The following is a 144,179-nucleotide window of genomic DNA, read 5'->3' on the forward strand; positions in this document are numbered from 1 at the left end:
TAAGGCATCCTTCAGTAACACAGTGAAAACAGGTCTATAGAATGACTGCTCCCGTAACACAAGGTATCCATTGTCACACATGTGGAGATGAAAAAACAATGCAGTAAAGCGAAATGCCTGTTCAGGAGGAGTACATGTATGACTCAACAAGCAGGGAATCACTTTTACAAAGCACACCCATCCATCATTCTTTAAATTACTGTAAAGAATTAATAAACTCCTTTTTTTCAGTGCAGTTTCAGCTTTTTAGGAAAGAGTTACAGTCAGTGAGGCACTTTGCCACTACGCTGCAACTCTCTTGCTGTTCAGTGCCTGCAGACACATCTGTCTGGCTGATTTCATGCTTCTCCTTTCTCCCTCACTTCAGCAGACCACCAGACCACAACCACAGGCACAGTGGGGAAATGTTTCTGTGATGTGGTTTCTGAAATTTGGCTCACTTTTTCTTCACTTGGCAAACGCTTATTCATTTCCATGCTCTGAGCCAATCCTGTTCCCAGTCAATGATAGTTGTGTGAATACATTTAAGTACTGAATTTGGCTTTTTGTGTTCAGCTGGCTTCACAATGACTTTCTCTGACTCAGCACACATTCTGGCAAATAAATTCGATTTTTAGCAAGTAGAGTTGCCAGTTAGAAGGAATTTTATTTGTAAATTTGCTTCTTTTTTTTTCTTAAACTAAAAAAAAATCAAAACTTAATTTCTAAGAACTCATCAGAGTCCACACGAATTTAATTTTTTCAGGTATAATTTGTTTTGCATTAATAGATCTCAGTGATGTCTGGTGCCTCCTGTAAGTATTTTAAAAGTTACTTGCATGATAAGAACAGGCTCTCAAAAGCAAAAACCGCACATCATTTCTAAACATATCATTTCCAGAATGCAGACACTGGCAGTTGTACAAAGGATATACCATAAAAATGCTTGGGAGGTCCCTGGTCCAGCCCCACCACAGCAGGCTCGGTGCTGAGGTCAGATTGGGCTTGTCAGGTGATGTTAAACATGATGGATTCCAAGCCAGATGCCTGTGGTACTCCACTGGCACCATCCTTCATGTAACTACAACCCATTAACCATTGTCCTTTGAGCCCAACCTTCCAACTGTTTTTTAAACAACACGCTGTCCACCCTTCCACATTGCAATGTCCCAACTTAGCTACAAGAATATTGTAGGAGACACTGTTGGAAGCCTTGCTAAAATCAAGGTCAACGACATCCACTGCTCTTCTCTGGTCCGCAAAACTAGTGATTTTACCAGGTTAGTCAGACACGAATATTCCCCAGAAAATCCATGCTGGCTGTTGCAAATCCCTTCCTTCTCTTTCACATGCCCAGAAATGTCTTTCAAGAGTACTTGTTCCATGGTTCTCCCAAGGATAAAAGTGCTCTGGAGACTACTCTGTTCATAGAAATCACTCCAAATTCCATGTAAAATAAATTGTATTGCATTTCCTTAAGTGATATTAGATGGATTTGAAATCTTCAGAGTGGATACAACATTTGGTTAATCACTCAGCTTCATTTTAAGTTGGTGCCTTCAGAAATCACGTTCACTGAATTTCAGTTTTTTCATGAGATCTTTCGTCCGTTGCTTGATAGTGCACTTTAAGGCCTGGGCTATAAAATCCCACCAAAGCTGCAAAAATCTGTGAATATAGCTGAGGGAAGCTTTTTTCCCCAGAAGATCAGTGTTGACCATAATTGATTCATTTGAATTCATGATCAAAACAATGCCTTTAGTTTCCTTTATTATTAGAATTGTACATATGCATCTATTTGCATACTTTTAACTGTCTGTGTTAAAGAAACTTGAGTTAATGGTTTGAAACGTTAAACACAAAAAAGTTAGGAAATACTACCTTTAACATTGCTTTATGTATTAAACCTGTGTTTCGGGTATATACCCAGTCCTAATATACATGAGTGCCTACTGAAGTGCCTGAAAGCTGGTTTTGCTGGAAAAGTTCACTTGACATTTCCAAATTTCAACTCAGAAAACACATATTTATTTTAGCATATGGCTTCTTGCTTGCTCTTGTTATTTTTATGCTGTGATTGTAAACTGTGACAATGACTATCTTTCTGTTCTGTGTTTAGACAGCACCTAGGGCAATGCTGTCCTGGTGAGTGGCTGAGGCTCCTATCAATAGTGTAAGGGAAGGATATGTAACAGCTATGCATGGTTGCTAAATTTTGAGACACTTCTAGATAATGTGCCACTGCCCAGACTCATTTTGCCATTATTTCCTTTTCTTCATTCCTTTTCTCTATACCCGCATAGCTTCATAGTATGAAATGGGGATTGCAATTATTTGGTTTGCCCACATATGGGCCTAGGAGATAGTTAAGAAGAACTTGGATTTTCTTCTCTACCCTCAATTCCCAATATCATACTGTAGGGAAATACATGGATTTGTGGGGAGTCCTGCAACAAATAGATGGAGATAGATGTCACTCACTTGTTTTAACAGTGTATGTTGGCATCACACATGGACTGTATTAGAAAGATAAACTGGTTTGTGTTTTGACTTCTGAATCAACCCAGCCACAGAGCATCATGGTTTGTGAATATTTCAGCCTGATGTCATAGTTTATTTCTTGTGGTGCATGGGTGAAAGAAGGGAAATGGCAATATCAAGCCTTTACATCTCAGCAGAAGCTTGTCAGAATTTAGCAGGACAAAGAAGAAATATTTAATTAACTGTAAGTACTGCTACTCCGCAAAATCCTCTTGCAAATAATATGAAAAGAAAAATCACTTATAGAAAACTTTGCAAGAATGTTAATAATGGGAAGAATTTAAAAGCTAAGACATATCATCCCTGTTTCCCTGGGTCTCCTTCTAGTGTTACGGGTAGGCAGCATCCTAATACTTCGTAGCTGGGAAGCTTTAGTTGAGTTTCAATATAGGAAAAGGAGAGTATCTCAAATATATTTCTGAAGGTTGTCTACAACTGCACAATTAGCCAACATAAATGAGGATGTGCTTTAGCAAGACATGTTCACCATTGCATTCATTAAAGAACAGCCTTTATCTGGCTAAATTACAACAGGAATTTGATAAAAAATAACTTACTAGACAGCAGGTAAAATTCAATGCCTGGAAAAATCTTATTGAATCAAATTCAATGATGTGGTCTCCAAAGGTGCATTTGCTCAACAACTTTTGAAACAAAATGCAAAAAACTGCAGAAGATGCTGTTTTATAGCATTCTATCTAAAATCAATTGTGACTTCTATGAGCACCAATGATCTCTGGAGCACGAAGTTAGAAGTAAAATCAGAAAACGTCTCCACAGAAAAGATTTATTTTTAACACCAGATACTAACTTTTTGCTTTGCATTCAGTTTACATCTCTATCACTCCATTCTTTTTCCTTGTAAACTGTTCATCTTTTTCTAAGAAGATGGTTTTAAACAAGACATAGACAAAAAATCCTGCACATCCCTTTACCTTCTGCCTATGGGTAAACCACCTGGTCAGATCCTTCAGGTTGTTTATCTTGTGAATATCTCCTTGCTTTCATAGGCTTGGAACAATTTTTATCATCTCTCCCGAGTGTTTCAGTGGTGTCTCCTTTTTTCCCTTATAAAAACTGCTGCAGGCCACTACACACATATTATCGGAACATTTGGCCCCCAAGGAAGATGTTAATTTAGCTTCCCAGTTTTAAGGCCTCATCTTTAGTAGGGACATTTTCTCTAAATGTTGTTTCCCAGAGCCATATCCAAACCCAAGGCTACTACTGAAAAGATATCCAGCAGGGATCTTGATGAGCAGATTGAACAAACAAGCAAATAAAACCCCTCACTAATATAATGAGAGACTGCTGAGTAGGCTCCTTCCTCTGAAACCTACTTCAGAAGTGGACTTGCCCTAAATTAAGGGAGGCAAATTACTGATAAGAAAAAAAAAGAACGAACCTTTCTCCACCTTCACAAGGCGAGATCTAGCACTTCATGTTCTACACACTACACTTCTGGAGATATCACAGAAAGCTTGGGGACATCACAAAAATTATATCAAAGAAAAATCGAGATGTACATTGCTAAAAAAAATTAAACCAGTAATAAGGCAGGGTGTCAGAGATTTTTAGGGAATCTGTTCATATCCTGATAATCTGATGATCAATGGATAATCTCGTGATCAATCGTTTCTATTCAGGCTGACAGCCTGTCACAGGTAGGGTTCCCCAGGGATCAATACTGGACAGTGCGATTGAAAGCATTGCCAAGTCTGCTGATACTAAACTGGGTGGTGAGTTGGACATGTCACAGAGGTGAGACATGTTACAGAGAGACCTGGACTGACTGGAAGAGTGGCCAAGCAAGAACTGTAGGGAGATTAACAAAAACAAGTGCAAAGTCCTGCACCTGGAACAATATAGCCACAGAGCCCAGTACAGGCTGGGATCTGTGTGGCTGGGGACCAGCCTTGATGAAAGGGACCTGATGGACAAGAAGCTGGACACGAGTCAGAACTGTGTTGCTGCAACAAAGGCATGCATCCACAGGGACATTATTAGCATCCACTGGGCTGCATCCACAGAGACATTATTAGCAGAGATACAGACATTATCATCTTGCACTACTCTGCACTTGTCAGACTGCACCTGGAGTACTGTGTCCAGTCCTGGTCCCCACAATTCAAGAGAGACATGCACAGATCAGAGAATGTCCAAAGGAGGGGCATAAAGATGATCCAAGGGCTGGAGAATGTGCTCTGTGGGAAAAGACTGAAGGAGTTCGGTCTTCTGTCTCCGGAGAAGGCTCAGGGTGGGCCTCATCACAATTTTCCAGTACTTAAAGAGAAGCTACAAAGAGGATGAAGGCTCTCTTCACTAGGAGCCACATGGAGATGACAAGGGACAAAGGGTACAAGCTGCAACGGGAGACGTTTCACCTTGGTATAAGAAATAATTTTTTTTTTACAGTAAGAACAATCATTCACTGGAACAACCTTCCCAGGGAACTGAAGGTTTTCAATACACAAAGGGACAGAAGGCTAAAGAATCTCATCTAGGCACTCTTTCCCATGAAACAGCAGAGCAGATGATCTTTTGAGGTCTCTTCCAATTTGGGCTGCTCTATTATTCTATGGTCCAAGCTATAAGATTTTTGCCAACATTTGGACATTCATTTTTGATTAAGAAAATGACCACATGATCTTGTTACTAACACAAAGCATCCTCCAGAGAGCATCACATCAGCAACAGCTTCTCATGAGAGTAAGAAAAGAGGCCAAATTTATCCCCAGACAAATCTAGATGGAAATGGTAGGCCAAGTGTTCTCCTTTCTATTAGGCTCCAAAGTGTCACTTTCTTACTTAATGTAAGACAACAATGGCAGAGGTTGTTTGGTGTAATTTCTCAGCTTCAATGGCATAGGTCTGAGTATGTCTTAAAGAAAGACAGGGAGTTTATTGGTTTTGTCTTTTTAGAATATAAGACCTGCAGGAATCCCATCCAAGCCTGAAATTGAGAAGCAGATGGGACAATTCACCATTTGCTTGCCTGAGTAAGATAACATCAGAGATATTTCCAAAATGTTTGATTATCTCCTTTGTCTCATTCTCTTTACAAATCTCTTGGACTTTAAATCAGATTTGATGAATTATTTGAGGATTTGGTTTTGACATGAATGATTGTGTCTCCTGTCCTGGCTCCAATTCATAGTCAGTGCTGAACAAATGGGTCATCTGCAGCACATTACCATCCTTTGACTGTGTGACTTCTAGCTGTCTAAAATAGCAAAACCACCATTGTTGAAGCCACCCCTTTTCTCCTTGATGAAGGATGATGCTGATTTTTTTTCCTAAACTAAATTACTTTGAACATGTAGGTTAGCACATGTACTGAAGAAAAATTCCACAGTTAAAAAATCATAATAAAATGAGAGGAAAGGATTATAAATATCAACTACCAAAACATAACTCATGGGTCAACCTGCTTAGATTTTGTACTATCTTAATTTGACATAAATTTAAAGCACAGATCCAGCATATGGCACACAAGGATTTAAAACCATAGGAGATTATAGTTATTAGTAAGAAATAAAAGACCCAAGAGGATATTCTGATTTAGTCTCAAAGGCTGGAAAAATTGCAAAATTGTATCTCTAGGTCAGAAGTAACTGGCAAAAAATACTTACAGAGGAATGATCTTGTTGTGAAAGTTAAATCAAGAACTCATGAACACCCAAGTGTGCATAGTTAGGAGATACATGCCAAGAAGAAAATTAGGAGCTTCAAGCTTTGCAAATTAATTTCTTCAATAGTTCATTAAAAAATTAATTTAAGGTGCCCACTTCGTTGCACCAATTTGCCAGTCAAATGTTGAAATTTGAATAGGACAATTCAGCTAATTGGTTGAGAGTTCTAAAATTAATTTCAATATGTAGGAAAACATTATTAAATGAGGAAGAGGTTCAGTGAAGAGTAACGGAAATGGTCAGAAGGCTGAGACTAATTATAAGCTACAAATAAAAGCGTTAAATACATCAAACTCAGCAAAGGATTGACTGAGAGGTAATGTAGCCACAGTCACAGATATGATTTTAAAAGTAGTAACCTCAATATGGTACGGAGAAAGTAATGCTGCAAAAATTCAGCTAAATATTAATATCAGTAAAAAGTGAGAGGGTTTTCTGGTTTTCTTGATGAAAAATAAAGGAAGTTGCATAGACTGGGAATATTTGGCACATGAGGCATTATTGTAAAAGAGCAGATGGATTGTATGAATAAGTTGGCCACTGCCATTATGAAAAAAAAAAGTTTTTATTTTTTTTTTCTTTGTGTAAAAAGGGAGTAAAAATTCTTATTACTGTAATTGAAAAGGTAATTAAATTTCAAATAGCTCAAGACATGAGTCAAGAAAGAGCTCCTCACTGTTGCTGTAGTCCTGACTAACTATAACAACAAGGGTTCTGGGGAATCAGGGTGAGCCACAGTGTTCTTCTGGCTTGCTGGACAGGATTGCTCCTGAAAGAAATTCTGACCAACACAGCCCATCCCATGGCCATTGTCCAAACCTCTCCAAAATCAAGAGGAGTCTTTCCACTGACTTAAATAGACTTTTATGTTCTCCTGTAGTGAAATGAACTTATGGCTAGCACCCAAAGCTCAGGAAAGCAAAGACAACAATGTCCTGACATTTCTATGCCTAAGAAGGGGGGAAAAAAAAGTAGCAAGGGAGGAGGTCAGGAGGCCTTGTAAAAATAGTGACTCTAGGGTTTCCCCCTGAGGCATGCCTGAGGTAAGGATACATGCTGGGGCTCTGCTCCAAGCAGATAGGCAAAGGAAGAGGGATCATAGGAAGGAAGAGAGAGGAAGAAGAGCACAGCAGAGGGGAATGAAGAATTCAGCTGGCAGCCCTTCCATAGAGCTCTGATAAGAGCTGCAGGGATTTACATCCTCCAAGTACCTTACAAATCTCTCCCACTTTCCTGTTTCCATTACAAATTCAAGTAAAGCTGAAAGCAAAAAAAGAAGACAAAGAGGGAAGGCTTTGCTTTGGCAGCAAGAAGAAAGTAGGCCAATTATGAGGAAAAAAATAATGCAAATCACAGATGTATAAAATGCAATGTCTTGTATTCTGCTACTGCGGTAGCATATACTATAATACTATGAACTTCAAGGCTGTCAGGAACCCGAAACTTCTCTGAACTACACAGAGACAGGAAATACTGGGAAATGTATATAACATAATAAATGAGGGCAAGAAAGATACCTTCTGATATTTGATCTCTATCAGTAGATAATGACATTTGGTCCTTTTTCTCATCCAAGCGCTGAAAGCAGTAACCTCTAGGTGTTAAAAAAACAGTGTATTCCTGTATCTGATGTAATCAGATGTAATACTGAATTGGAATATGGAGAATGAGAAGTGGTGTGGCAGCAAGTGGTGTACACCCAGTGTGCAGTCAAAAAGAGGACAGTCGCCTCCCTCTGTCACTGTCTCAGGTCACACACACTTAGTGGTGCAGAACCAACCACCCAGGAGGGTCCCACCTCAGACCAGCCACTTTGTTTGCCCCCAACACATGCCACTGACTTCAAGTGGTGGAACTGAAAATTTGGAGCCCCTCACACATTCTGTCCTCCTATTCAGTTTTAAGACTTCTAATGTTGTTCCCTGTCATGGGGCTTGTGCCTCACAGAATTGGACATACAAGCCTGCAACTGATTCTGCCATTGAAAAATCACATATGACATGCCACAGGCCTTCAGACATACTGTACTTTGAAGGCACAGAGCAGCCACACACTCCAAGCACTTCCAGTTAATTCAGTAAAATTTATTCCTTCTCTTCAGTGGGATGCAGAGGTTTAAGTTAAATACTTTTTCCCAGATGGATCTACCTACCTATTATATTAGATGAGAGACAAAGCTAAACAGAGGGACAGTTTCCATTCGTAAACCAAGCAAATAAATCAAATGGAAAGTGATAAGCAAAAAGTGACCCGAGTTATTAACGAAGGCCAATTTTGTTAGTTTGATGACACCAGAAACTATTGTTATACTTTTGAATAGCTGTTCTACACAGCCTTATGTATACCTGTATGTACTGATAATACTGAAGGGAAGGATTTTGCTTAGAAAAAACTTTCTAGTTAAAGTGCAGGATCCGTAAGCAGAAAAGATGATTAAATATGGGCATGGAATAAATGGTCCTATTTTACTCAGGGGATTCTACCTGCATGGATGAAGCAGAATGGGTGGCCTTAGGAAGGGATTGTGAGAACAGATGGGAAGAAACAGAACATCCACATCAGAAAACTGGTGACATCGATCATAATAATAAGCTTTCACTAACAATGTTTTAACCTAAGACTGCACAGAGAGAGCCTTAAAATTTGTCTTTGTGGAAGGTGGCAAGGCTTGGCAGTCACAGACCAACTCTGTAACTACTGGTGAGGGGACAGTCCCTCACCCGGCCGTGTGCCATGTCCCAGGTGGCAGATCCTGCTCAGGGCTTTCACCAGCAGTGACTTTGGTGAAAGGGTTTTGCCTCCCTCCCCCTGCCAGCCTGTCCAAGCACAAATATTTATTCAAAAGGGATAAACAGCAGAAACATTATTTTGGAAGAAATATTTATTAGGAGTGTAGAAACACAGTACCAGACATTTAAAAGTATAATCAAGACACTTAAGTCCAGCCATAACATTTAGATTCTATTTAATCCTAATGTATTTTTGTGACTGATTTTTGATGAATCAGCCTTTTAAAAATCTTTACGTAAACTGTTCTTTGGATTTAGAGGCAAATACTACCCTTTATAAACCTAAATGTTGGCATATATTCCTACCACAGTTTACAAGCAAGCTAACTATTTACCTTTCAGATAATTCCTAGATCATTTGATGGTAAATAGCATCCAAAGAAAGGAAAGTGCTACCTTTTAGTACATCACTAAAATAAACAGCCTTAGGGACCACAAAAGTCCCTTTGCTAGCATGCTGGCAAGAAGGCTAATCTGAACAAGATGCGTTAGCTCAATTTTGTTCAGATTATTTGCTTAGCATATGCAATACAAACAGTTTGGGAAATTATCTGCATTATAAATGAACTACTTCAAAGACTGCTAGAGTGTGTCAAAAGTCTTTTCACCTTTTGATGTTCCTAGTTGACCAGAAATGCTACTCTTGACTGGAACAGAAGTGAGGTACCTGAGACTGAAAACAAGCGACAAAGACCTGCTGTACTTCCCTACCAGGTCAAGTACATTCAAGAAGAGGTAAGACTGGGAAGGGGCCTGTGGACATCCTTCTGCTTAAGAGAAAGGAGGATTTCCTTTTTTCTTCTGTTCTATGAAGAGAGAGAACATTGCACCTTATGTGCCATGTGTTGCTCCTACAGTAAAAGATGCTTTTTAAAGTTCATAAGAGACTTGTTTCTACCTACTCCCATGGAAGTTTCTACACTTACACAATTTCCCTTGTGCTATAGACATCTTCATCCCTGTTCAGCAGCCTGCAACAGTAAAAAAAATCAGTAAGACTGTGGAAAACACAGGCATAGCTATAGCCTTACACATAGTAAAGGGCCAAGAGATGTCCAGTTAGAGCAAAAAGTCCTTAATCTCACCTTTTAAGAGGAACAGAGATTCACACTTCATCTTGTGTCATCTCAGATTTGCAGGAGATCTCCCAACACCCTATATTTCAGGTGACAGTCAAAGCTATTATTTCACTGAAATGTCTGTGATATTCATGCTGCATTTTGGTGCAGTCTATAATTAAGTGCTCATATGGAGGCTGTCAGGTCCACTCAACTTCATTTATGTATTTCTCATTGTAAAGATTCACAAAACACTCCCTCTGAGTAAAACCTTCATCTTAACATACAGAAACAGATAAAATCTCTCCAACAACATGTTGGTACATTATACACAATACTGCAGCCCTAACATCAACTTACACCATTTTCAGTTAATATATCCTATATAAACACCCTCAGACAGTGCATTTGAAATGCAAACGTACAGGATAAGACATAGTGAAATAATATACTATGTATCTATATAGTATAATATAAAGACAAAACACAATTCTCTCTCATCAGCAAATTAAGTCTTGTTTAAAAAGGCACTAAAAATATTTAGGATTTAAGGAGTCAGACATTTTAAACAGTTAAAACAAAGCTCTATGCAATGCTAAAAAAGACAGCAAATGTAACAAGGTTTACCTGGGGAGACTTTTGGCTCATTCCCACATATGTTCTTTAAATTTACTTTGTCCCTTGGTGGTACAGGAACAAATTAGCAAAATGGGAAAAGTACTAGGGAAAACAGAAGGTGTACATTAATTTCACACCTAATTATTAATTAATTTTCTCAGGCTCTGCTGGAATAATCATGTCTTGAACAGCTTCACTTGTTCCTAATGAGCCGCTGCAGTGTGTCTTGTTTAAAATACCAGGAGGGTCACAGTTGCAGCAAATGGAATAGTAACGATTGCAGGGAGCCTGAGCCTGGCTCTGGTCCTCCTTCCATAGGCCTCGCACCAGGTACTTATATAGTATGAAGCACGATCAGATCACTTACTCTAGGGTAGACAGACGTGATTTCTTTCTGATAGTTGAGTTATACCAGCGTAAAACTGAAGAGAAGGAGAATTCAGCTGAAGTAGCTCCACTGATCTTGTGTGGCTGTGAAGTTGTAAGAGTGTTAAGACAAAGCCAGAGTTATTGACACTGGCAAAATTATCCAGGACAAATTAATCTGCATATGTATTATGAACCATGGCTTTGGTGCTCTGATCCAAGCAATATGTAGTTTTTGGAGATGGCAGGTTCTACTAACTTATAAAATGACACACAAATCATCTTTGACATTATGATATTAAAAGCTGGCTGAAATTTTCCTACATGCTGCCTCTCTTTCAGATAAAACTTCTAAAATACAGCATAGATAAGCAGTTTCTTGTATACTTGATCCAGATTGCCCTTCAATCCCTTCTTTACCCCATGTAGGACGTAATTTGCTATAACATCTATCTGATAAAAACCCTTTCATTTATACAAAATAAGTGACAATTTTAAAAAGAGAGTTACGCTTATATAAAGATATGACACATCTTCTACATCCTATTCTTATTATGTTATCCTGGGTATCAGAAATTGTCATAAGAACTATCAATGACCTAGAGAGAGTTGAGTAGAGAAAGAGACACATACAAAAAAATGCAAAGCATTTATCACCACATTCAGAAGGAACTCTGGTATAAACAGGATATGGTAAACTTTATACCCTGAAATGAAAATTAGAATGCAACCTCCTGTTTGGCTCTGAAGATCCCAAAATGCCTGCACATCTCCTTCCTCTTCAGTCCCGCAGGGCTCACTGCGGGACTAGCTCAGCCCTAGAAACTGGCGATTCAGCACAAACCCACTCCTGGGAGAGTTTTATATTAATAGTTGATGAGGAGTAGGCCAGGCTGAGCAGGACTTTCCTCTTCTTCTGAGGATTCGTGAAGGAGGTCAGGATTTGTCAAAGAGGGAGGGAAAGCCAACAAGGAGGAGCTTGGCTCTGCAGAGCCACTGGAACGCTTGGGTGGGAGTGAGGTGGTGGGACTGTCTCTACTGTCAGGGTGATCGTGCATTTTACACTAAACAGTTATTGGACGTAAGAGTCGTAAATGGAAAAGTAATGACTCTCTCACATCAGTATTCAACCATGAAGCCACAGTGAAGCTCAATCCCAGTATATGCTTTTCAGCTACAGGAATTCAGCATTGTTTTGGGAAACATCCTACAGACTGCTGATAGGGACTTTGCTGACAGGGGAAGGCTTGGGGTCCCACAGGCTGGAGGATGCCCAATATACACATCTACCACTGCTAAGCTCTCCTTAAACAGAGCTAGGTCACACTGAGAAGACACCAGGAGCTTTGCCTAGCCGATTCAAGCAGTCTTGATGGGCACTTACCCTCAGGAGACAATATGGTCTCTGGATACCAAAAGCAGAGAAAGGCACATGCCTGCAGCTCTGAATAAGGCACCTAAGCTACAGAGCAGGATTTGAGGGACAACCCCTCATTTTATTAATATATTAATTATTAATATATAAAAAAATCAAGACAAATTAAACAGTATTCCCTGAAAATAAAACAAACAGTTTCAGAACAAATATGAGGCTTTGGTACTTATTTTAAAAATGTTCTTTAAGCTCCAATGATTGTTTGCTGCTACCCTTATCTACAGTCATGCTGAATAAAGCTATAGCTAAATGGAAAGTTAAATGTATTCACGAGGTGTTAATGTCTACATCTTATTATTTGCAGTCTCTCAGAGAAATCTTCCTTGTTCAGTATGTTGGGGGAAGGAAAAAAAAAAAAAGAAGTAAGAATGAGCTGAGGGCCTTGGGCCACTTAACCTTCCCATGCACTGCCTAAAAAATGCTAATTCAATGGTCCCTTTTGGATATCAGGTCCCATTTTTGAATCAGGTCCACAAAAGAAGAGCCACGCACTATATTTCTGTAAGTAATTACAGTCATCTGCTCATCGAAGTCAGCTTAGCTAAGTATGTCAGTCTCAGATGGATAGGAACTGGAGGGTCCTGGTGAAAATGCAAAAAAATTCTACATATGATAAAAAAGAGAAAGAATAAATGTTTCAGTTCTGCAAAGTGACATTCTTGGCATTCATTGCCTTCAGAAAAAACTGAGAATAAGCAATGACCCTCAGGACTTATTTTCAAGTAACCTCTGAGGAAAAGCATTGCAAACGTAGGCCAATTTTAAAAATCAGGTGTAAAAAACATAAAATTCTAGCAGAGCTTATTTACCTCTATATACCGAGATCTACGTTTGTATAAAATTTCATGAAAACTGCACCTAATTTACCATAGGTTTTTTCTTGAATAAAAAGTAGGAAGAAAGGGAATAGTAATTTCCCTATATTTTTATATTACTTTCATCACAGTAGGTAACCTACCTGTAAAAAAAAAAAAGATGCAGCAACTCTGTTTTGTAATGCTATGTTTATTGTATTGAGTTATATGCAATATAATAAACATTAGTACCATATAGTGCATAAACAGTAAAGTAAAGAGTATGAAACACAATGCCATTACAATTATTTAGTGCTATGAACACTATAAAGCATCAGCGTAGCTAGCAAAATTATGCTGAAAACCAAGCAGGGATGTATTTTCAAAATTTTTTGCAAACTTTGTCAAGAACTACTCAGCTGTGAGTATATCCTCCTTGAAACCAGGGTTGAATCTTCTGCTAGTGTAATTTAACATAGATCTATCAACATAAATAAAATTAATCAACATACACCAGCTCAGAGTCTACATCAATACGGATTCTTCCCTTCAAACTATTGTATTATTCTCCAGTTCAAGCCCAGGAACCTGAGTTAAGTAGAAAGAGAGGGTCAAAGGGAAACAGACTTTAAAACAGTAATTAACACATTATTAGCATACTTTGCATTGCTATGAGGGTGCTCCAAGGATTCCAAGCAGAATAATCAGTCTTCAATCAAGTCATTACAAGTTCATAAAACCCATTTTACAGATTATATGTTCACTGTGTGAAAGGGCTGAAGATTACACGCAGCCTTATCAAATCAGGAGGTGCTCGCATTGCCTTTGCTTGCGAAGCTGGGTTATGAAGCCACGACCCCCGCCATGACCTGGCTGATCCCACCCCAGCATCATAGCAGCACTGACTCATACACTGCAGGTCTGGTGCAGTCAGCAAGACCATTCACAAGTCTAGAAAAAAGATACCTCCTGAATCAAAGGACCCAAGACCCACATTGTAGGTTTAAATAAACTTCTGACTCAAGAGAAGAGGGAGTCAGTGTTTGTTTTTTCTGGAAGTCACCCAAACAGGGGTGCACAAGTAAAATTGCCTAGATGGACAAGGTGGTCCCCTGAAAAAATAATTGAAGAGATGAGTTTTCTGAATGGAAGAAGAGAAAGATAGATATAGATATATAGATATATAGATATATAGATATATAGATATATAGATATATAGATATATAGATATATAGATATATAGATATATAGATATATAGATATATAGATATATAGATATATAGATATATAGATATATAGATATATAGATATATAGATATATAGATATGTGTGGGTTTTTTGTTTTGTTTTTTTGTTTTTTTCAGGCTGTCCAATTTTCTTCTGAATTTACAGACAGAGATTAAAAAATCAGGACATTTCACATCAAACAGGCTGTAACATTCAATGTTCTGATTAGTGGGAGGCAAGACCTGACCAACAGAATGTAGCTTTGCACTTTTGCATCCTAAAGCACTGCAGAGAGCCCTAATAATTTCTGTTATGCCTGGTCAGTGGATAGATTTCTTAATTTTGCTGCAAGCCATATGGCTTTCATGAAAATTACTTTTTTTTTTTTTTTCTCAGAATACTAAAATAAAGTAATATATGGCTAATATTTTATTTACTTGCCAGTCTTTTGGGGACAATGATTTAGTGTGGGATAAAATATGCTTTACAAAATTTATAACAGTTACTCAGAGGTGGATCAAGATATAGAAGCATTTGTCTCATTCCTTGCTGAAATGAGTTTGACTTCTATGCTATGAGAGCACTAAAATAAATGTCAATGAAATTATTAAGTATTCTGCTTGTTACTTAGAAATTATTATTCATGTCAGAGAAATGCATTTTCAGACTTACTGAATCAAATTAATCCTTAACACTTAAATTCACTGGAATTATACCAGAGAAGAATATAGTATATTGATTTCAATAATGCAAAACTCTAACACATATTTTTTTTACTTCTCCTAAGAAATGAGATTCATTATCTTAAGGGATGTCTGGGTGTTACCATTAGAGATTTCGTTGCACAACAGACTCTGTTACATAACAATCTGAATGTCAGTTTTAACTAAAAGACCATTTTTGTGTGTGAAGACATTCAGAACTGGCGTTCATCAGTCTTTCTTTACTCCAGACACAGTATTTGTTCAGAACAGGTCCAAAAACTTTTCTCAGATGTAAAATTATGTTAGGATCCCAGACATTGTCTAACCAAAATAAAAGAAAAAAGTTTAAAAACTGCTTTTTGCAATGAAAATAAACAGTGTTGTTACCAAGCAATGTTTTTACCGTTTCTTTAAAACATCAGTTTGATGTTTGAGGAGGTCACAGTTTGCCAGGACACAAAATATTTGAAAAACAAAGCACACACCTCATGTTGTTGAAAGTACAGAGGAATAAGGCACAGCAAAATATGGGCCAAAGTCTGCCCTCCTAGGCAAGTCTTACAAAAGAGTATAGCTTCAGATGAGCAGCAAAGAACACAAGTTGCTTACTTTTCAAGCATTTTACAGCATTCCAAAAATGAAGAAAACAAAGTTTTCTGTGCGTCGTATCTGGCCAGATTAATCTGTACTTCTAGAGGAAGCCTTAAAAACAAGGCTATAATTTATATTAACAAAAGAATATAAAACAACAGCTTATGTAGCAAATGTCTCAAATATATGACTCCATGCAAATATTAAGATTATAGAAAGCACTTGGTCTGACGTTGCAGGGAGGAAATTGTACTGCGTTTGACAGTGGTATTCAGAATTACAGCAGGGTAAGCCCTTGGGTAAGGAGAGCTGTAGTTCATGTGGATGGATATAATTTTCAGAAGACAGATGGAAAACAAAGGATAGAGAAGGCGTGGTGGCTCAACAGGATGCCACTTACACAGACTTTATAGTACAGACGGTATAATAAAGGAAGTAATAGCAATGACACATTTTAGGGAAAACTAAGACAAAAAGGAATATCAGTCAGTGTCTGCAACAGAATCCTGTATCAGCAACTCAGAAGAGCTGATGAATGAATTCTGAAATGTCAGCATGAGGAGTGCAGAAATTAATGCTAGTCTTGGAAGGAAATCTGAAGGAAGTTACTTCAGTGACACTGCACAAAAGATGAGCATAAAATCAAGTAATTATAAAAATATTCAACTTCAGGATATCAAAGTACCAGTTTGCAAGGCAGCACTGACAGTAATTGAGGAAGACAAGAAGATAGAGAAACAATTCTAAGACACAGTGATGCTCATGCTCAACTACAAAAAAGGCCACCAGGTTTGCTGAGCAGACTCCTTAGGAATCACAGTGTAAAAAACTCTGTCAGCATAATTTAAAATGGAGTTGTAGCTTTTCTGTTCCATGCACATTTAGGTGGGGAGATTACATCTAAACCAAATGCAGTTTCTTCCTTGCTTTTCTCTCAGGATGAGCCATTCATCTCTGAAAGTAGAAGAGGATTTGGGAAGACCATTTGAACAGTGAAGAATCACTCACAGGGGAGTGTTTGCCTCTGTTTTGCACCTCCTTTGGCAGCTTTGCAATTCTCTTCCTCAAAGGTGGCCTTTCTGGGACAGCAGAACCAGAATCTGGGCACATGTCCTGGATGTGCTGTGAGAGCAGACCTGGACCCAACAGAAGATGTGCAGGCATGTCACCTCACATTATGCAGTCCTGGGGTGAAAGATGAAGAAGAGGAGAGCCCTGCTGCAGAGATGTCTTCAGCAGAGATTTGCAAAATGAAAAGAGAAGAGAATCCTCTAAATTGTTCCCTGTTCCTAATGATGATGTATTTGCCTCATCTTGGTAGCAAAACCATTTCAAAATTAATGCAAAGTATCTTGAGCCTAAGACTAAAGGAGAAGTGGGGAAGCAGTGTTAAAGATTCTTTTTGAATTAAAAACCTGTGATGCTGGCATGAGATCCAGTTGGCCTGAGTGACTCTAGCAGTGATTATAAACGACTAAGATCAAATGGAGGAACGGAACTAAAAGGAACCCTGCAGACAGGCTATAATCTTGCCTCTCTGATCACAGATAATACTTGTAGTGTTTTGAAGTGCTAATGTAGTGCCTGCAAATTAGTTGAGTTCACTTCAAAAAATGTACATGATCCACTGAAGTCAATTAAATTGATAACTTTAACTGCAAGCAACTGTAAAATGTTAATAAAAAATATTTAATACTTCAGGAATATTCCTTTAGCCTCTGAGTTTTTTCCACACAAAAGAATAAGGCATCTCATCATCCCAGGTCAACATATTTTCTTTGTATTCTGTGGTGATATTGTACATCATATGCCCACAACTACAATATCTATGCCATCAAAGTTTGATTTTAGCATATTCTAAATAGCCATAAATACAAATACATTTACATTGAAAGAAATGCAGTATTCCAGGTCAACAGGTTCAAAAGTCAGACAACCACACAACTCTAGAATATTGCTGCCACCTTCAGGAAACACTTAATAAAAAAAGACAAAAACATCAATTAGGCAAGAAATGGCAAATAAAGCAGGGATTTATGATATCACTTGGCTATGATATTGTAATTCTGTGGCATTAATTTTCATAATGGCACATAGATAATTTTATTATCCTCGATTTCCAATAAAGAAGTAAGCCCAATGTTAAGAGATTTGCCTAAGGACAATCAGAGCCAGTGACACATATGTCCTTAGCTCCTTGAAGTTTCATCAAGAAAGACTGGTATTTGGATATTTATGTTGTCATTGAAGCTTATTTTGTCTTTAATTCATTCAGGCACTGCAGTGTAGATTTAATTGCTTGTACTGAACCTCAGTTCCAGTAGTTACTTTTACAACCACACACAGACTATCTATTGAAAACTGTGTCATAAAATACAGATGGAAAAATCAGAGTCTATGTATTCACTAAGTTAAATTTTTAATCAATAACATTTCTGACTGTTATTGGTCAGGATGGCTTGGAGTTTATGCTTTATGATTTTATGCCAAAGTCCTATTGATTTCCTGACAGTTTTCCCCTTTAGTTTCTCAAATGAAGGAAATCAGGAACAGCAGTGTAAGAGTTTCAGTCTTTATGAAATATCAGCATAACTGAAGTTTAATTACCAAACAAGCAAATAGACTCAATTCTATTTTTTGATTCTTGTAAGAGCTTACATGAGGTCTATATTGGCTTAGCTCTCACTAGTAAGGTACAAACTCATCTAATGTAACTTTAGACTAAAGTCATGATAGTTTACTTCTTTTTTGTAATGGAACCAATGTAAATTCTGTATAGATATGTTTTAATACAGGCTTTCCAACTGGAGCTGATAGTATGAAGTTATCCAGCCTGCAACCCTCATTCCCATTTACCCACCAATTCCTTATTGTTTGTTTTAATGGAAACATCTAGTAATGGGTTAGTATTTCCCCAGAGTGCATAGGGAGGGAAGGACAGATGGTCTCCAAAATAGAAAATTTCCTTTGGAGATTATTTAAAAAGACTTTCCCATCAGCAGTAATATTTTAAGCAGTTTCCTTTTTGATATTTATGATTAGATTATGACCTAATGAACTCTCAAAACATGCTTATTGTTCCTCCAAATCTGGGAAACTCTCATGATTACTGATGTGAGAAGGCAACAAATGCCACAGTGGTCATAAACAGGTTGATGAAGTGTCTTCATCTTTTATTTGGGGGCTCAAGAACTATTAAGGGAATATTCAGAAAGGTGGGCTAGGCTTCTTGTGTTGTCTCCAGAGCCAGTGGTTCTTCTTTAATATATACTCCTTTGAAAACCGTATCAGCCAAGGAAAAGCATGAAGTGAGATTTCAATACATACTGGTTATGGTAAGTTATTCTGTCAGATACTAAAAACCAATTCATTTAGTTTGCTGAAGGGAAGGTCCTACCTACTGAGTTAGGAAGTCACAGTTAAACATTCTTGTAGATACTAATGGCTGTCTATCTACTACATAAAATTGAAATCTCTCCAGACCTTTGTGTGCCATTTGCAAAAGGGTGTTCTTGTGGACAGTTACACTGAAGGAAAAGAGAAGAAGGAGCAGAGTAGAACAGAGCAGAAAGGGAGGAAAGAAGTTACGTCCCTTGTGTAATGACATTAGCACTAAGACCAGATGTTCCCACTACTACCATTAACTGTAAAGATTTCTTCATTGTCCAGTTTTCTCCTTTTGGAACTGCCACGTTAGAGACACTTCAGGAGTATTTTAAAGTTACAGAAATTTGGGATAAACCGGTAATTCAAATTTTGGGACATGTTCAATTTATGGGTTGAGAATCTTCCTACTAGTCACCAGATATGGAAATTAAACTTCTCTGTAATATTTAAATGACTGCATGAGCAATTTCACAGTGATTGCAACCTCTCTCATGTGACTGACATCCATTCATGTAAACATAATGCACTTCAGAATAGTGTTGCTCGCTCTGGAGTATCACCCTTGGAAGGTATCTGCCTGGATGCACCCTAATGATCTCAACAGATGGCACTTGAGATCTGCCAGCTTGGCTCAGGAGAAAGGGCTCCAGGTTCCAATTACAGCAAAACATGTGACAAAAGAATCTGGGTGAAATATAGAAGCTGGAAGTGAGTAGAAAGGAATAGGAGAATTTCAGAGGCACCATAGGTACCATGAGATCATCCTTCTGTGATGCCACTGCATCTGCAATCTGTCTTATAAGGTGTTTTATAAGGCAGAAAAGTCATGATAAAATGGAAGTTCTTTCAGTAAGGACTGGGAATGCTGAATGTTATGTATATTGCGTTTCTTTACTCCATACCAACCATGAAATTGAGGTGCTGTTACTTGAATCGGCGCCTGTGAAGTGATAAAGGAATAAGAAGTGTCATACCACAGCACAGCACTTCTCGGTTAGTACGGGGACAGAAAAGAAGCAAACCTCTTTGCTGCCTGTGAAAGAGCCTGGCATGGATGTAGAAAAAGCTGCTGTCACCTGTGGCCCATTTCAAACACTGCACTTAGAAGACTTGGAGAGTGCTCAGCTGAGGTAACAGGACTCCAGTGAGTTTACTCAAGACCCTTTGCAAGCAGCAGTCAGCAGACAATCGTTCCAGTTTTTGTTTTGTGGGTACCTGAGAGCACTGCCCACTTCAAAGCACTGAAGAGAACAGTAGAACAGTGTTAAAGGTACCACAGAGACTCCATTGCAACTGATCAAAATCTTGTTTCTCAGGAACAAGCAGTAAGACAGGTTTATGTTTCAATTCCTGAATCATCAGTTTTCAACAAAAATACTGCATTTGACATGCTTGGCCCCAACCTACTAGTAGTTGTAATGTGTGAGAGTGGATCTCCACATTTAGGTAGCGCCCTGTTAACTGAAGGGGCTACAGATCCACTTACAGGAACATTTCGTTACAGAAGATTAGCATTACTGCCATTATCAAAATCATTAGAAAAAGTAGGAGTGAAGGATAAAAATGTACAATGTGTCACTGTACATGCAAGCACTGTCAAACATCATTACAAGTGTTTATTATAACTAATTTCTGGCTTGTTATAGCGACGCTAATGGAAAATTATTTCAAATCAGAATGCTTTCACTGTTTTCTGTTATTTATTTGTCAAATAGAAAAAAAAAATCCTATTGGTTCATTTAGCAATTCTTCCTCCATCCCAGGAGGTGACATAAGGTTAAAAAGCACTAGAAAATACCTTGGCATTCGTATTTTATTGACAAGATCTGCTCTCTTGCTGATGTAAATTGGGAGTAACAGCATGAGTGTTCTCCTCCGATTTCAGCGGAAAACCCGTGCACCAGAGAACCCTGGGGCCACCATGGGCTGGACAGAGGGAGCCGCGACACCCCGGCTTCAAGACAGGCAGAGCCGAGCTGCCTGCGGCTGCGTCTTTCACGAGCTGTGCTGGGGGGACCCTTTCCGATAAACACGGCCCAGTTACCCCAGCCGTGGCTTTTCCCGTGACATCGCCTGGGTACTTCACCACAGCGCTGAAAAAGAGGGGAAAGCACAGCTCAATTTTTGCCAAGGCCAGTGCTGTTCCTCATGCACGTATTTGACCGACAACACAGAGACCACCAAGACGCACTGTAACGTAGGACTGCCGGAGCCCAAGAGCCCCCGTGCAGCAAAGGAGGCCATTTCGTGCTTGATACCGTTTCCCCGGCACTGCTGGGACTGCCGGCCTGCCGCCCTTCCCGCCCCAGCGCTGGCCGCCCCGGTGGCGGGGAAGCCTGCGGCGGCGGAGAGCGCTGGCGGCCGGGGCCCGGAGGCAGCGAGAACACAGCCCCCCGGTGCCGGCGGCGGGAGCGGCAGCAGCTTCCCCGCCCGAGCAGGGGGGAGCAGGCGGCGGGCTAGGGCAGCCCAGCCCTCCCGCGTCCCGCCGGCCTCTCGCGATGTCGCTACGGGCCCTGCGAGACTCGGCAGCAGGCGCTGCCAGTTGCTAAGGGCCGTCGCCCGCGGAGACGCGCGGCCGCCGGGACGAGGAGGGGAGGGCAGGGCGGCTGCTGCCTCAAGGTGATTCCCGCCGGGTCGGGGGGCTCGGGGAGGGGGCAGCGGGAGCCGCGCACGGCGACGCCCGTATCCACAGCCCGCGGGACACGGCCGGGCCCCTGGAGCCTGGGGCTGGGCGGAACTGGGAGTGCGGGGCCGGGCCGGCCGAGGGGGCGCTTCGGAGACCTTCGCGGGGGCAGAGCGGGGTGGGCGGCTGCGGCACCGCCGTGCGAAACCGGTGCCTGGGGCGAACGCATCCGAGGTGGCCCGGAAAATACCACGTGTGCTGTTAGCGATAGCGTGAGAGACGGACCCGGCCAGGTGTAGCTTCTTCTCCTGATGCTTTTAGCAAGAGAAGTTGTCACTAGAGATCTGGTTGCTGCCAAAAAATTGATACACGGTTGACACGACTGAGGGTAAAAACCGAGAGAGGGTAGGAATTCCTGTGTTACTCGTATTTCTGTTAACAGCTGTCGTTGATTTGTTGCTAAAATTATCACTTTGTTATTTTGTTTGTTTTTGTTTTTCCCTGTTCAAAACCTTACTGAAGCCAAGGCTGGTGTAAGGATGAGCTCTGGCTACAACAGGCTGCCTCTGGCTTATCCCGTGGGTTTTGTGTCAGGCCTTGCAGTTGTGGAACAGTGCTGGGAAAATGAATTTCAACTTGAAAGGACTTCACAAACTGGGCTTGGGGTAACGTTTCTTAGGGACAAAACAATCATTTAAGTTTTGGACGGAAATGGAATGAGGAATATGCCTGCTGGGAAAAAAAAAAAAGGCCAACAACAACAAAACACTGAAGAACCAAACACAACAAACCACAAACCTTTACAAATGAGTTTTAAGAGAAATATATCTCTATTAGTGATTATATAAGTCAAATAAAACTTTTCAAAGCAAACTGGAGGTGAAACTACAATATTCTCATGAGCAGGGATTTACACTGATTGCCAACCAGTATCCAGATAAAAATGCCTAGTTATACCAAAAAAATAAGTGAAGTTTTTTGCAGAGTGTTAGGTTCATATAGTGTTAAGGTCAGCAGACAAGAGTGATGAGAGTAGTTTATATAGATGTAAAAATGCATTGACCTTGATTAAATATCTTGAGACTATAATTTATAAGAAAGAGGGCTTCAAATCAGGGAGTTAAGATTAGTAGAAGATTTTTTAAATATTATTTTAATGCTATTTCTGGTAAGATGGTTGAGGTAATGTTGACTTATGTTTGATCAAAATAAAATGTTTAGCAACTGTGCCACTTACCACAGAGAACTGCTAACTCACAGGACTGTTACTTTTTTGTAAAGGGTAACCCCTCCAGCTGGTGCTATATGCCTTTGATTTTTTTGTTGGTTAATAGTATTTAAGTATGAAGAAGTGATTTATTATGTTGTGTCTTCCAAATGTGCATATTGTTTATTCACAGCTGCTTACAGTGTCTTTGATTGACCTTTTTTAAAACAAGTCAAAGGTCTGTAAATCATTATTTCTCAAAGAGACTTGAAGTACGTAAGCTAGAACTGCCACTAGAGGTTGGAAGTCTTCATTGGCATATAAAGAAGTATAACCCATGAATTTAGGTTAATTAATTAATCAAGATAGAAATGAAGCTTTTGGGTGTTTTTTTTTTTGTTGTTTTTTGTTTGTTTGCAACCATTGAAAATTAACCTTAGAATACACTGTCTTCCTGACTTCTTGTTCCGGTTTTGCCAAGTAGCTGTGGTGTTAACTTGGGACTCTGTTAGGTCACTGCAGTTAGATAACCCCAGGGAAATTAAACAGTTCTGACAACTGCACCTGGCCCTTGTTGCCTGCAAAAATTGCCAGCACCTTCCATCATAGACATGGTGACAGCTCTGAGTAGAAGGATCCAAAAATCAGAACTGGGTGGTAATAGTTTATGAGGAGAAGCAGAGAGACTTGTAGAGGTTTCTCATCAAGGTACAATCACTACATCTGTAAAAAAACCCTTTTTAAAATTAATGTAGTCTTGTGCCTATTTGATGGACAAGTCCTCAAGCAGCAGAGGAGTATTCAGGATTTTTTTAATGCAATATCTTGTTTAAGGATATTGTACTAAGATAACAGGACATTTTTTGAAACTGATTTGATTGTTTTGTTTTCATTTTGTCTGAAGATAAACCCTATCAAATATTTCCTTTCTGCGGTCATGTCTTTTGATAGCATAATCTCATGTTGTTGATAACAGGAAAAAAGTGGTAGTTCAAGGGGTTTATGTTTTTCTTAGCATCTTGAGAGGAGGAAAAACCCCAAAACTAAGAGAGAATGTTATTCTTATATTTGCTTTATACAGATGTCTCACTTTACAAGCGAAGATGAAGCTCTGTTACAGTCTATGCTTAGACAGTTGCTGCAGAGTGTGAAGGAAAAAATCACTGGAGCCCCATCAGTAGAATGTGCAGAAGAGATTCTCTTGCATTTGGAGGAAACAGATGAGAACTTTCACAAGTAAAAATATTTTTGCTATTTTTAAGATTTTGAAGGAGGTGAAGTGTGTTGATCTATATTAGTGTAGGGAAATGTTTACAATTTATATTGCTTTATGAATATGTAAGTATTTGTATATACAGATATTCCTGTCACTAATCAGCACTCAAATTTGCTTATCTGGAGAATAATATTTTTTTTTTCCTCCCAATGTTAGTAATATGTTTTTGCTGTAACAGTAATTGACAAGCTGTTCATGAGAGAGGAACTTATAAAACTACCTGACTTAGTGAACTCTGATGCATCTTTACACGTAATGTATTAAATGAATATGTGAACAGAAGCTGGAAGACATCCTCACTGAAAGCTGTCAGGCAGTATTTTTCACATCTGCCAGACAATATGGTTTTGTTTTTCAAAAAAAGGTAAATTTTCAGGAGGCTACTTGGCTTCCATATTTTGTTGTTCTGTCTGGCTTGTGTTACTGAACCCTTGTATTTGTTATGAGATAGTAGTTCTTTGAATTTATGTTTTAAATAAAGCAGAAATGTGTCCCCATCTCACTTTACTTAAATCAGACTTGACAGTGTGACTTCACTTGCATGCGATCTAGATTTCTGGAGGCCACACTCCTTTTTCCTTTCCATGGTATTCCAACTTGTTTATTTTTTTGTTACATGGGAGATTTTTAGTATGCATTTATGATAAATCAAGAAAATATCAAGATGAAAATTATCTTGAAGACATTTTAGTAAAGACCAGAGTTCTGTGTCCTGACTTCTTTTGAAAAAGCTGTTTTCCTGCCAGTTTTTTTCAGAAGTGACACTATCTATGTTCTCTTAAATTTGTCTAGCTTTTGGCATTGCTTTGTCAGAGGTAGAAGTTAGGTAAAAATAAGTAAGTGAAATAGTGACATTTTAGACAAACGCTAGTTCTGTAATCTTAAAACTATCATTCTTTTGTATCTTTTGAAGATACTAAATGCTTTAATTTTTAGCTCAATTTAAATTTGTACTACAGATTGTATCAGATAACACTTTTGTTGGCAGTCTTGAGAATTTTGAACAGCAGGTGACAAGCATGAGAGCAAAACAGTTGGTTATAAACATATCAAAATCATTTTTATTTAAAGGAAGATGTGGACAGTAAAAGAACCCAAACAACCAAAAACCTATGAAATTACTTTTGGCAATATTTCTTCTGGGTACTTATTAGGAGAATACCCAGGGTGAGGAGTAATGGCTACAACTGGTGGACACAATGCATACATGATTTTGCCTTTTAGAAGAGTGAAACGTGGCATCCATTAATCTTTTTGCTATGTTAAAAAAATAGTGATCCTAAAGATACTTTATTTTCATGAGAATAATTCAAACTTTACATTTAATGGAAAATTAAGTGATGCTTTAAATGCAGAATGTGAGCTTTGCTCTCTGGCGCTGGAATTTTTCTAGTGGTATTCTAGTCTTGTTCATGACCCATGGCAGTATGGGTTGGTTTTCGTGGCGGGTCAGAGAGGTCGTTTGCTGGTTTATTAGTGAGACCATTAAGAAACTTTCTCTTTGACCCTTACCCCGTCCATCCAGACTGCAAGCTCCTTTATTGGTAGTGTGTCCTTTTGGATTGCACAATATGCTAGTTCTGATCAGCATTTTTCCTGCCTCATGGTTATTTTGCCTCAGTAATTTTATCAGACTTTGAGGCCTTACATTATCTTTTGTTTCAACTTTGATGTAGAAAAGACAGAAACACAGCATCCTTGGAAAGCTAACATAAAGGAAAATTGAATCAAGTTCAAAATTTATTTGCAGTTGTAGAAATCAGATTTTTTAACTGTATAAGTAGCATGTTTTCTGCTGTATTTTTTCCTTAAAATCCTAGAGTTTTTTAACACTTTATCTGTTTGTTTGTTTGTTTATTTTTTCCTGTCACTTCCTTTGTAAGCTCAACCAGATCAGTCTGACTTGATTCTGCATGGTAAGAAGTAGTTCTGTCATTGCTGAAACACTTATTTGTTACAAAACATTTCTAAGATGGAAGAATGATGCAGAAGATCAAGGCTAGGACATCAAGCAGACATTACCTTAGTGACATGGATAGTGATGTGATTGCTGTGTCTGTCAGAGAGAAGCAGTCACTGCAAAAATGTATACACTGGAATGCTACTGTTACAGGACAAATGGGAGAAGGTTTTATGAAAGCTTTCATTCAGTGGAGAGTCGTGTGAAATTTCCTTATGATAGAAGTAAAAAGCCAGCCTTGAAGACAATTGAAAATGCAAATACACGTTTCCATCTTTCTTGAGATGTATTTCTGTTATTTTCATTGAGAACAAATGTGATATAGGAATGGAAATAAGTGGGAAATAAAAAAAATAAAAAGGGACTGTTATACCCGATGGAACTTGAGGTAGGCAATCCAGTGAGGAAGTATGTAGCATGATACAAGACACAATTTTCTATTCTGATTTATTTTTATATATCTTGAACGTAGTCTGATATTTATTTATTTATTTATTTAATATCCAAGAAAGGCAAAAGCTGCTGTCTTAACAGTTGCTTTTATTATATTTGCATTTTATAGCTTTAGACTCTGTACCTATGGTGACTGACTTTTTAATTTTAATTTTTCTCACTCTGTGTTTATCTGAATTAACACAAAGTAGTTGCACATCTGCATTTGATATAATGAAAGTATAACGATGCATCTTTTGTTTATATATGATTACTTTTTTTGTGTTACTGTTTGCCTCACCTTTTGTACAAATTGGAAGACTAACAAAAAAAAAAAGTTTATGTATTCTGAGCACTATTTTTTTCAGTAATTTCTGTAGCAATACAGAATCTGGGGATGCAGTGAGAGTCTTTCCTTTGAAATGCCACTCTGATTATTTTCGTGTTTAAACAAGTTTCTGTATCTAATAACAAGAGCATGAAGTGCCCATTTCCTTACGTTATGTCCCTGTAATTATAGACAGTCACTTTGAGTGAGATCTTCAGCATACTTTCATGACAAACAGACTTTCATAAACCGTAGACATGCTTCTATGCTAGAATTTATAAATTGTTTTTCCTGTGTTTCTTCTCATTTTGTGTCTATACTGCATAAATAATAACAACAGATGGATATACTGTAACACAAAGCTATGTTCAGGATGCTCCAAGTAATTTTTTTTTTTTTTAATTTTTAATTTAAGATTAATATTGAAGAAACCAGAACTTTACTTTGTTTATTTACACCAGTAAAGTATTTCTCTAGAAGTCATAAAACCTTACCTTAAAGTAACAGGTCTTCTGGGAGAGAAGGTAGCTGATGTTGATACAATGTTGAAGACATTTGATCATGAGCTCAAGGAAATCTGTTACATTTTAATTTTGTATATTTGTTGCAGCTATGAGTTCGTGAAATACCTTAGACAATATATAAATAATACTGTGGGATCTGTGATTGAAGAAGAAACAGAAAAATGTACTTCTGCTCAAAATCAGGGGGAAGTATCTGGCTATGACACACTTGTCCAACAAGTTACTAAGAAGACCCGTGAGTCAAGAGAGTGAGTATATACATGTTTTCTTCTTGGTCTTTGTCTCCCTTTCTCCTTTCCAGAACTTATTTTGAAAAAATACATTCTGAACCAATGGGTAACAAAAATGATTATTTGCTTTCAAAAATGGATGCTAAGCAATTGAGATATTCCCACCCTACATTGCAGTTCGTCATGCTTTGTCTCACTCTGGAATTAAGCCTATGAACTATTGCATAAAAAGATCAATAGCAAATGTATGAAGTTTTTGATTCATCTAGGACTGGAGTTGGGCAGGGGCAGAATTTGAGAGAAGAATCACTACCTCATACTATTTTGCTAGCTGCAAATTAAATTTGTTTGTGATACAGAAGTTGGCCTAAAGGAAAAATTGGTTTCATTACGTATTAAAGTTTTATAATTTCCTTAGATATAAATGGAGAATCTACATGACAGTGTTTTTTTCTAATAATAAATATATATATATATGTGTGTGTGTGTGTGTGTATATATATATATATAAATAAATAAATTAGAATACGTGTATGTTTTTTAAGCTTTCTTCTTTGGGATCTAGCCAGGTGTCCTGTGAGAGTAGTAGGAGTAGTATGTTCAATCAGATCTACTTTTACTAAGGAGTTTAAAAACTAAAGCTTGAGCTATATTACTTTGTATCTTAGTGTACATGCAAAGATACTTCTACAGTGTTGCCCATATAGTGTAGAATAAGTATGTGGACCAACTGTATAATTATCCAAGATTTTTTGACTCAGACTGTCAGCTAGAAATCAGTAGGTGTGTAAAACCACGTGTGAGCATATTGTTGGATCTGTGGTCCAGATTAATTGGCTTTTGAAGACCGTATTTAGTTAAGAAGCCTTAAGTAAAAAAACCTCTGTGTTTACCAGTTAAATAGTTTGTTTTTGGTCTTCTCTTCGTTTCTGACTTTATTCACCTTGCTATGAACATTAAAATAACTTTTACTTGGAATACAGGGGGTATAGCTCTCAGTAAATTTTCATGCTTTGGATTTCAAATTTACACAGACACATAATTGCTGTGATTCTTTATAGCAGTGTTCAGTAGTACTTATAAAATGGATTTAAATATATACAGCTATTTCCATAAAATACATAAAACTTCAAAAGTTTAGTTTATACATCACATTGTTGGAATTCCTGTTCAAATTCTAACTATATCATAGTGCTTAAAGCAGTTCTAGAAATATTGTTTTTTTAATTGAAACAGACAGTATACTTCTGTCATCATAGTGAATCAGATCCTTGCCTCTCTATTTTTAATTGTCATAGAGAGTCATAATGAGGGCTTTACTGAGGTTGAACCACTACAATGTAAAAACAATGTAATTAAATTGAGCACCTGATATGAACATTTTACAATAGGATGTATTTCTGAAGCAGCCTTTGTTTTGAATTGCTTCCTTGTAGATATTATTATTCAATTTATGTAAATTCAGCAAAACCAGAGTTTTTCTAAAGAGAATGATTTAGTGTGCATGACCTGTACTGAATATCTTGAATCAGGATGTTGTGTTCTCTTCTATTGGTTCTGCTCAAGGCTTAGGGCAGAAGAAAAATTGTATGTTGAACTTAAAGAAATATAAACAGTAACAAGGATGAGAACTGGCCTGTTTTCTCAGGCATAGGTTCTCCCTGTTTGTGGATTCACATTGTTCTTTGTTAGGAACCTCTCAGAACAGGATTATGTTAGTGGTATTTAATTCATTGATTTTTAGAAGGGCAAAAAGGAATTTTATTATGATTTTAAAATATAATTCTCTGAAACATTTAAGGCATATACATGTTTTAATGTTCATTTTGGATTTGTGTTTGTTTTTCACTCCATTCTGTAAATTTAGTGAGTTCAAGTCTAAGTACCATTATCCACGTTTTAGTGAATATTTTTCTTTTTGCGCTCTTAAATATTAAAATTATCTTTACTTTGAAGATACAGAGAAATGATGCATGCCTTGAAGAATGTCATGATGGTTGTAGTAGAATCTTTGATTAACAAGTTTGAAGAAGATCGGATGCGTAATAAGGAGCTGGATAGTAAAACAAGGAATGGACGTCAGAGTGGCTGTTACACAGACAACTGTTCTGACAGTGACTCCTCACTTAACCAAGTATGACGTGTTTTCTTTCTGTTGCAAAATAAGCATGGTACTGCAAAATTGTTAAGTTTCTGTCAGTGGAGATTGAGAACAGCCCTAGAAAAAGATCGATACTTCCTTTCTTCTGTAGATCCCAAAATGACTTAATCACCTTCCTTTCACTCTGAAGTAGTAAGTGTATTAGATATCTAACCTTTGGACAGCGTATGCTAGATGAGATTGATATGCCCATCTGCTCTAAAGTACCTGTGCAAGTACTGCATTGGTAAAGATAAAATAATGGTAAAAGCAATACATCGTCTAACTTTTTGTGATTTTACTTTAGGAGCCAAGTAATGTGCAGTTCATTACCAGACTACTGCACTATGCTGTATTACTGAATGAATGATTATAAGGGATTTTATGAAGATACGGGAAACTTTTAAGTAAAGCAAAGCAAAATATGTAACAGTAATTTTGTTGCTGTAAATTTAACTTTGGACAAATAGCAGAAAACATTTAGAATATTGACTTTAATGTTAAATTAGTATAAATGTTGATTTCCTAATTATTAAAAGTAAATTAGATATCAGAAAGACTGATGATTTTAATCTTTTGCTGTTCAGTTTAATAAAATGTACTAATGATCATTTTGTAATGTGTATTACAGAGTTATACATTCATGAGTCAAGAACAGTTGCAGCTGCTTGTGGAAAGGCTTGACCCTATTCAGCCTAAGGAAGTAAGTTTCAAAGAAGTAAAATGTTAATACAAATTAGCATATTGGAAAACAGACTGTATGTGCATAAGAGTTCTTATGTACCTAAGTGAAATCTTTGTTGGTTCATGTATCTTGTTTTTTGGGTTTTTTTGTTTTGTTTTTTGGTTGGTTGGTTTTTTGGTTTGTGGTTTTTTTTTTTGTTTTTGTTAGGTGTTCATGTCTATAGATGGGTACTTTTAGCTTGGCAAAAGTTGTTCTGTGAGAAATAAAGTTATTGAAGCTTATTTTCCTGTATATGTGCCCCTTGCCCTTACTGGTAACTTCTGTGTTGTCCTTTGTGTTACCCCTAAGAGAAGAGAGAGATGCTTTCTGATTTGCCAACAGGCTGCTGCCAGATGGAATCTATAAAGTCCCAGTTAGGTTTGCCTTCCTGCCAGTGGCAGTACTAATCTGGGTCTCTAACCATCAGTCAGCACCAGCTGCTGATGTTTTTGAAGCTTGGAGAAACATAATTTTGATAGTGCTGTCCTAGTAAGATTTGTTTTGAACTGTCTGGCAGTTGAAAAAAGCATCGTAGGTGGGAACTGGTATAAATATTGATTGAGTTTTATTAGAAAACAAGTTGAAAAGTCTGATGTTGTTAAATATTGATAAAATTTCCTACGGTTGGTTTCAGTAATAGGAAATAAATTACTAGAGATTACAGTTGTTTATGAGTAGAACAAAAAAAAAAGCTTATTTGACATTATGAAACTTCAGCACTAAAGCATAATGTCTAATAAATCTGTTTTCAGTTTACTGACATTTTAGAGAGCTGCCAGGCACATTTATGTTGTTTGGTGATACTTTCCTGTATTCCTTGATAACAAAATGTTTTATTACAATCAGAAACTAGAACATAATCCTTGCATCCAGTGTTGAAAACCTATATAAGATGGTTTTGTTGCTCCTTCAAATACATATTTTTTTTTCCTCAGTGATGTAGTGGTTTGTCTAAATTACCATAAAAACATCACAAGAGATAAGTATTTTGGAATGATCTGTTCTACAGCCAGATCCTCTTTCTTTCTTCCTCCAAATTATATTGTAAATTACGTATTTGAGAGGTTACTGTGAAAGGACTTGTGGTGTTTATCCTTTTGACCACTTCAGGTTCGCCAGGAAGCATTGCAGACACTGTGCTTTGTTCCTCCCTCTGATATACTGAACTCTGAGGGTTGGCCAACTCTGCGTAAGCATCTAACAACGTCTCTGGCAGATCCTGATGCAACACTCGGTGTAAGTTCATGTTCTGTATTTAGTTATCAGCTGTGTAGCCATAGTAAAGAGTACTGAAGAGGAGTAAAAAGTTACATGTATTATGAGTAGTCCAGCAGCATCCCAAGATATTTTCTTATTGGTGTATATATCACATAAACTCTTTCTGAGGTAAAAGAACTACATGATTCCATCAGGTCTTGATTGAAAGGATTACAACAGGATTGCAATAGGGTTTTTAGAGACTGGAGTACTCATTGACATATCTTTTAATGGGAGCACGGAGGTTTGAACGTCTTTTAGCAAACATGTAAAAAAAATTGATAAAACTTTTCTGTAAAACATGTCCTATTAATATTTCCTATTTAAGTCAGGTATGTGCTCCACGATGATGAGAAAATGATACATAGTAATATTACACAAGCACTGAGGAATCTTTTTTCTTTGAGTTTTAAAATGATTACCAAATATATATGAAAGTTGGCTCAGCTGTTGTCACATATTTGTCTTTCAGCTTAGAAGGTCCACAGTTTCTTTTAAAACAATGGTAGTCACAAGTCACTGGTATGTTTAATAACATAAAAACATTAATGTTAGTGGAAAAGTACAGTAATATTTCCTGATCTACTTCATTGTATCTCAGTGAGGGTTTGCATTGGTGCTGTCAGTTAAAGTGTTAAAATAAAATTTCCTTTGGACTGTAGGTTCCGTGCTCCCAAACTGTATATTTTTATAAAATATGCATAGCATTTGTAGAGATATCCGAGCAGTATATAATGTTAAGAATAATGCCACTACATATTAATTATTGTGCAATAATAATACACAGTTACATAACTATTTAATACATTGCTTGCTTTTTCTCCTGTAGGAGAAAGTTCTTAGGTTCTATGCAAAAACCTTTTCTTCCTCTCCATTTAATATGACAAGAGATGTCTATACAAGTTTAGGTATGTGCATTTAATTACATTTAAGACTTCATAAGTCATATATTTCCTGAAAATCAGTTAACTTGTATAATGAATCTGTATAATACAGTCTGTTTAGTCACTATTGTAATGGAGATGAGGTGTTGTTTTTTTTTTTTTCTTCTTTTTTAGCAAGACACTTGGAGTTGTACTTTCTTTCTGGAGAATATTCTCTTCGTGTTTCAGCTGGTCTGGATGTATCTAACACAGATGTAAATCGTTTACTTAAAAAGGTATAGGTGAACTTACTGTACCTTTTTTATCATTACCAAAACATCAAGGTTTATTTTTTTTTTTTAATTTTAATAATTATTTTTTCAGGTCCGCCTTCTGAATGAGTACCAAAAAGAAGCTCCATCTTCCTGGATTCGTCATCCAGAAAAGTATGCCACCTTTGAAAAGCTGTCACTGTTTATTAATGTAATAATTTTTGACATATAATTAGATGCGTATAATTTTAGCAAAGAGTTGCTTACAGGATACACAGATGACTGGTCAGTGATAACGGGGGAATAAAAATAGAGGGTGGGAAAAGTGGAATAGGAGTAGTCATGGGTCATATTAAGCTTCTTGCTTAGCTTTTGAAGTGTTCTAAGTGCTTTTTAACAAAAAAAAAAAAAGAAAGATTTACGAAGTAACAAGTGTAATATTTAGCACTTAGAAAATATGTAATAATTTAGGAGAATATGCATGAATGTTAGCATTATTTTGCTTCATGATAATACTAAGGATTAATATCCTTACGAGGTCTAGTTCAACATAATGTTGTTATTTATGATCTATCTGAACAAGGTTTTACAAGAAATTTGTTCCTAAATATTACTATTGGAAAGATTTAAGTGATTTTTTTTTTCTGTTCATTTTTTCCTATTTGTGTCATAAGGTACATGGAAGAAGTAGTGGAGAGTACCTTGTCACTTTTGTCGGTAAAACACGAGGCTAATCCAGATTTTTTGAGTCCTGTCTACTTCTTGGCTTTGCTAGATATCAAAGCAGTATGGTTTAAAAAGTGGACGGTAAGCAAAAAAACTCCAACCCAACAAACCATAACTTGTTCATGTCTGACATGTATTTTGAAAAGTCTGATTTATGACTGTTATTATCACAGACCTATTGTGTTCTCATAACAACCTATAATGAGCACTGTAATTAGGGAAGTCCGTTTTGTTTGTTTGGTTGGTTGCTTTTGTTTTTTGGCATTTATGTCCTTTGCCCTTTAACACTACTTTCTCCTTCTATGTCTATTCAGTTACAAGTTTTCATAAAATTACTGAGAAGTTACTGTGCTTCGTTACTTCAGTTCCTTTGCCGTAATCAGCTGATAGCCATAAAAAGATGCAAATATTTTTCTGGAAGAAGTGATGAGCATGAAAGCACAGTTATATATATGATACACTGCATACAACTTGCTAACCTCTAGTGGACATAGTGCTTTTTGCAGCCTACAATGTGTAAACTTATAATTTAGGATTTACATAGCGATGTCAAAACACACAGTCTAACAATTCAGTGTAGTTATTGTTTTTCTGTTTTACTGCATGTTGTGCTACATGTTTTTGTAATTACCATTTTTTTTGTCATCTTAAATGTACTGAAAACAAAAGGCTCAGTTGAGTATAATACTGGCTTACACAAGCTGGAGTTCAGTACATGGAATATGTACTGTGCGAAGGATCCCTAACAGAACAGAATTGTAGATAATTTCTTTCTTCAACATATGTTTAAAGTTGACATTAGGTCTTCTTTGTCATTTTAGCATGCGTATTACAGCAGAGCAGTGGTACTTAGGCTTTTGGAAAAGAAGTATAAGTCTTTGGTAAGTATTTCCCAAGGCAGATTTACTGCTTTGCACACAGTGGTTTGAACTTTTTTTTTCCCTTTTATTTCCCATTTTGTCAGAGGTGTTCCATGTTGTTTAGCTAGATTAACCTTTTGGATTTTTTTTTTTTACTTTGCTGAAATTTGAATTTCTCTTTTCATTGTTAAATGAAAAGCAGGATATGTGACCGGCTCTGTGTTAAGGGAAATTTGTATGTTTTATCGCAGGTGTTCAATAAAGATTATTATTTATTAAACCCTTGTGTTACATTCGTATTTAGAATTATTTCTGACAATGTATAAAAATAACAAATGGTGCTTGAAAAAATATCATAAAGACTCCATGCTGAGTTTGGATTTTTGATGTGTTCTTTAAGTTGTGATGTCAGGCATTAAGGATTCAAAGTGTCAGCAAGATAAATTGGGAAAACATCTCTATGTAGGTGTTAATATCACATATTCTGTATGGGCAGATCTCTTCACTAGGATGGAAGTTTCATTGCTTTCACTAAGACCAATATAAGTGTGGAATCCATTCATATAGACAGGATTTCGGCTATGTTTTGTAAAATCTTGTAATACAAATGAAATACGATGTAAACTATATGTGACTGATAAAACCTTAAGATGGGAGGCAAGGGTACAGCTATGATAATGGTACATAGCACTGTAATAGCATTGACAGCACCCAACAGTCAGACTTACAGTTTAGTAAGTGGTGTATTCAAAGCAAAGTTTTCCCTGTGTGGAAAATGAAGATCTTCCATAGTAATGACAATATGGTAATCACAGATTGCTATTAACTTCTCAAAATACTTGCATGTTTTCTGTACTCTTCTTTGTAGATTGTCTTAATGCTTATGGAGCTGATAGTGTGGTAATTTAATAATAGTAATGTATTTTAATAGCCCTATAAAATTTTGCTTCCTGTTGGTTAACACATCCAAAGCACTGAAACATGAGGTAAGTGTCGTGAAGTGGATCTTTAAGTTCTTTGTTAAAGGACAGTACTTGTACACAAGAGAGAATGAATTTATTGCAAAATACCAGGTATTTTATTATTTTGTGCTTTTTTCCACAGATTAATGCAGCTGTCCAGCAATGTCTTGATTATTTTGAATTATGCAAGGCAGTAGTAAATAAAAAATCCAGAGTCAATGACTTCTTCCAGCAGGACTCTAGTGAGTATCTTTGCAGTGTCTTGCATTACATGCATGTACATCCACATTCTCTAGGTCAGCAGTGTCAAACTCATTTTCACCAGGGCCACATCAGCCTCTCGCTTTCCTTCAAAGGGCCGAATGTAATTTTAGAACTGTATGTAGTTACATTCATACACTCCTAATATTACATTTGGACTTTTGAAGGCAACTGCAAGGCTAATGTGGCACCAGTGAAAATGAGTTTGACACCTCTGCTCAAGGTCTTTGAGCATGCTGCCTCAAGAGGAAGACATTCTATCTGTTCTTTTTTTTCCCCAAATATTGTATGTGTGCTGTTTGAGAGAACAATAATAGCAATGTCTAGTTACATAAGCTGTCTGTCTTTATATACAAAATGAGCCATAACGTTCCAGCTAGTAGCTACGTACTGTGAAGTAAACTGAGTCAAATTCAAAACTTTTTTTTTTTTTTTTTGGTTAAAGGTGATAAACAGAACTTTTCTTACACTGGATCAGGGTTGCAGTATATCTATTTTGTTCATTCACTGTGCCTCTTGGGAAGATTGTTGATCTATAAGCAAGGCCGAAATCTCTTCCCAGTACAGCTGAAAAATAAAAAAGGTAAGGGCTGAGGAAAATGGAAACTGTTGGGCAAAACTTTATCCATACTTGATACATGTTTCCACTTCAATAGCCTTAACTGCTTAGCAATTCTGTGCCTGGAAACCTTTCTTAAAGGATGGTATAGGTAATTTTGAGCGTCAACTCAGTTTTTTGGTCTTTGATGGATATGGTTGAATAGATTAGTTTTGTCCTCACATTTAATATGTTAATTTAATGTTGAAGGAGAGTTGAATCAGTGCATAAGTGGTTCAGTCTTTCTAGGTATGAGTAATACCTCATGTCAAACCAATTGGTAGAATTGATTGGAAGAGAAACAGTTTTTCAGGTGTGAAACAAAATCTGTATTTCAAGCTAATTGCAAGTTGAGAACAATACTTTGAGCTTAACCTTTTAATATAATAAAGGTAAAACAATGGTAGAGGAAAAGGTCAGTACCTGTGGAACAGAGGTGCTAATAAAGACAGAAGATAAGATATGGAAAAGCCTTTGAACATCCAGAGAAATCTGCATATGGTTGTACATAGTGCAGGGCTGGCAAATGCCAGTGTGTGACAACAACTGTAGTGTTCCATTACATCAGTATCTCTATGAATTCAATATGGAATTCAAAACATCACTGGATACTAATTCTGAGACTTGTGTTTTATACTTCTGGTTTGAGAATCGGGATTTAATGGAGCCAATGTAGAACAATTGTGAAGAAGAAACATCTACTAATCAAGTACTTTGTCATTTATGGATTATCAGTATAACATGATTCAAACAGTGATCCATTGGTGATGATTGCTTTTTTTCTCTCCCCTGCAAAAGCAACAATCTCACCATCTATCTCCTTAATGCTACCCTTTTCAGCTTCATAGATAGCAACCCTTTCCTCAGAAATTGTCTGATTTATCAACATAATAATATTATTAAGCTTGGAGCAATAGTTCCTGACCTGCGTTTAGCTACATTTGTTGCTTTTGTTTGCAACCTGAGGAGGAGTTGTCTGGCAGCTGGTGTCTTTTCTAGTTGTTTCATTAAATCTAATGACAAGGTAATGCTTTTTCCTACAGTTGTGTATATTGAGCATTTTTAAACTTTGGCTGCCATCTATTTGAGTGGCAGACAGGGTAAAATTGAAATTGGCTAAATTGGGAGCAAGATCAAGCCTTATAAGTTGATCACAAAAGACCTTGATAGCGTCCGAGGGATGTGCATGTAATTTGCTTTATTAGTTGTACATATGTTGATTTCCTCAATAAAGCAAAACATTGTTTACATATATTTGCAGAATTCATTTTATTGTTAAAATTAAAGTTACACTTTCATTTGCAGAGTACTTTTTTTTTTCTTTTTTTAATAGATAGTATATCCATAACCGATCTGTTGGTATTATTTACTCAGCTTATTTATTGTTCTCCAAGTTACCCAAAGGCACCTGTGGCAGCACATGCAGGTAAATGTTTGGTTTTAATATATACTAATATATATAATTATAATGAGGCATGTGGTAACTTCTTTTGCGATTTTTAATTTGGGGCTGTTATTTGTGCAGATTTTTCTTTCATTGCTCCCTGTGTTAAATCAATACTTAACAGCATTATAATTCAGAAGTATCTACATAAATCATATAGATATGTTTATGTAAGTTAAAATGTAAATAAATACTTCTTGTGTTCACCAGACAATTATTCTCCAGCAAGTCTTGTAATGGAGATTCTGCAAGTTTTTTGTGATCAAACAGGATGTACTGCTGAATGTTTATATACGGATGCAGTGATAGATGCCCTACTTCATCCTGTTCAAAGTTTACTGAGTGGCACAGAGGTTTGTAATAATCTTCCAAATAGTTTTAAAATCTATAGAATATTATCATTTTTCTGCATTTTCCATAGAGAAGATTTATTTAGTCACATGGTAACTTCTGTAGTATTTTCTACATTAGCTGTTATGTCTTAAATAGTGTAGGCTGTCATTATGATCGGTCTGACAAACTTGGTTTTCCCGAAATCTTTTGAATAGTAGTAAAAATTGTGCTGTAGTGAGACTGCTTCCTTGGGAAAATCATGTAGCTTAATTTTTTTTTTTCTTCTGATGTTTTTGTATGTCTTTTGGATACTTCTTGGATGCTTATTTGCTCTACCTGCTTTTTAAAAGGCAACTTTTTTTTTTTTTTTTTTTTTTTTTGTTAAATTGAGCTGGCAATTTCAAGTATTCCCAGTAATTAGCATAAGTAAAATATGTAATTCTTCCTGGAAAATTATTATTTTCTGAACTGGTAAAAGGAAGAGGTGTTTTTGTTTGTTTGTTTGAACATTTCTATAACAATTGTCAAAATCTTGGGAAACATTATGTATCTTGAAAGTCTAGTTATGGTTTAAGCCTGTCCTATTCTCTTTGTTTTGACTGAGATGATTTAATTGACCGAGGTGACTGTAAGTCTCAAGACAGAGAGGCTGTGAGTCTGAAATGCCCATGGAGGAGACTGAGCTTTCTTCCATAAAGAAAACTTGACAGAAATTAATGGCTGAGAAATTTTAAATTTACTTCCCGAGACTCACACTTACAAAGGCAGTCTGGGTCCCTAACTTAAATACGTCATTTAGGTTCTTAAAGTTGAATTTTGTCAGTATCCTTCTGATTATTTTTTCAGTGCAGTTTGTTTATTTTTCAGAAAAGACTCTTTGTATTAATTCTTGAAAATATTCCAATGCAATTTCAAAAGTGTAAACAATCATTTCCCAAGTAAATATTTTAAAGTGTGTATTTCTATAAAGCTTAACATCATAGTCCTGCAAAAACTTGATCATGTCAATAATTTAGCTCTTCTGTGGGTATCTGTACTGAGTACAGTAATGTTACTGATTTAAGGCTATCTATGGATGCTTTTGTAAGATTAACACTTTAGGTTGTCTTGTTTTTACTGTACATTGCAAAAATTTAGTGCAATTTTTTTTCAAGTACAAAAAAATGACTTGACCCTGAATATGCTTTGAACACTAATAGTCAAATTGAAAAACAGTACTAAGGGAATGCTTCATTGATTTGCTCTGATGGAGGCCCGTGTAATCCCCCAGGCGATCTCTCTGGTCACAGGGTGCTCTAAAGCATATACAACTGTCTCTCTTCCTTCTTATACATTAATAGTTAAAAAATAAATTATCTCAATGTTTGATAGTTGTTCCCTTTTTTTTTGTTTTGTTTTGTTTTGTTTTTGTTCCTGTCTTGCTCAGCTGTCTCTCCTAGGTAGCCAAACTCTTCACAAATTGTAAGCCCTCCTGTGATTTGGTAACTGGTCTGTTTAATAAAACAGTCACGTTAAGGAATATTTAATCCAAGGTAGCTGTAGTAGGTTGGTTATGTGTTGTGAATCTGGAATATATCATATTTGTTCTAACAAAAGTGCAAATCTTTTGCATTGCATCTGGCAAAACAGTAGCTAGAAAAGGTAAACCATGTCAGAGTGACCCTTTTCCTCTTTTACAAGAATATGAACTACTTTTTCTTCCCAATCAAACCATTGGCACTTCTTAGTCACCCAGGAACCCTAATACTGGACTCTAATACTGGACAATGCCTGTCTCAAAAGGAAGGTTCTGGCCATGTACGCAGCTTTTTTCAGCTCAGGTTATGGGAGTGGGTATCACTGGAAACTGCATATGGTTGTACGGTGGGCTTAATGAGCAGACACAATGCTGTTATTTTACATTTGAGCTCTGAATTCCCTCAGATAAGTGCAAGCCTTACTTGCCTTTTAGGCAGAGTAGTATTGTGTATCTGTAGTAGAGAGGCAAGGGGAAACTCAGTGGCCATGAGCACTAGTTGTCAGGCAGATCAGTTTGTGGACAGCAGTATTGACCTTTTGGGCTCTGTTGCCTCTGAGTTGCTGCTTAAGCATAGCTGGAGAAGAACAATGTATTCACTTTTTAAATAAAAAACATACCATGTTTTTGAGTTTTGTTTTGGTCTTGCACAGGAAAAACATAATAATAACACTCTTGAAAACACAGTGACAGCACAGTATGTTCCTTTCTTAAAATTCTGAACAATAATACCCAGTAACCTAAAAATAAAAGATCAAAGAGATTTTTTTTTAACTCTCTGTCACTGAACATTGTAACTAAAAAAAAAAAAACAAGCCAAAATTGTACTTTTCTCTTGGGTTACTTTGACCACCAGCATTAATAGTAAATTCCTTAAGTTTTAAAGTAGGTGGTTTAGTTTTCCTCTGTGCATTATTTAAAATGTAGGGTTACATGTAAGAGAAGAAGCAGAAGCTGGATTGCGTAGCATTTTTAAAATAATTTCTCTTGTGAGTCCAGCTGTCCTTGATGAATAACAGAAGAGTGGAAAAGATTTAGGCAGTGGACTTAAACTTAAGGACAGTGGTGCTTTATTCCCCATTCTGACACACTAGATATTTAGCAAGTGTTATGGGGAAAGTACCCCCCCCAGCTCATTGTTGCCTAAACTAATTCTCACTGTTGGCTCCACTCAGTTGTCCTGGGTGTGGATAGAGGAAGCTATCAAAGGGGACTTCTCACTTTGAAAACTGTCCTCCTTCTTTGTAAGTATATTTATGCATAAATCTTAGAAATTTGGAGTGTTTCTCAGTCCCTGGATGAGAAGGTATGCTCTGGCTATCTCATGACTGTATATTATTGTGGCATATGAACAGTAACAGACTTTTGGTGAGCACCTTTAGGACACTACATAAATCCTACAGAATTACAGCTACTGTTGACTGTCACGCCCTTGGCACATCTCCTTATCCCCTCCCCTGGGCTTGGCAGCCTGGGCTTGGGACAGCACAAGTAGCGGTGTGGATGTCCAGCCTTGAAGAGAGCTCTTTGAGAAAGCTCTGCTAGGAAGCCTCAGCAGAGATCACCCAGTGATGGCTCTGCTAATATGCCTCAGTGTGGACTCACTCCATCTTCCACTCAGGAGTGATTTTTAAAAGGAGATTCTTGTCCTCATTCCTTGCCTGTACTGTATTGTAGAAGCATTGAAGCCTACTGTCCCATTGATCTGAGTTGTGACCCACAGACATGTTTTCTTGGTTTGCTTCACCTTAGATCTGTTTTGTCACTATAAATCCAGCTGCATGGTGATCATTGGGCTGTATCTGACCCTGGTTACTGTGACTGGAGCTGACCTCAACTCACTCACTTGAGTTTCTGGCTTAACTTTGGACCTCCCTCATCACTGTGGAGGGGAGCTGGACTGTTGGGTGGACCTGGTTACTACCACTGTACCTTGTCTGCTCACCTTGCTTGGGTGTGGTGGGACTGCCTGTCCATCTGATGGCGAGCCATTTCATCTGTCTGCTTTGTTATCATGATTAGCTCCTGGCTTCTTGTCTCTTGCCGAGCATTATGCTACTGCTCCACCCTGACAGGCTCTTCATGGAGCACCCATATTCTCCTTGTCTGCTGTTGGAACATTGACTTCACATATTAATAAGTAATAGCCAATTTAACATTAATTTGATTAGTACATTCATTAGTCATGGTACCATACCAAACAGCCTGAATCCCAGTGTTAAATGTTCAAGTTCCACTTGATTACAGCCTATTTTTGGCTGTACAGTGCTCTGAAGTGAGTAAGAAATTGGTAGAGGATTTCTGTTTTGCTCCGGTGGGGAAGACTTGCCTCACAATTCCAAAGCAGATGCCTGTTTGGTCCTAAAGGCAGCTTGGACATGAGGTAGATGCAGAAGATCTTGGGAACCAGAATTTCATTTCTAGTCAGAGTGTTGCCAGCACATGTGCAGCAATGAGAGAATTAGCACGTTTCTCACCTCGATTCAGGTATTCTTCTTATACCCCTAGAAAGTGTATCAAGAACCTTTCCACATTCATGGTGGTGAAAGAGAAAAATGTGTGTTTTCTATATCTGTGCAGTCATTGGACTTCTGCCATAATCATTAGAAGTGAATTATTGCCATTTGTGAATGAAAAATTCTATGTAATGGTGTTTGAACATAGGCTGTTTACTTATTTTGTTTAAGCCATTAAGCAACCATCAGGAAGGTGACCTTCACGTTCTGCATACGTAAGCCAGGCTTGAATAAACAGCTTTCACAAAAGCATTGAATTTATTTTTTTTTCCTTCCAAATAGGTGTATATAAATTGCCTTGAAACCACTTTAATTGATGTAGCTGATATTTTGGCAAGGATTGCTGCTGTAGACGATGGTCTTTCTCTTCTTCTTTATGGAGAAAATGAAAAAACTGCTAAAGAAAATCGGTAAGAGTGCATTAATGAATGTCATTAGTGAGTACTTTAGTGAACTGCATTACTGTTACAAGACTCATTTTTTTTTTTTTCATTAATCTGTAATGTGGTATGTTTTGTTTGTGTTTGGTGTGAAATATCTGGTTACCAAGTAAAGTAGTAAGTGTTTCAGAGAATGTGTTAGAAAGACATTTATGTGTATAACTAGGTGAAACGGCAATTTAAAGAAATACTTTTATTAAGAGACATTTCCATAGTTTACTTCTTTTTCTTACTCATGTGAGAGCTTTCCTGTCTCTGAATGTAGCTTCATTGTATTCATAGTACTTCTGTTCAGGCCAAAGGCCTCTCTTCTCTGTTTTTTGTTTGTTTTTAGAATATTCAAAATCAACATAATTTATTTAAATAATAAATTTAATATGGCATTCACTTTTCAATACATCTAGTAGAGACAGATCTTGTATCAGAATCTGTCATTTGTAACTCTGTACCTAACTTAGGATCTCTGTGATCCTGTGGGTAGTATATTGTTGGCTGATGCTAAAACCTGAAACATGACAGTAAAATTGAGAGTGGCCTTTAAAAATATCTAAGCTGTAGGTCATGAAAATGTTTGGAAAGCGTGTCTTCTAAGTGGAGTAATCTCAGAAATTGCATGTGTTTTAAGGGGGGTGGGAGAAAGAGTTGTTCTTTTTTTGTCACAAACCTACAAGTCTTCAGAAGGAGGTCTCAGATAGGAAAAAGGAAGAACAAAGACAAATTTTGCCTTGTAGTGATATCCTTAATGCTGATTAAACAGAAGCTAAAATGTTTGTCTTGTTACTCTTCCTAAGTGGACTCCCCTAAAACACACAGTCTCTGCAGTTCATGGCCATGTGGACTGGATGGAAGACACTGATGCATTTTTGCTTAATGTAGACTGTAGCCAAAGTAACATCACTTGCTCTATATTTTTTTTTCTTCTGACTGGTGTTACAAGTTATAATTTAGTTGGGCCCTCCATAGTGGGTCATAGTTTCTGTCTATAGTTTTCTTTTCCCCTAGAAAAAATTAAGTAAGTTTAGTCAGAGGATTTGTTTCAAGGCTTATTGATGACTACAAATCAGAATTTTAAAAGTGTTATTTTATTTCTAGCCCTACAGCTGTTCATATAATCATTCAGTTTACAAAGAAACTTCTTCATGACGACATTTCTCATTTATCTGGATCCGAGCTTTTGCCAGTTGTTAAAGGAGCTTTCATTTTTGTATGTCGTCAGATGTACAGCACTTGTGAAGGCCTGCAGATGTTAATTCCTTATGGCTTGCATGAATCTATCGCAGAGGCCTGGAAAAAGGTGAGTCTTGTTTTGGATTAGGAAGACTGGGAAAAAAATCTTACTGGAAGAAGTTCATCTTATGTAATAGCTGTTATTTGCTTCAGGTTACTTATATTTAAGTAGTGAGATAATGCTTGGAACTGTTCTAAAAATGAAATTCTATTTTGCAAATTTTCCTTCTGTATGCAAACCTAGCAGCAGCTTAGTTTGAGTCTTTCATGCCTTAAGATTAAACCAGGAGCTCTCAAGTTGCATCAGTAGACCTATTGTTCGTTGTCCTTGATGCTAGAGGTCACATGACGTCATGACAGCCAGTGTCCACCACAGATCTTGTCTTCACACTTGGTTTGGGATATTTTGAAAATAAAAACTCCTGAGATATGGTCTTAGTAATTTTCAGGTTAAATTAGTTTGTTTCAGTGGGAAATATGGAGGGAAAAAAGAAGGTTCCAAATATTTGATCTAAATAGTTAGATGCCATTGTAATAGTCTCAAGAGACCATAACGAAAAGTGCCAGGAAGGAGTTGCTGTCTTAGCTGTGTACTTGGATATCTTATGAAGTGTAGAGTCTGTACTTCAACTTCAGTTTGATCTCTAGTCTAATGCTTTTTCTGCATGGAAGAGCTTGGGTGTAACAGTTGTGTGTATTCTGCTTTCTGTTACAAATTTACTGAACAAGGTGTATTTGCTAAACTTTTCATTGTTCTAGTAGCCATATGCAGTGTGAAAATTCTTATCCATTACAAAAATTTAGTTAAGATGGAAAAATGACAGCAGGTCCTGCAAGAGCAGTTTTCAGAAAGTTCACAGTAAAGTAAAATGCAAACGAACGTTTGAATCATTAAAATAACATGGGTAGCATTTATGTAAGGGTAGCATATAAAGCTTCAGCTTTGGCTTCCAACTAAATTGAAAGCATATATAAACTATAGGTATTAGAACTCTTAGTGGAACACTAAAATTTAACTGTGTTATTTCACTTTATACTGAAAAATGGAACCATCTCTTTTTCTTTCTCCAGTGGTTGTAAAATATTTTCTTAGAGGAGGATCAACCAAGCTGGAAGAAAAAAAAATGGCTAAAAAAAAATAGAGAGTTATTTTGGAAATGAGGAATGGAGAGAGAGACTGAATGCAAGAGAAAGAGAATGGAACAACTATTCTTCCTGTCAAATGCTGTATTCTTATATGATGATTAGAAATTTAAAAAGTACGGTCACAATGTAAACTGAGGCAGAGAATATCAGAAAGATAGAACATGAATAGGAGACTTAAATCACCAGCTTGAGGGTATTTCTCACAGCATTCATATATGAATATTATTGTGAAAGCGTACATTTTGATTGAAAATAAAATATATTATTACTTACAATCGTAATAATACCACAGTAAACTCTGTTTCTTATCAAATAATGTTGGTTTTGAAACTTGCGTTCTTCCTTGCTTTGAGAGCTTGAGGATTTTATTGAGTTAAGGAGTTTAATTTGCTTGAAACTAGATATAATTTATGTAACTCAACAATCTGTCTTTTTGTGCTTTCTTGTTGTGTAACTTGTCAGTCCTCCTAGAATTAACCTTTTATTCTGTTTAATGTTTATCACAGGCAGGGTATTACATGCTTTTGATGGGCATTTCCAGTTATTTGCTCCAAAGCACCACAGCATTTCCACTTGTAAAAATAGACTTCTTTGCACGTTAAAATCCTTTATTATGGTACAGAACATTTAGACAAATTGTTTTGACACATACAAGATAAGTAGGTGCAATATGTTGAACTTAAAAAAAATCATGAAACATTTAACTGACAAAATGCCATTTTCTTACATCACTTTGGAGGTCAATTGAGACTGAAGAGCAATCTACATATTCAGGACTTTAGGAATTGAGAAGTTAATACAGGAAATTCACATTTTCAATGCTGCCGTGTTGATTACTTTTTAAATTATTTGTTGTCATTGTTAAATTTTAAAACATCTGCAGTTTATAAAGTATTTTACCATTTATAATGTAGCAAAAATGATGGACTTTGGACTCCATTCAAGCAGTAGTGAGACTGGTAATTTATTTCCTCCTATTTTACATGTCTCTTGGATTTTTAAGACTGATGGAGAAACCATTTTTTAATTGGCAATTCTGCTGGAATTATGGGACAGAATATATGGGACAGATAATAATAAAAGGCAAACTTAACAGAGCCAAGACAACTAACTAGTTTAATAGAGGAATCTTTCATTAATTTATTAAATCACGTTTATAAGAGAGTGGATTGAAGACCGTTCACTTTAATTTGAATAGTGCGTTTTACTTTTTATCCCAAGAAACATAAAACAACTTAAATCTTTCATCTTTAATATACAGTGTTTTCCACATTAATTATTTTCAAATATCATTTAAACTAGGAACTCCATCAAATATAAAAATATGCAAATGTATTTGTCTGTGTTTGTAGATCTAATTATATTCATGGCGATACAGATAATATATATAATTTATAAATAAGTAAAATAAAAATTGGCAGAAGTACTTAATAAATTTGATGTTGAGTTGTTGAGTCCAGAGGCTGTTATGTCCATGACCTGTGACAGAAGTGGAGTAAGGAGTTCCCTTCTGATTTTTTGTTTGTTTTTAATATCGATTTTTGCTTTGAGAGTCTCTAGTCAAAAAGTAAAAAGAAATAGGAGGTTTTTATTATAAGAATTCTAATAAATATTTTTTTAAATGTACTAGCTTTAAAATGGTTTATACCCAAAGAAGAAATAAAAGATAAGCTTTTCTGGAGTAAAAGAGGATTCTGTGCCGATAGAATGCAACCTGCTCATTGGTTGGTTTGTTTGTTTTTTAATAGATAACAAGAGAATGAGCAAGATCAGGAGTTTAAAAATTGTGTAAATAAACACTAAGGATTTATTTATGTATTTATTTATTTATTATTTCACAGACAAGTTTGCTTTCAGAAAGAGTACCCACTCCTGTAACTGGCGTGGAGTCGACTTCATCAATAAGCCTGGAGTCAAAAAACACGTAAGTTGATGGTTAATTTATGCACCTGCACAAGTATTAGCACACGCTGCTACTTTAACCACAGTTGAGGCATTTTATAATCCTGTGTCTTTTTGTCAGAAGCATAGTGGTAGGTAGAGGGAGTGGAATCATCATAGCATAGGTCTCGGTAGAGTTACAAATTGTTCTTGACCTTTCAGGACTTTCTTGCCTTACAGAGTCGTGTCTAATCTGTGTAAAATTGACTTATAGTTGATTCTCTCTGACTACAGAAATTGGTTTGAGGAAAATGTGAATTAGAAAGCATAAAACAAAGTAGCTGTCAGAGTTTATCTTATGGCTTTGATATGGTATTAAATTAAAAAGTGGTTCTGCTGAATGGTATCTGCACCTTCAAAATATTACGTAATGAGATTGCCAGCATTCTGGCTGAAAGCCTGATACATACTAAGTGAAAGGCATCCTTCCTTTTATACTAAAACTTCATGTCCCTTTATAGAAGTTTGTGGGCATTCAGATGAGAAATATACAAATATTTGAGAGCCTGAAAATTCAGGGTGATGTTGGTGGTAGCACAGAATCTAGTTAGTTAAGTAGATTCTTGTTTATACTTTACCATAGATTTAGTGTATCCTTTGCAAATATACCTCAACAGTTATTACTCTAGTCTGTGTTGCTGGCATGTGAACTGGTTATAGCAGTTCAAATCTAGTGGTAAAAAGAAATGTAGGGATGCTGAGCTCTGACTGAGGCAGCTGTTACTAATCACTACCATTGACATAAGCTGTGATTTCCTCATCTAGATTTTTTTATTTAACTATGGAACAAGACATGCTGATATATTTCTGGGTGAAATTTTTGCTTTTGAACATGACATGGCAGGGATTCTGCAGGATAAGTGATTAAGTTTGGAGTAATGGTTGACTGCTACAGAAAACCTGCATGCTGCTTGCTGATGATAGGAGTCAAAAATGGGAAATGAGAACTAGAGATGAGAATCCAGTAAGCAAATACTTTTAGAGAAGCAGAATCACAAGAGTCTAGTGATACCTGCAGGGTTTGTACCTAGTGAAAGGTGATGCAGTTGCTTCACTTTTTAGGGCATAGAATATTTTGTGGGGCAGAGGGTATCATCATACTTTATTCTTGCAATTGCTGTTCTTTCTGCCATGTCTGTAGAAAATATTTTCTGTATACTGCTGTTAGTACATGAAGCTATTGTGTATATACAGCACCTAATTTTAATAAATCTGTACTAAATTCTAGTAGGAGCCTCTTATCTCTTCAAATGTGAGTTTTTATTAGTTTCTCATAGTATTTTCACATTAGTGAGAAATTCACTGTCTGCTTTGCCAATTTGTAGCTGCCACATTAATACTGTAAGACTTATCTAGAGTCAGGTAGCATGTCATAAGTACATTTCAGAATGGTGCAGATCTTTTGGATTCCCCATAACATTATCTTCCTGTCCCATGTTCCTACCTAACCTTAGTTTTGTCAGGATGAGTTTGATTGTTTGTACAAAATACAGTCTAATACATATTAGAACTTTCCCAAAGCTTTCTTAAACTCACATAAACACATAGAGTAAACACAGAGTCCAATGAATGAAGTGTTGTTTTTCTTTTTTTTCCCATGCTTTTTTTTAATATCTTTTTTAATTATTATTTTACTACTCTTGCAGTTTGTTATGGGAAGAGACTTTGTTAGATGCCTTGCTAAATTTTTCTGCCACACCCAAAGGACTATTTCTGCTTCATAGTACGGGTGCCTTGAATGACTGTGTGAACTTTATGTTCAGCAGCTTATCAAAAAAACTCCAGGTAAGCATTACGGAGTCAGTGAAGTTTTTATTTCTTGCAATGATTATAATAAAATATAGAAATCAAATAATAAGAAAATAAGTTCAAAAACCATTTTGTCACTAAATTTTTGCAAAAAAATAATTCAAAATATAGCTCACCGTGTTTGATGTTGGTGCCACACTGATTTAAGTTTGTCAGATGTTGCTCATCTTCAGAATGTCAGGCATATATTTAGTTTTTCTGACCTTTAACTGTAAAGTTTGAAACACTAGGAAAAATAATTTTTAAAAAATTCTAAGTGCATATTTTTCTAGACCACATTGGTAGGTGATGTTGAAATCCAGATCCTAGACAATACTTGAAATGTAACCAAAAATCAGATAATATGCATTTTAGGAAAGAAAACCCATAATGTTACAGACATCCTACTGAGTGTGTGTAATAATAATAATAATAATAATAATAATAATAATAATAATAATAATAATAATAATAATAATTTTTGCTGATGTTACATGTTTGGTTTGGAATTTGACCCTGGTGAGTCTGTAGAGGATAAGATCTATGAACTGTTCAAGTCTACATACTGTGGATTAAATTCTGTAAACAAGTGTAGGAAAGATCAATATTTAAGAGATCATTAGAGAGTTTCATGCCCTCTGAATAACTAACACTGTGCTTTTGTATTTGTTACCAACAGGCAGATGAATATGAAGAGTTTGGTAATAGGGTGATTGTTACACAAATGGCAACAACACCGACAGGTGCAGTAGCTCTACAGAGTTCAGGTAAATTGAAGAATTATGTTATTATGAATAGTTACATGTTGTAGTCTTGCATATTAGAAAAAGACAGAAAGAGGCTAAGAAATATCAACTGAATGGAATAATAACACAGTATTAACAAGGACTGTTTAAATGTCTGTTGATTTCTTCTTGGTGGAAATTCCAATTTTTAAGTAATCCACTTATATTTGATGCAGGTCTGTTTGTTTGTTTGTTTTCCTTAAGTTATGCAAAATCTTTACTTCATTGCTTTGGAATTTCACAGTTTTCTTCTATGTGTGGGAAGACATTTATATCTCTTAAAAAATTAGTTGCTAGCAATTTGCTAGTGCTTCTTATTGATCTACAGATCAGAATTAATAACTGTTGATTTCTGCAGTTTATATGTACTTTTTCACAGTTACTGACTACTCATAGTGAGAAACTGCAAATACCTAAATGTCATTGGCACTTTTATACAATAGTGAGATGGAACTGAGATTGTCTGAACTGATAGTTCTTCTCATATGTCAACCCATACCAACAAAGCCCCTTCAGATTCATTCTCAGATAACTAACTCAGCTGTTGCCATACCATGCAGCTGTCTAGGTAGTAGTTATGTTAAAACTAGAATCTTATCAATTAACTAAAGCTACTGTCTTAAGTTTATAAGGAAGTCCATGAGGTACAAAAGTTGAAAGTATCCTCTCTGAGAATCTAGAAGTGACTGGTGTGTAGTTAAAATGACTCAACTGAAAGACTGTCAGAAAGGCAGGCAAATTCTGCCAGTCAAGGAAACTGATTGTTATTTGCTTGTTTTTTATGCCTCTGGGATCTTTCAGAAAGGAGGGAGCAGATCTACTTGAGGGGTAACCCATATGTCCTGTTCAGGGTTCTCAGCCAAGTTGCTTCTCATGGCCTTTGGTGTTTAAAACAAATGCTAGACCAAAAATAATCAGTATTGTTTTTCAACCCTGAGAGGAGGTTGTGTAATGTATGTAAAGTTTGCATTAGGCCTATAGCTTACATTTGGAGATTTCAGAGTTAGATGGTTATCCTTCTTCAATTTTAATATTTAGCATTTTAAATTCAGCTAGTAGTGCTTCTCTTAAAAAGATTTTTTTCAGTCCTTAACCTTTCATTGTGGTATGTTTTAATTTATTAATGAATTGTAGTAGATCTGTATTTTTAAAACCACACAGCCAGTACTAGCTAGCCTCGACCTGTAGCAGCTAACTTGTTAAAGAAGGTCATCAGCTCATTTATGTGGAAGATATAGAAATGTCATCCTACTTTAGTATAATAGTCTGCAAACTGTTGCTGTAGATCTTAAATTGAATAGAAGCAGACTGCTGAGGAAAGGTGTTTTGACCAAAGGACTGAGAATAGCAGGGAGAGCAACCTCAGGCAGTCTGTCCTGTGAAATTTTAGTCTACAATGTAAAGAGTTTTGAAAATCTGAGTTAGAATTGTGGTATTCAATGTTTGTTTAATATGAAAATTGTTTTTCTGGTATTCTTGCCATTCTCATGATTAGAATAAAAATTTGGTTTAGGCTTTATAAAGGCACTTGTAACTGAACTATGGGCTCTTTTGGAGTGTGGAAAAGATGATGTGAGGATAACCCAACCTAAATCTATTCCGGTTGACCCTATTGACCGAAGTTGTCAGAAGGTGAGAAGTTACTTATCTTCTGTATTGGTGTGGAAAAAACCTTGCTGTATTTTTATTGAGGCTATACTGCTTCTTGGCAGGTGAAGCAAAATTAGGGTAATGCACTAGTCAAATGATGACTGATTTAAAGGATTCTTGTGTTGCATGGCAGATCACAGTGCCAAGCATCTGTTAAAGTCAATATGAAATAATAAATAACAATAATGACAAAAGTGAAAGTCTTAAAATACTGGCCATCAGTTCATATCTCTGATTACTGTAGTAAGATCAGGCAGAGTGACACGTTTTACAGTATGTTGTGTCCTTAGATTTTAGAAATATGTGATAATGAAAATATTATAATTTTCAAAATTACTTGTACAGTTTGATAGATAATACATGATTTCACAGATGCTACTGGACTTTTAGGTTATGTGGACACCTGCCAGGGTTTACAGTCTTGTTTTGGGCAGCTCTAGTTTTGTCAAGTTCAGCTTACAAAGAGGGATAAGAACAAACTTAAAGTAAATGGCAAATAATTGTTAACATTTGTTTGGTTATACTGAACTGATTAACATACTCTTTTGTGCCCCCCTCCTTTTTTTTTTCTTTTTCTAGTCTTTTCTGTCTCTGATAAACTTGCTCACTTACCCTGCAGTTTTTGAGCTCCTGAGTAAACAAGATATACCAAATAAACAAATGTATTCACTCCGAGAAGTACCTACAGATGTTATTGTAAGTATAGTTTGTATTTTGAATGAAAATTAATACTTCTGTGAAGACATTTTTTTCTGAGAAAATGTTATTGTAATAATAAGTTTTTTCTTCTCACTGGAAGATTTTGAAATTTTCTGCATTTTGTATTATATACAGCATGAGGGCAGTATATACACATATCACTTCATGTTAACCTAAATATTAATTTTGAAATCCTAAAGATAATATAAAATTTGATGCCTACTTTAATGATCAGCTTTTCTGACTTATTAAGATTCTGTTTTTCCATGGAAAAAAAAGTGACATACAGAAATGCTTCTGTATGTGCATACAGTTACATGCTGGAAAATGCTGAAAAATCTATACTCATATTTTATATAATATTGCTTTATCACATTACCTATGGATTTAACAAAAATGAAATAAAAGAAAACCAAACAACAACAAACAAAACAACAACCAAACACATCAAAACTTCAGGCTTTCTTAATAGCACAGATGATTTACATGCAGAAAAAATTACTAATTGGAAAGCTACTGATTAAGGCCTATTTCAGTCCTAAGAAAAATAGTATTACCATTTCACAGCATCACAGAATCGCAGAGTGTTAGGGATTGGAAGGGATCTCAAAAGATCATCTAGTCCAATCCCCCTGCTGGAGCAGGAACACCCAGATGAGGTTACACAGGAATGTGTCCAGGTGGGTTTTGAATGTCTCCGGAGTAGGAGACTCCACAACCTCCCTGGGCAGCCTGTTCCAGTGTTCTGTTACCCTCACTGAGAAGAAGTTACTTCTCAAATTTAAGTGGAACCTCTTGTGTTCCTGTTTGAACCTATTACCCCTTGTCCTACCATTGGTTGTCACTGAGAAGAGCCTGGCTCCATCCTCGTGACACTCACCCTTTATATATTTATAAACATTAATAAGGTCACCCCTCCGTCTCCTCTTCTCCAAACTAGAGAGACCCAGCTCCCTCAGTCTTTCCTCATACAGGAGATGCTCCACTCCCTTAATCATCTTTGTTGCCCTGCGCTGGACTCTCTCCAGCAGTTCCCTGTCCAGAGGGGCCCAGAACTGGATACAATACTCCAAGTGTGGTCTCACCAGAGCAGAGATTTAGTATTTAGCATTATTTTGTATATAGTTCTTTGAACGGCAGTTCATTAGGTTTATTTATTTGTCATCTACCAAGCACAGGCAAATTTAACCTGTGACCTTGAGTGGCAGTTAAAATCAGATTTTTTTTTAATGAGCTAGCACTTTAAACTGCTGTTGTGTTAAGGTGTTTGTTTAGCACAAGCTCTCAATTGGTGATAGTTTGTTTAGACAGAGGATATCATAGTAGTGTGTGTTATGTTTGAAAGGGACTTGTGTAGTTCTTTATCGTAGTGCTTTTTTGATGATTTCAGGAGGAAACAGGATGATAAATTTCATTTTTCCAATCCATTCAGTGTTGGTGTGTCCACCAATGGATAGTTCTTTTCTGTCATCAAGTTTTCTGAGGCACTGGGAGCAGAGGAGATAGATGGATGTTGAAAGGAATACATATTTGAGAGCTTTCAGATTGGGGTAGATGTTAAGTAATGATTTTTGTGACTATGTTGTTTTGGCTTTTGAGGCATTTCAGTGTTTTGATGGAATTCTTTAGGTGTCCAGAAACAGCAAGACTGATAAGTGTTCAAAGTTCACAAGACAGTTGCAGATATTTTGGATGGGGTTTTTCTCACTTTACTGTGCAACAGTAGGTTTTATAAGCCTAAGCTAGACATCCAAGATAGTTAGCAGAAGGGAAACAGTTCATCTAGTGTTAATTTAACATGTAATAGCTGAGTCTAAGTACTCAGAAAACCTTCTGGGTTTACACAGACATGTAGATTTGTTATAAACATGTCTTTGGGCAGTGATTGCAGAAAGCTAAAGATCTGTAGCTTTGAAAGACATGTTTAAGCAGGTGAAATTAAAAGTAGATGACATCCTACCTGCAGTATTTAAGCTATGCTCTGTCGTTAAGCAGTGCAGATTTACCTGCATGTTTATCTGATCGGACCTTGCATTGGACCTTGTTCATTATCTTCCATCCTAATATTCCAAGTCAGAGCTTGGTCTGCTTTCTCGGTAGTCCTCTCTCTGTGCCTGTGCTTTCTCCTCTTTTGCAGGCTCCAAGCTTTGATGTAAGGATGAGAGGAGGAGGTTATTGCTAGAGAAATGTCCCTTGGCATTTAACTCTTTATATGTGCAAATATCTAGATAGCCTTAAACCCCAAACAAATCAGTTGCTTGCATTACCAATTTTATGGTCAGCCAAGACGTCAGAGATGAACTGTTTTATTGTGAGTTTTATTGTAAACATACTATGTGGAAAAAGCACATTCTTCATAGCACTCTCCCCTACTGCCCAAAAAGCTCTAATAGGGAAAGTATGGTTTCACTGTGTTTTAGATAAGAATGAATTTTATGAAGGCTGTTTACTTTGACAAGTTCTAGTTTGTTTGTTTGTTTGTTTTTTCCTCCTGCTGGGAGTTTTACGTGTGGTCTTTTCTCTGTTAAAAACCAGTGCTTTGGTTGATTTCATGAAAGTATGGATCCTAACTATTCTCTAATATCATATTGAAATGACCCATTGTTCTAACCAGTTCAATAATAACTCATTCTGCTGTCTCTGAGACTATACTTCTTAAACATAGAGAAAATAAAAGTTTAATCCAGATTAAATAAAGCCTGTAAGGACTTTGTAGTTTGTTTCTTCTGACCATAGCACAGCAATCTGTCTCTGAGACAATAACATCAGTGAATGTTTTTACACATTTCTTAGTCTTTTAATGAAACTGTTTCTTCAGAAGTGATTTGGATGTGCAGTGAACTAGAGGGGAAGATAATTAGGTTGGATTTGTGGTAGAAGTAGAAAGCAGCCACAGGTCATGGTCTGTAACATGAGATGCGGTAGGATGAAAGACGTAAGCCTCGACACCCAAGCCAAGCCTGGTTACACTGAAAATAAATGGCATGTTTTGAAGCATGTGGTAGTAACCAGTGTTAGAAAGGGTATTATATGGAAGGGTTTGCTGTTCTTTTAATCAAAATAGATGTATACACCTTTCAAACACACAAAAAACTGTTGAACACTTTTGTTGTGGTTTCAAACTAAACAAGAACTAGGGTACTTGATATGCTAGAATTTTTTGTATGTTTAGTGGTTTATTTTTTTTTAACTATTTTTCTTCCCTAACCTTCTGTATGGTTTGTTCTTGCTACAAGCTTTTATGGTGGAAAGCACCCCTTCTTACAGAAATTTCAATGTGTGTTTTAGTAATTAAGGTTTCATTTTACAGTAAACATCCTTATGAAACTGTTATGTGCAAAAAATATAAAACCATACATGAGATTTTTACACTTGTCTTCCTTTGGCAGGATATCATTGACAGGCTTATAATTTTGAATTCAGAAGCTAAAATTCATTCCTTATTCAATTATGAACAATCACATATCTTTGGTCTGAGGTAAGATGCTCATTTTATATTCTCTGGTCACATTAACTAAATAGGATATAACATGCTTGGATGTGTTGCTTCTGATAAGATAACGTTATTTGGTTTTTATTATGCATGAAGGTGAAATTCCTCTTTTTTTTAACATAAGAAGATTAAATGAAAAATGGCCTACAAAATGAGAATAGCAATGAACCTAATCTTATTACCTGTAAATGGATATATTGTAATGCAATGAGCAGTGATAGAAATTCCATGTTGTTATTTTGCCTAGTTGGTTGAAAAGAGCATGTTGTAGATCCATTGTAGTGCATAAAAGAAAAATTGTACCAAAATACTAAAAGAAACAAAGTATTTTTTTTACCATGTTTATATCAGTTATATATGTATATAGTCTCCCTGTACTTATTTTTTTTTTCAAATGTGTTTGTCTAATTATCACCTTAATGAAATTCCATCCAGAATACAAAATTCAGCAGCAGTTAGGTCAAAAACTGTCAGATGCTTAACAGATCTGAAAATGTATAAAATTAATTAGAAAGAGCAAAAGTTCTACTTTTCTCTTTGCTACTATGTAGAAATTAAATATGTAAATATTTATGATAACTGCAACACTGAAAAAATGAACAGTTGTGTGACTGGATGATTTTAGTGAAACATTTGTCTAGAAACATTTCTTTCTGCTAAACATAATTCCAGTAGTACAGCCAAACTGATGTTCTTTAATCAATCATTCATGGATTTACACAGCAATATATTTTGTTATTTGGTCAGGTATCATTGTATGAGTGGCTCACCCAGAGCTGAACTTCAGGTCTGTTTAACTTATAGGTTATACTCTGAGGTCCTGTAACGCACCTTTATAATTCAAAGGAGTTACAAATTTGCTTACTTGAATGTTAAGCAACTTCTGCAATTTAGAACTACATTTTTCTTCATGTGCATACTGTGCTTCAGTGACTTAAAATTATTTTGGTTCCTAGCTGTGTAACTATATAGGAAACTTAAAATATATAGGTATTTCTACAGTCTGTTTAATCCAGAAAGCACAGGTTTATCTATTTGTTTTTAAGGTTAACATTGCATTTTCTGGTGAATTATTGTTTTCATTTTGAATAAGTATGAATTCTGAACTACTATTTTCAAGGACAGTCCTGTGGAGGCTCAGCTGTCAGCTTTCCTTTTCAAGCTTGCCTGCTCTGCAAAGCAGTGTGCATGCAGTAGAAATCAAAGGGAAAACATAGGGAAGCTAGTTATGGTTTTGCATAGCCAATATCTCTCAGTCTATAAAGAATGCTCCCTAGAGTGCATTCATACTGACTAGGGCCTGTGTGATCAAGGTAAAATACTCAGTTCCACAGTGAGCTATAGCCTAGTGTGAATCTGTTTGTTTGTTTTTTTTTTAATTCACTATCTTGGCCTAGGATTCTTCTTCAGTAGTTTCACAGACGCTGATCTGGTATGCCTTTAATTGCAGCTATTGTGTACTTCTAGAATGAGATTTATTCACTTGAAGGTCCTTTGCAGCTCATTAAAAAAAAAAATAAAAAAATAAAAAAAATTATTGTTATTATTACTAATAAATTTCAGGCAAGAAATTGGAGATAAGAATAGGGAAGTGAAAGTAAATAAACAGTTTCAAACTCGTGTATAGAAAGATTTTCAAACTGTCAGTTCAACTTTCAACTCCAAAGCAGATTTATACTTATTCAGAAGCAAAAAGTCTCTCAATCACCCAATATTGATTGATAAAAGAACACTGAAGTCTGGATCAGCTGCTCTTCTGTACAGCCTGAAAATCTGGATGCACAGGAACTGAGGCAAAAATTCTGAGTAGTCTTTCTGTTTTAGAAAATGCTGAATTTAAATTGCTGCTAGAGCACAAATCCTATAAAAAGGGAATTCACAGCAGTAATCAGTCATAAATTTTTAACATATTAAATACAGCGAATTTTCTTAATATATTTGTTAGCTTTATTTCTCTCATATAGGTGTACTTATTGATTTTATAAGTTTTTGAATGTGAAAAGATCACTTTTCATAAAGGTGTGACGTTGGAGATGCTAACCTTCTCCCTTTCAAGGCCAAGCTCTTTGAATCTCTGTAACTTATATTATTAATAACAAAGGAACTAAGTAAACAGCAGTTACATACGTCTTCTTTCAGACTGATGAATTATATGGCATCAAGGCAACTTCTCTAATATTTCAGTACAGTGAATACATCCATGAGTTGTGAGTTTTTACAGCCTGCCAAGAAAATATATGCATATTCTATATATTTTCAAAGCCTCTGCCTAAAGCATTATTCAGGCATTTACATATTGCTATTCTGTCTATTCAGAAGCTGAGTTTTCTTTGAATGTCTGTGACACTGTTTTGTTAGCTGGATTAAAGTGTGGCAAAATACCAAATTTTTACCTTAATAACCGACTCCTCATAGCTAAACAGTATCAAAACTCCAAAATAAATTCAAAGAAACTCAGAGGTGGCTTATGTGAAAAACAGAAGGAGAAACAGGGGTACTGGGAGTGGGCATAGACTGTGGCTAGTAGGAGGGGATCAGAGTTGGTCTACAGGCAGCTTTGCAAAAATTCCGCTCGTTTAACCAAATAAAGACTTTTATAACATTTTATAACATATACTGTTCCTGGAAAAATGTGGGGGTTTTGTTTGTTTGTTTTTTGTGCATATATGACAATATGGCAGTAATAGGTATCTGAATACTTTAAAGCGGGAAAAAACCTCCCTCCCTTCCTCATTCCCTCCCTATACATGAGCCACTATCAAATTTTTTTTTCTTCCATTTTTCCCTCTGTTGGCTTATTCTGGCCATAAGTCAACAAAACTCTTAAATATAGTGAAATCAAAAGGTCTTTCGTATGTACCTTCTGAATCAGAAGAACCTTTGTCAGCCCCACACTTGTTCACTGAAACACCTCATGCCTAGTGGGTGTCCAGCAACAAGGACAGCACTCTGTTCCAAAGTTCGGTTTTCTTCAGGAAAATACCTGTAAATTCTATGAGTAAAATACTATTCCTTCAAATACGGAAGTTAAGACTGTTTAACTTTAAAGACATGATGTACTTGCTTAACATTAGAGATATCTGAAGATAACCTATTTTGTAGAATCATAATTTGAACTATATTTTAGGCCTGTGTAAGGTAAGGTTGAAGGAGTATTTATGGTAGTGCTCTGTGTGAATCTTCTAAATGCATTTATGCCTCTGTGGAATTATAGAAAAATGTAAATACTAGTCTAAGTTATATGTTCATCAGTATCAGCCTCAGGATTGCAGAGCCTGCGACAGCTAATAAAAGAATGTTGGCTCGCTATTTTCAGATTGGAATAGTAAATATTTTGACATTGTTAAGTCACATTATTTTGTCATATAAAATATCATGGTGAATTTGGTTTTTTTCTTATAATACTCATTTTCTTACTTACTGAAGGGTGCAGAAGATGATAAAAATGCACTGTATGTATTTCTGTTGGCCTACAAACTAGTAAGAGAAAGATTTAGGAAAGAATTTAAATGGCTTATACAATATTGACATCAAAATCAATCAGTGACTTGAAATTTACCTCAAAGCAGTATTAGTCAAAATTTCGTCTACTGCACTCTGGTGAAATCCAGGTGAATAAATTGAATCCTGCAGGAGTTGTGAGATGAAGAAACTGAAGGCAAGAAACAGCTTTGTGGGTTTAGGAAATACAGATAATAAGCACCTATGCATTCTTATCCATTATGTTTTTATCTGCATTGTAAACATGCCCTCTTATATATAATTGCATTTTAATAATGAGGTAGCTTCAGCATATGAAATAGTTTGTTCCCTTAATTGTACTTACATTACGTGTATTGTTAATTAAGAGAATGTTTGATTTTAATGATTGCAACACAATGGAAGGTGCTTTAATTCTCTTGTTTTCTAAAGGTAGAAATTAAGAATCATGATCATCCTTTTTCCTTAGGTCAACATGATATTTAGATTTATCTTATTTTCCCTTTATTAAAAAGCATTATGAGTAGCAGAAACTTTTTGAAAATGTTAATATATAATTGTTTAAAATCTCCTTCATTCTAAATTGAAGCAAGATTTTTTTTTAATTTTAAACTTTTTTTTTCTTTTTTTTTTAAATCAGTTTCCTCTCTAAAAAAAGTGTCTCTTCTATGAAGTTGCATGTTCTCTTTTCCATCTACTGTGTAGAGCTGGCAACAAGGCTGTATTTCTTGCTTTTCCTATCTTTGTTTTAAAGACACTGTTATGGCCCATAAACACCACTGTATAATGCCACTGATGAATCTTTTTGATCACTAGCATTTGAATGACTGCCTGGTACATTGTGCAACAACATTTATGGTCCTATTGGCTGGATGTACTGAAGAAGCCCTTCTCATCACATCCTTATGTCTTTGTGAATGGAAGAAAGCCGTATTCGCAGAGTTCCTCCTCTCGAGAGGAGGGAGGAGGATGGTGAGAGAGGGGAGGAATTGATCCTGACAGTATTTATTTCTTCCTCCAAATCTACCAGATTTGACTTCTTATGATGAAAGCATAAAAGACTATGTAGTCTTTCAGTTATTTTCTACCAAACACTTCTCAACTAAATAAGGAGAATTGACTGAGTTAATAATTAATTAAAGACCCATTTTCTATTATTTTAAATGTGTTTTATGGTTGGTAAGTAATATACGGTTCTTCAGAAAGGAATGTTTTCCCTCCGGGATGTGTGTGAGGGAAAAGACTTCTGCAATACCGATCACTGGGAAGTGCCCGTGTGCTGTAAAACTTTGACCCTTGTTTAATAATCCAAAGGTAAAAGAGGACGGAGTCTGCATTCGTAGTGATGGGGATATGCAACGGCATTATGTTGTCAGGCTTCCATGTAATGTAGTTATACATTAATTAATTCAGTTTTTTGTTAGTTTATATGTTAATAGAATTTTGTTAGATTTATTAATTTAAAACAATTTATAACTAATGAAGTAGTAACAGCAGATTCTGTGATATGATTCTGTCACACTTTTTTTCTTTTCACTAAGAGGAATTAAAATGCTTAGTTTCCTGCAATTTAAAATCAGCTTCACTTCTGAGTCCTCTAGGCTGGCAAGTGATGCTCATGAAAAGCATTTTTGTTTAGCTCGAGAAACTTTTACCATTAGCAATCATGTTACGTGTGATTTGTAAGTACATTGGGTGAAGCGCACTAGGTGCTTTTTTAAAAAATCTTTTCATGTGGAAAAGATCGTAAGGAATAAATTGGTCTCCAAGTTTTCTTACTGGGAGAAACATGAGTACCCTGAGGTAGTAGCTTTGAGTTCCCCAGGCACCAGAGGTGTAACGCAGGGTATCAATAAATAGTCTATATCCAGAAGATCTCATGTTTTTCAAAACCGCTATGAGCATTGCCTTCAGTGGGACAATCAAAAGCTTTGGTTCTTTAGAGAGACCCCATGCAGAGGTGTGTTCTCTCTGCTCATTACTAATGCCCTTTGTTCTGTCTGCAAGGGCCGCGTGCAAGGCTTTGTGTGGGTGAAGCTTCCAAGTGCCCTGTGTTCTAATGCTGACTAGGTGGCTTTTGGTTTCTTGTGGGTTTTTTTTTCTGCTAGCCATTCGCCTTCATCTGCTTTGTGTGGCATGCTTGATAGTAATTGCCACTTGCTGTTTGGATCGGTGATTTCATTGGAGCTCAGGCTGTTACTCAAAGCATAATAAAGAATAAATCAAATTGGTAATATAAGGCTCCAATGTTAACTATTTTGAGGCTGTACCTCATCCTGACAACACTGGAATTATTTAATGAAAATTTTGCTTTGGGTTTCGCTGTTAGTATACATATTCATTTAGAAAGAAGGAGGTCCTGCTGCTGCAAAAAGGTTCCAGTCCTTGTTTTTTGGTTGGTGATTTTTTTTTTTGTGTGTGTGTGTGTGTTTTGTTGTTGTTGTTGTTGCTGTTTTGTTTTTGGTTTTGTTTTGGTTTTTGTGTGTGGGGGTTTTTTTGGTGGTTTTTTTTTTTTTTTTTTCCCCACTTATGTTTTTAATATTGAATCCTGGGAGAGAAGGAAAGACCTTACTTTGTCCCATACCTGAGCTCTCTACAAGTGTCATGTTCCATATTGTGCACTGGTCTGAATCATCCATGCCTGTATCTATAGAGGGAAGTAACTGCAAGCCAGAAGAAAACCTGGTACTAAAGACCAGCTTAGTCCACCATTTCGAGGTCACATCACTGGAACACCTTATGGACAGCATAGATGCAAGCATTTCAGGTTTGGTTAGCTGTTGCATGCTGCCTCAACCCATCTGTTTCTGAGATTGCAGGTTATTTTATTTTGGATGTGCCAGTTTCTTTTTTCCCTAGGGTGGCTAGACTTTTGCTTATTGCGTGACATTGCATCTTCTTTTGCTAGGATGATGTACTGCCTGGGATTGAGTTAATTTTTTTCATAGCAGCTCACATGGTGTTATGTTTTGGATTTATGACTAGAATAGTATTGATAATGTACCTGTGTTTTGGCTATCAATGCAAGCACTGCTTAGCAACAGGGAGCATCATATTATTTTGTGTTTTTAAAAGGAACTCATAGAAAAAATACTGAGAAATATGATAACAAGCTATCCTCATAATGGGTGTTTTTAGCAACTCGGAGAAATTCATAGGTGGTTTAATTATATTATTTTCAAGTGAAAAAATTTAGAGAGGCAATGTAAAATTAACAGGGCTTTTCTAGCAGCTAGAATTATTTTGCAGCTGTTTTATATCCCATGAAGGACCCTGCATTTTGCTGTAATTAAATAAGTCATTATGATTCCACTTACCAAACCAGTGAGTCGGTCAGTTTACACAGATACTCAAATACTAGTTAGCATGCCTTCTTTCAGACTAGAATTATTTACAGTGAAGTGTTAGTTGTGAAATTATAGTTGAATGGGGAGAATCCAGGGAACACCCTCCAAGAAAGACAGGCATGACATAGTACAGGAAATGCAGAATTCAGAAACAAAATTACTTATTGCTGCCATATTTTCACAACTATGATATGTATTTTGATTTTTCTGAATTTCTTTAAAATTACTGTTCTGTAAAAGATTGCCTTCAGATGACTTATTTTATCTATATTGCAGTTTGTTCATGGGAACATGGTATATCTTATTACAAGTTTTCACAGAATTATAGGGTTGGAATTGAAAGGGGGATTCAAGATTGTGTAGTGCAACTGCTCTGCTCAAAGTGCACTCAACTAGAGACCATTACTCTATGTCCAATCTAGTTTATAATGTCCTCAAGGCTGGTGGTTCTGCAACATCTCTGGGCAACCTGTTCCACTGTTTCACCACCAGTATCTTGAACTAGAATATCCTGTTTCAATTCATGCCCATTGCCTCTTGTACTTTCACTGGGTACCACTGAGAAGAGTCTGGTTCAATCTTCAAACCCTCTTGTCAGTATTTCTACACATTGATAGGATCTCCTTTGAGCTTTCTCCAGGCAGAGCAGTCCCAGCTCTCGCAGCTTCTTTCCTTATGTCAAATGGCCCAAGGCCCTTAATCATCTTTGTGGCCTTTTGCTGAACCTGCTCCAGTGCATCTATGTCATTACTGGAGAGCCCAGAACTGAACTCAACACTCCAAGTATGACCTCACCAGTAGTGCTAGAGGGGTTCACCTCCCTTGCATGACATTCTGGCACCGCTCTTCCTCACACAGCCCAGGATGCTGTTGGCTTTCAAGGGCATGTTGCTGTCACCTTTTCAACCTGTTGTCCGCCAAGGGGTCCTTGTCTGCAAAACTGCTTTCTAACTGCTCAGTCCCCAGCTTCTGCTGTTGCCTGGGATTATTGCTTTTTGGGTACCAGACCTCATATCAAAGCATATCTTCCAATTTTCAGCAACATTTAGGTTAGAAATTCTATCTTCTGCTTTAAAACCAGAATTTTTAAATGTATCTCAAAAAGATATGCTTTGATTTCATTGTATTATATCTGTCAAGGTTTCATACCTTTTCAGAAGCGTGCCCTCTTTATAGAGAGGGTATTGAGCTGAGTGATCTGATCCAGTTCTTCTGTTCCAAACACAGTTAAATACGAACAAAGAAGAAAAACTCCGCAGCCATATTCAAGCACACTCACATATATACACGCTATAAAATGTGGCTTTTTTTATTTTCACACTCTAGTCTGTAAATTTATGACTTTGGAAAGTAAAGCAATGGAATATTACTTTTAATCAAATATCCATACTTCAGTGATAGCATTTTTAAATGGATTTTTTCATGTAGATGAAAATTTCATTTGATTGCCTCAGCAGAGGCTACACATGTTAGATCTTGTATGTTTTGTCATTTATCCTACCACTATCATTTCTACCTAATTTTATTTGCTTGTGGTTTGTCTTTTTTTGCTCTGCCTTGTGTACCAGATGAGATATTATGTGCATTCTTAGCCATCAGTCTTCTCCAAAGTGGTTTTTGACTGCTGGAAAAAGGTTCTTTTGCCATTTAGTCATCATACTTAACAGAAGAAATGGTTCATCTTCATAATGGTTTCAGTGCTCTTGTTGTGGATTTTTTTTTCTATATAATAATTAAAAAAAATCATAGTTGAACTGTCATTTCTTCTTCTGTGATTTAGGAAAGTACTGAGAATAAATCGATGTCAGGAAATAGTTAATGTAAAATAAATAAAAGTTGAAGAGGTCTGAAACTGAGCAGATCAAGTTATATTAAAAAAGCAACAAACAAAAAAAGAAAAAATGTTATCATTTAGACTGTTTAATCCTTGGCCACAGTTGTGTAAATTTGGAGGTGTTAAATTATCAAGAGGATGGCTTGCAAATTTTTGCTGTTGTCAGTAGAAACATATTGAGAATTACATGGAAGAAAATCAGCAGTGACTAACAGACTACAAATTTCAAACAATATATATTCTCTCATTTGCATCAAATCTTATGTGAATACAAAATAAAATGCTGATCAGACTTAATTTATATTGTGGCTTATGACTATAATAAAACAGAGAATAAAAATAGCAACAAGAACATTTAGTCATATTATTTTTCATGATCAGGAAACCTACAGTGATATTCTGTTGCTGTGCTAAAAAAATTTTAAAAAAAGAGAAAGAAAAAAAAGTAATATGACTTGGATTGCCCTACATCAGATTTAAATGAAATACACTGGATTACTTTCACTCTTAATTTGCCCTGAAGTTATAAAAGAAAATGGTATGTAATGTGCCGTCATGTGCTGTTTTGTTTATTAACTTCATTTACCATTGTTTTGTGTTTCTCTGAAATTAAAAAAAAAAAATAAAGGACATTTGCTGTTTTTCTTACATGTTAAATATTTTATTGCTTTTGAACCGTGTTAAATTTGATTATATATAAGTGCTTAAAAACCTGTTTTCTAAAGGAAAAGTGTATTTTTGGACAACCTGGTTTGGAGTTGCCTTACGAACCTGTTATTGTATAATTTCTTTACATTTGACATGGAAAGTCTTTTTAAGTCTGTGTCACCTTTGTTATTCTGTGATATAAACTCAAAAGCAGACTGAGCCCACCAGTGAATATTTTCTCTGATTCTACAGTGCACATGAAAAATCTGTTGGAAACCGTTCCCTGTGTTCTCAAGGCTGTGCCACTTGAGTGGCTGAAAAGGATGTAAAAGAGTGTCCCTGACCCAGTTCTGTCCGGCTGTTTTTCAGACACTTCAAGTTTCTTGTTTGTTGTGTTTTGGTTTTTTTCTTTCTATTATGAGATCTCATAAACATGTTTGCCTTTGTCTTATTCTACATTACTGGATTCCTGACTGATGTGCCATCATTTCGATGTGTCCTTCTGCAGGTTGTTAAATGTGCTGTGCTGTGAGCTCAATACCCTTTTACTCTTGGAGACTCAGTACAAGGTGTCACAAGTTTTACTGACTGCTCAGGAAGAAAATGTCACAGAACCTTCAGAAGGACCAGGGTAAGAAGTGACTGATGTAAATGTTATTTTAACTATCAAACTTTTCTTCTGCGAACAAATACATGGATACGTTATTGGCTTTAAACATACAAATGCTCTCACTCGTGTTGGCTTCTAATGTGCATAAGTTTACTTTGATGCAGGTTTGTTATCAATCTTAAATTCTGAAAAGTTACAAGTTTTCTTCTTTCTCCCATGTCCACCTCAAAAGTGTAAGAAATAAAAAAGCATTTTTACTTGTATTAATCTTAAATTACCTCTTAAAAAAAGAGTGCAAAATTTGTGGATGCAAATATGCCGTTTATATTATTTTTATGTTATGTATACAATATAAAATTAGATTATTTTTTGATGCTTAGGAATTAAAGGCATTATCAGTACTTTGTAGGGGTTTTGTTTTGTTTTCAATTTGTTTATAACTTAGTGGTCTCTCCAACTTCTCTGACTTTCCTTTTCTGGCTTCTGAGTAAAATTTCACAATGCATCCTTTCAAAGTGAAAAGTGTGGTTTTGGGACAGAAGTGGACAGTCATTTAGTCACAGACATTCTGTCCTTTCTCTTAGCATATGCGACCAGTACAGGGTTCAAATCAAACAGTATGGGTGAAATCTCAATAGATATAGATAGTCATTACATACCATTTGAGGATGAAACCTACTATTTCCTTTTGAAGGAAAAAGTTTTAAGAAAGTTGGTGTATAAAAACTGATTTTTATTCCTTTAAAAAGTTTTGTACCTTGGACTACACAGTGACTTCAGACAGCATGTTGTCTGTGTGTTATGAATAACTTCCAGAGTTTTCTACTTGTTTTTTGGTTTGGTATTTGTTTGTTTTTACAGAGATTTTATCATTGATGCTCTATCAGTGGAGAGGAACCATGTTCTTGTAAGGATAAATCTAATTGGAGGACCACAGGAAAGAATTTTGCCTTCGAGAGTACTAGATGAGGTTAGAATCTGAATTTTAACAGTTTCTCTTTCCGTAACTTCCACCTCCATTAATTCAACGTTTTTGCTGAAATTTCAGCATGTGGAAAATTAATTAACACTAAGAAGTAGCAGTTCACCTTTAACTTTATAAAGAGGTAAAATTTTTAGGAGTGATACACTGAAAAAATCTATTGTTCCCTCTATCTGGGGGTTGGGATATGCCTAGGTCCTATCACTTTCAAATGAAATGTTTATATTGCTCCATTTTAATGTTACTTTTTCTACTATAAAAATGAAATTTGTATTTTTTTTACTTTTATATTTTATCTTTTCTTTATTAGCTTTCCATTTGTTATATCTTCCTTTTATTAGATATTTTCTTTCCATGCTTGGGTTTTCATCTGCAGTATCTAGTACCTGGAGCTTTCATCGATGTTCTAACAACACTGTGTTTGTTCAGCAGCTCCTATAAATGTTCCACTTCTCACTGGCTGTCACTCTCATAAAGGTGAAATGCAAATTACTGTAATCACAGCAAAGACAGCTAGATCAATGCACAAAATTGGAACTGCAGGGTTTTAATTTTTTTTTTAATTATTTAAGAAAAAAAGCATTTTCCTTTTGAAAAAAAAAAGATTTGTAAAATCAAAACTGTCAGTGGTATGTACCAGGAAAAATTCTGGCTCAATACTTTTTGGATTTTGTATCTTTTAACTTTTTTTTTTTTTTTGAGTTGTGGAATATCTGATTGCAAATTGTAGTATCAAGCATAATTTTGGTGCATAGACAGTAATTCTGGGAACTTTACCTGTGTGTTAATTGAGCAAATGCTATTAATTCTTCTCCTAAATTAATTTCTCTCTGGTCCTATTTCTAGGGCAATGATCCATACATTTGGCCAATGTTTTCATCATTCCCTTTGCCAAGGTGCTATCTTGCAGAAATTCCTAGGAAAGCCGAATTCAGACAAGGTACATACAAAGCATGCAAGCAGTGTAGATGTCAAACAAGCATCTTTGTTGATTTTTTTTTTTTTTAAACATTTTTTTCCTTCCTTCCTGCTCCCCACACCCTATCCACCAGATTATAATCTCATAAAAATTAAGGATTTTTTAATTTTTGGCTGCATTTGTAGCTAAATAAGTTGGTTTGGTTTTGCTTGTCTGGCTCTGTGCAACTGTCAATCCGCAAAGCTCCATTTAGTAATCTAATTCTTATGCAAACTTCAAGATTAACCTTTTGGCTCGTCTCAGGTGGGTGACTCATGAGAGATATTTGTATCATCTCTCTGGTAACTGAAGCAAGACAGTGTGGCTAAGCTACAAATTTTTTGTACACTACTTTGGTGATTCAGATCCCTGTGTTTACAAAGCTTGGTGGTGTGTGAAATAGAGAGCGTTTAGGATAGTTGGTTTCCACACTAAACATCAATTTGGAATGTGGGCAGACTGAAGAATCCTTTGAAGAGCTATCTAGGCAAAGCAGTTTTCATTCATACAGAGAAACCTTTCTAAGGTTTTAGTTTCCATAGACAATGTAAAAGATTCTGATTAACGGTTCAAAGTAAATAAATCATTCTTTGTATTTGTTCATGTTTACCGTATCCTTGAGACGTATTTATTAGAAAGTATTTGTGAACTTCCTTAGCAGATATAGGTTTTCAGAAGTAATAGCAATTCTACATTAACTGTAGAATACAAATAGTCTGTTTATAAATATCTAGCAGAAACTAAAAGAAAGGCTGATTCCCTTCTCTGACAAGAAGAAAGGCCGTGTAGTCATATAAGAAGGGAATTTTCTGGATCTTAACTTTGCTAACATTGTTCCAGGCTTCCCAAGACAATTTTCATGAGTCAATAATCCAATCACTATAAATTGGGTGCCCACTTACTTTGAGTTTGTCTTCAAGGAGGCAGGTAGTCTTGCTCTTGGACTGGAGAAGCATATTTTATTGTATCCCAGAGAACCTCTTTGTTTTCTTCTTCAGAGCAATTCTGTTGCTCATCATTACAAGTGGGATAATGGAAGGGAGATTGAAATTGTGACTTTTGTGGATGACAACCAGCTAGGAAACCTAGGGTAAACCTTTTTGACTAATAGTAAATTTGCTGAAGTTTCAAAAGTTTTCAAATGTGTTTGAAGGATTGAAATATTTTTATTTGAAAATGGATTTTTTTATACGAAAGGTAACTTGTTGCTTTCCATGCGAGAGACGGAACCTGACACACCAATATGATGTTCACAGAGTTCAACTTTATTGTCTGACCGAGCTAGCTTTATACCAAAAGCTGCCCTGTCCACAAGCCTTGCAACAATATGATTGGTTAAAGCACGTGCTATGCAGTAACGTGATTGGCTGCATGCACTGTCCACGCGCTCTGCACACGCGTGTCAACGATTGCTCATTGGCTGGTACTCCCTTATAGGATTCCTTTTGTCTCTTTTTTCTCTGACTTCACCTTCTAGCCAGGCTGGCGACAACCCCATTCCCCCAGGATGAACCCTGTCACTACAGTAACTGAAGTGAAAAACTATATAACTGAAAAGTGATCAGAATATTTAGTTTCATAGTCAAACACAATATTTTGTGTTTGTGGTTTGAAAAAAAAGGAGAGCAAAACACTGAAAGTGTTCATTTTCAGTAAGTATTAAAAAAAAAAAAAATCTTCTGTGAAACTGCAAGTATCTGATTTGCCAGACTGAAGTTATTTTGAAAGAAAATATCAGAATAAGTAGATAAAAAATGAAAATAATTAAATTCATAAATTGCTATTTCCAGTGTTTAAGGAAAAAAAAGAAATCAAGAGCATGAGTAGATGATGGGGAATATCTGAATTGAATTCAGCACTACAGTGTGGCAGTGATAGGATTGCTCTTTTACAAGAGAGTTTAAAAATGTAGTTATGAGAAAGATCTGTGAATTAGCTTTATGCAAGACAGAAGATGATCTTTGTCAGTTGGAAGTGGTGAGTCCTTGAGTGGAGTACCTCTGGCATAGGCTCTGCAGTCTGAGGAAAACAGATATGTTTAAGAGTTCTAGAGCACAGCTACAGGTAGTGACTTTGAAATGTGAGATGCAAGTATAGATTGAAATAATTAGAACTGGCTGCCCAAAGGAGAGAGGTCTTGCAAGTCTCTTAATATGTTAAAAGGAGTTGTAAGGAGAGCAGATTGTTTTCTGTGTCCCTGTGCAGAAAAAGGAATAGTTGGCTTACTTGGCAATAAAGATTTTTTACAAATCAAATAAAAAAAAGAAATCTAGTGGGGTACATCTGGAAGTCATGAAATCATCACCGGAGGTTTTAAGAACATCTGTGTTATTGTGAATATTCAGAATTCATGTTGTGTGTTAGTTACACAACTTGCTCAGAGGTTTTTAAAACAGTTTAGGCAAGTACTTTTAAAATTTTAATTCTGCTTCAGTGCAAAGAGACAGACAGGCTTCACACAGAATTCTGATTGGCAACAGTTCTGCAGCCACACAAACACTTGTAACATGTTATGAGTGGGAATGCAGGATGGCTTTGTCACACCTGCCCCCAGGGACTGAAGGCCAGCATGGTACTTCTGCAGTTCCCCAGAGCTCTCTGCCTTCAAATTTCATACTGCAGTGTTTCATTGTGTAACTTGTGCTGTATATTCCCCTCTTTTTGGGCTGTTTCTATTACATGAATATTTAAGACTGCTAGATTCTTAGCACTGTTAAAGAATGTGCAGTTTCTTTGTCTGAAAAGGCTGTAACTGTAGGTTTTATTCTGTCTGTCTTGACCTCTTTTTTACCTCCTTTCTTATTATGCAGGCAACACAGACACTGGAAGAGAAGCTTACCTTTTTTTCTTCTTTGAAAACTGGTCCTGTGTCCATGATTATGATGTCAGCTGTAAAAACATAACTGGAGTTGATTTTTTTTGTTGTTTTTAATAATATACACCACCATGGTGGTGTTTAAAAGACATATAGATGAGGCTCTTAGGGACATGGTTTTGTGCTAGAATTAGGTTGTGGTTGGACTCGATGATCTTAAAGGTCTCTTCCAACCAAAATGATTCTATGATTCTGCTGAGGTCAGGGAACAGAAAGCTTCATTTCCACATCCCTAGATCTCACACAGCCTGTGTATCCAGTATAATGGAAATGACAGATAAACCTTAAAGTAGTGCATGAAGCAGGGTCACTGAAAAGGACTTATTCACACTGAGTTTTTTTATGAAGAAAACTCAGGAAATATATATATATATATATATAAATATCCTTCCCTCTCTACATTCTTTTTAAAAACAGAGGTAAACATGCAGTACTGGCACCTTCTTGGTTGTTAAATTTAAATGCAGAGGAGTGCTAACTCTGCAGAGTGTCTGGAATATGTGTTTCTCAGCACCAAGGCCCAAAGGCTTCATCTTAGCAAACTTTTTTTTTTAACACTCTTGCTATTATTTTGTGCTGATGTAGTGCTCACAAACACTGGATATTTTGCTTCACTAGATCAAAAATGAAGCTGTTGTAATTTATGCTGGTAAAATTAGTAGCTGCATTGATTAGTGGAGTAATTCCTCCATTTCATGACACTTTGAATGGATAGACTCACCCAAAAAGTATATTTGTATTTGAGGAAAATCTGTATTGCATCACTCTTTTCAAATATCTGCCCTGTTTTTGCAGATGTTAGGCATTTGCCAGTATGGTATATGTGTCTGTAGGAAAGGATATATGGAAAAATAAACTTGCTGGATTGTGTATTAATATGCATTAATTATTTTAGCTGGTATTTAGAGTTGGAAAACTGTAGTATAGCAGTATATTAATGGTTCACTTCTGTCAAACAAAATTTATAGTGACGCTTCAAGTGATTTATGTGGATCATTATTTACATGTGGAAATTAATTATGCCATTTCCACATGTTTACACTGCAGCAAGATACCCTGTTGCTTTTCTTTTGTCTTAATTGTTCAATTATTATTTCAGTAAGATAAGAGGAAGAACTATTAAGTGGTTTTCAAAAAGTGATATAGTCCTTCGTTATTCATGATATAACTCTTAAAATTGGTGGGGTGTTTACTTGTAATATTACCTACACTGTAGGTTATTAAAAGTTAAACTTTTTAGAACTGCATTAAATGGTAATATCAACTCATCTGTTTGCACAGAAGATCTGTTTTCCTTCTCTGCAGCTGTGACAGTCGGTGATGAGTGCGACTGAAGAATAGTGTCCGTAATAGTCCTGCAATGACACATTCACTGCCTAGCATTTCCACATCCATAGGCACCCCACCATTCATTAATCTTACTCTCTTCCTGACTCGTACAGTCCAGAATTGCTACCAAAAATCTTCTGTGAAAATGTTCTTAAAGTCTTTTGGTGTTTTATCTCAGCCACTGCTCTCTGAGTTCTTTGCTTTATACTCCAACTTGAATGTGGACACGGTGCCACGTTTCTTTTTTGTGTTTTGTTTGTTTTTGTTTTCTTTGTTTGTTTTTTAGTATCTGTCTGACACTAGAAGTCCCTATATGGATTTGTTTTTGTGTAGTAGTCAAATATAATATAGTCAGATTATTCATTAACTCTAAATTTAGATTTTTTTATAAGAAACACATGGATTTACAGATCTTAGTTTCCTAGTCATAGAAAAACACTTACCACAAAACAATTAGATGAGAAAGGTCTTGTGGCATTTCTAACATTTTCTAGAACATTTAGGAATTTTCCTAGGTCTCACCCACTTTAGACACAAAAGCTAGCTGAACAATTATTTGAAAAACTATATACCAGCATTTTATGGAATGGGATCAGTTGACACTTGGAGAAAGTTATGGTGTGGTGGTTCAGATTTCATACATGCAGGTAACTGCAGGTTGTTTGTAATGCAGTTCCATATTTTCATAAAGTAGTAAAGGTCGTGGGGTTTTGGTTTGGTGGGTTGGTTTGTTGTTTGTTGGTTTGTTGTGGTTTTGTTTTTTTTTCTTTTTGACAAGGCTACACAAAGCAACCAGTGCTAGCACAAAGAAGGGAATGGGGTAGCAAAATTTAACCACAAATGTCAAAGAAGGCAGGATTGCAGCAGGTTAATTGAATTGGTGTAAAGGTGTCTTCAGTCACGCTGTTAGGTATGATTTTGTGTTATGGTTAAGCATATTTAAAAGCTCACTATCATCAGAAGAGGAAGGTCTTACTCATTTCCTTCCTCACTTTTCTTTCTATTGCTGTGAGTTTGGGTTTTTTCCCTCCCTCCCTCCTTTTCTTTCCTTCACCTCCTTTAGCAGTTCTGGCATTGCTTCCAGAAAAAAAAAAAAAATCTAGGATAAAAATTAATCTAGGACAACTAATGAACCCATTTAGTGATGTACCAGTGAAAAGACAAGAAAAAATAGGAGGACATTTCTCTGCAGTGATATGTGCTTAGAAAACCTCTGGCAATAGTGTGAAAGCCCATCCTCAGTAACAAGTAGTAGGCATAGCCCAGGACTGTGTAGTACTTGGAGTTCAGCTTATGTGGTAATCTTGTTGGACAAGTTATATTTGCCTACTAACTTGTGAAAGTGAGCTGGCTTTTATTTGGTATCATGAGTTTTTTTGGAAGCAATTTTCATTCAACCTCCCCGCCCCAGAAGGTTCTCTTTGTTTTTTGTACTGTGATAACCTGCTGGAGAAAGTGATAGTCCACCTCTAATGACAAGCTGTTAAGATAAGTGAATGGTTTAGCTGGAAGAAAATAAGAAACTTTGAGTTGCCACAATATGATACCAGTTACAGTGTGTAATGGATATATTGAATACATGGTTATGCTATAGTACCTTGGTTGCATGGATCTCAAGCTTGTTTATCTGTAATTTGGGTTTGAAAGTTCCTGTGAGCTCTCTGAGGATCCGAAATCTTGTGTCCTTGTTGACTGAGGGAAAAAAATATCCATTAGTTCTTGTTTTCAGTAGGTTGCCTGTCTCTATTCTGATGTCAGAAATGGAAATTTAGTGTTGACTTGGCAGTTGTGATAAGTAGGTACTTCATGTTTTACTGAGAGTATTTACTCTTAGATTTTGTCTCTTGTCTAAACTTTTTGCAGACTTGCATACATATGCATGCATTAGTTATATTTGCTACATATTTGAGGCTACTTAAGTTCTTTTTGTTAAAGACTACCTTTCCAGAGGAACCTTAATGTGAATACAGTGGTTGATGGTCTTTAGCTAAATTTCAGAAAATACTGTAATACCGACATCTTTATGTCCTGTTGTTGGAGCATGAATTAGCATAAGAGGTTACATGTTTAAACAGTACAATTTTGGATGTATTGACACTGCTAGATATTAGCATGTATGCATTTCAGCAATCACAAATGAAGAAGTCAGGAGGAAGCAGCAGAGGAATGTGCCATGGTCTTGAAGTCTTACTTTCTTGAAATTATTGGGGGATATTTTTGTAGTTTTATTTTCTTCAGAGGAATCAAAATTTCACCCCGGTGTCTGGTAAACTGTCTGATTAAATCTCAGCTTGTAGTCTCTGATCCTCATCTGCCAAACTAAATTATTACAATCCTTTGGGAAGTAAAATAACTATTTAACTTGTAGAAGAGTGTTGCTTTGCAGTTCTAAGATTTTCTTCAACCTTCATCTGTTATAGAAACAGCAGAAAAGGGCAGAGAAAACTAGAAATCCTACTGATAATACTGTAAGAGTAAATCCTTCACATTAAATTTTCATACTCACGTAAGCGGTTCTAAGCATCAGTTCATGTTATGTGGAAAAATGCTAACTGAGAATTTAGATATTTGAGGATGACAAAGGAATTAGATGTTAATTAATTTGGAATAATTATTAATTATAATAATGAAGTTACTGTAATAAGCTTTTTTTGAAGTACTATGTATTATATCATAAATCCCAGTGACAGTTATACAATGTACTGTTTATAAATCATTAAGGTCTTCAGACCAGCTTAAAATAAATTTTATACAAGATTGTAATTATGTTGAAAATACTCTAATCATCTTAAAAGAATAAGATAATTAGAAAATAGTGGTTTGTTTGTGGAAACAATTAAGTTTTATTGGAAAGTGAATACTGAAGTATTCTAAGGAAGTAAAAATAACAGCAGATATTCTAAATAGCTGTAAACTGGCTCAAACTGTTGTTGAATCTTTAATCAGAAGTCTTTTTTCATAATAGAATTAATTTATATGAAGTTTTTTGTTTGTTTGTTTGTGTTTGTTTGCTTGTGGTTTTGTTTGTTTGTTTGTTTTTTGTTTTTTTTTCCAAAATATAGAAACAGAACAAAGGAGTGTTTGCAAGGTATAAAGAACCTTCATCACCTTAGTGCATAGTTAGTAGCAATGGTGTAGGCTACAATCCCTTCATAATGACGGGAACTGCATGGTCCCATACCAAAGGTATTGTGCACAGCTCGAGTGGATTTACCTTATTACAGGTACCACCTTTATTTTTCCCCTGAAGTCAACCAGAAATATTTCACAGCAGAATCAAGTATCCTGGGAATGAGGTTTTCTGAGGAGAAGCAGACTAATTGATTGTTTCTATTTTGTCAGGTCAGGATTTTCTGTTAGAAAACTGAGTTTGGTCAGTTTTATATTACATGAAATTACTTTATAAAATGACTTGGCATTTGAACTTGAAATTTGTTCTGCTTTCAGAAAAATAGAATTTGAACAGTCAGCCCTTCCCAATATGTCAGCATTTTTTAACAAATCTTGCATATGGGAAGAAATTATTTCCTTTTTGATTTGCCAGAGCATATCTATGCATTCTTTTAACTGCTGCCTTCAGTGTGCTGTGTCATCATGCATGGTAGTAACTTGCAAATAGTCCTTTGTTCAGTGTGTATTCCAAGATAGACATTTTGGTTACAGAAGAAGTTAGTTTTAAATAACGAAATATTGTTAAGGCTTTATGTACAGACACCATATTGTTGAAAACCTGGATTACACATGCTGGCTCTACATTTGTTGCTATGGTTCTTCTGTTTTCAGTCCTCTGTGAGAATCAGCTAGTTGTGAAACTTACTGCCTCAGCCCGTGATATTTAATTCTAGAAAACTGGTAATGTGTGTGTAATTTCCTCTAACTTAGTAGAAAATGGAGGGGAAAAAAAAAAGCTTTAGCCAAGAGAGAACATACATACTGTGCTTTTGTCATTGCATCAATGAAAATTTTAATTTTGAAAGCATGTTTCCCTATTGTAAAGAGAGAACGTGTCTTTAATAACAAGGTAAAAGTAACAATAGGGATTGATCTTTGCAATTCTTTGCATTTAAAAGGAATCTTTTCTAAAAACCTTTTAGTAAATTGTTTCACAAATTTGTTTTATAAGCAAGCTGAACATATAATGAAAAACGTTATGTGATATATTTGTGCCTCATATATAAAAATTGTACCGAAAGACTGTGTTTTAGTAGTGCTCAGGTGAGAAGTCAAACATTCAGAAGTTAGAAAATACTTGAATTATATTCTTGCAGTCTCTGACACAACCAACAAAGAGCCTGGGGCCATGAGTAGAAGCATGTTGGCTGCACCTAGATTTTTCAGAAAATTTGATTTAAAATTCTAAGTTTCTCAAAATAGTAACACAAAACTTGCAAGGTGACATTTCATCGTCAGCAAAAGTGTACTTTTAGTGTAACCTTTAGTGTAACCAGTTTTAAGTCCTTGTGCTAAAGTTAGGAAATGCTGGGGATTATCAGCAAAACTATTATATGTCTGTCTATAGTGGAAGCATCTGAAAGAAACTTGCTTACAGAAAGAAGCAGAAATTTTCTGTGGAACATCATTGTGTTACCATCTTACCATGCTTCATGTCCTATTCTGCAAAATAGTGCTGCCACCTCATGGTTTTATTATTAAACTAATGATATCTGGAGAAAGATCTTTTCCTATCTTTTCTATTTTAGATTCTCAGAGTGGTGAAATTACATGGAAATACTCAACTACTTTCTTAGAAATGTCTTTCCAATTCTTAGCATTTCAGGACGGGGAAGTAATACCTTTAGGCAAATTATAAAATGTGCCTCAGTAATGTGTTAAGTGTTACCTTTAGGACTGCTTCTCCAGTTTAACTGTCAGAGGATAAGGGATATTTATTTTGTATTTTCTTCCTAAGGTATGAGGTCTGCCAAAAATGCCGGGCAGTGACAGACCTCTCAGATGCATCTGACTTTTCTTGTTCTTTGTTGAAATGTTTTCTGGTTTTTGAATTCATCTACTTGTCTCTGTGGTACTTTGTAACTAATAGCTTCTTATTACTTACATAGTAAGTTTAAAAGTAAGAAAAAAGAAAAAATAGGAGAGAAGGAAAAGGAAAGGAAAAAAGAATGAGCCAATATTATAATCATAGAATAACACTCATTTTTCCTTTTTTTCTAGATAAAGATCTTGATAAGCTCTTATCGCTCTTAAAAAGTCCAGAGAAGCAAACTGGTTGGACAGAAATTTGTAGAAAACTCTTCTGCAAAGTCATGAAAGCCAGACCAGAAATCATTAGTGGAACCAGTGAGTATGACCTACTGAGTTAAAGCAAACGAACAGAAGACCACTACTAAGCAACCATTCTTTAAAGTTTCATTAAGGATTACATTATCTATGCAAGTAGTCAAGAATTTTGTGTTGATTATGAAAGCTATTTCAATGACCTTATGCCTCATGTTCTGTATTTCTCCCTTTATGGCCATCATCCCTCTGTGTTGGCTGTTTTCAGTGAAATTTGACACAGAAAGAGGGCTCAAGTGTAAGTCTTTGTTTCAGATCTCTAAAGGGTCTGTTATTGAGGCACTGAGAAAATGGAAAAGAAAGCCTGAGAGAAAACAGACATTTCCCAGAGATCAAGTAATGACTTTGACAGGAAATTGTATTAGTGGGCGATTTCAGTAAAAACTTTCAGAATTATGCCGTACTAAACATCAAGGAACCCACTCCTTCAGATTTTTCTTCATTTTCATATGTATTTTCTAGTGAAGAGTGTGCTCATGCAGGAGTTAAAACAATAAACCAGCCGTAACAAAACCAGTGATCATCGATATGACATAAATCATCAGAAATCAGATGTAATAATTTTCTTGTAATATCAGATAAACTTCTGTAGCAATAAAGAAGCTAGGTGTTTTCAGAAACTTCTGGCTTTCATTTCTGTAAGAATTCTGATTCAGTACATAGTCTAACTTTTTGTTTACAGATCCCAAAGGTTTCCCTTCAAATTCCTTAGGTAAGCAGTTAATAAAACTGACAGTGAAGATGGATGAAATGTCTTCTATATGGGATCAAAATAACCTAGCATGTGTGTTTTACAGAAGAGACCTAAATTTTATGATAAATTATATAGCAATATAGAAGTTATAGGGCAGTTTCAGAAGCCTTAAGTAAGTAATTTATATGGGAACTGATTTAATATTAAAACAGTTAATAAGAATTTTGCCATTTGTATAATGTTGTTAAAGTCAATAATTATTGGATGTTTCTAAATTCTTAGAGCTTTCTGTTCCTATTGCTTGTTTGAAACAGGTTTGAGTCTGTAGTTTTACGTGAGTGTAAATTAGTCAGAGCTCTCACCTTCTGTTGGGAAGAATGTGTGTGTAGACAGAATACGTATGTATTTGTATATAATGCATATACGCACTTATAATGTACATAATATTGCACACATCCACAAATGCATTTATTGAGACAGCCTTTTGAAACAGGTGAACAGAGAGTCATAACCATTCAGAAACAACTAAATGTATTTTATATGAGCTTCTGGTAGTGTAAGTAAAGGAAATTCAGAATAACAATTGAAACCCCTAGATTTTTCTAGCAGAATGGTATGCTTACTTTTCCTGCAAGACTCTGATCTAGTAGTTCAGTGAGGGTTTTTTGTGATGTTATATATTGTGAAGCACAAATAATTTAGTCTTTATAAAACTGGCTTTATTTGAATCCAGCATATTTTCTAGACTGATCTCTTCTTGGATTGTATTATTTTTTTTGTTGAAAATTGTTAGTCTGTTTTCTTGCATCTAAAAGGCATTATTTGTTGAAACAACATAGTTTTACAAAAAGCAGAGCATATGTTTAAAGTAGGTGGCTTACAAAGAAAAATCTTTCATTTTGTGCTTTGTAGTTACTCTATTGTAGGTTGTTTTCTGTAACTTTGTTAGAGGTATCAGAAGCTACAATGTAGAATTATGGAGAGTTGTTAAGATTTGTTAACCCAGAGAAAAAAAATTGTTCTTGCTTCTGAATAACTGTTTCCAGCTGAGATGGAACTAGGAGTAAAAGTAAGCAAGAAATTATCTGTGGAATTGTGTTAAGCCTCCCAGGGACTTCTGCAAAGGCTTTCACAAACTGCACAAAAAATAAAGTATGAAAATAGAAACAGAACAGCATAATGAAACAGTAAATAAATAAATAAATAACAACACCCTACAAAATAATAGTAATATTATAAACTGAGTGTAATTTCTGGTAATTCAAGCTGGATGCAAAGCTGTTCAAATGATTCATATCTGCTTGGAGATATTTCGGAAGCAGCAAAATACCTGCTAGCTGTGTGGTTTGAAATAACATTATGTTCATTGAAATTATTTTATGAGAGACAGCTGTCCTGCTATGTGTCTTTTGCAGCATGTGAAGCTCTCAAAAATTTCATAGGACTCAGAGGCTTCAGTCTGGAATGAAGAAATCAAAACTTTCTCTTTAGTTGCAGATGAAGCAAACTTCAAGGATTACGGAACAAAGATGCACATGTACGCTTTTTGTACTGGGCCCTTTTTAAAGGACACTGAGATTAACAGCAGTTGAACCAGAACACAGTCAGCAAAGATGACATTGTATTCAATGACTATATAGTGTAGTGTGTATTGATTCTTAAAGTATTTTGTGATCTGGTGTCAGGATTATCAGGTGCTGAATGTATAGAAGGTGCTTGAACGCAATTAGAAAATTCTTGAGCAAACTGTATAGTATCAATATCTTTCATTCACTCTTCTGCTGTTGATTTACCATCACAGTGACTTGGTCAGCAATTTTGTGCTATATTCTATGGTATCGCATTAGTTTTGAGAATGTCCATCTTCACCCCTAGATTAGCCTTTTCTCTTCTAGAGAGCCATTACTAGCAAGTTGTTCCTTTTTTTGAAGGAGAAAATTATTTAAATTTCAGTCTTCATTAGGTCCAGCTGTAGAAGATTTGACCAACTTTAGTCCTGCATAGTCGTCTTCCACAGGGGCTCTTGTTACGTGTGTGAGAGAGGATTCTCTAGGCTGTGATTTCAACAAGAGAAATCAGAGTAACTGCTTAGAATCCCTTTCTAAATTGATGCACAGAGGAGCCTATTCGTCTCTATAAGAGGAACATAGATTCTCTAAGCTACATTTAATCTTTTTAAATGTGGACCACATCTTCTACCTCGAAGATCACTCAATTAGATCTAGATTCTGCCTGCAGCCTGGTTTCATTTTTTAGTATGACCAATTTAAAAACACTGCATTCACAAAAGAGGTTTTTAGAATAATGCAAAAAAAGATGTTTAAATTTTTATGTCCTTACTTGATTTTTCAAGGAGGCTTGTTTCAAAACTAGAGTGGAACAGAGGGTCTTTCATGTTAGGTAGGAAGATTAATTGCAGATCAAACCTTCTTTCTTCTGCCCACTAAACCAGTTTGGAGCAAGTCCATCTCAACCAGACCTAATGCAATGTGCAGCCTTCATCTCTAATGGAAACGCTGTCAGAATTTTTATTATCTTATTTTCTTCTTTTCAAAGAAAATAGAGATTGTTCCATTGCCTTTTCGATGTACAATAATGGAAAATTTCACCCATTGTCTCAGGAATTGCCAACTGTGTTTTTCATAGATTAATTAGACTGAAGTATGGTTGATGGAGTTTAAAATTTTTGACACTCCTCTTACAAAGAAGTCAGCTGTTCAAGGTTTTCAGTCCTGAATTTTTAATCTAACACAAGTCAAGCAGAACTACTGTTAATTTTCTTAAGAAAGTTCTTTTCCTTTTAAACTCCTCTGAAGCATCTGCAAGTTAGTATAGAATATAATCCAGTAACACTAGTTACATTAAAGGATCTAGAAAAATCTGATGTGTTTCGCAGTTTTTGACCTGTTTAGCATGAACGTTTCAGAGTAGAAACTAGGGAACCTCTCATGGTGGTTACCTATTAAAACAGTATTAATCACGTGAATTTCTTTAATCAGTGTTCTTATGCAGTTTAGAAGCCATTTTGATTACCTTGCTTTTATACATTAGTTCTTCAAGAAGAAAAAAAAAAACAAACATCCTGCAGGAATTCAGCTGCTTTATGAGCATACTGCAATCATTTAGGAAATTTATAAAAACCTTTCATTTACTTTGCATATGATTATACACTCCTAAACTAAAATTCTCTCTATTTTGGATGTGTAGATTAAATTTGCATGAGGTAATTTCCAGTCTCTTAAAAACTGCCATGTTAATACAGTCAAGCTACCGTAATGTAAGAAAATCAACTTTTTCACTGAGTTGGTAGGCCACAATACTAATCTCTACCTCTGAACATAACCTCTGCACGGGAATGTGGGCTTTTACAACGATACTGACTGTACAATAGAATTAACTTTCCTGAATTTATTTTGTTTACTTTTCTAGTTAAATTGAAAATCACTGAGTAGTTTCCACCTTCAATAAAGATTTTCAGGGAGTATCCACATAGCAGCTACGTAATGTAGTGTTAAAAGACAAAAATTAAAGTATCTGCTTGTCATTTCACATAGATGCTCTTTTGGAAGATACAATGTCCTGTGGAAACCCTCTATGTATTAACCAAATTTGTTTTGATAAACTCTTATGTATTTCTTCCTCTCTAAAACTTGATTAAAAGCTTTTTAGAGATCCTGATAGGCACTTAGATAAATACTTTCAAATGGTGGAAACCAATTTAGTGCTTGAGATTCAGAAATTTGTTTAGCAGTTGAGTTGTCACTTCTCCCATTAACTCAAGCACTGAACTGAAATATTCGACTGCTAGGTCAAGTGTGTGGATGCCTTCCAACAAAAAGAGAAATGATGTACAATGTTCTGACTTGGTTTTAAACTTTCTGAATTAAGTGATATTTTAGTCTTTTTAACATAGTTCCTGTTCGTTATAATAATATGGCATATTGAGCAATCGTGATACTAATAATCACACAGTAAACATTTAGCTAGCTAGGAATTTTTGCTTTTTGCTATCTAAAGCTCCAGGTATAGACACCTTTTCTCATTTTACACAAATATTTGTTATATTGTTTGTGGACCAAACTCCACTAGGTGTCTTAGTGAAGATTAGTGAGATTGTTAATTCTGTTTATTCTCACAAAATGAATAGACTGTTGCTCTTCTATAAAATAAATTGCTTTTTGCTAGCCCCATGTGGTTTATTAACCATGATTAAAAATAGCTATATTATGTTTAATTAGCAGCTTCTTCTCTCCATAAAAATGTATAAGAATACAAATGATGCATGTAAATTTTTTTTGTTTTGATTTAGTAGTACTTTGCAAAGCAAAATTAGTTTTGTTTCTGTTAGAACTGGCTACTCAAACTGTAAATCTGTGTTTAGCTGTTGTAGTGAAACTTTTTTCCCCCTTAGGCCTACCCATCAACACAGTATGACCAGAACTCAATTTTTTAAAAACTTTCTCGACTCATTCAGTGTAAATGAATTTCTGTAGGTGTTTTAGACAACTGATCTAGAAAAAGAATATGATTTAATGTCAGTGTATTAGATTATAATGGTTGGAAGAAGAGGTAATTCTCTTTATGGTATCTTTTTCTTCACTATTTTTCTGTCATAACAAGTGTCAGACTGCGTGGACGTTCAGTCTTCCTCCTCCACATGCACTAAACAGCTTGCACGCCGTTTCCTTCTGTGTTAGTTTTCCTGTCAACAGGCCTGATTCCAGAATTTTCTAGCTTTCTCCACCGCCACCTCCACCACAGATCGTTTTGCCTTACTTATGCTGCTACAACTGTTCGTAAAGCCGCTACAGGGTTTAGTGGAATGATTTGGTCTAAAAATGGCAAAAGCACCTGTGGGTACATGGAGTTATATGCAGGAGGGGGTGAGAAGGGGCTGATGCTTCAGTGCTGTGAAATTGAGGTTCTGCCAAGGAAACAGTAACATGCTGGCTTCAAATGGAATCCCATGGGTAGCAGCACTCCTTACTCTCCTTGCTTGGCCTTATTGTGCAAAGAAGGTTATATCACTATTATGTAAATCCTGTTCATCATGAGAACAGCAGCTGTTTTGGGATAGCATTTACTTATAAAAATGTTGATTGTTGCTATCTTAAATTCTTAACATGGCTCATCTCAATATGGGCTCCCTCTATGCATTGTTTGTTAAGGCTTCCTTGGATCCTGTGTTTAAATGTGTAAACTGGTAGCATGTGCAGTTGCAGTGGTCTCAAACTTGCAGAATCAGGAACAGCTTTTTCTAATGATTTGTCCTTGAGAGTTCTTGCTAACTTCCTTGCTAACATCCTGTCAAGGTGGGAGATGTGATTTTCTACATAGCGGCCAGATGTCAGCAGCTGACTTATGTGAGTGGTATCTACAGACTCAAAGTTCCATGGCAAGAGCTGAAGAAGAACACTATGGTCATTGTAAAATACAGAATTTCCCAAAGGAAGTGCTCCTGTTGCTTCATTTTAAGTCAATAATTTCTATCTTATGATGGCATAGATGCTTTTATATTGTGTGGGTTTTTTTTGAAACAGCCCTTAAAATTTTTGTTAGTGCCATTTAGGGGTGGTGTGAGTTTTTGGTTGTGTGGAGGTTGTTGGGCTTTTCCTTTTTTTTTCTTTTTTTTTTTTTTTTCCCTCTCCTGTCTACATACACAGACAAAAATGGTATGATATTGTATTATAGTTTAATTATAGTTAATTTTAATTTCAAATTGAAACTCTATAATAAATTATGAAGTAATCCTTGGAGGATATAAAGATAATGTGGGATTCTCTTTCCGTTTACACTGAATATATTCTCAGTAAAGCTATTAAAATTTAATTTAAGTTAGGAATGGTGTTAGGAATGCAAAAGCGCAGTACACACTTTGAATGGTACCCCTATAAAAACATGAATAAACATGCAGGAATTCAAATAGCTTTGGTTTCTCACATATTGACATTTTGTTAAGTAATGTAGTTCCACATTTTGTTCGTTGTCTCTAATGTTTTAATGGATTTTTACTTCTTGCAGTTCTGGCAGAATTAATTGAAAAGTTTGTGTCGCAACTTTCTGAAAGCCAATCAGATTGTTATTTCAGCACGGAAAACTATAAAGGTCAGTTTCCTAATAATTTATTGCCATGCAGCTGCTTCGTATTTAAATTACTTTCCTTTTAAATGTATCTATCTGTAGCATTTTGGAGGTTGTTTAAAATATTCTTTAACAACTCAGAATTTTATTACTTAACTGATGGGAAATACCTCACTTTGGAGCAAAAGTTGACATGCTGGAGTAAGCAGTATAGGTAATTGTTAGTGATGGGCTTTCACATTTCTGTATGTGTAATGGAAAGATGGGGATGCAGAACAGGTGAATGTATGATTCAAAGTATTTGTTGACACCTATTATAGAATGACTTGCAAAGCTGGTGGCATAAACAGTTTATGATACTGTAAGCAATCTGGCTCATGTTTTGAAAGCCCCCTATATATTAATATAATCAACCCAAAGGTATGCGATTTGTATTGCATTAAAGGATATTTATTGAAGAACTGCTATTGTTGGCAGGGTAATCTGAGTGTTAGTTTTGTACAGGTGTCATGCTTACAGCCGAGAGTAAAGGATGAATGATAACCTTAATTAATTCTGAGTGTAAAGTAATACATTTTAGTATTTTGAAGTACTTGCAAAATTAGAAGATTTAGAAGCATTGTTAATATCTGTCAGAAAATGCACTTTCATTCTTTACTGTGTGTCAAGGACTTTTCTCTTAGGTTGTAGTTCAGTCATTTAGAGTACTTATTCTGCCACTAACTCTGGAGAACCAAGCCTGCTTTGGGGAGTGTCTGTTATTTATACCGCTATTTTATTCTCGCATCCATAGGATGCAAACATAGTGTCCTTGGAGACTTCAGGCTTGCCATTGAAGTTCCAAAGCATAAAACCACTTTAGTATTTTAGAGGATCTCTTTCTTTTATATAATGGCCTTTTCCTTCTGGAAGCTTGATAGTGGAGTACTCTTAATTTTATTTGACAGTCTCTTTCTTTGCTTAATGAAGAGAGTTGCTGAAGTGATAGTTCTTTCTGTTACTATTTTATTTTTCCTTAAAAGATCCTTAAAGGGCCTTTGTTGTCCTGAATTAGTTTGTCATTTACTTTTAAACTTCTCAGGTGGCATAATGAGCAAAAAAATATTTCCAGGGACTCATGAGACTTGCTAGTTACATATTTCTGACACCAATTCAAATGATCATTTTGGTGGTTCCTTTAGAAGCCCACATAATGTCTTCATGACATAAATGTTTTGCCTTTCTTGCTCCTCTCTGTATATCTCTCTTTTTAGGCCATAGTTCAAAATATCACACATTCTCCAATGATAAGGAAGTCCCAAGAGTAGTTTTCTGCCTTGGGGAATTTCTTTGGAGACACTATAGCCCACAGATCCAACTTTGCACGGTTGTTTTAGTGTTACCTGTTAGAAAAACAGGAAAACTCACTTGGTTCGAGGAAGGCTAAAACTAACTGGAGGAGGAACAGACATCCAACTCCATGACCTCCACGAGGATGCCATGCCCAGCAGAGACAGCATCCTGCTGTTGCTTAATCATAACAGCAAAGTGCTTCCATCCAGTGTGGAAGAACTCTAATGAAGGGAAGCAGCAGTCCATACTCAGTTCATTTCAATGTCAAGTACTTTCATTTCAATCCGCTCTTGTCAACCTTTTGTTGAAAGCTAGGATTTAAAACATGTTCAGGAATGTTGAACCTGGATCTCCTACTTCAATGACGTGTGATTTCACCATGAACCGTTGATTAGGTGGAGGTGGCAACAACACTATGATATTTATCTAACATTTTATGTCAACTTTGAAGAAACACCAGATTTAAAAATCCTGTGACAATTGCATACATTAAATTAAATTTTTAGAACTGAAAATCCCAATGGATAGGTACAGAAACAAAACATACAACATAGTAAAAACTTCAATTCTTGATTTTCTTGAGCTTGAAAGATTTTATTTGTATGGTAAACCAACCCAGTCTGTAAGACATTCCTTTTTGTATTTTCTGAATATATTTTTTCATTCAGTCTTACACAGGCACTATTGGACATCAAGTTTACCTCTTCAGTTCTCAAATATAAGTTACAAAATTTAACAGGTTGGCTGGTGAACAATTTTCATTTGCAAATGTGCTTTAATAAAGGCAAGCTTGGAAACTGGAGAGTGAGAAGCCTTCTCAAGGATACTCAGTAGTCTGGTGGCAAGGAACCGATGCAAAATGAAGGCAAAGGGCTAGTGTTGACTTGATCCTTTCTTCCCCTGTCCACAACACCATTCTGTGAAGAGTTCTTCAGCCTGGGAAAGAGTGTTACTCAGGCAAACAGAATATGTTTCATCAAGGGTTTATTTAAAGTTTTATAGGAAAAATAGCTACTAAAATTTTGTAGCACCTTTTTCAGGCAGGTCTAGCAATGAGTGATGTCCAGGGAAACTAGTTTAGACCAACAAAGTCATGCTGATTGACGTGAAAGTGAAACAAAAATCTGGCTCTAAAATTTTATCTGTGATTGTGTGCCACTCTGGAACAGTCAAAGTGCTTTATTGTTAGAATCAGTTGTACAGCTAAATTTACACTAATTTCAGGTTACTTTTTACGTCATGAAACACACGCTGTGGCATTCCTGTGAAGGCAGGAACCCAAGTCTGTATTATCCTTCCTATGTGTGTACAGAAGAGTCAAACAAAACACACTCAAATCTTTATCAGACCTTATTTACTTAAAATTAGGTTTCTCACTGATTGAATAATGATTATATACATTGCATACAAACATTGTATACACTTTATATTTGTATTGTATACACTTGTATACAATGTATATGTTTCCCAGGATTTTTTGCTACTGTGTATGAAGGGTTGGAATTTCTCCAAGCAGAACAACTCATTATTGAATGCCGTGTTATTTCACGGTATCTTTTCCATATGCCAATGTGTAACAGTTATCTAAGCTAAATCGTACAAGTGCCCTTGCAGTAGAGATACTTTTCTGAATTAAGTAAATCCAATGAGTTGTTAGAAGGTAAACTGTATTCCAGATGTGTCTTTCTAGCTGCACATCTAAGTAAGCCAAACATGCACTTGGCAATTGCCTGTGTCCACCATTCACTTGAATAAATGTGGGTCTGAGGAACTGAAAAGCAGTTTCTAATAGTTGTTAAATGTTAATGAGGAGAAGCCACAATTTTCATGAAAGTGGATTCAGTACGATGCATAGATACTCAGTGTTTATCATGTTTCTATAAATGAGAAATTGATTATCTTAAAAAATGACAGCTTTCTAAACCCGTAGATAGTTGTAATTAGAATAACAGTCTCATCCATCTGCTGTGCAATCCCTCAGGATTTTAGTTTATTGTAAAATTTGCAAATATAGAAAAATCAAATTAGTTTGGGTTGTTTTCATTTTCAAGATAAGAGAGAAGGAAAAATATATAATAAAACACTATGCAGTTCCTGTGTTTAATTATAAACTATAACACAAATCTTACTTGAAGTTTACTTTCTCCTAGCAGCTATGATACTGCTGTGATGTGGATTCATATGAGTAAAATAACATACAATATGTATGTTAAATGTTAGTGAACTCTGTCTATCCCCTTTCTCAGAATTAATACTTTATATTTTGCTTCTATTTTTCTTTCTTCTTAAAAAAAAACAAAAAACAACAACAAAAAACCCCAAACAAATAAAACAAAAAACATAACCATTTAAAACCAAATCATTGCTGTCTAGCTGTAATAGGCAATAGGATGGCAAGAAACTGAAGTTTTTTGTGGTTGTAAAATAGGCATTACATGCTAGGGATATGAAGTTCCTAAAATAGCCATTTGCTCTTCCTGTTAGCAAATTCCAGTTCATTGCAACATAAATGCTTTGTGGAAATGTATTCATTTTCTCAAGGTTCTAACAGACCCATTTCTGAAAGAATTCCACTTCCACTGATATATTGGTGTCTGGACTTATTTACTCATCTCCACCATGTGTTTCAGGCTGCCCACACTTGGGAATGCTATGACTTTTCAGGTTCATCTGTTCTGTTTGGTAGCTCTGGCTGTGCAGATGACCTTGCAGTTCAGTTCTCTATTTCCACTGGACTTTGTCTCTGAAACAGCTCTGTCATGTGCTGCCAGAGGGACAGAGCCCCAGGGATTTCAGGTCCTGGCTGTAAAATTCGAATGTCATGGTGTGTTTCTTCTCTAGATGAGGCTTAGTTCTCTGGCTGAGCAAAATCTCATAGGAACTTTCTGCCATTTAATGAGCTCCTAATCTTCTAAGGGTCAGATGGATTGAGTAACGAACTGAGAAATTTTAAAAACACCAATGGGAGACTGCCAGTATAGATCAGAATAGAGACAATGAGAAATACAGGACTACACCCCAGATTGGACTGGGAGGGAAGGAGAAGGGAGGACATTCTTCCTTTCTTCCTGCATCATTTGGTGAATGCACTTCTTTAAAGATGGGTGCCCACTGTAAAGATGCTGTTAGCAAAAAGCTTTTTGCCCTTTGCCAGTTTATATGTAACTGGACTGAAAATGTGGTTTATTCTTACTGATGTTGCTGGCAAGAACAGCTTGAGTATTTGTGATGACCAATACATAAAGAAGTTCTAGTTATTAATATTTTGATCTTGTATTGTTATGACAAGTGTACTGATGACATATCAGATGCTCTTAATAGTCAAGGTGGAACTGCACGTAAGATTACCTAGCTCTGATGAAAAACCAACAATATTCTTTAGCAACTATTCTTGCATCTTTTTTACATTGTCTCCATTCGCAATTCAAATCCAACAATAATACTTTTCTTTGAAGTACGATTTTTTGTAGACCATTCTAGCAATGACAATGAGATTGAAACTGTCAGAAGCTCTCTAGATGAGTAGTCTGGTGGAGGAGATGACACCATCAAAAATGGTAGGAAAATGGCAGAAGAGAATATAGTGAGAAATGTATGACATCTGCCCCAACTCTAAATAATATTTTAAAATAGAAAACTTTCATAAGGACATCAGGAGAGAGGGTAGGTGCTGACAAAACATGATCCTGACTCCTTGAGCACCTGACCACTGACAGTGTCAATGTTTAGATACCTGCTGAAGAGTAAGTAAAAATCTTGCTAGGTTTGTTTGTTTGTTTGTTTTTTAAAAGGGAGTTCCACAATTTCAACTTATATGTACAAAGCCAAGGACTAGAGACCTGATAGTGAACATGACTACAGGCTGTAAAGATTTTTTGAAGCATCTGCAGGAATAATGCAGATGGCTCTGGCCATCATGGCGTTTTCAACAATTCTTTGCAGTAAAAACATAAACATTTTTATGGCAAACATTTTTATGTTTGTGATAAAAACATTTGGCCCAGGCACCATGGAGTGAAAAAAACAAAATCAATAATGTGAGCAACAGCTTTAGTCATTTCCTCCACTTAACACGAAAGGGAAGCCAGTAGTTTCTTTGAGGTAACAGCAGTTAAACAGGGAAATAAATTGATTATTACCTAAAGACCATACAATTTGTATGAAATATGCTGTAAAGCTGTTTCAATTTGGCATCTTGTCACTTCAGCAAGACTGCGATGTAGCCTATTTTCTGACTTAAACACATAAAAGCTTCTGCATGGTAGGAGGGAAAATGAATGAGAAAGCAATCTTTCAGGCGAGTTGTAAAGTTGATTGAAGTTTGGTCTGATGAGAAAAATACTGCTGGACTACGTGTGCCAGTTAACTTACTCTGAAGTGTTTGCGGTTATAGCTTAATAATACTATGGAATTGCCTTTGCAAACCGTGCCTTATGGGATGTCTGGTTTTGTGCTCCTGAATGCTTCAAAATGTTTTGAGAAGTATTGCCCATCAAAGTGTTTGCAATGGGCATGATCAGAGTAGTACAAATGATCAGTCATGACCTTGAAGCAAGGGAGCGCTGAAATTGCTTAAAGAATTGCCCCCCATCTTCCTTTCATCCGGTTCTTCCCATTCCCCCTAATCCCTTTTGACATTTATGATTCCTCAAAGTTTTGCAGAAAAACCTGGAAGCTTTAAAAAAACAAACTACCAAACACAGAAGACCATCAGCCTATCTTGTCCTGTCCTGATGAATTACTATGTAATATAGAATTATTATTCAATCCAAACTCTTCTTTCATAATACAGGGGAAAATATCAAAGGAAAACTGATAAGGAGAAAACCCTTTTCAGCAACTAAGAAATTATTAAGACAGAGAAGAAAAGGCAATGAGAATCAATTAAATCAGTTGTGTTCTTTAAATGTTAATGGGAAATGAGCATTCAGTACTTGCTGTAAACTGCTACAGGATGAAAACTGGGTTCAGGTTGTGGGTAATGATGCAGCCGTTCCTCATGGCACCCTTGCTGGACTGGGGTACGAGCTCCTGCATTGCCACCCACAGGAAGATCCACGTCAAAATGGAGACAGGACTGCCTTGTGGTTTAGAAGTTGTTATGCCAATTTCCCCTCCCCTGCCATTGAATGTGGTTCTGCCATCAATCACAGCCAACACATTGAAATTCCCCCTGGTTTGTCTTCCATCATGATCTCTAGGATATAAGTATGCTTCTTGCCTTCCTGATTGTGAACAGGAACCTGAAAATGAATTGACTGTTGGTGTGGTAATTGCAGCTTGAGTAAATGGGAAACTTGGAGCAGGAGCGGTAAAAATTTATGAACTGTTTCACTCATCTCTGTGGGGTTTTAACTGAAATGCCCTGTGATTTTATATGTATTCTTCCAAATATTTAGTTGGTGGTATAGTATGCAAAAGATGTTTGAACTTCTTTTCTCCAGATAAAAAAAATCCTCTCTGAAGTGGGATTGCTATTTCACTCTCATCAGATTATTTAATAAATTTGTTTTACTCAAAGATTAGTTGATTTTTCTTATGTATAAATGTATTTGTCAAAAGTATAAGGTTAATTTCTCATGACCCTAACACTTATATCATGGTCCTCTCTTGAAGTTATAATACAGAGTGGGTTTTTTCTCTTACCATACTGCCTCTGCTGATTTTTATCCCTTCATTGTCGTGTATAATTTTACTGTATTGTTTTCTTCAAGAAAATTCCAACCTACTTCATCTCATCTGAGCAGAGTGCTTCTTAAGTTGTTTCCTTTAACTTTTCTTCTTAACCAGAGGCATTTCTTAACCTGTAAATATTGCTTACCAGGAATATCAAGTGTTTACTAGAACGGGTAGCGAGGGAATCCTTCAGCTTGATTTCTCCATCTGCCAGAGAAGGGTCTAGAAAAAGTACATATCAAGTTACCATGTAATCGGATTTTTACATTTATCACTCACATGGGTACATAGATATATGTTAACTTCTGCTGCCATATCTGTTATTTCCGTTTTTAACAAATTGTGTTGGTTTTTATGGGCTTATTTACATTTATTTAACCGGGCGGCGGGGGGGGGGGGTGGGTATTGTTGTTTGGTTGGGGGTTTTTAGTTTGGTTGTTTTTTTAATTAACACTTTGTCTGAAAGAAGTATGTTGAAGATTTAAGCCCTCAGCTTTGTAACTTATATTATAGGACTGTAGTTTTATGGGTGTAGAGTTATCTTAGGTGATATGTGTACATGAGAGAAACAGTGACCATTTTTAATTGTATTTAGAATTTAAAATTTTGAGAAAACTTTACAACAGAAGTTGCTTTAGTTCATGATTTATTAATTTGTCTAACTTGGATTTTTAGTTCAAACAAATGCAGAAAACGGGATATATATTACTTTGTGCATGAACAATGCATAGAAATGCAGTATTTTTCTAAATCCATCAGTTATAAAATTTTCTGACATTTGTATCAAAATAGATTTTGTTGTTAATAAGGTTGTTTTCACAGATAGGAGACTTTAAGGCCACTGGAAGGGAAGAAAATAGATCACAACATGATACTTTGTCCCATGCCTTGACCAGAAGGGATAAAGCTCTGCTAAGAAATGGGTCTGAAAAAAGGTGGTGGTGTTTGCATCGTGCTGTAAAGCTAATGATAACTATACTAAAAGTGAAGATTTTCTTAAAAAGAAAATTATTTTAATTAAAAAAGTAAAAGTATATGAGGAATGCATGTTCTTCATGCATCCTTTGCAAACACTACTAAACTCATTTCAAATAGCAAACAGCTCTCCAAAATTGGTATTCACACATAAGCTTTGCATTAGTATTCAGTTAAAATCATATTTATCCTAATTATTTTTATATGTTTTCTTTTGTTTTAGCCACAGATGTAGATGTGAAGAATGAAAGCCTTTCACCTGTTCAGCAGCTTGGTGTTGAAATGACAGTCAGGTACATAGTATTAAAATATTTCCCTAGTATATTTCTAGAATTATTTTGATTTTCATGGGGTGACTTTAATGATACCTAATCCATCAACTCAGTGCTTTATATGATTTAAATCTCAAGATCATCTTTAAGAAAATTAATTCTGACTTTGAAAATGAAAAAGATATTATACATAATTAAATTATCTTTACAAATTATATAGGTTATTATCCTTTATTGTTGTAAGGGTAATTGTAACTTGATAGTAAGATTTACCATAAAGTTACATTATCCTGAGTTATGTGTCTTTTTTTTCCTCATATTACTTCTCTAAATGGCTCTGTTTAGCTAAGCTTAGTTATATGCCATTTAAACATTTTATTTGACTGGTAATTTGCAGAGCTTTGATGAAGGAAAAGCTAATGTGTCTGTACTTCCACAGATTATCTTTAGCATTAATATTTGAATTCACATGCTAATAATTACACATACAGTACACTTAGATGGAATTCCAAATAATGTATGTGAAGAAAATGAGTCGTGTGTTAGAGTACTTGTTCTTGTGCACCACAGTTTCTCAATCTGAAGTGAAAGGAATTTAGGTATGGAATTTCAACACTGAGTAGCAAATGTTTGGTGTGTAGATAAAGCATGACAGGGTTTATTAAACCATTTATGTGTGTATCTACAACATGGTGTTTGTGATGAACAGCGCTGTGACAGCTTAACTTTCACAGGCCTATTCAATTTGAGTTCTTGCTTTTTAAGAATTAATACAATATTGAACCGTTAAACAGTTTTGGTTTTTAACTTTTTGTGCTAGATATGGAAAATACCTAAACTTGCTGGAAGAACATGCTGAAAATGATCTGTGCTTTGTGTTAATGAATTGTGAGAAGTTTCTGAAACAACAGCAGAGAACTGTGGTATCCTCACTTCGTATCCTTTCTTGGCGGTATAAATTCTATTGCCTGAAAATGCCAGTGGAATTTGAACTCTTAGTTTGGCCTTTTGATGGTGGTGTAGGTGCGTAATATGTACTGAAAGATTAAGAAACAAACAAGCAAACAACAAAATCTCGAAGCAAAAGTGCTGCTCTATTTTAAGTTAAAATGCATGCTCAATCCAGTCAAGAAAATCCTCACCCTTTTGTTCCTATGCTTGGCTAAAATTGTAGTTCTCATTCATTTTTCATAAATGGTTTTGGAGTAGGATCCACATCTTTCTGCATGTGGTAAAGAGTCTGCAGCATTAATATTTGTGGTACTCCCATAATACCAACAGTGTAATGGTGTTGCTCATATAACGTTGCGTGGCTGTAATCTGGTCAAGAGGAATGTTTTGAATTCTGACTCTTTTAGATTTACTGTGAAACTTTTTTTAAAAATAAAACAGATACCACTTTCCAGCAAGCTTTGCTATATTCTTCAGGTATTAGACTTACAAATCACTATTAAAATACACTTCAGGTATATTAGTCAGAATATACTTTTTTCAAAGCCTTGGTTTTACCTTTTTGTTTTGTTTTCTTCCATACTCTTTGCAACTCCTGTTTTTCTCCTCCACCATTCTCCTTTTTTGTACTACACACACGCTTGTTTTGGTGTGGGGTGTTTTACATTTACTTGGGTTTTGTTTACTTTTGTCGATTTGGCAAGACTGCTTATGTACTGGAAGAAAAGTAGTGTATAGGGAAAACAGCTTAAATTGTTTGTCTTAATTCAGTTTGAGAGGCAGCTGTGCCTGAAGAAGCTGCCTCTTCGCAGCTGTATTCCCATCTCTCTAACCAAGCAGCTCTTCCCTCTGGGTGCGTGGGCCTGGTGAGGAGGAGGAGGAGGGTAGGGATGAGGAGATCTCTGCCCCAGCTCCTTGACCTTCTCCCCAGGCTGCTTGCAAGAGCGCTTTCCTGGCTATGACTGGTTTGCCTCTTCCATCTTCCTCATCATGTCAGGGGACGGGGAGAAGACACTGACGTTCCTTCAGGATTTTTCACGTCTTCTTGTTTCAGCGTTTCTTTGGCTACCAAGACTGCATAAATCTGTAAGAATTTAAAAGCTGTTTCTTTCTAAAAGGCAACTTTGAAAGTTTCTAAAGGAGACTATCAATTTCCTTAGTTTTGCACCTTTTTTTTCCTAATGCAGGATATTTTTACTGAAGCCCTTTAACTGAACCCTGAAAAATTCTCTAAGAAAAATATAGATTTGACATTTGTTCAAATGGTTGTTTAAAAGTAGTGAAATAACAGGTGGACTGACAGTAAAGGTAATGTTATTGAATTTTAAAGCTGGCAGTAAAATAAAGTTTGTTAGTGGCATTAAATTCTGTGTGAAGTCTGCAATACTGTTGAATTATTACAGTGTGCAAGTCCATCCTTTTGGTTTCTTTAGTAAAATTATCTGGTTTAAAATTTACTAAATATTTCAATTTAGTAATTTTTTTAAAAATATTGCACAAATACTGAATTATTGATAGTTTTAAATTATTAGTGTTTTGGATGAAGTTTTTAGTATAAGCAACATAATTTTCACCTTTCCTAGATGTGATTCCATTCATTTAACATAAAACGCTTTCAGTTTGACTTTATACATTCACATCCTCTTGAATGTTTTGAACATAAACAACTCTAGTTTTTACCAGAGAACTCTGGGGTATAAGAAGCATGGATTAGATTCCGTACCTGTTCTGCATGCTGTCTCTGTATTAATATGAATCGGTCTGTCTTGTCACCAGAAGTGACCGTCTTGGTCTACTCACAGCCCTGAGTCCAGCCCTAAGGTTGTTCCAGCACAATGAAATGTTGCTCCATTGTGTGAATATGATTGTGCTGAACAACTGTCAGTGTTGTCTTCCATACAAGACCTTGTCAGCATTGCAGGCAGGTTCATGCAGTAATACTCAATACCTAAATGATTTCTCTTTCATAATATATCTTGAAAACACAAAGAGAAGATTCAATAATTAGTTTAGTTTACATTGCGGATGTTATTCAAGTAAGTTAAAGGGTCAAAACATAAAGGAGAAATTATCCAGTCATTGATTGGATTGTGATGCTGCCTACCTCAGGAAGGAGGAAAATTCTAAAGGATGTACCTTGACCTTCTAGCATGAAGCCAAGGATTCATTACCTAGACCCAAGCACTGACATCCAGAGCTTTCCATACTGATAAAACTTCTGTTCCTTTTGCTGCACAAATATAATTTCACTCATACTAAGCCACACATACTGCAAAGAAACGTGCACACAGAAAACAACTTCAAATACCATAGAAGTTCCACTCTCTCCACCAGTAAATGGGAAAAAAAAAACCTGACAGAAATTAGTCTTTCTTTTCTTCTGTTCTTTTCTTTAGAATATAACAATGGTTTCTCCATCCCTGATTTGACAATTAAAGTTCACCTGCAGTAAAGAACTAGATTGGTAATGCAAAGGAATAGTCAGGATATATTTTAAACAGGCTCTAACTTTTTTTTCTTTAGTTTAACTGCGTGTTTTTCCTGATGGTAGTATCAACTTTTTTGAATATTTTATTTTCTGTCCGTAAAATAACTGGGATGACTTATCCTACAAGTAAACATGAATGGTTTTATGTATCATTCACAGTAAGGTATTTCAAAATAACACATTTTGTAGTTTCTAATCCTTTTCCTCAACTTTGTGGTTGTTGATGATGATGATGTTGTTGTTAATCAGGTTCACCTGCCTATTACCACAGTGGAATCTGGCATCCATCCAGTCTATTTTTGCAGTGGTCACTACATCGAAATGCTGCTGAAAGCTGAGTTGCCACTTGTCTCTTCAGCCTTCCACATGTCTGGTTTCACTCCATCTCAGGTAACTGATGAAAGGGTATCAGAGTATCATCAACTTTTTGACTTAAATCCACAAAATCAAGGGCATTCAGGAACTGCTGTGTTTTTTCTGTACAGCACTTGTGTGGTAGTTATGAAAGTGGGCGGTAAGAGGGAGTATTGAATGCATAGTGACTTAGAGCATCTGAAAATAGAAAGCAACTGACTTGGTAGAGCAATGACAGTGTACTGCAGCTGATGACCTTCCATTACATGTTCATGCAGAAAACTTGATAACAATAATATATACTAAAACCTCAGATTTATCATTAAAAATAAATAGCATATCTTATTCCTTGGAATCATTCTCTGAACTTTCCATGGGACCATAATGAGTAATTTGGGATAGGTGTATAAGAGGAAGCAGTTCAGGTATTAGAGCAAAATTCATTTTACGTGAGCTGCCATAACTATTACAATAAGGTAACACGCTATTCTTCTATATTAAAGAGATGTTACTAAAGAAGCACATTTATCCATAATGTTAGTTTTCAGTTTACCTACTTACTGCAGTTCTTTGGTAACATGGAATGCTATGTATGGATCATAGTTGTAAAGACTACCATCATGATGAAGCATAAACGGCTTCATGTAATAATAACAGATTGCCAATGCAAAGAAGGTCTCGCCACAGTAAGAAAGCTTATTGCTATGCCAAGGCAAGAAAAATATTTTTAATCTTATACCTTTGTAATTTGTTTTTACAACAAGATTTGCAGCTCAAGAAACTTCATAACGGGGCAGATGCCAGTGTGGTATAGATATTGCTTAAAATAGCTTGGGATTTGGTCTTTGGGAAGACTGGCAGATGAGTGACTTCATCTCAGAGTAGGAATGAGATGCTTGTAATAAGGTTCCTGGTTTGGGGTGGGAAAGCACATGAGGACAGTCACTCCTTCCTCAACTATTCTTGTGTTCATTATACTGAATGCATTTTTTATTGTTTGCACACAATTAATAATAGAATAGTTATTGTCCTAGACTGCTGGTAAGGTTTTTTTATTGGGGATTTTTTTTTATTTATTTAATGTGTTACTGAAATGCCACTGGTGGTGCCACTGTGTCTCTTCTCTGTGTTTTTTCAGTTTTACTGAAGTATTAAAAACAAACAAACTCTGAACTGTGAAAATAACTCTAATGTATTTAAGTGATTGTGTGTGTCAATAAATACCTGAAAACAGATCTGATGCCAGAGTATGGCTGCTGTAATCCAATTAGAATCTTGGTACTTTGGCTGCTGCATACTTTTAAACACTTTAACAAATGATTAGCAGAATGTTTGTGGTCTAGAACTAAATGAAATATGCTGTATGCATCTTAGTACATTGTGATTTAAAACTGGAAAAAGGAGTTGCTAAATGTGTTCCATGCCCATTTAATTAAATAAAAATGTGTCTTAGGGAAGGGCATAACATTCATTTATAAGGCAAAGAATGATTTTAACTTAAATGAAAATCCACATTAAGCATACCTCCATCACCCTCATTACCATCTAGGCCATGTTTAAAAAAAAAAGATCTTGAAAGCATCACCTTTGCTTTCACTCAGCTTTGAGTTTTTATGTCTTAGCCTCAGAAGTTACCAGAATATTCTCAGAAAACTGAGAGGTACAGATGCAGGGTGTTATGTTCAGCGGAACTCACTGGAAGCCTATTCAGAAGCTGCGATTTAAAAAATGGTGATTCTTGGCTTCTTGTACGTTAGCTCTTTTATTTTCATAAGTAGTATAATGTTATAGGAAAAAGGGCCTGTAGTATAGGAAAGTTAAGAGATAAAACTGATCAATTGACTGAATGTCTACAGCAATTTAATTATATATAATTTCATCTCATCTAGATTTGTCTTCAATGGATAACTCAGTGCTTCTGGAATTACATGGACTGGAGTGAGATCTGTCACTACATTGCTATATGTATTTTCCTGGGTCCTGATTATCAAATATATATGTGTATTTCTGTGTTCAAACACCTGCAGCAAGACATTCTGAAGCACACTGAAGCCCAAGATCTCCAGGTTTTTCTTAAAGTAAGGGTTTCTTTTTTAATTTTTGAATTGCTGAAGGGAAGCAAAGCTCTCAATACTGAAAATACATATGTTACTTAATCTGAATTTCACTTAAGTGAGTGAAATAATACTTCAATTTTATTTACTACTTGACAGGAAATCCTAATCAGTTCCCTTTGTAAGCAAAGTAAATAGCCACGTTAAGTCCTGAGGGCATTTCATTCAGTTTTCTCTGTGTGGCCCCAATCTCTTTAAACGAGTTCTCCAGGAAGGTGGAGACCCACAGGGGTCTCCTACCAAAGCCTGAAGAGATGTGGCACAAAACTCAGTGAGCTGATATTTAGAACAGGTGCCAACTACTACACAGCCAGCCTCACAATTTCATTTTCTTTGCCACATTATAAATTACATTCGGTTATTGGATTATTTTTTTGCAGGGTACTGCTCAGATGTGGATGCACTTATGAACAGATCATGAATAGATACAAATGTTTGATGACTCTTTCCAGAGATATTTTTTCCTTTTTTCTCTGGTCTTTTTTTTTCTCTAGTTGGAGTTCTTCTGTGAGCTCTATATCCTCATCTTAGTCTGTCCTAACAACAATAGTTTTCTGACTAGTTTGTATCCACCTTAAGTATTCTTAAATATGAATAATATGTCAACACAATAATTTTCCTTGAAAAAGTATGATATGAAGTCTAATGAATAAACTGTTTTGTTTGACCTGGTTTTGGTCAATGTGGCTTAAAAACTACATCGTCTTGATGGCATTGTTGGGGTAGTTTATGTAACTTATAGAAGAGAGATTTTGTATATTGTCGGCTATAGTATAAACAGGCCAAAGACTTGACGTGGTACTGTTAAATTAATGAGTAATACTGTATATTAAGGCACTACTGAAGTATTTATAATTCAATGAGTACACAGAAAAAGAGGCATTAACAGCATACTTAAAGTGTACTCTTGCTTTTGATAGCTCTTAATTCATGTCATTATATTCATTCAATTTCAGCTATATTATGGGCTTCATGTGAGGTTACTTAATACTTGCAAAGGCATTAGTCAGCTGCCTGTTTATTGAAATAGCAAAATTCCATTTCAAGTTTTAGCCTATCTCTCAGCATAACATTCACAAATTTGGATTACTGTAGTGGAGCAATTCTCTTCAAAGTGGAAGTATAAACTCTTCTGAGAAAATAATCTAAGAAAAAAAAAAAACACCACCACCACACCAACAAACTTAGAATATTAATTTTATTTTTTAATGTAATGTGACTTCTCAGACTTCATTTGCTCTACAAACAAGTCCTCCTACCTACTTTCCTTTCAAGAACCAATAGTAGTTTCTGTTTTTAAGCTTGTAACATGCATTATATTTGTCATGGAAAGATGATAATTTGACAGGAATACACCTTTGTTGGTAATATCTAATAAGTATTTCCAGCTAGCTATTAAAATGAAAAACAAATACTTTCTTCTTAAAATACAAATACACTTTCATTTGCACATGAAAAAAGAAGCAACTTTGCTGTCAATTCAGATGACATTATGCCTAGCACTTAAAATATGTAAAACATTCACCCTTTCTAGTGACAAAACACAGACAACGACCTGTGAGATTATTTTCTGTTACTCTCTAATTTGCCTTTCCTCTGTGCTAAGAGGAGTGTTGAAGTAATGAATTGTCTATGAATATTTTTTCCCTTGTTCTTCCTGTTGGCTGAGAGGGGTTACTAACTGTGATGATCCCTTTAAGAGATCTTGAAGATTCAGCACAAACTGAATTTTCACGTTATTGCTTTGTCTTTTTTTAATGCTTTCATGGAAGGATGAAGGTGCATAGCTTTGTAATTTCCACATGTGAACCAAGAATAGTGTAACCTGCCACCTCAGTAAACCCACCTTGACTGTCTTGGTTTCGTTGGTTTAATTTCATTTGGATAAAATAGAGAAACTTGGGGCGACAGGATTTGTGACTTGTAATAGCACACGTAGGCCAGTACGTCAGTCTCTTCTAGGAGTAATTTAGCTATTCTTCACTTTATTTTCTGTGAGTGTGAACCATATTATTGATAACTACATTGCTGATCAATCTGTGCCCACAGTTAATCAATATAAGATTGGACTGCTTTAAAAAAAATGCCCAGGCTGTGACAAGCAGAACAAAATTATCTTTGGCACCTTGAAATTCACTAAATTTGAGCTGTACATCTCTTTTTCCTAGCTAACATATGTTTTCTGTATGTATTTGTGCAGGAAGAAGCACTCCATGGATTTCGAGTGAGTGATTATTTAGAATACATGGAAAGCTTGGAGACAAGCTACAGACATGCACTGCTGAAAGACATGAAGAACATAAGAGTACAGAATACATGAATGAAGCAAACAAGCACTTTATTTTCCATTTTTTTTTACATCCTTGAAAAGGATGCTGATTGATATATCAGTCTCACCTAAAATAAGTCAGTCGGTGTAAATATACCTACTGTAAAATAAATAAATAGGGTTTTTTTCACAAAAATTGTTTTTGCAAAAGGACTTAATCTAAGTTTGATGACCAAAAATAACACATTTTTGCAGACGGGCTGTATGCGCAGCCCCATTTTCAGCTGGCAGAAGGCAGCTTCAGAACCCACATGTAGGACGCTGAAGTGTCTTCCTTAGAACCTGCAGTAACGTTTTCTTTACAGAATGTCTGGAATCTCAAAATATTTTGATGAGAATTTGTGATATAATTAATGTTTTAGAAGCCTAACAGAAACCACAAATGTTTAATTTAGATTTATCCAATATCATTACCACACTTCCCTGTGAGACAAACTAAACATTACTGCAAAGTTCTTGAAGAGCAATTTCACTAGATAAAATGAATGTGTGAGCACATACACAAACTGAAATTATAAAATACATTAGAACCTGCAGTTGAAATTTCTGTAATTATATGCAGCCTCAGAGTGCGCAGCACTGACAAAGGTTTTGCCACTAATTTCTGTTTTCCTGACTGTGCATTTCATAAGTTCATGTGTTTAGGTTTTTTTTCCTGTCTATAAAATAAATGTTTTAAATATTTTTGGACTTTTGTGAACTGTGTTGACTTACCTACATTAATAAAAGAGACTGGCAACTATGAAGAAGAAATTATGGCAACAACTGATAGAACCACATACCTACTTGCCTGACATCAGGGTTGAAGAATATCAAGACTCCCATAAAATCTGTTCTTTTAACCTTAATAGCAGCTTCTTTTTTAAAAACAACTCTTTTTTCTTTCCATATTTCTCAAAATAACCAAATTACAAACATTCTGATGGTAAATAACACTAGCACACTAACATATTATGTGTTTCCAGAAATTCTATACAGTTTTAAAGAGACCATAGTTGATTAAGAAACCAGTTATGAAGTAATCAGTTTCTTTATCAGCAGCAGATATTTGTCAGGAAAATTAGACCTTGTGTTGCACATTTGAGTAACCCAGAGACTCCTGCCATCTAAATAGCTGCCACTTTGTACTCCTCATCCCCCAACAAAGAAGAGAGAGGCACTGTCAAGTGGACCCTAAATATCAATGACTTTCATCAATAGGGCATCAAATCAGTGCAAAGAGGTACAGGACACAATAATCAGGAGGATGAGTCGAATACAAATATAAAGCAAACAGCCTGAGCAACAAGTGCTGCTCCTGAAAAAAGCACTTCTTGCATTCCCTCCAGCAATTCCATCAGCTGCAGCTTCCCCGTCTGCAAAACAGCTACAATTTCATAGTCCATGAAGGTACTGAGATGATTAATGAGAGAATATTTGTAAAACATTTAGTGCATGAAAATTCTATGTAAATACTAAATCTTAATACCTGATAATAATATAAAATTCTATTGTATCCTATGACAGAAACAGGATGTTGACACGTTGCAAGTAGACTGAAACAGAGCCTGAAGTGAGGATAGTCAGGGAAACCAATGGCATCTCATTTGGATCAACAGAAATCTAAAAAAAAATGACCATTTTAGGAACAGGTATCTGAAGCCACACTCACGTGCTCATGACTCCCTCACCCAGCCTTACTGGCTTGAATATGAGTTTCTCCCTTCACTCAGCTCCCCATTTTCTTTTAGGGAACTAAGGTCTACCGAGATGTAGACATTTTCTATCTCTAAATCTATTTGTATTTTTGATCTTGCTTCTCCCAGCTGCTTTCTCCCTGCTTTCCTTCTTGACTGTATTTACCCATCTCAGGCTTTTTCTCTCTATTTTCACCTGCCTCATTGTTTCCAAACCCTGTGGCAGTCTAAGCACTAAAGGATAAGAAATGTTTCCTTGCTGGTACTTAAAATGTGTAACTAAACATGACTTAAACATAATAGGACAAAAACAAAACAAAACAAAACAAAAAAAAAAAAAACAACAAAACAAAACAAAAAGAGGAATTGCAAAATAAAACCCCAACCTGGAAAAACTGGGAAGCCAGTTGTAGGAAGACAACCCCCGCAAAGAAGAGGTGAGCAGTCCGGACCCAGTGTCCCACTGCAGGGAGCTGAGCGCTGCTGCCTCTGCCCGTCACATTCCCTGAACTGTCAGCTGGGATACAGTGCTTAACAAAATCATCTGTGTTAGCCTCAAAAAACACACTTCTTCCAGATCACCTCCTTCAGCAGCCGCTGCAGCATGACTAAATCTTTTGGGATAAAATCAGTAACCTACAAAAAGTATTTTTCACCTGTTCATGTCTGCCATGTTGCCTTTAGCCAAGTTAGTTATTTAACTTCTGAAAACTTTGAGTATCTATCTATCTATCTAAAAAAAAAAATCCAAGTAACGTTTACTTGTTTTTCTAAAAATGACTGTTCTGCAGATGAGAATGGTAACAGTTTCCTAATTATCATATATCGTGTTCATGCAACAAGAGAAATACTGACAGTGGAAGCAACCAGAAGGTAAAAATTCTTGAAAATCCTTTAGATCTGGTAGGAAATAATTAGAAATCATTCATTTTAATACAGCCAACTGCCAGGTCATATATCTCAACCACACCAAAACAAACCAAAATTAAAACAAACAAAACCCAAACAAACAATCAAAACAACAAACAACACAAGGAGTTAGAGGTAGGACAACAGAAAATTGAGATAAAGACTTTAACATTAGATGGTAACGAAACAACAGATTTTCCCATTCAAAGGACAATATATGACTATATACCGCATTGGACTAGAACTGTAAATATAATTTTAACTAGCTTGAGCAGATAGAAAATCAAAACCTGTTTGAAACATAACATTGTATTTGTATCAGCAGTAACTAGCATTTCAATTTGAAGAGCTGTGATGTTCGTACTATTTCTGCAAATCAGTTGAATATATTCATGACACTTGTTCTGGCATTTTATTAACTGACCACACACAAATAGGCAAGAGATACGTCTCTCACTTCGAAGCTAGGATAAGTATCCTAGCTTCCAATCTTTTAAAATGCTAATTCTAGATACACAGACTATGTGCTTTCAGATTTCACTTTTGTTCAAAATCTAAGCTAAGGCAGAACAAATCTTTCAATTTCAGGAAATGAATGAGGTACCACTTGTATTACCTCACCTAACAAGAACTGGTTCAAAAAGTTCTGTATACTCAGCAGAGTATCAGGAAAAAACCCCACAGCTCCAGACCATAATACTGTTTGATTCTGTTTCATCACAGAAAAATGGTCTTAAAGCTTAACATACAAATGCAGTGGTGCATAGGGAGGTATCAACACGGTTTGGAAAATTAGTTTAGATGAGGTTAAATTGGGAACTGACACTTGACTAATATTTCATCAGGTTGGTTTCCTGCTCAGAAATAGAATGAGACAAGGAGAATAGAGGAAATTCACTTAGAATGATGAATGTGGAAGGCAAGCATTTTTGGTAGATTTTTAAAGAAACAAGCACAACAAAACCAGAAACACTGAGGGAGATTAACCATTTGAAATAAATCAATGTCTATTCGCTCAACAGATTTCTTCTGCCCCCCATATTTCCTGTGTTCTAACTCAAAGCCTATCATAGTATCAGATTCATCCATGGTGTGGGAATTAGATGCTTTTAAAATGGACTCAAATTCTGAAATGTTACTTTAAAATAATACAAATATTCATAAGCCAACACAACAATCCATTTGCACTGCAGCATTCCCTTGCACCGTGGCTGCAGGTAAGGTCAATGCTGAAAGCAGGCAATATTCCTAATAAAACTGGGAGGCTGAGGGTCTCACCTTGTTGACAAAATGAGCGTTAATTGAAAGTGGAAGGACCCTAATAATAAAATCCATTTGTTCAGCTGTTCTCTGGAGTAGAAGATGAAATTTCAGGTGAAGCAGTAAAAGTAATGAAAAACCCCACTGAGAATGTAAGCATTTAACTAATTGTGCCCATTTTGTCATATTTGCATTCATCTATTTGAAATCGTCTCTTGTCCAGAGGTCTAGGTAAGGTACATTTTTCTGGAGTTATCAAGACTACCTCCTGCAGCACAATTTTCACTTAGAATGCAAATTACAAGTATTTTTTTCCAGATCAACCTTTTCTCGGTTTGTAAAACCCAGTGTTGTGAATAATGCCATATACTGTCATAACCTGTGTCATGGACCTTCTAGGTACAACCTTCATGTCTGAGAGAACTTATCCCCCATTTTGATTCAGGCTGATGTTGAGTTGTAATGTTATTTTTCTCCAGCTCTAAATCAAAACAGAAAAACCTCCTGCTAGAAAATAGGAAACCAGTGTTTGGAACAAATACCATTTTGGCAAGGAATTCCTTCTGAGGGAAATTATAGACCCATGAAGTCGGTTAGACCATCTGTCTAAATCACTTTGGAGTCATTCAGATACTCATAGGAAATTCATTTTGTACAGATCCTGGAGTTCAGGGGAAACCATGGCCTCTGGATACCCAAACCCTTTCAGAATCCCATGAAAATTAAATTTAATGAATTTTCATCCAAATCACTTGGAGCCAAACAGCTTTCTCCCTTAGAGAAATTAATTTTATATCCTGAATAATTGCCTTCACCTTCAACATGCACTAGACTTGAAGCTTCCAAAACATCCTGCGCTGCAGGAGTTGGAGAATATCAGTGTAGCATTTAACAGCCACTATTCTGGATTTATTCTTCAGTGCTGTTGCACACTAGCACTATGGCTATTCTTAGTGTCAGCTGCTTTTCATCTGTGAGGACAGATTTTCAAACAGCTATTGTCAACTTCATGCAATATTAACATGCTACGCTGAGGAAAACAGTATCATCTTCCACCTGCAAGCTGCTCGCTCTTTCACTATTGTGAATAATGGAGTTTTTTGCCTCAACAAAATTTTGACATAGCTTTTCATATAATATTTTCCAAAAGCACAGTGATTCTTTTTCAGAGGAGGAAACACTCTTCAATGTCTCCCATAAAAACAGTCCCCCTCCCCATCAGCATTGCCCCCCAAAATAACAAGGAATCATTTAAAATTGAATACTCCTTGGAGAGAGTAATAAAGAACTTCCAGGACGCGCTCTTACAGGCAGCTAAAGCAACCTAGCAACCTGCTACCTTCTGTAATCCCTGTTCCTATGCTAGATATTCCCAACCACTTGCACCACGCTGATTCTTGCCAAATTCTTCCACTAGCTGCTTTATATCATTCAAACGTCAGAAGGACATTTGTGTGCGTTGTTTTCTACATAGTGTTTCAAAAAGATTGACCAAATTTGAAATCATCCTGCAACAACTTCTTGTCAGGATATGTCATCAAAGACCGTGTTTTTGTGCCACCAGTAACAACTAATCTGCATGGCTTCAAAAACAGAATCATGGCAGCGGTGACCTCAGTGGAAGAAGATACTTTGAGAGGTGTTTGGGATGTATTCAACAAATTCAAATATTGTCTTGATGTTTTTCATACAGCAGGCAGAGGAAACATAGAGCACTTATAAAAAGCGATAACTAATAACGCATTAAACAATTTGTAAATTTTTGTGTAATTGTAACATGTTGCCATCATCAAATAAACTGCTTTGAAATGGGTCCATCTTTTTGAAACACCCTGTGTATGCTTGGATGGGGAGTGGGAGCCCCATCGGGGTTGCAAGCTGAACCTGTAATATCAGTAATAGTGCACACACGGCAAAATATCTCCCCCACTTGTGTTGTGCACAATATAGTATCTGAGTGTTAGTTACTTAAAAGTATGGGAGTTGCTTAAAAGTATAATATGGGAAACTCCACATATATGTATTCACAGATCTTTTGTCAGCAGATGCTCAAGACAAAGATTTGCATTTAGCTCGTGGCTCTTCATCCGTCCTCATGGGCAATGGTGTGCAAATCACAAGTTCTCCGTATTGCAGATCCACAACTGTACGACATGGAGAATAATATATGGTCCCTTTCTGCCTTAGCTCCTGCAAGACCTTCAGGAAAAAGCCTCCTCCTTAGTATTTGTACTAGCAGTTTAGTTTCTATTGAAATTTCAAAACATTTCATGATGTAGGACAGGAAGGTATAACAATTCCTTAAATTAAAGTAACAGTCTTATGGCTTGTGTTTCTGAAAAAGTCAAAGTCACAAAAAGAATGTGCTGCTCACAAAGGCCGAGGGACCTAGCTGCACTTTATTGCTTTAGAAAAACATGCCACTCTGCCATGTAGTAGAGGCCAATGTTGACATAGCTTTATTTTATTTAATTCCAGTGATAATTTCACCGAGATTAGATTAGGCTATTTGTAAATTCAACTTCAAAAGTTTCATCTGTGAATAAGGAATAAGGAAAGCCATGCTAAGACTTGCTCGATCTTTTCTGCATATAGGTAGATTGAGAAATTTAGGCTAGATGTGATCATTAAATTAATATGTAGTCTGGTCTAAGAAATGAAAACTTTACATGTTCTGCTCGCAAAGAAAATCTTAGAATTATGACATCAGTGGACAATAAGGCTGGGCAGCCAATTTAAAACAGTAGCTTGGAAAAGTATATCCCTTTCTCTGTTGTCCTCACACTAACATTATATTAAGATACATCATGACCTTTAACAAAGAACAGGGGTTCTTTTGAGAAATCTCTTTCATTTTCTTTTTTTTCTTTTTTTTTTTTCCTTTTTTTTATTTTTAATTCCACAGCAACTGACCTGATAAGATCCCATTATTTCTTCTGATAAATCTGAATGTCAGGTAAAGTTTCTGGTCAGGTGTCAATATGGAGAGTGAGAGCTCATAAAATTCAGCAGAAGTTTTAGCAAACATACTGTGATCATTTGTGAGGTGACTGTGCGGTTTGATAGATTGCAATTATTATCAGTTAAATGTTCAATTCTTTCCACAAAGTAATCAGCCAACAAAGATTAGCTCATTATGCTAATGCAGGCAGTGCACACTGTGTGCACAGTGGTGTAGCAAAGATGCTGCACTGGCAGCAAGCTACTTAAGGTACAGAGAGAAACGAAAATTTAAAACAGTAAATGTAATAATAAAAAACAATTAGAAGGAGTGTAAACATTAGGTCTGAGACTAAGAAATTAGAAAAGAAATAACTATCAAATTAGTATGCCAGCATGGAGCTGGAAAGAAAGGCCCTCCATAAAATAATCAGAGCACAACAGAGACCATCTGAATTTAAACTTGCAGTTCCAACAAATATGAAAGTATCATCCGCTTGCAACAAAAATCAGCCCCAAGGGGGTAAATGAAATCAACAGAGCTCTCCCCCTGCAGTAGAATGGTGTCTTCTGTGCAATGCTGTCCTGTGTTTACACAGCTGACAATTTCCAGAACAGTTTTGTTAAAACTGCTGGTGTGTTGGCCTCAGGCAGCTCTTTTGAAACTTCTTACAGTGAAGAGTTTGTCATAAGTGCAAGGCAGGTATTTAAAAAACCCTGCTTGCCCTACCAGAGCTCAAGCTCTTCCCAACCTCCCAACCTGGCTGCTCTAGAAGTGCTGGTAACATCATCAGGAGCAAAGAAGAAAGGACCCATCTTGTGGCACCAGCCAAGCTGTCCAGGCTGTGAGGTAACAAGGCAGAGCCCAGACCGTGCTGGGAAGCCTTTTAGAGACACGGATGAACTCATGTCCATGCCTTGTCCACACAGCTTCCAAGCAGGAGTGATCAGGTTTGAGTCAGCACACAATTACATGTCTTCATGTCAGCCTAGCCAATTCCAGTCTCGCTGAGAAATGCAAACACTAAATACCTTCTTAATGGTATAGAAGTGCTTAAATAGTTCCAGGTTTTTGAATCAAAACCCAAAAATATCAGCTGAAAGTGCCAGGTTTACACATACGTCTAGGCAAAGGTATTCTGACAATGTGACATCAGATAACAAATCCTGGAAACTAGCTTAAAGAAACATAATTGTTTCAAAGTTTGGGGCACTTAATACTCGGCATCGAATTCTTTGTATAGACATTCAAATTGCCACATGCATTTAGAAGCTAAAGAAGCTTTTCACATCTTTATAAGTAGCTAAATCTTTAAAACCAGTATTTGGATGTTCCATTGCCAACTATGGGCACAATACCTAAGAATTTGCTCAGTCTCTTTCAGATATTTTGATCACTCACTGTTAGTCTCAGATAAACATCACTGATACATAAATCTCCAATATGTAACTGCAAATAGTTCACTGCTTTTCAGTATGATCTTCAAGTTTATCCACAAGCCACCAATAAATCTATCTCAACCACTGTTTGCAAAGCAGAAACCAGTAATGGATTTTAATTAGCCTCATACAGTAGGAAAGCATTCATTTAGGAGACAGCTTTCTTTCTCACTATTTTCAAACTGTGACTAAACCCATCTCCCCACTCTGCTTTGCTGTGATGCTGCAAGAGCCATTTGTTTCTTTGTGAGTAGGGAACACTGTTAGAGAAAATCTGTTCTGAAATGAAGCAATGCAGCAGGTCTAGGGTTGAAAGGTACAATAGATCTTAAGCATCATGTGCCATTCAAAGAGAAGGATTTCGGTCTGGAAAAAAAAATAATCCAGCTGACCCACAAAAAAAGTAGGGATTAAGCCCATACCCACTTTGATAGGGAACATTTACCTTGCTGTATGTTCGACTGAAAAGAAAACACCAGTGTTAGAACCTGATGAGGAGTTTGTAAAGGAGGAATTACAAGAAGAATTAATTACAAATTACCTTGGTTTCTCAAATTTCCCAGTGAACACCAGAAGTTAATTGGAGAGAGAAGTGAAAGAAAACAAACAAACAAAACCTCAAACCACCAAGAATAAATAAAAATGGGATAGTTACTTATTTTTTATTTTCTTCTGATGTGCCTTGAAGTTTCTGTTCTGCACCTCAGTCTAATACCAATGGGAGAAAGTTGTTTATGATTATGATGATATTATAATACAAATAATTTTCCACAATACCAAAAGAACTAGGACCCAACTAAATATGAATTTTTTGTTTAATCTACCTTTGATATTGTAAAAATCACTGGTGATCTCTGATCTAAAAAATGCTTCAGTCTCTGAAATTTCGGATAGGGATATCTAACCCTTTTAGATTTACTAAAACTCTAAAATTTACACCTGGCTCTTCCATAATTCCTAAATCTGTACCATATAATACCTGACTTTCAGGTGTTATCTCTGTCTGCCCACCTGTGCACAAAAGAGGTCAGTAAAATAAATTTATACCAGCTACTGCCATCCATGTATAACATTTCTAAAGAAACCCTAAGGGCCTGTTTTTTCACAACCTAAGGCCACTGGTAACACTCTTCCTGCATTTACTACGTTACTTTTTCAACTTTACCTCCTTTTCCATACTGCTTATGCACATGACACTGATCCTCCTTTGTATTGCTTCAGTTTCACCTCAAGTTCACTTTGCCCATATCACTGGGGCTGCCCATGAATACCTGTAGTTTAAAGCTACAGAGCTAAGTCTATTACAGGCCAGAGTTCTCTGCCATAAGCTTTATAACTAATGACCCACCTTCCAGCAGGTGATTCCTGTTTTCCTCAGCACTCTTCAGGGTACACACCTCAGCATCACTAACACCTTCAATCACAACAGACAAGCCAAACAATGTTTTTTGTTATGCTCTAAAAACATTTTCTCTCCAGGTGACTGATCAATAAGTAGTCAGCTGTGTTCATAGTCCAAGGCCCTCTCTGTGGTCTTGTGCCTATACTGTCGAGGCTTTTGTTATAATCCAAGGATTGTCATTTCACATCCCTAGTGACTGCGTTTCCTCTGAGATGGTTTCTGACAACATCAGCACACCTTAATGATGACTGGTACACATGCTTGTGATAGGGCAGCTGGAAATTCATTCTGTACAGCAGTCATTCATGAAAATAATCTATATACATAATATTTCCTCACCTACTTGTTATAAATATCTATGTCAACTTTATTGGCATGTGTTTGAATTTGGTTCTTTTTGTGTTATTATATTGCTTTATCTTCCTGAAATGCCTGTCCGTATGTGTGTACTATATGGTTTGGACAGGTAAAACTAGGTTTAGGACTTTTTGGTTAGCAACATTTGTTGCTACATCAGCAGGATACTCTTAAGTGTACTTCTGCCTCCAGCCCAAGCCCTCTGCTTCTCATCATTCATGACTGTAAACAGGAACGTACACTGTTTCTTCATACATTCTTGAGGTTGCTTTCCTTTATGCATTTTTTCTAAGCAGATTAGTAGTCCACTATAACATCTATTAGTACCAAACATGTATTTATTATTATTTATATTGTCATGGGAGAATGTAGATTCTCAAAGCTAAAAACTTTCCCAGCCCATGAGCAGTTAATGACATTCAGCAACATTTGATTTCTCTGACCGAAGAGTACCTGACAAGCAGATGTGCCATTGGTATTTCTGTTTCACAAAACCAAAAAAAACAACAACAAAATTTAGTCTTAGCCAAACAGATATTCCAGAGATGGGTACACTATGTCACTGAGGATAGTTGGCACTAATATCTAGTCTGGAAAAAAACCCAGAATGGTATCTATTTGGATACCAATTCTTCTGTTTCCAAGGTATCTTACTGGTACAAAGTCTTCTATCTTAAGCAAAGCAATACTGCAGACAGCAGTACAAGATACTATAGACAGCAAGTGCTGTCTACAAACACAGCCGCAGAGGAGTCATTAACACCATCCATTGCCGTAGCCCAATGATATGGTTCAGGAAGATTCTTTCCCTGTTGATGCATCATGTCAGGTACTGAAATAACACTGAGTAGCAGCAAATTGCGCTATATGCCAGCATGGGGGGCACTTTAATGAGAATAGAAGCTACTTTGCCTTAGCAATATTGCTAGCAATTTTTTCTCTTTTCCCACAGATATCAGAGCAGTGGAAAAACTTCCCCAGTTATATTCTTGAATAGAAAGAGGTTCTTCTGCTAGACCTCATAAGTAGTCCACCATTACCCATTAAGAACTATATACCTTCTTCCCCCTTAGAAAAGGAAAATTCAGAAGAAGGTTTTAACCCCTCCCTTTATCCTCCTGCTTTCTCTTCGCCCCTGTCCCCACATAAACAGCAAATGAGGGGGTTATATCTCCTCTGGAGCAGATCCTGCCCATTACCCCACCGCTGCTGTTATCTAAGCTGTGTCTGCAAGTTACAGGCAGGTGAACAGGCACCAGTGAGATGCTGAGGTGTATCAGCCACCCAGCCGTGCTTGCAGTATCTACTGCCAGATCTGAACTTTCAGCCATTTAGAGTTCATTTGGAGTTCATGCTGACCTCTGATGAAGTCAGGGTGGTTTCCCCATCAACTTCAACAGCATCAATAATTCACTTTTTGTTCTTTCCACCTTAATTTGTATTTAAAAGCTAAAATTCAGTGACATACGATTCACATGCTCAGCAATAAAGTGGAAAGAATAAAAATGCTTTTAATTTTAATTTTTAATTTCCCTTTGTAAACCTTTTTTATTTTTTTTTTTTTAAATACCACTGGCAGTACTTGCAGTACTTGCTGTGGGGAAAGCACTAAGGAAGTTAACAAAAAGGAATAATCATCTGGCTGTTATCACTATCCTATTTTAGCAGCCTACAAAGAGTTACACATGTAAAAAAGATTACAGAAAACCTTTCAAAGCTCTGACACCACATTTTGCTTCAAAATATCCAAGCAGCATTCAATAATTGCATTGATTGTTACAAAAATGCAATCCCTAAATTAGCAACGGATCTTTGTCAACATTTCTCCACCTTTCCAAGAAAAGCAAAGCACTCATTCCAATAAATTTAATTAAAGGTGCATTAAGCCTGAACCATCAGAAATAAATAGTTAGGTTATTAACGTTCCAGTTTCACTTTAATGCTACTGGCTTTAACAATAGGTCAGTAACAAAACAAAATTTTTGCATTGCAAAATAATAAAATAGAGTCACTCATTCAACCCGTCCTTGTTTAGCACAAATTTCTTGTGCTTCATTTGAATGTCGCTGTTTGTTCTCTCTGCGTTGCAATACTGCCTGCAATGATTAGCTCTAATTCAGTCTGAAGCGGCACCCAGAGCAAGGTCAGCTCTGCTAAGGGTTGGATTGATGAAGGTCTTAGATGGTTAGTTCATCTCAGGCTTTTTAATGTCATCTTACCTGAGTTCACTACATGCCCTGATGTGGAATAAAATGGTCTGCTCTTCTGGGAGGATGCCTGGTAATCTAATAGCAGCAGTGAGAAAGAAAAGGGACTTCATGGGCAATAAATCAATGTTGGATGTGCAGTGTGTCAGGGAAAACTGACATTTGGTTCCTGTTGATTACAAGAATTGATCATTCTTAACTGTTAGAGAGTGACTGGGTGCCTTAACCTCTATGAGGTACTTAGGATGACTGTCCATACTCTGAGAAATATCTGAAACATAATCCTTTTTACAAAAGTAACAGTCATTATCGGAAGCTCAGCCTTTGAGATAGGAGTAAAATGGAATATGTCCATTTTCCTGACACTGTGGTCCTGAACAATAATTTTTTTAGTGCATGACTGATAGGTAATGAGATCCTTCTTACACAGTGTCACTGCTGATAAATTGACTTGGTATTGCAACACTAACACAGATGGCTAAAAGGGCACATGAGGAAACTAAGCAACTCTTCATATTGCTTTCCTGGTCCATGTAAGAACTGATTACGCTCTCGAGGGAGGGAGCTTTCATTTACAAGTTTTCTATTATTTGCTGTGAACATAACTGAGTCTCATTAGATCAGTCCTTCTTACCCTCACTCAGAATCATAGAATCATTTTCGTTGGAAGAGATCCTTAAGATTATCTAGTCCAACCATAACCTAACTCTGGCACTAAACCATGTCCCTAAGAAGCTCATCTATGTCTCTTTTAAACACCTCCAGGAATGGTGACTCCACCACACAGAATCACAGAATCACAGAATGTTAGGGATTGGAAGGGACCTCAAAAGATCATCTAGTCCAATCCCCCTGCTGGAGCAGGAACACCTAGATGAGGTTACACAGGAAGGTGTCCAGGCAGGTCTTGAATCCCTCCAGAGTAGGAGACTCCACAATCTCCCTGGGGAGCCTGGTCCAGTGTTCTGTCACCCTTACTGAGAAGTTTCTTCTCAAATTTAAGTGGAACCTCTTGTGTTCCAGTTTGTACCCATTACCCCTTGTCCTATCATTGGTTGTCACCAAGAAGAGCCTGGCTCCATCCTCGTGACACTCACCCTTTATATATCTGTAAACATTAATGAGGTCACCCCTCAGTCTCAGCTTCTCCAAGCTAAAGAGACCCAGCTCCCTCAGCCTTTCCTCATAAGGGAGATGCTTCATTCCCTTAATCACCTTTGTTGCCCTGCACTGGACTCTCTCCAGCAGTTCCCTGTCCTTCTTGAACTGAGGGGCCCAGAACTGGACACAATATTCCAGATGTGGTCTCACCAGGGCAGAGTAGAGGGAAAGGAGAACCTCTCTTGACCTACTAACCACCCCCCTTCTAATACACCCCAGGATGCCATTGGCCTTCCTGGCCACAAGGGCACAGTGCTGGCTCATGGTCATCCTGCTGTCCACCAGGACCCCCAGGTCCCTTTCCCCTACACTGCTCTCTAATAGGTCATTCCCCAACTCATACTGGAACCTGGGGTTGTTCCTGCCCAGATGCAGGACTCTACACTTTCCCTTGTTATATTTCATTAAATTTTTCCCTGCCCAACTCTCCAGCCTGTCTAGGTCTTGCTGGATGGCAGCACAGCCTTCTAGCGTGCCAGCCACTCCTCCCAGCTTCATGTCATCAGCAAACTTGCTGATAGTATACTCTGTTCCCTCATCCAAATCATTGATGAATATATTGAATAATACAGGCCCCGGTACTGACCCTTGTGGCACTTCACTAGATACAGGCCTCCAACTAGACTCCGCCCCATTGACCACGACTCTCTGGCTTCTTCCCTTCAGCCAGTTAGCATTCCACCTTGCTACCCATTCATCCAGACCGCACTCCCTCAACTTAGCTGTGAGGATGCTGTGGGAGACTGTGTCAAATGCCTTACTCAAGTCAAGGTAGACCACGTCCACTGCTCTGCCATCATCCATCCATCTTGTTTTGTCCTAATAAAAGTCAATGCGGTTGGTCAAGCATGACTTCCCTTTGGTGAAGCCATGTTGGCTGCCCCTAATGACCCTCTTATCCCTAATATGCCTTGAGATGGCACCAAGGATAAGTTGTTCCATCCGTTTCCGAGGGATGGAGGTGAGGCTGACCGGTCTATAGTTACCCAGGTCCTCCTTCTTGCCCTTTTTGAAGACTGGAGTAACATTTGCTTTCCTCCAGTCCCCAGGTGCCTCTCCCATTTCCCAAAACTTGGCAAAGATGATGGAAAGCAGTCCAGCAATTACCTCAGCCATCTCCCTCAGCACCTGCGGATGCATCCCATCCAGACCCATGGAACTTCCTTTCAGGTAGTTGTAGACAGCAATAAGGTCTCCCCTCAGCTTCCTTATCTCCAGGGTAAACAACACCAGTTCCCTCAGCCGCTCCTCATCAGACTTGTGCTACAGGCCCCTCACCAGCTTCATCACACTTCTATGAACTCTCTCCGTCAACTCAATGTCTCTCCTGTAGTGAGGGAACCAAAACTGAACACAAGATTCGAGGTGAGGTCTCACTAGCACTGAGTACAGAGTCACAATCACTGTCCTAGTCCTGCTGGCCACACTATTCCTGATACAAGCCAGGATGCTGTTGACCTTTTTGGCCACCTGGGCACACTGCTGGCTCATGTTCCACCAGCTGTCAGTCGACACCCCCAGGTCCTTTTTGCCAGGCAGCTTTCCAGCCACTCTTCCCTGAGCCTGTAGCGCTGCCTGGGGTTCTTGTGACCCAAGTGCAGGACCCGACACTTGGCCTTGTTAAATCTCATTCAGTTGACCTCAGCCCAACAATCCAGCTGGTCCAGATCCCTCTGTATGGCCTCCCTACCCGCCAGCAGATCAACAATCCCACCCAATTTGGTGTCATCTGCAAACTTACTGAGGACGCACTCAATCCCTTCATCCAGATCATTGGTAAGGAGATTAAACAGAACTGACCCCAATACTGAGCCCTGGGGAACACCACTCCTGACTGACCACCAACTGGATTTGGCTCCGTTCATCACAACTCTTTGGGCCCGGCCCTCCAGCTGCTTCTTTATGCATTGCTGGGGGATAGAGTGTCGAAGAATTTACTGAAGTCTAAGTACACAACATCCACATCCTTTACCTCATCCACTCTGCGGGCCACCTTGTCATAGAAGGAGAACAGGCTGGTCAAGCAGGATCTGCCTTTCATAAACCCATGCTGACTGGGCCTGATCACTTGATTGTCTTATATGTGTCATGTGATGGCACTCAGGATGATCTGCTCCATGACCTTCCCCTTCAAATTGATCTTTATCAAATATATAGAAAGATTACATTTCTGTAAATAAAAGCTAGGATTCTGAACATCATCAGTGCATGCAGAAACCTTTATAACAAATGGATAAAAATCTCAACAATTTAAAATTTTCCGCTCCTCCTCAATTCTAACAGAAGTTAAAAGTGAAAATTACTATACATTTTCAGCATCTTAGGAAGACTAAGAAATCATGACTTTTCCCATTACTGTTAAGTAAGTTCTGGTGTATTTTTCTAATAGCAATGAAGCTAAATGATGGTTCCATGTTTATCTCTTTATAAGAGCTGATTGTATGCAAAAATAAGAAGACTTCCAGACATTTAAAAAGCTTTATGAATCAGCATTTCAAGATTGAAATTTAATATCTGAGACCTTTCTGGACTTTTGCCTGTGAACAATGGTCACCTCAGTCTATGCAAAAGTGATATTCCACAGTGATTGCACAGTATGACGAGGTGACTGGTGGTTTCAAATGCCAGACTCTTGCAGTCTTAAAAGCTAGTCAGAGGTAAAAACAGACCTAATGGAATGGGCTCCCAGCCTATAGTTCTCCTTCCAAGAAACACTGCAGATTTCTACATTTTGTAACCTTTGTGATTCTCAACTAAACTACAGAAAACTGTTTCTACTTCACATTTTGTTATGTATTTCTGCATGCATCACAGCTGACAGTGTTGATCCCCTCTCTATTCATTTAGAAGAGACTGAAGAGTAAGACATTTATAGAGTCAACTGAGAAATATCTTTGATGGGAAAATATTTCCTTTAATTCTTTTATTTCTTTAACTTCAGTAAAATCAAGAGCAACCCTCAAAGCAGAGCCTATTGGGTATCCTAGAGCTCATTTAAAAGCCTTCCCTGAGGCTGTTTAAGTTGTTGCTTCCTGCTCTAGGCACTACAGTGTGCTGACACCTTCAGCAACTGCTGTTAGCAAATATCGCTATACTAAAACTTCTCCCACTTCCTCAGATAGGTATGAAGAAAAAAAAAAATAAAGAAATGAAACTTTTACTTCAGCAATCTCCAAGTATCACAACTTTTTATAAAGCACAAAGCACAGATACGAAGTTCTATTTCCATACAGCCTTTTGGGACCAGATAATCTCTATTCTACAGCAGCAGACAAGGAATGATTCACCTGTGCTGTCTCCTGGCACTGGTGGTTATACTGCATCTTTTAAACCTCTTATCAGCTCATACTGAATTCCGATGCCTTACTGTTCAGGCTAGCATACTTTGATGAGGAAATCATCCTTTCCTGATTTTAATTCAGCTCATTGACATATTCTAGTGTATTGAGCTCCCACTGTCCTCACAAGGCCAAATTTGTGGGCAGAATGCAGGCAGGTGGGAGGGCTGAGTGCAACTCCTCCCCACAATTTCCTCATCCCCTGCAGTACATGCAGGCTGGACATGACAAACTCATAGATGTCACCTTTGTCTGAGAAAGATCTTTCCTGAAAGAAAGAATATATGGTGCTGCACTGCAATGAATTTCTATTGTGTCTGCCTATTATGGCCAGATCTCTCAACTCTTATAAACCATTATACTTTTGTCTCCCCATCTCATCCTCCCTCCAAAATCAATTCTACAATGATTTACAGTTATAGAAGATATTGTCTCTTTCCTATAACTCCATCTTTCCTTCAAGAAGAGATGAGAAAACTCCCAGCAAGATGGATGGAACATTAAATCTGAGCTGAGACAATGCTCTGTTGGCATGAAGTGGTCAGTGCTTCAACAAAATTTCTGGCAACTACAAAAATTAGCCTATACGAGGATTTGCTCCTAGGACTGCAGTGAGGATTAAATTTGAACACTTGTTTTATCAATAAGCAATATGAACATACATAAGCCTGTAAATGCCTTGCTATTCTAATAAAATATGTGAAGCCTTAGGTTAAAAAAAATTAAAAAAGCAAAACAAAAATTCTATGTGCTTTCCTCTGAAACACAAATACATAATGCAGACAGTCTCTGACTATCACAGCGAGAGCGTGGAGTAAAGGTAGAAGTGCTAGATAAAAGCTGAAATAGGCTACACTTTGAAAAGCACTCAGAATGGGATTTTTAAAAGCCCATTAAGAAGAATAGCCTATTCAGGAAATCCTGAAGTGTTGTTCTGCACCTTTGCAAAAGTTCAGACTTCACACTGCAGTCCCAGAAATGAGTAGCAAAAAGAGCAAAGGACTTATTTTTTCTGTTCTCAGGCACACTACAAGCTTCATTAGTAAAAGCCTGGTCTCCATTCTAGAATCACAAATTGAACTCAGCTGAAAAGATGTAGTGCATTTGGCCTCTAGGTCCCAATAAATACTCAACAAATACAGGAGATTTTAACTAATATGCAATTTTTTTCAGGCCACATCTAGAAAGCACAGCCCATGTGGCTAATTATATTTAATTATAAAAGCAAGTAATTTCCTCCTGTTCTTAGGGGAAGAGTTGTTGTAACTTCAGACTTATGTGGCATTTCTGATTTAGCTAACAAGGGTGCTATAAACCCCAATGATGCTAACATTGTATAGGAGGGAAGTTGACTTACTCATTCCTTCTGGTTTCCTTTGGAACTGCTACTCAACCTCTGGATGTGTGATGCAGAGATCTACAAGAAATTAATCTTACTAGGATGACTAGGGCACAGACTGTTTTATTATTACCACTTCAAAAATTATTCGTCCCTGCTGGGTTTTCTGTCAGAAACAAAGTGAGTAGCTTTCTTCTATTTGAAGTGCAGTTAAAAGATTTTCATCTTGGAGTGAAAGGAAAACTGGCTGAATCTCATCAGTCTGGAGTTAAGTTAAATGATGATGGAGACCCTGTCTTTTATCTGTCACTTAATCTGTGAACTGCCACGCCATCACTGACTCCATTGATAGACAGACAGACAAGTACTGGCTGTATATAGAAATGTGGCAATGTCCTTGCTAAGATGAAACCCTGGATACCAGGTATGACACAAACCCATTTTAACAGAAAACTTTCTGTCCATAACCACCTGGTCTCCATTTTTATTGTTGCAGTTGAATAATAAATGTATCAATCAAAGATATGGTCTTGTCCCGTGTAGATACTGACAAACACACACATATCTTTTTCTGTATCTGTATGGACAAAATGTGGAATAAAAGGACAACAACTGCTGTGTTAGCATTGCTAGTCAGTCCACATGCTCTGCATAGTGATTACACAGTCCCACCTTCCACAGCCTTCCCATCCTATTCCACAGTGACAGCAAAGAGCTGGACTATGACACATTTACTCTCACATCTGACTAACAAAAGTTAATATGTACAGTCAATAAAATCAGCTTACTGCTACCCAAGATCAAAGTAGTAGATGTGACATCTGATATCCTGACTGCAACCAACTGGTGAGGGAAAATATGTTGGTTCTGGACATTCAGGCAAGTGTTTACTTGTGTCTTTAATGCTCTGTGGGGGCCTTTCCTCATCTCTGCTCCCAAAACAAAGCTGCTGCATAGCAGAAAAACCATGCAACTTGATCCCAAGTTACTCCCAAATCCATCTAGTGATACACAGAATACACTACTATCTTTAAAAGTGACAATGAGATGGACGGATGACTTTGAGGAAATTAGGAGGTAAGTGGTCAGTTAAGGACAGTCCAAAAAGAACAACAAGAATGCTCTGAACAAACCTAGCTGTAGGTAAATTGAGGATTAAAGGTAAAAACTGTTTTGCTTGGAAATATGCATAAAGCACTAATAAGAAAACTGTTTTTACAGAAAAGTCACAAATCTTCAGGCCAAACAAATCACTTATGATTAAATACTGACTTCCTCCATAAAATAAGCCACACAACTCACCCAAATAACAACCCAAAGCAAATAACTTCTATTTGATCTATCTCTAAATCTTGACATAAGTCTCAAGTATTAAAGGATTGTCATGCTGTTTGATGGCCATATTTCTTTTTTTTTTCTCCTTTTTTTTTTTTCTTTCTGGAAGAGCCCAATTTCTTTATCAAACCTTTTCTAATTTTTCAGTGTGGTCAATTGTGGACCTCTCACTATTTTCATTGGTCAATTCCTGCCCTTGCGTCCATGGACCATGTCTGTTCTGGTACAGGAGGAAACCACTTGTTCACAGTGAACTGATAACCCACCACCACTCATTCTCATTCCAAGATCCATTTTGCAGGTGTAACCTGCTTTTTAAAAATTATTTATAGATATGTGAACTTGCAAGAGGATTGCTTCCACATGGAACTGTTAAATGTAACACCATAAAATGGAAATCACTTCCCAAACTGCAACTCTTTTTTAAGCCAAACACTAACAAATTCTCCATGAGAAGAGCACTGATTTTGCTCATATCCTATTCTTATTTCTACTCAGGTATCGGAAGGTTTGGACTACACTCCTAAGTTTGTTCTTTTTTTCTTCCATTCTTTGGTTATTTTCTCTCTTTCATGAAAAGAAATCTATCTCGTATGAATGATCACTGGTTTTAATTAGTCATCAGATTCCTGCTATGCCAAACATTTAGCTTTGTGCTCTAAAGGGAAGAAATATCATCTTCCTCCTTTCATCCTTCACAGCGAAGAAAAATGCCTCATTTAATACATATTTTTCAAAATTTTATCTACTGCTTATCAGAGGACAAATCTTTCCATTGATATATGTGTCTCTGTGCTCTTGAGGGACAATACAGTCTGTATGTGAGAAAAGGTGCAACAAATGAAGAGAGAAGAATATGGTCAACAATCTTACATCATGACTCTGCAGTGACTCCATATATGACCTGACAGAAATTACTTAAAACACATTGCATCCCACTTCTCCTATCCATGCCAGAAGGCTAATACTTTTCTGTCTTGCTTTCCTGTCTTGTAAGAGAGTTATGAGACTAAATTAATGTAAAGGCCTTTCAGATAAGCGCAAAAGTATTATTTCCAGGAAAAAAAAATGAAGGATTAGAAAGCTTTGAGCAAAAATTATGAACCATTCTTGTTATCTGACATTGCAGAACACAGCATACCTTTTTTTTTTTTTTTCAATAATAAATATTTCCCAGCAGTTTAGAAGAAAGAGGCATTTTATATACTACAGTAAAGGACTTTTCTTCTGACAAAACTTTCTGGAAGAAACATGCCTCCCTAAAATTTTGGTTTCTTAAACAACATGTAGGAGTTCTCCCTAGAACGTTTGTTACACCAAGGAAAGAGGAGCAATAGCTAATATTTTACTTCTCCCTTAAAGATCAGCTGAGAACTTCCCCTCCTTTTGCAAGAGGTGGAAAGCAGATAGACAGGTAGTTGGACTGAAGAAATAGGAGGCAAGCAGAAAAGTATTTTCTAATCTTTAATTATTACAGGCTTGGATTTCTGTGCAGTACTCCCAAACTTTTCTTCTTCTGTAAGAGGTAAGTCCAATGCTCTGGCATAAAACACACTATCTGCACTCAAAGGAAATAGAAGTGACTATGTTCTGATTCATTCTGCATCCTTGTGCAGTTATTGGGCAAGGCCTGAAAGACCAGTAAGAAAAGATAAAAGGAAAGTCACAATCTAAATACAACCTTTATCTTGTACTTAAATGGTTTTCCTCATAGTATACAGGTACCCTTTTTGAGGAGAATCACTTTCAAACCTACAAAGCTGAATTAGATCAAAGATTCTTTGAAAGTTCACCAAGGTTTCTGTAGGACCAATCAGACTATTTCACATCATGAATTGACTCTGTCATGTTTTCTGAGTACTGCTTTTCATTAATTCTCATTTCTTTCAAAACCAACATCCCTTATAAAAACTTCTTCCTAAAATTCAATACTCCACAACTTTAGTACATATGAATGGTTTTTACAGTTCTTGCCTTATTTTACAGACTGAATTGTTCCATTGAGATGAACATTTGGGTACTAAAAGAATAATCTCTTTTTTTGCATTTCCAGCCCAAGAAAGCCCACGACATTCCTATTCACCAAATCTCTGTGGCCAGAAGAATTGTTTTAAAGTTGTTCTATACCATTTTCTATTGTTCAATTAAAATACGTAGAGGGGAAGGATGAACAAAAACCTCTTCAGAAAACAACAACAAACAAAGGCACAAAACAGTTCATAAACATTTCACCTAGAATATTAGTGACTTCTGAAAAGGGAATTTGTCATCCATACCTATCCTTAAAAACAGATATATTAAGAAGGTAAATTGTTTTCCCCTAGGAGATCTATTTCCTGTAACCTATTGAAATGCATGGTTTCTCAGCAGCTAATGAATTTTCTTTCATATCATTCTATACCCTCAGACTTTGTTGGTTAGGGTGTACATCTTCATGGATAAGGATGGTGAAGTTCCATATATCAGTTTGAATCTGCATAGATTCTTTAGCCTACACTGAAACTACATCCCCTCCTGTCCTGGTTTTGTTAAAAACAAGACACTTCCATGGACCTGCAGAAATACAGTTCACTGTAGTATCTCAGCATTTTTCATAGCCCTTGAATTTATAGATCATCAGCTGCATAAACATTGTTCATTCTTTTACCCACTTTCCAGGGGAATGGCTGCACAATTTTTTATTTTAGTGGGGTCTATATTTGGGTTTTCTATAATGAATGGTGCTGAATATTGATCGCTGCCCATGATCAGTTCAGAATGTTCCTGCACTGCATTGGCCCAGCAGCCAGTGAGCTCTGTCCTCCTCATGGCTAAGCTCTGTTCTACTACAGAAACCACTGTTTTGCTTGAGCCAACTTTTAGGACAAGGTTTCCATCTTGAAACTCCAGGTGTCAAGGAATAGCTTTGAAAACACAGCCTGGATGACGCTGAACTCCTGACTTTGTCCTGACATTCTGTGGGAAGCCAATATGCACAGAAAAAGGCTGATGTGTTGTGCACTTTAAGGGCTAATCCCTTAACAGACATAAAAGCTATTACCTCAGTAGGTATTTTTCTTGGTGGGAAGAGGAGGGAGCCATTGCAAGAGACTAAAGATAGAAAACAATGAATGCTATTTTACAACATTGCGGTAGCTGTGCAAAGCCACAAATGTGTCTACTACCAGATTCAATTACTATAATCCTTCTGAAACATCCCATACTTGAAAAATCAAACTTACTGTCTCGCCTGTTCGAATGAGGTAGGGAAGAGAGATACGCTGCTGTCATTGTGCCTGTTGTCTACCAAGCCTTTTCATAAGTAATTTATCAAGCGGTTTTTATCTGTTCCAGGGTAAGGGCCAAGCACTATGAATGTCAGGATCTACTGACAAGGTAGATAATGCAATACCTTTTACAGGGTCAACAAATAAATTATTATGTACTAGCTTTCAGGCCAAAAAGGCTCTGTCTTTTGGATGTTGTCAGAATTTCCAGAATATGGCATTTAAATGAGGCAGCTGATTTAAAGCCTTTCAGCTGTCCAACTTAAATCACTTCTTAGGGCTAAATCAAAAAGAAAAGCTTTCTGGGAGAAAAAGACAGGCAACATGTATATAAGCCCTGTTTCCTCTGTTTTAGGGAACCTGTCCTGATATATCTCACTGTAATTTAATATTATGCTTTTCTTCAAAGGTATTTGAAGAACATAGGTTATAAAAATTTGTCAAAATAAGAATCGGGATTTAGGATACACAAGGAGAAATTACACTCTCTAATTAATTTACAAGTGGCTGAGGAAGTCTTAAAGAGAAGCAGAACTTTCTTAGAACACCTCATGAAACTGATGAACTTGTTCACCATCAACAGATGATGAACATTGAGAGGAACAAAGTAGAGGCAAGAAGAAGCATTAAAGTTCTGTTTAACTGAATAGAAACTAAGCCATTTCAGAGGAAAACCAGAAAATTCCACAGGAAAACAAAAAACCAAAAACCCACAAAACAAACAAACCAACCCCCCAAACAGTCAAAAATTCCTGCAGTTCAGCTGCCCTGATCTAAAGAATCAGTTCTCCAAGTAACATGACAACTTCTTGTATGCTTGACGAGCTTTTTTGGTGAAGGCAGGTGAAAGACCAAATTATGTTGTCAGTAAAAGTTCAAGGATGGGAAATCCAAGAGTAAAATTTAAAAATTTCTGAAATGGTTCAAAGACATCTCACTTGCTGCCTTCGGTTTAAACTTTGAAAGCTGTAATCATCACAAGTGGAGATGAAGTTTTTGCTTGCCTTTTTCAGAAGAGTAATACGAATCTTTAAACTACCTCCTGAAATGATGTATGAGAACTGCAGAACCTGAGAACAGAGACCTTCTCAGGTCTAAGCCTCTGGCAAGGAGCAGGGCCATGGAAAGGATTCTAGACCAAAAGCTGACAAAGGCTTTTGTAACCTCTCAGTAAAGAAGCTGTATCTGGACATAGAAGCTACTGCAAGAGCACACATTGCTCCTTGTCTGACATTACTCAGCCTGCAAAAACACAGATTTCCTTAGAAAAGGATTGCTCTTAAACCTCCAGCTAGCAAGGTTTCAGCTCTTAAACCTTCAGCTCTGACCTCCCCTCCAGCTATTTTCTTTCACTGATGCATCTTTAGGAAGTTAAGGCACCATTTCAATATTAATAAACCTCTGATTCTACATGTGAAAATAACAGATTATTCTCATCCACCTTTACATTGCCCAGTAAGTCTAGCATATAGCTGCCATTGTTGATTGCTTTGTGACCCATTTAATGCTTTTATACTTCTTCCAGAACTGTCCCAAAATCCCTTTGTCTTCTCTCCAGAGTTAATTTCACTGCAGACCTCAAGATGATGAAGAATCACTGTACTTTTTAATCGTTTTAAAATGGCAAATTAGTACTCTCTATGCTAAAAGATGGCAGCAGCATTCTTTAAACAATCTTCCTTAATCTTTAATTCCTAGTGTAATGGAAGAACTACAGCTAGCAATAGGCAATCACTTTAAAACAATCAGCACCTTGGTTTATAAGATTTATGGAACCCTCAAACCCATGAAACTGCTTAACCTACGCTATACAAAGGGCAATTTTATAGCTTGAATGCATGAGAAGAACATTCTGTTTCTTAACAGTGAATGCAGGAGATGTAGTTGCCTAACATCTCAGACTCAAAAAATTTTCACTAAACTGGGACAAATTTAAAAATGTAGTGCACCTGAGTAACAGTCAGTACCTTATTTTTTGTAATTTCAAATTAATGTTTTGTATTATTTGCAATAAGTTATCAAGTCCTTTCCAACTAGTGATCTAGCAGTCATTTCTGCCTTTTTTTCTTATAATAGGCCCTTCGGTATTACCAAAACATTTTCCAAGATATTACTTGTGTTGTTGAAATGTTAATAATAATTAAAAAAACAGTATACTAAGAAACACATCTGTCTCTCTAGATTAAGAAACAAATGCCTTCTGTGGATTCATACAGAATTTTACATTTTCAGAACTCTGTGTATACTCTGGATAATTATTCTTCCAAGCAACACTATTAAGAAAGAAAATATATCATATATTACTCTCTAAACACAGATGCAGTGACATAGAGGTAAAATGATTAGCCTGGGGTTACACGAAACAAGGTGGGCAGAGGCACTGTTACTAAGGAATAGCTACTGCCCAGCTCAATACCTACTTTGCTTTGCAGCTGTACCTATTAGAAATTACATGGTTTTACTTGTCAGTCAGGGTTTAGCTGCTTATTTGCAGAATGTTGTAGTCTATAATACAAGCCTAGGAACTGCAATTAGGCAGGGAACAGCTTACTTTTTGAGGTCCAGGTGTAAATCCCTTTCCTCATTCGCATACACCTCATAGCTGGTAAATATTTGTTGTTCGTTTTTCAGAGGGACTATTAAAAACACAAGCAGAAATTTTGAGGTGGAATCTTGGTCTTTAACAGAACTACATCTGAACCCAACTTTACGGAAGAACTGCCTTACCTCCTTTACCCCTCAAGAGCCTAACAACACTTCATTTTTGGTGAAAAAGGAAGGCTTGATAGGAGTGTGCTTCACGTATTGATCTGGAAACATAATCACGAGACTCATACGGGTCTGGTGGAAACAAGCACTTGGATTTTCAGGCTACTGAGGAACATTTCCCTTTTGAAGCTGTCTTCAGAAATGTAAATGCCTTATCAGTGTCAGAATAATGGATCAACCCTCCTATGCCTAACTAGTCCCTTTGAAAAATCTTAAGCGGCCTGGTGGGTATAGAGGAGTAGGGCACCACAAAGACGTCCAGCACATACAGTTTGGTTGGGAAAGGAGCAGCAGCAAAACTGCAGACTTGGTTTGTCAGCACCGCTCTGAGTGCATGGGCCACAGGCAGGTTAGGGGCCAGACCAAGACCTATGACAATCCTGCCTGCAACCAGTCCTTGATTCAAACCCTGAGTGTAAAACAAGTGGAGCTATACAGATGCATATATACATTCACAGGCACATACAACGATATAAATACCGAATAATAAACTCAGTTTTAATAGAGGTCAAAACATTGTTACTTGCTATTATTTTTTGCTTATATTTACTTTTATTTTACTTTGTTCTTTATTGTATGAAGTATAATGATACAGCTTCCATGAACTTTTCTGGATCATAGTCTTTTACGAAACAAGAGAAGCTCTACCAAAGATCATTTGCAGATACTTCTCAAAAATGGACACACACTCTTAAAAATAGGGATAGGATGTTTTTGAAAGGTTGCTTCGTTCATTGCCCTAAAAGAATCATTTAGGACCATGCAAAAAGTGTCCTGGAGGCACACATATTCAACTTATATATGCATATGGCATAAATATTATTTCTATGAATGAAACACCTTCTAATACTTCATATTTGGCTGTTCATTAAGTGAAACAATAGGCTTTAAATTTCTTGTGAGGGATGATCTCACATCTCCAACAGATTACAAATAAAGGATCATTTGTCCAAACTCTAAAATATTAAGCACAAGTAAAAATTTTCTGACAATAGCAGAGCATATGCTAAGTTCTCTGGAAAAAAAGTTACACCAGTTGCACAATTTCAACAATTGATTCACTCCAGTAAAGCTCATTTCCTCTGCTCATTTTTGTTACAGTTCAGACCTCTCCTGTCTAACTTTCACAGCATCAGTGGAAGCAAAAGTTATTTTTTGCTCAGAACTCTTAATGAAACCTGGCTCCACACACATTTACTAATTTATTTTTTTTTTTTCTGATTGAACACTTATGCCTCTCAAATAACACTATGTCAAACAGATAAATTCAACCAAACAAAATCAGTTGTCTCCTCTCCCACATAAGTGTTACCATCATGAGAAGTAAAGGACAGTAAGTCACCCTGGAAAATCAAACAGAAAAGGAAAAAAAAGGATTTTTCTTGTCTGGTGGGTGTTTTTTTTTTTTTTTTTTGTTTTTTTTTTTTTTTTTTTTTTTTGGTAACATTGCCTTCTATCTGAGAATCTGGCCCATTTTTTTTAACACTGGTTAAAACATTAGGACATGCAATAGTCTGTTAGAACCAGAATCAAATATTTGTTAGTCCACACAAAAGAACGTGTATCTACATCGAAAGAAAAAGGATTTCCAATGAGGTATCTTCCAAACATTGCATACAAACTTTTCTAATCTCCTTCAGAAAACAACATGGTTCTGTACTTGCATATGGTTTCGGTGCCAGAATTTAAGGTCAAGTTTTGATGCCCTGCTCTGCTGTAAAGATATGCTTCACCCATGCAGACCCAGCTCTCAAAATTTCCCGTCTCCATCTAAACACCCTACTCTCTCTTTTCTTTGAGAAAGAACACCCTTTATTTCCTCTGTGCTCTGAGCATTCAATGTCATTATAATCTGGAAGAACACACAAAAGTATTCCAATTAAGAAGTAAACATATTTTAGATCAGAAGATGGGCAGTTCTTTAAACAAGCTAATGAAAGGAGTGGTGTTGATTTCTTAACATCGTCACATCAACAATTTATTCCTATTTGATCAGACACGCCTATCAAATAGTGGTTACTGAGCTTAGTGAATTTTCTGTCAGTCAGTGACCTGTCATACACAAATGAACAGGCAGGATATTATCATCTGATGCTGCACACCATGAATCTTATTACCATTTATGTTTGAAGTTCTAACTTTAGATGTCTAAAAAAAATGGGTTTAAGGCTTACCTTCAGTGACCATGTTTGAGTCTTTTTCTGTATATGTAAAAATACCAACTGTATACGGTTACCCTTTCTGAAAGTCTAATTTACCTTTCATTGTTAACAGTGAAACACTGAAGTTTAGAAAAAAGTGGGGACTTAAAGCCAGCAAGAAAGTCTTCTAGGAGCAATACAATTTTGCACCAGATGCTGTACTTTCTTAAGTTCAAGCACATTAAAATTCGGAGAGTAAAGGTTTTAACATTCAATGGTTTAGAGTCAATTATACCAGTCTGTAAAATTCAATAGATATGACTTTTTCCTGGTAAGTTATTTTAAAAACACTATTTGATTCAGTCTACTCCAAATATTAATATAAAGTTTGCATTTCTTAAAATAAATCTCACAAAGACTCAGCTTCATTGAAAGCTTTATCTATCGTAATGGCAACACAGAGTTTTCCACAAGGTATTGGATAGTTTATTAAGATTACTGAAAATCTTTTAGGGCACATAGAGTTTTTGTTTTTATATGGTTGTTCAGTCCTTGACTAGTAAAACACTTTAGAAAGGAAAAGAAAATTATCAGATGTTCCAATCTGCTGAAGGGCTTCAGATTTTGCCAAGGACTTGACCTCAGATCTCCTAGTACTGTCTTGTTCTGTATCACCCTTCTCTAGTTAGTAATGAAGTTGTGTGCTTCCATGCACAGATTCAAAAGGTCATGCAAAATTACTTTTGCCTGTGCAGTTCTCCTAATCCTCTATGTTTTACATGTGTCCCATGTGCCTGTCACTCACCCTTCTGAAATTTACTTAACTTTAGCACCCATTGAACATTACAATCTATTTGATGAAGGCAAAGACATAGCTCTCAACCTTCATGAATATGTGACAGCAGCTTTCACACAATGGAACATGGCTCATTTGACAGACATTAGAGTTGCTGTACTCACTTTCACAAGTAATTTAGTTTCCACATCTTCAAAGAGCAAACATACGCTTCCAGTCTGAACAAAATTAAGTTTACATTAAGAGAAACATCTAACAAGAGTGAAGATTCCAGCAGCTTTATCCAAGACCTCTCATGACATGTGGGGAGATGCTGAATAGAGAGGAAAGAGAAACACTCTGCCCTGTAACAGCTGTGCCACATAGGTCTTGAGACAAGAAAATCTCTTCAGTGTTTTAGAGATATAGCTGTACATAAACCTGTCTCTCTTATGCAACTAAATACCCTAAATACCCAAGAGGAGTCTGGACATCACTTATTCAAGCAATATTCATGAAAAACAACTGGAGGTGCCATGTGCTTCAAGACACTTAAACTAGTTTGTCAATACTGAGTACTGACTAAGAAAAAAATCAAAATCAAAATTGCAATGGAAAATCTTTATCTGCTTAGTTAATAGGCTGTATCTCCACAGAGATGATTTCTGGTTGTCTAAACCAATACGCTAGTGAAGCCAAATTTTTCTTCTGTAGTCTCCCAGTAAAGTAACATGTGTACCAAGTCCACTTCATCATTTTATGTTATGGTGATTTTAAAAGACAAGTGTTCAAAAAATTTTATTCAAAACAGCACTGTAGTCACAAGTCTCATGGCACACTAACTCTATTTAGAGTAGGTAACTCATAGGTTGAAAGCGTACTTTTCTACAACACATGAAAAATTATTTTTAACATTAACAAATAGAATATATAAATGCTGTACTTACTAATATTTGATTTATAAATGTTCAAATACACTATGTTATTTGTTTTATCTGTTAGGTACATTTCTGTATTGTCTTTCTCATACATTGTGTTGAATTCACATTCCCAATGTTAATTTAAGTAGCAGTTGAACTGACAGTGCAAAAAGCAATAAGATTAATGAACATGCAACACAAACAGAAAGAGCATGCCAGGAAGTTTATTGTATGCTTCTAACACAGTTGTTTATTGTTAAATGCACTCAGAAGCAGTACTTTTTTCAGCTATGACAAATTAAAACAGAGTCTTGATTCCCCTGTTCTACTGGTACGGGATGAAAGATGCAATAATGGTTAAATTTAGCTGACATTTTCTATTACTTGGCTACCCAGTGAGCAGGTCAACAAGTTAAATATGTTTGGAAGAATGTTGCAATACTATAAATACCCAGAATTACCTATTCTAGCTATTGCATGCTTACATAACTTTTCAGACTTTCTGTAATTTGAATGTATTTGCTTTTTTTACCTTTGAAAAGAAGACCTGGTTCAGTCATGTAAGGCCTATGTTACAGTGACTTTTCAATCAAGACAGTCCTATGCTATTGCCTTGAGTCCATGTAGAACTACATACCCATAGTGATTAGGTAGAAGTCATTAAATATTTCAGTCAGCCACAAGTTATTCTGTAAGATCATACTAAATAAGACTGGAAGAGAATTTCAAAAGTTCAGTCTTCAAACACAGCCTGAAATCCTTCTGTTAATATTTTTTGAGATAAAAAGCTTTACACATATTTGTTATTCTGTTAAGAGATTCTGGAATAGAGAAAAGTTGGCTGTAGGTATCAAATTTAACCAAGGATGCAACTTTTAATCAATTTGAACACAGGCCAAGGATATACAGAAGCTTGTGAATTATTATACTGAGGTTCAAAATTATACATTCAGAGATGATACTCTGTTTTTTTTGTACAGAAACAAAACCACAGAAACACTGTATATCTGTTTCAACTGCAAAATGGAACTTTATTTTTTAATATTAGATGGAAAAATGAATTTGCTGTCTGTCTAGTATATTAGATACTACAAGGGAAAGCTTGGCTATTAATTAAAGGAAATGTGTTCCCTTAACTGCAACATACAGAAGTTTAAAAACTGTTTAGATTATTTGTCTTGTTTTCACACTACAGAAAAAGTACCACATTCACATACAGCAAAAGCACTTCTGAATTTTTTTTAAAGGAGACAAAAATATTAATTTACACCTAATGAGTCAACCGCTTCCACTTAGAGCACTAGAAATCAAGAAGCTCAAAAGCATAGATCCATTCTAGCCAATGAAGAGAATTAGCCTATCTGCCTTTTCAAAGGGCAAAACTCTAATACATCTATTGTGTCTGGGAAGTAAACTTTTCAATCAAAAATAAAATACAGAGAGTTGATTCTGTAGCACAATTATCACAATGTTTAAGACGCAAACATCCTTTACCAGAAAACTATTTTACGTGTATAAATAGATTACAAAATATGTGACAAAATATTAATTTACTTGGTTTAAATAAAGACAATCACAATAGAATTTGAACTCACAGCTGCATAAACATACAGTAGTGTTACACTATCCAGTAGGGTGCTTTTTCATGAGTTAATAGTTATGGGAGCTCACAGATATTAGATTACCTCTAGGGAGATGTATTTTTTTTTTCTGTGACCAGTAGAAATGGATTAAGAATTACAAAGGAATACTAATAAAGATGCTGAATATCAATGCTTACACATTTTAAAGCCAATATATTTACTAGTTCATTTCATTAAGTAAATTTTTAGATGTCACAGACATTTGTTATGAGATACCTTATACTCCTCAAAAACAGGAAGAGGAAATGATGATTAAAAAGTTAACTTTATAAACACAGGTTGTTCCTCATAAGTTAGATTGATTAGGTTTGTATAAAATGAAAATTTAAATTGTTAATTGTTAATATTGTCTGGATATTACTGAAGTTTTCATCATACATGATAACAATTACCTCAAAGGTAAATATAAAAATTCACATTGACTTCAAGGAATAGCTGAAAAAAATAATGACTCATTTTGCAATTTAGCTTAGAGTTATCATTGAAACATTGGAAATGTAATAAGGCTAAAAGATCCTTGAGTTACAGACCAGTGTGATATGGCAGCAGTTCTTAACCCAGGAGTTAAGAAGCAATCAAGAGTGTTGAAACTCTGTTATCTTGAAAGTCTACAACTAAAGAAGAAAACTAGATGAAAGTGAGTCAAGTCCTCCTGGAAATTAAAAGGAAATAGGCACCTTTTCCAATCTGTGCCCAGTGATTTCCAGTGAGTTCTTAAGTGGCAGTGTAATAAAATTCAAACATTGGTAGAAATTTGAACAACACTAAACTGTTGAAAATACAACAGTTTTTTTGTGGGATTTTTTGGTGGTGGTGGTAGTTTTGTTTGTTTGTTTGTTTTATCACATTGCTATTAGTTTCTAACACTGAAAGTTGTTTAAAATATCCAAGCAGAATGTTAATGAGAATAGGAGACTTTTATTTCAAAGTAAACACTTGAAATTGGTGTATCAACAGTACGAATGGTATCATAATCACTAGCTGTGTCACAGTTCTTTCCTTCCCTCTTAAGCCTTCTAACAAGGAAAAAGAGCAAGCTATTAAAATTCACTACTACATCACCATCACCAAAACAAAAACCACTTACCACGTAACTTCAAAACCTTTACCTTCTAGCAAGTGCTGAAAGCAAATATGATTTCTATTCTTTAACCACACACAGTTAAAAATCTCAAAATCACTTCCTATCTCTGTCTCCTTCCATAGTCTGGAAACTCTCCCACTGAGACCTAAGGTCTAAAGTTCCAAACTTAGTTGTACACCTTGGGACTGACAGGTGTTTGTCAGAAGCACATGGTTTCATGTTCCAGCCACCTTGCACTTTTAAAATCTCAGCTTCCCATCTGAGCACTGTCATCAGAGACAGCACCAGCATATGAGGTTTAAGAAAATGTAAAACTTCATGATAATTTTAAATTACTCCCTTCTTCAACACTAACAAGAGCAGATTTTATATCCAGGGTAGGATTGTTTTTTTAGCTCAGTTTTGAAATACATATTAAAAAGAGGATTTCTTTCATATGTTAGTGAGAACAATGATGCCTGAATGTAAATGAAGGCCTTTTGTTTGTCACTGCTTTTATCTTCCATATCATAGTTGTTTTTTGCAAAACAGCAGAACACACTGATTCCTTTCCAAATAAATATTTTTGATAAAACGGTTCATATACCTGTCAGAGTAATAGAGGATTTTTTTTTTGTTAAACAGAAACACAACCCCCCCAGCAGTGTTAATTACTGTATTGTTTCAAGAAACAAAACCTGATAGAAAATATAGTAACTGCCTATGTAACACTGTGTATCGAGAAGCTGTTGGAAGTTAACTGCATTAAGCTTGAGACAGTTGTTCCAGAACTCAGATTTCACAGTGCAGAGACTTCAGGAAAAAATGATTTTTTTTTTTTTTTTGGCTTCTGAATCCATTCTCAAATAACCCCTCGACTATATCTCCCAGATTCTGAAACCAGCTTTGGCCTTAATCGCAACAGATTTCTTACATGAAACTTTCTGGAACAAGCCTAAAGACACAAGGTTGGGTGGGATTTAAAACAAAAACAAAAACAAAAACAAAAACAAACAGAAAAAAACACCAAAAACTAAAAAAAACCAAACCAAACAAAAAAACAACAGCAGATGATAGGTGGCTGTGGATGGATTTGTTCGATTAAATGTCAGTATCTGAATCATTCAATACAGACAGTCTTCTGAGTCAGAAGAGAGCTAGTCAGAGTTAGTTACGTCCCGAAGCAAATGTTCAGCAACTTTAAAAACAGCTGAATTGAACTTCCTCCTAAATCATCCAATTCTCTCCACTTGATAACGAACAGAAAACTTACACCAAGTTCCATGCACCTTGGATTTTACCTTAGGAATTCTTGGCCTGTATTTAAAGAAAAGTGACACCCTTAAAGCTGCATTTCAAAACCAGGTGACTTCTCGATTTGTTTATTTTATAGAGAATATCAGATTTTTAGTGAGCTTTGCTAAAAAACAAAACTCAAGTGATTATACTGTCTGTCACTGTCCCCTCAATAGGCTGGTTTCATTCACATTTGAATGTGGAGAAGGTTTTAAGGATATTAAAGTGGTGTGTTTTTTTTGTTTTCTTTCCCCACCCCCCATCTTTCCCAGTAGAAATTTACTTCTAGGGTGAAGATAAAGATGTTACTTATGCCCTCAGTAATGGAAAATCAGAATGACCTCAGGCCAGATCTATTCCAAGAGGTAGCAGCCAATGTACAGGAGGGAAAAAAATCAAGAGGAAAAAATAATTTCTCAATTAAGCAGGTGCACAGCTCCAAACAAACTACACTAGCTTCTGTGGTGGTTGCATGACAAAATATATGCAGGGTGTTGTGCAAGGACTGATGACAATAAGGAAGCAAGTTTCATTAGTTCTGCTACTAATGGAACAGTATGCATTAGCTTATAAATGTTCTAGAAAAATTTAACGGCTATTAAAAACTTTGAAGATTACATTTGATTATTAAAGTGTGAAATAGAGAAATTTATGTCTGTTTTAATTGAAAAGCTTAATACAACCTTTATGGCAGAGTTACCTCCTGATATATCTCCAAAGCTTTGCAGAAAATTTTTTACTGTATGTATTTTACATATGTCAGGAGATTCTAACTATGAGGATTAGATGATGAGGACAGAGGCAAATTAATGGAGATTCAATTAAGATGTTCGTCATTGAAATCTGTACACTCAAGCGATCAATTAGTCCTTTCTACCACTTCTACTTGTATAAAACAAGGGAAAAAACTGGTGCAATCCCAAAGCATTCATTTTAGCACTTCTTGAAGGAGTACCTCTCCACACAGTGTATACTGAAACTGCAGATTTGATGGTGAGGAGGTCAGCACCTTAAATCCCCACCTGCAGCACTCTGAAGAGTTTAATTATTCTATTGAAGCTAGTCATGTTTGTACTTATGTGAGATAAAAATAAGATAATGAAGCTGCAGAGGCCACAAGGATCAGAAATCAGATCTTCCTGCTCTCCCATGCACCTGGTATTGCATAATCTATGTGCAGAAATAATTGTTTTGACTCCTTGCCTTGTCTCCTGGAGACTGTCAATTAGAAGGTCAACACAGGAGGGTCCAAAGATAAATGCAGATTTGATGCAGAAAATGATCCGTAATACTTTCAGCTATATGGATCTACAATTAAGCACTTAGATTCAAAATTAAGTTCCTTTATAATCAAGGATTTAAATTCATACTTAAGTTCTTATTGTAAGTAGCCTTATTTCCAGAGGTGACAAAAAGTTATTGAAGTCAGCATAATGGAGTTCTGTGGAGCTACTCTTGTTTGACACTTATGACAGAATTCAGACCATCGCTTGTGACAGAGAATATGTAACAGTTCCATCAAAAAACTGAAGCCACAGCTGTCAGAGGAAAATTGACATGAGGTGCATAGGAGTATCCACAACTTTAGCAGCCACCCGTGCACTGCAAAACTTGGATTTCATCTTCTCTAGCAGCATCAGAAAAGCTCAAAATGAATGCATTAATCATAAAACAATACTGAATTTACATGTGAAAACTGAAACAGACATTTGAAAATGTTAGGCTACAGTGTCACGACTGTGTGTCTGAGCATCATCACACTGAGACTCTGTACAACTCACTGGGAACATAACATGTGCCTGGAGTATTTATATTGTTTTATTCTCAGATTAGAAATGTAGTCAGGAGCATCACATCAGGTTTCAGTAAAAGTTCCTGCCTTGGGATTAATGGAAAATGTTGATCAGAAAGCCATCACCTACTTGTTTTTTTTAGATCAAAAGCACTAAAAAGAAAAAAAAAAAAAAAAAAAAAAAAAACACAACATAGGAAGCAAACCTCTCTTCACTATTAAATATGTGTTTGCACCATCCAATGGGCACTTGGTAGCTACATTACCGAAGTCTATGAGTTCTCTGATGGAACAAATGTGGTGCTTTCAAGTGCACAGATCTCAGGTTGGTTGTTGAGGTCAAAACAAAAGCAGCAGCAAACAACACTTCCCAGTATCTGATTGCCTGTCTATGGCTTCTCTAAAAGAAATTGAGGGAGGTGATTACTGAATGGGCCTTTAGACAGGCGATACGAAAGATAGACAAATAGCTGTTGGCTGGCACATACAACTTCATTTGAACTGGCTATTTGAGACTAGGAAATAACATTTACATCCTTACTGTGCAGCATGGAAAAATGGTATGGCAGCCACCATCCAATAAGATGCAAGATGAAAGGCAAATGCTTCTCTTAAAAAAATGCTGAAGAAAAATCTTCAATAGTTAATAAAAAACATAACACAGGGAGGTTGTGCATATGAGAGAAAGAACCCATCCTATAGAAATAAATAGAAAATAACATACCTGTAATTTTCTACAGAGGATTCAGAACATTCTATAACACTTATATATGATTCCCAATTTTGTAAATGCTAGATTCTACTAATGACCACTGCTTTATGTTACAGTGGGACAATTAGAGTAAGTTTCTATCATGTTTAAGGGCTTGACTGTAGAACCCTGCAAGTTTTCTTTTAGAAGTCAGTTTTATGAAATCAAAGTAATAGCAGGACAAACTAGTAGTTCTGAGGTTTCCACGTTATTCAAATAGCTCGAAGCAAAGAAATGTGGTGCCAATCAGTAGATGTGGAAGCTTGTGCCATAGAATGAAGGGAGCAGAGTGAGAATAGGCAAAGGAAGGACAAAAGTCAAAATGATGGCTTAGAAGAAAAATTGCCTAGAAAATGAACAAGGTGCCTAGGAGAAAGAAATTGAAGGGGGAAAAAAAAGGAATCTCGAATGCATCATCTTGATGGACAAGTCTCCGTGAAGGAAACTAATGAGAATGAAAAGAAAACAAACAAACAAAAAGAATATTGTAATCTGTGTGGTTAAGATGGAATACACAATGCGTACACTATACATACATCTAAGTTGATATGTAAAAGATGTTCTCCCTCAAATAAAATACATGATACTGTGATATACAAGCAGTCTATATACCTGAATTTCAGATGGCTACGTTATATACCAAGCTTGGTTTTGAAACTGAGTTATTTAGGTGTCCAGAAAAGGTTACCAGAGTGCTGGTAAAAAGGTCATGCCATACAAAGGTGTTATGCATTTTTATAAGCTACACAGATGCTGATTTAGTAACATTTAATAACTGCAGGGGGCACTTTCAGCAAAACTATTTTTTATACCTAACTCTTAACAGGTGAAGTTTGGTATCTGGAATCATAGTGAAAAGTGTTAAAAGGAAAGAAAAAAAACTTCAGACTAATGAAGTGTGTTGTACTTCCAAAATAACTCCTCAGTAAGAATGCCATTACTATAAGACAGGATCTCTTTGAATATTATAATTCTAGTGGTTAATATGAATCCTACTAGCTAGGCTCTGTTCATTTGACATACTTACTTCATATTTGTGTTTTGTATTTTCACACATAGCGAGTGAACATCTTTATACTTTGTGAATACTGAACGACACACTAATCTTTGCCCATAGAAATACATTCACATTATAAATGAACCACATGAAGCTCCTGAGGTCCTTAAAGATATGACACTGAACTTACCTCTGGAACCAATTATTTCGCCTTGTAAATTCTGTGTCAGACTGAGAGCATTAGAATTCATACACGTGAAAATAATAAAAAGGCTCCTAAAGCATTCAGAAAATTTAAAAGTCTCCACCCTCAAGTAATTATGGGTTATTGCATACATTTTTATTCCATATTTACTTCTGTTCCACTTTTGTTCAGACCTTTTTTTTTTTCACTGCTTTTGTTATAAGAAATAATTCTAAACAACTACTTTCCTCCACCTGCTGAAATAAGATGTCAAATGAACAAAGACTCAGGATAAAAATCTGTATTGTTTCACAGCCACTTCTTGTCCTCCTGTCTGAAGGCATGGTCACCAACACTGCAAGGAAAAACTTTATTCAATGACACAGAATATCCATTTGATCTTCATAACTTCAAACATCACTGTTCCTGGGTTACCTGTCTTCCATAACCTTTCCTTACATTGTGATAGTTCTTCCTACCTGAGTCATTTGGAGATTCTCTTGCTCATATTTCAAAACCTAAAATTTTTACAGTGTTAATTGATTCATCAGCTAGACAAAAGAATGAAATAATAATGTCCTGGCTCAAGATTATTATAAGAACTGGGAAGTAATTGGAATTGTTTTGGTGGAAAATTAAATTATGAAATATAACTTGGAAGTCAAATTTGCTATGAGACAATTTCTTATTTTATAATTACAAGAAGATGAGTGCAGTTGCAAATTAAAATCAGGGAAAAAAAAGCAGCTAACATAGAAGAACATGTGTAAATAAAAAACTTAAACAAGTGTCCTAACTACAGTCAAGTATCTAGCTGTTCCCTCTTCTTTCATTTCCAGGATCCTGCATATTTTTTCACAGTGGTCAAGTGCTGGGAAATATGGGTCTATAACATATCAAAATACTCTGGCAGCATGGTTATAATACTGCAGCTGAACTTTTATATCAGCCAAGCACCTACAAGCCCATATAACCACACAAAAGTTTCTCTTGAATCTGAGCTGGATTGTAGGAGATCAGACGATCATATGCAGCACAGGAAAGGAAGTTAGATTTATTAAAATATGAGTATGTAGATGGTAGTTTATAGGTGTGTGCATCTGAATTCAGGATCAAGCCATTATTTATAAAGCTATCATTAGCTAAACCAATACCAATACTTAAAAGACAACAAAATAATGCATTCTTCCATGTGAAATTATGTCTTTGAAAGCTGATTTTTTTCCTCATGCCATTCCTTACTTTCTGACAAAAAGCTACATTTGAGTCACTAAGAAGAAGATTTTTCCCTTTCAAATCAACAAAGGTTACAATTCTGAATTTTTTGTTTTGGGAATGGTGACAGTTTCTCAATTACAGGTTCATGCACACTTGTCTGACTCAGATTTATAAGCAAGGTCAGACATGGCAGTGTGAGAATAGCATTGTAATTACAAAGGTGCTTGTTCTGCCAGCTAGGTGTAAAATGCCCAAGTAGTGCACAATGAAGCCTTTATTTTATGCGTAAATTAATTTCAATAGCTATCAAACTACAGCTGGTAAGGCAGGTAGCCAGGTGTAAATGGGAATTTCAGTCTGTCAGACAAACAGGAAAGGGAATATGCCAACTTCAGCACCTGACTTGAAAGTGAGAAACCAAACAGCTGATAGTCTAGATAGAGACAAGAGAAGAACAGAAAAAGCCTACAAGAGCTGTTACATGATATAATACAAGAAAAAACATTTGAGGCTTCATGTTCTTGCAAATTGCACTTGAACTATAAAGTTGCTAAGTAGAACTGTTAGTTCCTATGGCTTCTGTACTTGGTTATCCCTTCAACTACTTCCTTTTGCTTTTCCATATGGAGATGAACTCCAGTTAAAAGTAACTAACGATACAGCAAAGGTGCAGCTCCATGATACAGGGTCTCCAGCAGCAGCCACAGGAGCCACAGCTCCTTCCCTTGCAGACAGTGATGCCTCTTTGACTTTAATGACTCAACGATTTCTGAGGCCATGCTTTCAACTGACTCACTGAATGCATATGAGTTAAAATAAACCCTGAAGGGACAAACGTTGTTATACTTAAAATCTGATGCTGCTGATGTCCTCAAGTGAACATCTTTCTTTGTCAAATGAGATGGCTTGCTTTGGTTCCTTCTGCTCTGGAAAAAAACATTTTCTCTACTGCTTGTAAATTTTGAGAGCAAACAGTGGGAGAGGAAGAGAATTGTGTGAATTGACACAAGTTCTGAGCAGGAAAGTGCCATGGAAGGATGAGAGGGGAAGAAACCTTAAAATGTCACAGTGGAATTTTAAGTGAATTTTAAAATGCCCTCCTTCATTACCTGTAGTAAGGGTACACAATTATTGCCTCATACTTGCAGGGACTGTTTTTGATATCAGATAACAGTTTTGCTGCTCATGCAGGGTTGGCAGAAAAAGAGGGAGGGAAGAATGATGCTCCATGGTTCAGCAGAAGTCTTAGGAAATCAGCGACCTTTTAACCACTGTAAAAATGGTTAAGCTTGTTATACTAGGAAATAAAGGAATATATAGCTCTATTTATTTCTCTACTTAAGTTAAAGCTAAAAATTGTACTAAAAAACCCTTCACAATGTTCTGCAAAGACTGATCTGATTGTATGAATCTCATTTGCCACCTGCAACTGTCTGAAAATGTGCTGTTCTCACCTTTAAAAAAAAATGTGACAACATTAAGATGGAGACCATAGTCTAAAAGGCAACTTAAAAGTAGTTTTCTGAAAAGACATTTCAGAGTTCATACCTGCTGGAGTGATCTAGAAATCAAAACTTGACAAGTAAAAATAAATGAAATAGGTAGTGCTACAGAGTCAGAAGCAAATCACGTAACAGGCTGCAGTCCCTCAGGAGTGTTCCCACTCTGGTGGGGGTCACCCACAGGCTGCAGTCCCTCAAAGACAAACCTTTGCCAGCACATAGCACATCCTTCCAAGAGTGCATCTCTGCCTATATTTCTTTTTTTCCTATTTCTATCCCAGTGGCTACTGCCCTTAGGTGTATTTGAGCAAGGCACCATGTTCTGGCACGCAATGGGCTGTTGTCCTCTGTTGGCAGCCCTGCAGCCTGCGCCATACTCCTCCAGCTCTGCCTAGTATTGGAGACCACCCTGGCCACTGGTGCCTAAAAAATAATGGATGCAGTGGACTATGAGCTGTAAAAAACAAGAGAAGCAGATGAACTAGAGATGAAAGGAAACATCAGAAATGACTGACGAAGAATCCTAACTGTAGCACAGTTTTTGACAACTATAGCCTCAAGCTGGAAAGAGATGATATGTTGTACTCAGGCAAGCTCAAAATGGCTGCAAAATAAGTCGGTAACACCTTGAATGAATTTGCTTTTTGGTCTATAAAAATAGTAGCAGTTTCTCCTCAGAAAGCCTATAAAATGTAATTCTACTATAGTCTCAAAAACATTTAAAAATCATTGTATCTTATAAAGCTTAAAAATTCAGTGTTTTTACTACAGTCATTGACATAGTCAGTATTCACAAAGAAACCAAAAAGTCAATTATAGGAATAATGAACAATGATAAAAAAGATCTCCTTAGCCTAAAAAAATAAAAAATCCAAGTTTCAGAGACTTAAGTTTTTATTTACTTTTATACAATAGCACATACAAAGGACCTACTCCTTTTTTTGTGTGTGTTTTGATAACATGAACATGGCAGCAAAGCTGACAGGTGGGGAGCTGTAAACCTCTGAATCTGTGCATAGACTGCATTCATGGCTGGATTCAGAGCTTACAACAAGGTCTGAAACAGGGCAGAAAACCTGCTGGTCATCTGTGTCCTGTGAAGGCATGTTCATACAGAAGGGGTTGGTTCTTGGTTAAATACATACTGATGAGAACTTCTGCTATGTTGGATACTTGTCCCACGTCCCCTTCTCTTCTTTTAAACCCTGCAAGTGCATTCATACAGGCTCTGCTAGTAGAGTAAGTTCATTTGGAAAGGCATTTTCTAGGCTACTCTGGTCAGCTGCAAGGTACGAATAATAAGCTGAGAATAACCTTTCCTGGAACAAAGTTTCCATCAATCAAAACAAGGATGAAAAACATCCACTCATTTACAAACACAGAACATATAATCTATTTTTACTTTTATGCGTCTGTTCACTTTTCCATCTGTCATAGAATAGGGAGAAATGTGGTCAAGATCAGGAACTAGGAGTACCTATCTTGTATTGCTGAATATCCTCAATGGACTTACCTATGTCCAAAACATTGCGTTAATTAAGAACAATATAGTTCAATTTATCTGACACAAGATTATGCTTGTCTGTGCCAGCTATCCATATATCAGGACCATCAATCACTGATCTGAGTGTTCAGAATCATATTTAAAGATGCTGACAAGCCTAGCTGAAATCACACAAACAATGAAAACACCAACACCCTCTGCAGTTTCTCTTAGGACTGTATTTTCAAGCTATAATCCCTATCCTCAGAGAACAATTGTGCCCTTTAAAAATACCAGGCCTTGAAAATAAGTAAGAAGATCATATCTTCAAATATCTTGTGGGAAAAAAAAAAAATATATATATATATATATATATATATATATATATATATATATAAAGAATCCAGGGCCAGGAGAGAATGTTGAAGGAGAAACAGTAAGATGCAAAATGGATCAAAGGCCTTGGAGCTGCCTGAGAAAGAAAACTTCAAACTGATGATAATTCACAAATTTAGCTTGTTAAGGCTTTCTGTCTTGTGATATTTTAGTCAGATGACTAGAAATCATTTCACATGCTTGAAATATAAGTGTTTCCAAAATATCTGCCCTCTTTTCTAAACACTCCATTTGCATTTTGATCATAGGGAAAGAGCATTTTCTTTAGGAAAGCTGATTTTTAAAAGCAAAACTAATCAAAATAAAAATGTTGATCCTTAATGGATGTTGTGATTCATATACTTCCATTCTCCCCTCTAAGCTCAGTTGGATCTCTCAAGATGCATCACTCAATAACAAAATGCAATGTAGTGAAATACATCATTGAGACATGAGGACAATTTTCATCACTTCAGTTATTCCACTAAAAAATCTACAGATTTCCATGGACAGAAGACAATAGTAATGAAATCGTTCATTTAGTCAAAACCTCACTTCTCCATTACAATCAGTTTTGACAGAGGATGACTAATTAGCCCAAATTAAAAAGACGAAGAGCAAAATCATACTTATTTGTGTGTGGAAACATCACAAAACAATCACTTGGCATTCACTCCTGGAATATGTATCCTTTAATTAAAAATATAAGCATGGTTCAAATATGTTCAAAACAAAAGTGTTATTATTGTCTGTTTATCCTACCACATTTGCACCCTCCCTTCCTTTATCTAGCCTCAGGTATTTAACAAAGCATTCATCTGAAACAACAAACTTTTGTCTTTTTAAAATTTTTTTAGACACACTTAGCTATTCTTAAAAGCTATTCTTAAGTCATGTGTTCTGATTTTCCCCTTTTTTGATGATATTCAAAGAGCTAATTGGCTAGTAATCAGATATACCTAGTTCTTGATATGCACTTATAGCTTAAACATTAAAATCACTGGAAGCTGCAGGATAGATTTTACTGCCAAATTGGCATTTTCTCCAAACTTAAGACTACCGAAGATATACTAAAGTGGAATAGACTTCCTTAGCAATTTTTTTATATTAATTAGAGAGTTTGCTAGTATATATACTAGCACTAAAGTATCATAGAATCACACAGAAAAGGATAGTTTTCTCTCTTCACATACATGTATATATATGTGTATATACATACATACCTTTAGAATAAGGCAGCAGTGATTTCTAAGTATGTATACCACATGCACACTGTAGTGCACTCGAACTGTAATTGTGACAGTTTTCAGTGCATCACAAAAAGCTCCAAAAAATTCAAAAATCCAAAAAGCTCAAAAAAAATCATCAGAAGAGAGACAATGTTCCTTCTATGAGCAAAATGGTATTGTTTCTACAATCCTGAAAATTTGTTGACAATATGTGTTTTAAATATGCTTTTTAGAATAGACATTAGACACATTTAATGACCAAATGTATTTGAATCACTATTAGGAAAACAAATTCAGCTTGTTTCACAAAGTTCCTGAAAGACCAAAGCACCTTTGTGAGGTTATATTACCCAGGAAACAGGACTATAAAACAAACAAACAAGCAAAAAACCAAACAAAACAAAAAATCACATACAAAAAAGAACTGCTAACAGTCAAAAAGCCAAATTCTTTCAAGAGCTATCAAGTAGTTGCTACCAAAAAGAAGGTGTTAGACACTGGGATTTTTGTAATGTTTTAAAACCTTTTTTTAAAGGGAAGAATATATGTCTGCCTTCTCTATTGAAAGATTTCAAACTAGCAAAGGAAAAAAGCAAGCTGTCATATCCCTCAGAACTTTGCCTTTATCACTTAACATGAAGTCAATTTTTACAAAACCTATTTGGGTGTTGCTGTAGTTAGCAGTTATAGCAATGAGATCCACCCTTCTTTTGTGAATCAAAACACACCACTTGATTTATTTTATTTGAAGACCATTTCTTACTGCAGTATTCATGGCTGAAGCATTGCATCCTCCCATGTTGTAAGCTCAACAAAATCTTCATATGTGTATGAAAACAAGCAAATGACAAAAACCTGATTTTATAAGTTGACACAGCAACAAACCACTTATAGGAATTAACACTGATTCTACACTGATCAAGAACACTTTTGGAAGAGGTAGTTCATTACCATGTAGATCAAACTAACCAAATGACTAAACTCATTTGAACCTTATATTTTACTCTTTGAAGAAGTCACAGAACATATAAACAAAAATTTTAAAAATTATCAACAGTGAACACACAACAGGTATTCAGTCTACTGCTAGGGAGACCGTAATCAAGAAAACTGTGCTACTGAACCAAATAATCTTTCAGAGCTTGAACAAGTAGGCAAGTGCAACTGTACATGTTTGCTTGGACTTGACACTGTGGTTAAACAGTATCCTAAAGATACATTAATTTCACAGAGAACAGTTATTCATTGTGGTTTCCCCTGTCCAAATACATGCAGCCAGGGGTGTTAGATACATTAGCAAATAACTTATTAAATTCAGCTTTAAACATAACCAATTGTTTCTCAATATAGGCTTTGTTACTCTGTTTTATGGCTGAAAACATATT

At 36.3% G+C, this 144,179-nt stretch overlaps 1 protein-coding gene across 1 annotated transcript; it reads left to right on the plus strand.

Annotated features, from left to right (window-relative positions):
• Positions 1 to 21,745: 21,745 nt before the first annotated feature.
• Positions 21,746 to 100,703, plus strand: TBC1D32 (TBC1 domain family member 32). The gene is made up of 34 exons (XM_082047442.1): positions 21,746 to 21,800; positions 24,093 to 24,247; positions 27,618 to 27,779; positions 29,718 to 29,895; positions 30,533 to 30,604; positions 31,736 to 31,861; positions 32,712 to 32,790; positions 32,941 to 33,041; positions 33,130 to 33,191; positions 33,692 to 33,824; positions 34,565 to 34,624; positions 35,708 to 35,807; positions 36,272 to 36,409; positions 37,758 to 37,850; positions 38,079 to 38,221; positions 42,516 to 42,643; positions 43,766 to 43,967; positions 46,888 to 46,970; positions 48,634 to 48,772; positions 49,455 to 49,542; positions 51,074 to 51,192; positions 51,790 to 51,906; positions 55,299 to 55,387; positions 65,220 to 65,342; positions 66,183 to 66,291; positions 67,150 to 67,243; positions 76,638 to 76,763; positions 83,476 to 83,559; positions 91,742 to 91,811; positions 92,611 to 92,726; positions 93,673 to 93,827; positions 95,479 to 95,619; positions 97,473 to 97,661; positions 99,898 to 100,703. Exons 2-34 carry the CDS (start codon positions 24,093 to 24,095, stop codon positions 100,015 to 100,017), a joined length of 3,894 nt encoding a protein of 1,297 aa, XP_081903568.1. The 5' UTR covers positions 21,746 to 21,800; the 3' UTR covers positions 100,018 to 100,703.
• Positions 100,704 to 144,179: the final 43,476 nt, after the last annotated feature.

The sequence above is a fragment of the Streptopelia decaocto genome (genome assembly GCF_964273445.1).
Source record: "Streptopelia decaocto genome assembly, chromosome: 3".
Classification (NCBI taxonomy): domain Eukaryota; kingdom Metazoa; phylum Chordata; class Aves; order Columbiformes; family Columbidae; genus Streptopelia; species Streptopelia decaocto.

Bases quoted from the DNA above. Each gene is read 5' to 3' on its own strand.
- TBC1D32 (XM_082047442.1), top strand. From the start codon at position 24,093: ATGTCTCACTTTACAAGCGAAGATGAAGCTCTGTTACAGTCTATGCTT. The intron at 35,808-36,271 runs GTGAGTATCTTT...TTTTGGTTAAAG, and splicing joins CTTCTTCCAGCAGGACTCTA to GTGATAAACAGAACTTTTCT. The intron at 51,193-51,789 runs GTGAGAAGTTAC...TTCTTTTTCTAG, and splicing joins TTGACCGAAGTTGTCAGAAG to TCTTTTCTGTCTCTGATAAA.